Source organism: Drosophila serrata, unplaced genomic scaffold (assembly GCF_035046125.1).
Source record: "Drosophila serrata isolate PLE 108 unplaced genomic scaffold, ASM3504612v1 contig_273, whole genome shotgun sequence".
Lineage (NCBI taxonomy): Eukaryota > Metazoa > Arthropoda > Insecta > Diptera > Drosophilidae > Drosophila > Drosophila serrata.
In genome coordinates this window covers 1,806-123,701 of record NW_028257171.1, presented here as the reverse complement: position 1 = coordinate 123,701, position 121,896 = coordinate 1,806, and the positions used below count along the sequence as shown (strand labels likewise).

Here is a 121,896-nt window from a genome sequence, read left to right as displayed (position 1 = left end):
TTTTAAAAGGTGCCAAAGCTTGGTTATTCAAAAATATATGTATATGTTTTTCTTGATTACTTTATTATTTAATTTTAATTTATTAAAAACATTTTACAAATTAAAAAATATTACGAATTATTTAATTCGATTATTATTTATTATTGAGAATATTTGGACATCATTAGAAGCTTCGCCCAACGGCTGACTAGGTGGCGGTTCTTTATATTCACTTAAAGTTTTCTGTTAGTGGCTTTTCCGTCAGAGAGCGGTATCCAGAGAAACCCACATTGAGAAAGCAGTGCTTTAAGAGGCAAAGTTAGCAAAGTTTACCACCCTGACTCTGCACTTCTTGCCATCTGATTGAACTTTCCCGGTCTTTGTGACCAGCTGCAGTGGTGAGTAAAATCCGCTCATTAATGTTGGATATTTATTCCTCCTCGATTTGGTCACACTGGAATGACTCTCATAACCCTTAACCAAGCAGTGCGCAAAATTAGCTCCTTTACTATAGCTAATTCAATATATAGATTTGCTCATGTTGAGCAAATCATACCCTTGCAGGGTATTATAAATTCAGTTCGAAGAGTACAACGCAGTGATGGAGCTACCCCCGACCGTGTAAGGTATTCTTGATCAGCATCAACAGTTGAGTGGATCTTGGCTATTTTAGTTCTACTATCTGGCTATAACGTAGCTTGATTACGTTCTAGCTACTCGCAGTGGGACCAGATGCTTGTGAGTAGAAAAATCCACCGCAAATTTCAGTATTTTCAACGGAACGTCGGGCCATCACACTGGCGGCCCTGTTGTTTTTTTTGTTTACTATGGTTACTTTGCGGTCGTCGTTTATAAAGTTTATTGCAAAATTACACAAGAATCGGTCGCGTAAAATCAACAAAAACATGTGCAACGCGTGCTAGAGGTGTCCCGCGACGCCAACGAGCTGTGGAAACGGGTGAACGGCAGGTGCGTAAGCCACAGAGCACGCGGTTCGCTTCACTTGCACCAACAACAACACATTCGGTGCAATGCACATCGCCAGGCGGCCATAGGCAAACACACAAACATACACCCACGAGAGCGCGCTCGCACACATACAAACAGCTGCGCACATGTGAGCAAAGAAGCAAAAAAGAATAAGAAAATAAGTGAAAATATAATAAAACCAACCAAAAAAAGAGCAAAAAAAAAGAAGAGAAACGAAAAAGTGGCCAATAATAACAGCAAGTTTTATACAAATAATTGAATTTATGAATAAGTGGAAGAAATGCAATAGAAATATTTAAAGTGTGCAAGGGAAAAATTTTATAATAAACGAAAAGGGAATTTTGGTGCAAGTTTTGCTGGAAGTAATTAAATAAAGTGAACTAAAAGTGCAAAAAAGAAGCTTAAAAAAAACTAAAATGTTTCCTCTAAACATATAATAATGAATAAAGGCTCCCTATTTTTATACATAAAAAAAACTTTGTTATAAATATTCCCCAAAAATATAAGCACAGAAAATATAGTATGAAGAATGCAATTAGAAAAGTATATATAAACTAAATTAACTAAAACTAAATTTCCTCTGGCGCCAAGATAATAGAATAAATTAATATATATCAGCATCATGTAGTTCTCCCAATTTCTCTTGTACTCTTTGCCTTTGTTTGATTTTATGCATTATTTCCTGGTTACCATTGGATAAATGTGCTTACCTGGCAACCCCCCGTTACCTCAGGTCCCCCCTCATTCTAGTCGGTAGCCAAACAGCTGCTGATTAAATTTTTTTGCCGTTTTCTCTATTTTTTTATCAGCTGATTTTTACCGCCCACTTAGGACACTCGCCCCCCGGTTATCCGCCTCCCCTGCTTGCACCTGTAAAGAACGTACACGCACACACACACATACACAGGTGACTAATGCACTGCTCGCGCAGTTTGTCAGCTGCTGACGTCGTGGACAAAACAACAATAACGGCAACAACGACGGCGGCGTCCACAACAACAATAGCCTCGTTCTATAAGGCAGCAACGTCGGCGTCAGCAGCGGCTTCTGTCTGCACAACGCCAACAACAACACCGCGAAAATCGAAAATAAAAACAAAAGCAATGGCAACCACAACAACAACAACAACGCAGCAGCAGCAACAACAGCAGCAGGGAGCAGCAACAAATGCTAAAGATGGTGAGTTTTAACAAAGAAAATATTTAATATTTAGATGTAAAATATATAGTAAAGGGATAAAAAGGAAGGTAATTTCGGGAACCCGAAATTTGTTATACCTTGCAGAGAAAATCGATCATAACTTAGTCAAAAATGCTTTAATTTCCAATTTTTTTTAGATTAACAAATCTGCATTTAAAATTAAAAAAGTTTAAATTTTAAATTTTTTCTTGAAATTTTGATTTTTTAACTTATAAAATTTGGAAATTTTTGAAAAAAATAAATTGTGTCCGGATATGGGCTAGATCGATGTGGCTTTTCATTCTGATCAAGAATATATATGATTTATAGGGTCGGAAATGACTCCTTCACTGCATTTTATGCCTCTGACTAAAATTAGAATACCCTGTAAGTGTAACGATTATATAGACCTACCAAGATCGAATTCAAAAAAAATCTATAAACTTAAAGCTATTATTTGTAATAGATTTTTGATTAAATGGCTTTGAATTAAAAAAGTTTTAGTATTTCTTTCCTAAACTTAAAATGCATAAATAAATAATTCATAAAACTTACTTTAACAAGCTGTTAATTAAACCAAATAAAATATATACAAACACAGAGATGGATGTTTAAAAGCAGAAAGAGTTTAAAACTCATTCCGAACAACACGATTTCTTTTATAAAATTATATTTATCAACTATTTCCGACAGCTTAAAAAGCTTAAGCCACACCATTACTTAACCTCTTCTCAGTAATTAAAAATATGGTCAGTAAACTGTCCAAAAAGTAGCCATAAAATACCTTTATAAGTGACCTACAAAAGGGGGATAAAAAAAGATATAAAGTGCATATGCAAAGCAAACTCGGTTAAAGTTCAAGGCAAACATACAGCTTGAGAGGCGAGTCAATGACAAAGTTAAATGCAGCTTAAGAAACTTTAGATTATTGTTCAATTAAAATAAACCCCTATTTACCATTTAATTTTTAATATAATTTATACTCAAGATATATAATAGACGAATATATAACAACTGATATATAAACATAAATAAAAACATCTCAAATACAATTTAAGAGGACTTAGCCTGAAATTATCATTTAATCTCCAAACAAATAAACTTATAATTAGTATTTAGCGGCCTTCTTCGGCGATTTTCTCAAACTAAAATTTTATAATTTCCTTGTTTAACTTTAGTTTTACAAAAGTCTTTTCACATTTGTTTGTTTCTTTGGTAGCACACAAGGGCTGTAATCCTAATCCATCAAGGCTTAATCTTTTGTTTTGTTCTGAAATCTCCGCCAACGCCACATGCCCCTTCTCTTTCTACTCTTTCTACGGGCCCATTGTGGCTCTCTCTTTCTTTTCTTTTGCCCCCCTCTGACGTAACTTGTTGAGCAACCGACGACGATGGATTTGTTTCTGGCTTTTGGTGAAAGAAAAGTTTTTATTAATATCAATAACCAAAAGAGCGAAGCGGCGAGGGCAACAAATAAGGCAAGAAATTAATGAATGCCGCGGGCGAATAAAATTCAACAACAAAAATAACAAAAAAACAGCGAAAAAAGAAGCATAAAAGCAACAAACCATAACCAGCTTAACAACAATAATTAAGAAGTGCCAGTGCCGGCCTGCAAAATACAAAAAAAAAAGAAGTGTAAAAAATTACATATACATTTAATTGCCAAGGCGGATAATGGTAGAATGAATAAAAAATGGGGGAAGTGGTGCACAGAGAGGCAGGCTGAGAAGGTCAGCTAGAGGCCTGAAGGTCATAAGCATTTCGACGTTGTCGTCACCTCTGAACCCGCTCGAATTTATTGATTTTACACGCAGCAGCCACCAAATAAAAAAGAGAGGAATAATCACAAAAAAAGAGGAAAAAATAAAAGCTACAACATTCAGACATATTTCTCTTTCCCGGCTGGGTACACTTTATACCTTTACAGTGGGTTCTGAAATTATAGAATAATTAGGTTATAAAATGGGAAATACACATTTTTAAATATTTATTAAAGTATGTGATTTAGTTTAAATGAAGCTAAATATCACTATTAGTCGTACAAATTAAATTATACAATTATCTATCTTTCCTAAAACCCTTTTTTCAAGCTATGAACTTATAATTCCCAATGAGTTTTAGCTGTTAATCTTTTTACAAGCTCTTAATTAGTCTGAAAACCTATAAATATAAGGTTCCTATAAAAAATGTCGTTTATTTTAGTTTCATTCAATTTTTAAATATATTCCAATTCCAATTAAAATCCACTTATACAGCATCTACTGTACCATTTTATTCATATTTGTATGGGCCAAACATCCACACAATTCCAGTGACTTGTGCGGCTTTTGCTTTTGCTCTCCGAGTTCAGTTTCAGTGTGTGGCTTATGCCAAAGGCCAAATGGAAAAACCTGCTTTAAAAGCCAACCAAAGAAGCACACGAAAAAGTCCAACGCACAACTACAACTAAAACTATATAAAATCCCAACCATGGTCACAGTTAGATGCTAAAATCGTGTGTTGTTGTTTTCTTGTATATATTATATATTCGCACATATATTTGCAAAAGATCTTAGATATTGTGATAAACTGTAGCACAGGTAGAAAAAACAAATCAAAATCTTCTAATTAAATCAGAGCAAACGGTTGCCAGTTAACGGTTTTTGTCTATCAAATTTGGCAGCAGTTTAGTTTATTGTTTTTTCTGTTGCTTTTTTTAGCAGAGATAAAATTGCTGAAATGCCAATTAACCTGATGTTTGTGCTTTTTTTTTATCCCAACATTCCTATTTTGAAGTAATTTTCTGTGTTTTTCTTATCAACAAAAGAAAATAAAAAAAACAACAAGGAATGTTTGATAAGCAGAATGACACAGCGGTTCAAATGATTCATGTGAGTGATATATAATAGAAAGTACAAATGGACTTTGTATTTTCTAAACACAAATCAATTAATATATAGGAGGTTGACAGGGCATAATAGGGTAATGACTAAATACTTGGGTATATAAATATATAAAATAATTGAACTTTGAAATAATAAAGATTATTTTTAAAAAGCTTGTCAAAGAGTCGTATTCCATTATTAGAAGATACTGTCTAACAATTCTATTTCTTAATCCTTCCTTTATTTATTTTAAAATAACTGTTCTTATAGATTATTATTTATATCAAATCGATTCCCATACATTTTCTCCGCATTTTAACCGGAATTAATCTCATTTAATTCCCACAAATGTTTATCAGTAACCACTCTCCTCTCGTATCTCATTAGTATTTACATTGCATTTAGTTGTTTATTCTGTTATTTCTTTTATCAGTTGTGATTTCGCTGCTTATCGCAGCAACTGCAACTTTACCCAGGGCAAATACAAAAAAAAATATATCGTAAATATACAAACAAAAAAGGAAAAAGTGTGTGTACGAGTATATTTTTTTATATTTTTCCAGCTCAATTGCCGTTTTCAATTAGTGCCCCGGCAACGTAGAGTCAACACACGAAATGCTTTATAATTTTAATACCATTTCATTTTGGGAACCCAAAACTCCAATCTGCTGATAACATTTTTTCAAATATTTAATGATCATAAGGCAGCAAACACAAACACACGTTGGCCTTTTATTTGTTGTTGGATAAATACGAAACAAATTTTTGCAATTAGTGGATCGCTAATAAAACATAGTATAGTGGCTGCAAAAAAAATTAAATAAACTCAAACACAGGGCAGCAGCAGTCTGCCTATTGACATATCGGTCGCATTCAGAATGAATTCCCACAGCTGCTGCTGCTGATGCTCGCTTCATGTGCTTCTGGATGCGGCTTCATTTGCTGAATGCATTTTCCACCGGCTGGATGGACGTACGGACGGACGGACGGACGGGCGTCATTTTTCAATTGTCCACTAACCATGCCCCGCTTTTCCCTAGCATTTTCCCAGCCACGCCTGGAGTGGCAGTTTGTCATGAACGAGGAGGCCAGGTGTCGGTCTGCTCATCGCGTTTCCTGTTCCCCTTGGAAACACTCGAAAAACAAGTAGGAAAAACTATTGTAGTTTTGGAGAATATTTCATTAAAAGGGAGTACATTTCTGTGTATGTTTTCTAAACGATTTTGTAACCTTAAAATGGGTTTAGAAATCAAGTGGAAAGTTTATAAAAACTGTAAGAATTTGTGAATATAATTATTAAAGTTGTTTATAAAAAAATGTATAAAATGCTAATCTTTATCCTTTAAAAGAAGTTCACAAAACACTTATTAACTTTATTACAATATTTAGGATTCATAAATATATTTCTTAAGATAGTTTAAAGATCATTTTACAATTTATATTCTATTATAATTTTCTATATGAAAATATTTATTAATCTATAAGAATTTCTACCCTATAATTTTCATAAAAACTATCTATTTTCTTATAAATTTTTCACTGTGCATCAACTTAACCCCATCTCAACTGCGAAAATAAAACCTAACTCGGGCGGGCTCAGTTCGCAGTTGGCTCTCGGGGATTGCAATTTGATTTGTGGGCGAGTCCGTCGCGGTGTGAAGTAGTCTTTGGCTAAATTGCTGTGAGACTTTTCGCCCAGACTTATGAATGAGTTTATTGTGCATTCTAACAACTTAACTGGGTCTTCAGAGGCTGCAACTGCCAGCCTGCTCAGGGGCTATATTTCACATTTAATTGTGGCGACTTGACGTTGGTGTCAAGAAGTTAACTCCAGGCTCAAGAGCACTTTGCAATTGGAATGTTTTTAGAAGTGCATAGTTGCTATTTTTTGCCGAGATTACTGCAGAATGTTGTTTTTAAACAAATTACTTTAGATAAAATGAAGACCTAAGGTTGAATTTCTGACTGAAAGTGCATTTTTATATCCTAGTTAAGTATTGTAATTTTAGTCAGGAGCATGAAATGCGATGAAGAAATCATTTCCGACCCTATAAATCATATATATTCTTAATCAGCATGAAAAGTCGAATCTATCTAGACATATTTAAAATAAATTTTTTTTTGGTGAAAATTTTCAACATTTTATAAGATATAAAAAAAATTGTTAAAAATTGATACAAATTTTAATTTTTTTAAATTTTTAATTGAGGATGCAGATTTATTAACCTAATAAAAACTAACTTAGTAAAGCTTTCCGAATTTAAATAAATTAATTTTTGGCTTATTAATGAGTTTTTTTTTAAAAATTGCATTTACAAGAAAGGAAACTTACTTCGGCCCGCCGAAGCTTGTATACCCTTGCAGATTGAAATTGGATCACTAGGAGCTAGTACAATATAAATTTTATATATTTATGTTAAAAAACAATACGTTTTCCGGTTTTCTCTATTTTTAACGGTCGTTTTTATGGCAGCTTATTGATATAATAGTCCGATTTAAAATTTTACACAAAATTCTATATTAATATATAATGGTTATATATTAAATTTGATACAATTCTGTTGAAAACTGGAAAAGTTATAATTAATTTTTCTTAAAATTTTTCGATCGTTCCTATGGCAGCTTTATATATGTATTACTTAATGATCATAGATATTTACTGACCAGAATTACTTACTGCTCAGAGTTACTTACTGATCAGAGTTAAATTAAATATCAGCTCGCTGCTCCTCTCTGCCTCTCCCCCTCTCTCGCTATGTTAATCGCTCTATGTTAATCTCTAGAGGCAACTGCTTCTCTCCCACCCACTCACACTCACTTTCTCTGCTCTTCTCTGCTTTTCTCTGCTCTGCTCGGGGACTATAAATAGAGGCGCTGAGGGCCCGCGCGCCTCAGTCTGTCCTAGGGGTACCTAGTGTTAACATCTCCAGTGATAGTGATTGTGATTAGTCATCGAACTAAAAAATATGACGTGGCCAATGGATTACATCTGGGTGATCATACATACATACTTACTTACTGGTTATAGATACTTACTGATCACAGTTACTTACTGGTCATGGATACTTACTCTTCAGAGTTACTTACTGCTCATAGATACTTACTACTCATAGCTCTTTACTGGTCATAGTTAATTACTGGTCATAGTCAATTACTGATCCTAGTTAAATAAATTGTCCGATTGTTCCTATATCAGCTATATATATGTATATATATAGTCCACCGATTTCCCATGCTCTGACTTATATACTAGTAAAATTATATAAAAGAATAACTCCATTGTTTCATTCAAATAGCTTAAATTTGTTCCAAAACAAATCTCGCACATCTGTGCCTATGATTCCCAACTGGTTCTCACCTCCCCGGAACGATGTGTCTGCTGCCGGCCACCTCTTAGACATGTGTTGTGTTTCAAAAGTTGCAAGTCATTGTATATTAGTGTTCAAAGTTAGTAGCTGATCATAATACAATCTTACTGGTCATAGATACTTACTGATTATACTTACTTACTAGTCATTAATACTTTCTGATCATAGTTAGTTATGTAAAGATTCTTCACCTACATGTATTTATTTTATTTCAAAATATTTTATCTGATTAAAATTGTCGAACTGAAATGTAAATAAATATCTTTAGGCTTGAATGAGTCTTTTCAAAGGTATTTCCTTACATTTTAAAACCCTTTAAATACTCCTCGACCCTTTTTCTTACCCAAAACATGACTCACTTGAAGTAATTTCCATAAATATCTACACTTTTGGGTATTTAGTTTCCTTATTTGCACTTGTTCGCAGCTCATTTTGCTGGCTGCATTATATTGTATAAAAAAACTTATTCGTTCCCAGCTAATTTGTCTTGCACTTCACTTGAATTTCAACCCCTTTGTATCTTGCACTTTGGCGCTTCCGCGCTAATTTGCTTAACGTAATTTGCATTTCACAAATGCCATTCGAGGCGTGTGAATAAAAAGTATAACAAAAAAAATCAAGAAAAATGTACAAAAAAGCGCAGAAAAAATTACACAAAAAAGTATAGAAAAAAGTGAAGAAAAAAACATAAAGCAAAGTGTGATTTGCTGTCAGACTTTAATGAATGGCCCGTGGCCCATGTTAAGCTCTGTTTACTGAATATTGAGTAAACCCAATGGTCTTCCCCCGCCTTAATTGTTGCTAATTACGCGCATAAAATTAAAATCTATAGAAGGTGTATGCCTCCGATTCCCAAATGTCTGGCGTTCTGTTTTATGTTCCCTGCTTCATTACGAGTTTTATTGCTCAAAAAAGAAACCAACAACAAAAAAAGCAGACAAGAAATAATAAATAAAGGAGGGAAACCCAAAGTTCATTAGATGGAAATGCAGGGGAGAAAATCTTACGGGAGCATCTCTCTTCTTTTTTGATAAAAACCGAACTGGACGTCGATGCAACGATGCCTCAAGTATTTCCATTTGAATTTCCACTTTCCTTTACTCTTTCCCTTCTTTTCTTTCCTTTCGTTTTTTTTTTGAGGGAAATCAAATTGCGCGTGGTCGCATAAAATTTGTTTTCAGTCGGTTTGTTGCTTGAGTCCTTTTGGATTAGTGATGGAAACGTGACCAGATGTAATTGCTTTTCATTCTGATATACAGATGCTTGACAGCTTGAAAAGTGAACCCAAAGCTTAGCTGCCTAAATAAATAAATCAATCCTGAGCTTGGAAAGGTATTTGTTTACTTAAAAATACATTTAATCGTTTTTAATCATTTGAAAATGGGTTTACATTACTTTAAGAACTGTATTCATTGAGAGTATATCAAAGAAAACTTCCTAATTTTGTATCTCAGAGATTTATTTATTGAACTCCGAATTCCACATTCCTTTTCAATGACCACAAACCTCTCTTAATGTCTAGATTCCATCCCGAAACCGGGTTCTCATCGTGAGCATGATTCATGCCACACCTATGTACACTTTTCGGGATACCAAAGATACAAATTTTCCCCCTTTTTCAGTATCCCTTCATCATTAGGCGGTGCCTCCAAGAGTTTCCACTCGAATAACACCGAATGTTCTGTGACGTATCGTGCGGAATCATCTTGGACATCATCGCCTAACAATTTCTGTGGCATTTTTTGTGTTTATTTCGATTTTAATTGTCGCTCGCCTCGTTTTGCCTGTCATCGAACACAGCACACAAAAAAAAAAAAAAAAAACAAACAAACGAACAAAAATACTTTCAAAGAGGGAAAAAAGAGGAAAAGGAAAATCGTTATGCCAAAATGGGAAACTCGCAATTTCGGTTTTGTTTGTGTTTCCTTTTTGCATTTTTAACAGACCCGAGTGTGGGGCGAATCGATTGCGAGAAATTCCGCATTTATTATTAAGTTTTGCATATTTTGCAAATTAAGTTTTTGCCGCCATTGACGCACAACTAGCAAATGGGCTGGAAAATCTGCTCACTCATGGCAATTACCACGGTTTACGGCCTTTTGGGAAATTTAATCTATTCGAGTACCTGTCTCGGACACTGATTGATTTATTCCATCTCGGAAGAGGCTGCAGCCGAATGTCCGATTGTCAATTGCATGCCCAAAGTCTTCTGAAATTAATTAAGCTGGTATTTAAGACACATTTCAGGCATATCAAAAGTGGCTCTAAATGCTAATGAACGGTGGGTGGGGTCTGTAAATATATTATTATAATAAAACTTCAAGGATTTCAGAGGTTTCTTGAGGCAAGAATATTTTTCTAGGGGATTATTTTAAGAAGTTTTTAAAACGTTTTAAAAAAGTTAAGTATTTGAAAGATAATATAATATAATTTTTAGACACAAATCAACAAAACTTACTTATATACTTCTGTATTTATTTTGTCATAGCAAATTTATAGTAACCAAAATTTACACATTTTTCATTGACAAAAACTACTCTTAAATCATTTAAAATTACTTTCCTTCCCAATACTTTCTTAAATCTCAAAAATCCCTTTGTATATATCCTCAATTTTAGTTTATTTCCCATTAACTTTCTACTTTTCTTCCTTGAAAGATTTCTGCACCGCAAATCCAATAATGAAAACTGAAATTTCAAACAACCCTGACCACTGTCACTGTACACAGGACACAGGACACCGGACACACTCCGACACTGACCCCTTTCCCTGAATGTCCTTAGCAGGACGACCAATGTCCGACATGTATGACGGTTCCAAGTGCTAACCGCAGCGGAACACGCATCAAATCGAACCAAATAGAACCGAAAATTCGCACGCTCCGAAGCAAAATGCCACCGCAGAATGTGAAATGCACTGGACGACACACTCACTTAGACATTCAAACCCACCCACACACAATCGTATTAGCACAGTAGGGTGTATCGAGTTTTTCAGAAAAATAAATATTTGGAAAAGGTTTTAGCATTGATTTATATAAAATAGCGCTTAAATTTGCTTCCAAAACTAAGCCTATGCTTTAAATTCCTAAGTATGAGTTTGGTGAAAGGTTTAACAATCGATTTCTATTCATATATCTTGAATAAATAGTTGTTTTTAATAAAGCTATGGCCTTCTTGAGGATTTGAGAATGAAATCCCCTTCTAAGGATAAGGATAATTCCCAAGTATTAATATTGTGGTTTCATAATGGAAGTATAGATCTAAAAACATCACTTAATTAAACAAAAAAAATAGTTAAATTATTATGCAAACTCTTTTCAATTTTATTCAACTTTAGTTCATATAAATATATTATTATATTATTAGATTTTCCATTAAAATGACGTGACTCACCCTGATAAACATTGAAAGACATACACGAACTAGTTGCAAGTGCGGGGAAGTGGGATGGTTTGGTCCTGCCACAATTACAATTTTCTGCATATCTATTTTCCCCTCCGAATTTCACACCATTTCCCGATGCACCCGAAACATTTTGCGGTAATTTACCACAATTTGTAAATATTTAATGAACATTAATTAAATGCAAATGTGAAACATTGCCACGTCTCTGTTACGAGTTCATCTAGTTTTCCCCTTTTTTTGCTTCCAGCATTTATATTTTTTCTCCTTTTTTTTATTTTTGCAAACAAGGCTACAATTTCATTTAATTTTACTGCCACTTGCAGGAGGCAAAAAAAAAGATATAGGGAGACAGAGGAAAAGCAAGTTGGAATGAAATGGGAAACTGTAATGTGGAAATTTTGTATTTTTTCCTTTTTCAATTTCAACACACAGCCGGTGCTGCTCCAGGTGTGGGTCCTTTGGGTTCACACACTCACACACACACACATGTCCTGGCCAGAAGCTCGGGCTCAATGTGCGTAACAATTTTTATGAGTATTGCCTTTTATCCACTCGTGTCTTCTTTGGTCCACCCACTCGAATTTTTCCCAAGAATTTTTATGATTTTTTACCTTTTTTTTTTGTGTGAGTAAGTTTGAGCCTCTGAGGCCTTGTGTAAAGTTGTTTCCTCTTTGTTGTAGTGGCTAGGCATTATAGTGGAAAATTTTGTTGTAGGTGGGTTTTCCATTTTTCGTTTTGTTTTTTAAAGGCACAACCATGTACAACGCTTGATTGCGCTTTTCCCTTAGTTTCCTCTTCGAAGGAAACCCCCACAAAGCCTATTATGCCATTTTCTGTTTGTTATTGTGTTTCTGGTCTTTCTCTTCTTGTACATTTAGATCTCGTTTTTGCATTGTTTTGTTAGTTTTTCTATTTTTGGGATAGTTTGGATATGTCCTTGGTAAAACAGAGAGACCAAAGTCTGGGTTGATTTTTTGGTTAGAAGAAATTGCCCTTTAGGGAAGGGTCTCAGCTAGGAGAAGTGCTGGAATGAGATCTCTCTGTAAAATATGGAAAATTACTAGGGTTATAAAATTATAACACTTTAACCTCTTTTATCGATATTTGTTTTAGGAATATTTTCAATTATCCCATTAAATACTTTTTCCCTATTTCCTGAGATTTTCCCAGGGTATTAACCTAACTGAGTATCATTTTATTGACACCATTTGATTTCTCAGTTCCCTGGACACACGAGTGTGTGTTTTCTTCTCTAGAATGCTGTTGTCATTGCAATTGTTCCTCTACATCTGTCATTTGAAGGCTGTAATTTGTTTGCGGCTTCCTTTTCCGCCCAAAAAACCCACAGCATCATCATCACATACCTCTCGTCTCCTGGCTCCTGCCCTGGAAAATGCCAGGAAAAATGCGTGGGCATTGGCAACTTTTGCTTTCAGCTGCTGCTTGAGCATTTTCATTTCCATTTCCATTTCCATTCCATAACAAAAGCACTTGTGTGTGTATGTCTGACTGGCTGCCTGTCTGTCTATCTATCCGCATGCCGCAGCACCACACATAAGTATCTTGAAGATACTTTGAGATATTTTTGGCTATCGCAACGGTCTATTTTTAAATGCGGCCGAAACAATCTTTTTTGTTTTCCAAACAAACACAAAAAGATACAAAACACACAAAATGATTTTGTTTAATTGCCATGACAGACTTATCTGGTTTTATATTTTCCGTTTATTTTTCTCCCCTATATTTTTAGACCCCTGGCAAAAGTAAGAAAAACGAATTTGTTCGTAACTTTCTGGCAGTTGAGATTTTTAATTAGCCATCATTAAGATGCTTTAGCGAACTTGGAGGGCTAAATAGCAAATTGCTGTCAAAATTAGCGACAAGTTTTTAATATATATATAAATTTTCCCGCGGTTTGGATTTCTCTTGTTGTCCAACGGAAAGATAAGACTGAAATTACTCGACCACAAAGCAAAATGTGTAAAGAGTTGGACCGAAAAAAGGGACAGAAAAAATCTTAATAATAATAATAATAAACTTTACAAAAAAGTTTTCTTTTCTCTATAGAAATTGTCGTCTATCTCTTGTGGCTCATTTATTTTCGTTGCTAATTTTTGACATTCTTGTGCTCTTCACAAAAAAGTCTTTAGTCGCTTTTCCTTTTTTTTTTACTTTCTTTATGAAAGAATAATATTTCTTGGTTTAGAATTTTTTTGTTAGCATCATTTTTTTATGAGTTGGACACGCGTTCTGCCATCCAATTTGATGTTTCTCCGATATATATATATATATATATATATATATATATATATATTTAGCTATTGATATTTTTGTGCTTTTTATTTGTTTTCGTTTTAATTTTTCCTATTACATTTCGCTTTTGGCTTTGCTGTTGGCCATAAATTTGCTTGATTCTGCTAATTGACAGTCTCATGAGTGCGCTCAATTAATTCGGTGGCAATTGACGCACGTGTGCCATGATGCGGGGAGATGGTAGTGGCAGTGGCAGTGGCACGATGATGATGATATGGTGCTACTTGCAGTCGTGATCAGGTGGCGTATACTTGATAATTGTTGACACTTGTCACAGAGGCAAGCGTCACCCTCTCTCTGTCTCAGAGGCTAGGCTATAGCAATGGAAAATTGAATTGTCGTAGTTATGGGAAACGCCTATCTATTGGGTTTGGATAAGGGGAATATATAGTAGATACAACAGAGAGTGAGACTTGTTAGAAGGGTGAAGGGAAATTGGTATGGAAGACTGCCTCAAGTCCCTCTGGCAATCAAATGTCAGTCGGTGTTGCATTGTTAACTATGAAGCCATATAAATGATGCACATAAAGAAAAGGGAAAAGGAAATATTATAAGCAAGATGAATATATAATAATATAGTTGTATGCCTTAGGAAAATGTATCTAAAAATGAAAGATTGATGTAGTAACATGAGTACTTAAGTAGATTTATTTCCTTATAAAGTTTTCTAAAGCACTTATAGTTCAAAAAGATAAGAGTGTTTGAAGTCAACTTCTTTAACTATAACAGGCTCACATTGGGTCTCTCTTTTTCCATTTATTATTTAACTTTCTTCCTTGTTTCATGCCCTATGTGTTAGCCTTAACATTAATCTCTCTCCTATCTTATTATTAAACCATTAATAAAACATCTTTTCAGTGTAGGCTGACAATTGAATGCTCCACATTCATTCATTGACAGCCCACAGCTCCAGCTTTCTCTTGACCTCTCTCCCACCGCCCCCCTGGGTCGCTGGGGGCTCTGTCATTCTCTGGGTTCTTGTCTCGATTACATAACCCAGTTATTAATGGTTTCTAAGTGTTCCATCACGCTTCCCTGCACCGCAGCACATTCCACCAGTCAACCCAGGCCCAAGCCCCCCAGTAAAACCATCAAAACCACCCATCATACCTCATCATTCCCCATCAAAAGGCAGGGCAGACCATCAATGTTGTCATAGTAGTGACGTGGCGACTTCGTGACATGTTAACCCGAGACAAATGTGGAGCATGTCTGAGTGTTCTGCGATTGTCTCTGCTCCCCCTCACGGTCAGGTGGGGGAAATTGGCCTGACGCCCAAACAATTTCTGCAATTTGTTAATGAGTTTTCAGACTTCGATTGCTTCAGGGTTAGGTTTTATTATCAACCAAAAAAGAAAAAAGTTCATGAACCTTGGGCATGGAAATTCAGTGACCTCCGCACAATAGGCGCCGGCCTAAATAGACTTCCTCCCCAGAAGCGATTTGCTCTCACACCGCACAAAGGAACTTTGCCAAACTGTCGGTTGGGGTTTTTGCTTTGCTTTTGCTTTTGCTTTTTGCTTTGACAATTGTAGGTTAGTTTTAAAGTCATAATTTTCTTTCATATGGTTAGTATGAAAGTCACTCTGCTAGCTCTTTCAATGCAGTTCCTTCTGCCTTCTAAGCCTTCCACGTTGCCACAACAATTGCGGCGTAAAAGCGTGAAAATAGCACACAAAAGGTGCTGTGGGGAAAATCGGTGACGGGATGTGGGAGAGAGGAGAGGGATGTGAGGGAGTGGAAAGTGGGATGTGAGCCAGGAAGGGGTCATGGAAAATTGTCACACAGAGGCACACAGGAACTTGAGCCTGAGCAGAGAGTTCACAGACTCCTGGGCAAGGTTTTGTGTGACAGGTCGTTTGGTTCTCTGGCCTGATGTGAAAAGAAGTTGCACTGTGGCCAGGAGTTTATAGGGGAAAATGGGTTTAGAAATTACATTTTTAATTTGCATAAAAAATTTGAATAATAAACATTTTAAAAGCCTTACAAAATGTGTTTAAAAGTAGGAAATAAAATATTTAGGCATCAACTTTAATCTCAATTTAATTTTATTTATTATATCATTAAAAATAATGCTACTTTTGGAACTTTTTAAAGGTTTTTCAAACCCCTACAGTTTCAGTAACACCACAAATATATATCACCTCCATTCAGGCCCAATTTTAAATGGTTTTGAATTTAATTTCACATCATTTTCAATAACATTTTGACCACAGTCTTATTTAACCAATTGGTGTGCATATATGTATGACCACCATGGTAAGTTGGTTGAGGTCTCGGGCTTCCAACTATTGCGTTTATGAAACGGATGTTACCGCTTGCAGCTTAGTGCACTTGAGTCACCGTCACCGTCACCGTCAGCAGGCATCCTTCCTTGCCTTCCTTGCATCCTGCCACATCCTTGGAGCCTGCGACTTGCACATGTGGCGCGTGTTTTGTATACTGAAATTTTACCTTGGGTCCGGCTCTCTCTTGCTCTCTCTCTCCTTTGTCCTTTTGTCCTGGGCACCTTTTGATTGAGAGGAGTCGAGGGCAAGGACCCGACCCAGCTCGACCCGACTCGACCGTCTTTTTGACATGGTCCCCAGACTCAACAAAAGGAATATTTCTGCTATATAAATATATATACATATATATTTGCCCTTTTTGCATTGTGGCGTTAATTGAATTAGTTGAATAAAATATATTACCATATGCAGTAGATTTTAATTTGATTTTGCACTCTATTCTATGTTGATTTGATTATTACGCTTTTAATTCTGTTCTATTTCGCTTTGTCAGGCGCCTCACATTGTCTACGAAATTATGCAGATATAAATCTGATTTTTAAATTTAATTTATGCAATCTTTATTTATTTTTGTGTTCTCTTTTTATGTGAAAGGTGTGCGTCAGTAGATAAGAAATTCGGGCGTGAACTTGTGCCTAATTATCATATGTGAGGGAGAGAGCGTAGGTTTTTAATGGAATTTCGAATGGGATTTCGATGATTTCAAGTGGATTGTGTGACAGGTTCAATATACGATTGATTAGTTATTCCGACAAGGTTCTATTGGTTTCTTGGAGAGTGTTTTTCTTATGATTTCATCCACGAACTCCTTGAAGTCTCAATCCAAATATAATTCTGTGCATTTCGAGGTACTTCAACCTCTGCACTTTCAATTTATGTCAACTACGTGAGCGGAAATCCCAACCTAGCAACATTGTCCTTTGGCATTGAGAGTTTCGTTTTGCAGTTAACAAAAAATAACTTGAAATAATCCAGCTGCTGGGACTACTACTACTAGTGTTGCTGTAGCAACTCAACAAAGTCCTCCGGATTTGTTACAAACTGCTTTGTAAGCCATAAAAATAGTTGCTCTCTACACTAATTGATGGACAAGATAGAAGGGTTTGTCGTTCCGGTGTCCTGTGGTATCTCTCCAGCATGCACAATAATCTCGAACAAGGCACAAAGCACAAGTGCAGGAGGATTTGCACTGAAACTATTTAATAAACAAGGACACATGTCAGCGAGCACAGTGTTTATACAGGAAAGAACCAAGGGTAGCCTTTTGACTCTTAGACTTCCCAAAGCACTGCGAGATATCTAGGATGTTAGAGGTATCTCTGGGGCACTTGAAAATTAATTTTAGCTTAATTTTCTGCCTTCGGTTTTTCTCTCAGTGCCTAAGTGGACACCGCATGTGGCGTCATGTTGACACGAAGCAAAAGTTTTTGGCAAATCACACTGAAAGGGGTTAAGAACTGAGGGGCTAAGGGTGCTGCTCGTCTGGCTTTGTTTGCATAAAATATGTAATTCAATTTATATTTCACTTTCGGTGCTTTTGTTTTTCTTTTGTTGATTTCAATTAGAATTTCTGATAAGCTCGTTTAAGTCTGCAGACACTGTCACTTCACTTCACTTCAGGGGAACTTCTTTCCCTGCTCACTGACCTCTGGCCAGGTCTGGCTCCTCCACGCAGAAACTTCCTGTGCACACGGTTGTGGAATTAGTGCAAACAGACGCATAAATAACAAACACCTAAGACACTAAGACTTTTAAGGAGACATCTCCCCAACCAGAAATGGTGCTAATATCTGTTGGTGGCAGCTTTAAATGCAAATCCTCCCCACATTGATATGCTAAACAGATGCGACTCCGTCTCTCTCTGTGTGTGACTCTGTCTGGCACCTCGGTAGGTGCGATCCGGGGATTGTGGCATGGGCATATAGTCATTCCACTGATTTAGATGCGGTTTAAGCTATATGGGAGGGCAGGCGGAGGCATGCATATTGCATTTTGAGTGGAAATCGGTTCGTAATGACCGCGTAATATTGGGATGAATGCCAAGAATCGAAATTTAAGCCAGAAAGGATCAACTTGGATTGAGGAAAAGTGATTTGAAAAATCAGGGAAGAATTTGGGAACTGTTTTGGGAAAGATTTATAAATAAGTAGAGGGAGTTTTCTGTGGAACTTATTTAGGGAACATTAATATATTTACATTTTGAGATAGTTAATAGGCCTTTTAGATGTAGAATGTGAGTTCATAAATATCTTAGAAATAGTTTAGATAGTTCAATAATCTCTTAGATATTTAAAAAAAATACTTTATCATTTAAAAATGCATTTCTCTTCATATGTAATATATCTAAATGTTTTTAAGTGATCACAATAATCTTCATCACACTCAGAATTCCATTTGCTTTATTGTTGAACCAGTTTCTTACATTTCTAATATATTCTTCACCATAAACTCCAACCCCTCGAATTTCCATTTATTTCTTGGCTAGCGTGCTACTTCCACCGATTTTCCCAGCACTTTGCACGCTTTTATTTGCATCCATTTCCCCCCAGTGGATTTTCCTCAGCGTGTATATAGATAGATATAAAGCACATATAAGTTGCATATTTCGGTTATAGTTCTTGGATTTTCGCCAACGAATGCGAGAGTGTGTGAAAATAGAAAAGTTTTTCTTTTTTTGGGTTGGTGGAATGCAACATTTCGAGTTTTGCTTTCGCGGTTCTTGTGTTGTTTGCTCTTTTCCAAAATGCTTGTTTGCTTGTTTGTTTGGCTTTCCTAATTTTCTTGGTGCTTGGTGATTTCCGCAGCACTTGCATTTAGTATTTTAAAAAGCATTATACTTTACCAAAATGCCAAAAAACTTTGTCCAAGAGTTGCAATGCAATTGCCGAAGCAAAGAGCAAGTGGGCGGAGTCGATGTTGGCTCATTTTGTTTGGCCAATTTGCCAGTCAGTCGAGTCGAGTCGAGTCAAGTGCTTGTGTGCCAGGAAGTTTCCCGACGTCGTCATTAGGCCAATTGAAAAGTTTTTTCTTATGCCAAATTTCCCTCCAATATGACCCAAATAATGAAGAGCCGGGGCTTGTTGTCGCTCGATTGACTAAAACTTAGTGAAGGACATACCACAATGAAGTGGGGAGAGAGACTCTGGTGTCCTCCATTCACACAATTTAATTAAATTATGATGAAAGTCAGACCAAAGTTGACAAGAGCTTTGAGTTGAGTTTGAAGGGAAATGGAAATTAAGTTGTATAGAAATATGGAAGAGAAGAAAAGTTCATTAAGTGAAAAGAGCAGTCCTATATCTCCTCTATGGAATTTCCATTATTATAACTATAAAATATGAATCCATTTCAATTATCAAATAAAAACAAGAGGTCAAAGGCTGCCTTTGAACAATTTAATCAAGTTTTAATTATGGTTCTATTGTTTTCACAAATCACAATCGTAGATGCTTATTTCAAAACTCCCTTTCATCATTGTCGAGTCCATTAAATTTCTATTATTATGCCAAAAGGACCCCTTTCCAGTCCCAAGGACACTCCTGCCCCATTTAATGTCAGGCCACGGCAATTATTAATTTTAATAAACCTCCCAAGCATTGCCTCCTCTGTGTCTTTCCTTTTTTTCCCCTCTCGAAGCTCCCCAGCTAATGATATAATTTTTCTTCAGTTAACTAATTGAATACATTTGCTGTTAGATACGGGGGCAGGGGAGTGGGGGGCCAAGGAAGTGGAAATGGGCGTGAATGTGGGTGTGGGCGTGGCAAGGTAACTGAAACACATGGCAGAGAATCGCACAAAATGGCAACAAAGATTGTTAATAATGGCAAACAAGCGATGCTACTGAAGTTTCCACTCTTGCCCTGCCACTTGAGCATTGACAGGCGAATTTTCCTGTATCTTAAGAGGGTCTCCTCTTCCTCTTGCCCACTCCCTCCAATTTCCCGACTTTTCCCCGCCCTCAAAGAAGAAGAAGTTAATTTGCAGCGACGGGCACGCAAAATCAAGAAGGGAAATGAGAATGAAGGGAGAAATGAATACGACTATGAAATACCCGATTTTTGGGGGGGTTATTTAATATATATATAAACAATCGGAAATGCATAGAAAATTATGCAATAAAATACATTAAAATATATATTAAAATATGATTATTTAATATATTATTAAAATTAAATTAAATTATATAATTTCTCTTGATACTTCTGGGCTATATTTTAATGGATTTTTTAATATAATAACTTATTATCAACTCTTCCTTTCATTATATTATAGAATCATAACTTATTTTTATATTATTTGCTCGAATACAGTATACCCTAACCCACTAATAGGGTAAAATTACTGGCAAATGGGGAAAAGCTTCTGCTTTTTCGGTTCTTATAAAGGGGGGCCCTATGGAAAAACGCCGGGAAAAGTGTGGGGTAAAATCAAGGAAACCGGGTCGCAGGGAAGTGGTTCGGGAAAAAACCAAGACGAAGACGAGCACACAAAACGACATTCCGCGGCAATCAAAGGGAGAAGGGAGGGCTTTGGTTGGGTTGGGAAAAGCGGAAAAAGGGGGCGGTTTGGTGGGAGAACGCATTACAAATTCCATTACTTTGAGCAGCGAACATGACCTGATTTTTATGTATATGTATGCGTGTCGGTGTCTTCCGTGCATGTGTGTGTGTACGTGTGTGTATCTGTGTGTGGAGATGCTGCGGGAAAGAAATTAGGCAGACGCAAAAAAAGATAGCACGAAGAAACGCTCTACCATTCGCTGATGATGGCAACAGTCTGGCAAAGGTTTTGCACTGCAAAAAAGAAAGCTTTTATTAATGAAATTTAGTTAAATTAATTGGTATTTATATTTATACAGCTTTTTAAATTAATTTTCCATATTTATTTCTTTAATAAGTTCTTTTTATTAATTTTACACTTTAATGTTATAATTTCTTTCACTACACTTGAGCTTCGAGAGTGTGCGTGCGTGCATATTTGAGCCACGTATTGGCCAGGACCTTAGCCCCACTTTTGGCCCACTCCACTCACGCCTCTCGTGGCTTGCTTCCTCACTCCGTCTTAGCCTCCTTCTTGGCCACTTGTCGAGTCACGTAGCAAAAAGTTTTAAGCATTGGCACTTGCGACGTGCAATGGCTGTCCCTCCTTCCCATCCCGCTGCTCCTCCTCCCTCCTTTTTCTTATACTATTTCCACCACTCTCTGCTAACTTCACCCACACCGCTCCCCTCAGTTAGGCAGAATCCGTTGCCGTCTTTTTGGCCAATTTTGGCCATCACAGGACAATAAATTAACACAAAAATGAATGGATACGGGTTGGTACATACACTCTCCTACATAGACACACAGCTCAATCAACTCGGTCTCTCACTCTCCTTCCTTTTCCTTGACTTTTTACGTTAGTAAAGTAGGCCTAAAGGGGCTGGGGCAGAGAGGAGAGAGTGATGAGGAGTGGTGGAAAGTGCAGTGGGTTATTGGCGCACTTTTATGACCAGAAAAATTGCTTGTCGCACGATTCTCTCACTTCTCATGCTTCATTTGCTGGGACCTTCCTTTATATGGCTCTTTTACACTGGGAAAATAACAATAGAACCATATATAAAAGAAAATATATTACCATTTAAATGATTCTGCAAAGTATTAAATATTTTGTGAACTATTTTAATTATGTTAGAGGATTAACCAAACTTTTTCCAAATTAATACCTTAGTTTTCTCTTTATGTGCATTTTCCTTCACTCCTTTTGCAGGACATTTTCACAATGAAAGTGTCACAAGTTGGATGGGCGTGTAACCCAGGGGCAGTTTCGGGTTGGCCGGTTCAAAGTGCACTTTATTCAATTAAAAAGTATCGAGGGAGCTGTGGCAAGTAAGGGGCAGAGCAACAGAGGAGGCCATGGGAAGGGCCCGACATGTAAAATGTTGTAAATGTTTGCCGAAGGCAAATTGTCCAACCAATTATGATTGCCAAGAGAGGGAGAGTGAGGGGAAAGAGGGGGGCAAAGTGGACGCGGACTGGGCCAGGATAAGGATGATGATGATGATGACGATGGTCGGCGGTTTGAGGTTGAGCTGAAAATGTTGAAGGTTTTGCGGATTGTGGGTCGATTGGGCCAAATGTTGAACCACTGAACTGACACAGTTTTTTCCATTCAGCTTAAAGAGGACGAGCAGAAATGAAAGCATTTTATGAGAAAAAAAACTGGTAAAGTAAATAGGTAATGGAAAAGCAATGAGATATTTTAATATATTGTTTGAAAAGGGTTGTTCAACAGAAACATATAGAAGAATAACGAGCTTATAGAGACAGAAATAACTAAAAAATAAGTGTTAGATTGGTTTTATTATTTAGAATTATGATGTATGGGTTTAAATGTGCTTTTAAAGGAATTGGTTATCATTTTATACAGCTTTCTACAGCTGGCATATAAAAAACCTATACAAATATTTGTGTTTTCCTCGATTTATCAACTGTTTCTATACATTATTTAATTTTCCATCTTCAGAAGCATTATTTTCACATTAAAACCTAATATTTTATTCACTGATACCATCTAAAACTGCCGTAGTTTCCACAAATTACCCCTAAAAGCAAGACTTTTGATTTATTTCCCCCACTTACATCACAAGCTTACCATAATTTTCACACCATACAAACATCATATTTTGCCTTTTCTCATGACTCACAACCAAAACACAACTACAGACATATATGGTATATATATATAGAGGACTGAACAAATCATGTGAACTATTATGGCAATTTGCAGATATTAATCAAAGGGGCGTCAGGCAATATGCACACATCATGTCACACACACTCACACCACACACACCACTTGCACATTTTGCATTTTCACATTCATCAAGTATGCAAACGGCAAAACGGGAAACTATAGAATCAGATAGTACCGGAGATTTACGACCTACTTCCATATGCATGACGGCTGCAAAACGCTGCCAAAGTGACTGACTAACTAACCAGAAACTGCAACTCCCCAGCAAAGTCCCGAAAATTTCGCCAAAAAGGACTCGCCGCTGCCTTGACTTGGGTACATATGCAAATGTTCCCTCGGAAGGAAGGATACACTTTGGCAGCTGCCTGCTCCTTTGGCTGCTTGCAATTTGCATTACTCATTTGACACTTTGTCTATCAGGTGCAATCGCAGACAGCGCCCAACACCTGCGAGTCCCAAAAACACACATCACACACACCACACAGAGAAATACAAAACAAAACAAAAAAAGCATATATGAAACCCTTACAGATGAAAATGAAGACGAAGACGAACGCTCCTTGGGAGCAGAAGACGTTGATGAACGACAGCCTCAGAGGCAGCGGCACAGAATGTAATCCTTGAGTGCCAAGGCAACATGCAGACATGCAACTATTATACTAGGAAAAATTAAGGGTTACCTATGGGGAATTATTAGAAAATGAATGGTAGAAAAAATTGAATTATTTGTTTGAAAGATAAGGATCTAGAAAATATAATTAACGTTGAGTAACCAGCCTAAATGATGAAGTAATTGCTGCATAAGTTACTGTAAAGATTGAAAGTCTTTCTTCTGAAACAGGAAGTAGCATTTTTATTAGTTTTTTGTTTATAATGTAAAAATTTGTGTAATCTTTTAGCTTTCTCTAAGTGCAGCGACAGAGATTGTCTGCAAATCGTAAAGGAAGTTATACATATGCTTGATATAAATCTTGAGAGCAACTTTGCTTGTCATGCATAACATGAAACCACTAATTGATGTGAAGGCAGCAGGCTGCCTCAGAGACTTGAGACTTGAGACTACTCAACACCCAAGACTTGCAACTTAAACTCTTAAAAAAAAAAACTGAAGCCAAAAACTGAAGGTTAGCCGAGGAAAGAAGACTTCTGCAAGTCTGCGTTGCATGACTAAACTTTGGGATGCTTTTTCATTATTAATCAACTGCGAAAATTTCACAGTTGCAGTAGAAGTAGCAGTAGCATTTGCCGTTTCAGTATCAGTTACTCACTGTCATGCCAGTAGTAATTAGGGTTAAGTAATTTAATTTTTGTTAAGTTATAAGAAAAGCTTTAAATGTGCCAGGGATTTTCGATAGGGAAAGTGGAGAGTTATTGATAAGGAAAATATATGAGTAATTCCATAGAAAAACATGTGATCTAAATACACATAAAGATAGTGTTTGTGTGTTTAATAAGTTGTTGTTTTAAATACTATTTAATCTAGTTAAAAACATATATCCTCTTAATTTATTAACAATTTCTAATTCGTTTTCTTTTCTATACTTTCAGGTAAGTTTCCTTTCATTTATTCATCTCGAAGCCTACTTCTATGTCCTTCCCCTACTACCACTGGTAAGCCTTTTTAAAAATCATTGTCAAGGACAAAAATGCCGTAACTATAGCCATATAGACCAGTCAACAAACCCATTAGGCTGGCCCCATTTATAACTCTCCACAACGAATGAAGAACATTTGTCGACCAAAACAAAAAAAGAAAAAAATAAAAGAAAACTTCCATTATGACATTTTATTGTCCGTTGTCCCGTCAACCATTTGTGCCGCTCATTGTGGCTGATTCTCGTGGTGGTGTTGTTGCCAGGAGACAATGACTATGACGAGGATGAGGATGACGATGACGATGATGATGGGCAGGCAAAGCCATCAGAGCGAGTCCCAGAATCGTAGGCGAATCCCCCAGCATCCTCAGCAATGTCAAGGAGGACTAGAGGCTGGGGCGGAGTTTTGGCCAGGACATCAACAACAAGCTAATGGTGTAACTGCTGCCAGTTGTTGTTGTTCTTTTGGGCCAACACCAACAACAGAAGCTGTTTTTTTTTTTGTGTTTACACTAAGGAAAAATATCCCTATATTTCTGGAAATCATTTACAAATGAGTTAAGCCTTTAAAAAGGATTTTAAATATCTTATAAAAGGCTTTCAGCTGTTTTCTATATTTTAATCCGCTCTTTAGGCATTGTTTTATTACTACAAATACTCTTAGAATTTCTCCGAATTTATTTAATATTTTTTCTCTGTGTACACCTACACCTACACTCAACTTTCTATTCCCTTCTATGGCTTCTATTCGCTTGTTCTCTGTTTGTTTTGGTTTTTCCTGTCGCTCGGTTCTCAGCTCTGTTGATGTCCTGACAATGGCGTTGATAATTATTATTAGTTTTATTATGTAACTTTAACGCTAGTTCGGGGACTTGTCTCTCGTCTAACGCGACCTTTGAGAGGAAAATTGGTTGGGAAAAACTATGGGGAAGGAAGGAAAACGAGCATCAGGACTCTCTTTTTCTATTTGCTTAAAGTGAAATACTACACGAGAATTTTGTGTAAAAGTTTGCCTTTTGCCAACTGAGATGATGGACAAATGCTTTTGTTTGCTAATTAGAGAAATTTTACAAATAATACATTGTAGAGGTTTTGAAGAGGGAGAAGACACAAAAAAGACAAGGAGATTTCCAGACAAATAAAAGTTATTTCAATTGCACTTAACGGGCATTAAGATTTTCAAGTCTTTTGCTTTGTAATTTAAAAAGTGATTTCTTTTGCATTCCAAGAAGAAGTTTAAATAGTGATTTTCTGAAGAATTTAATTGCAAAATAAATAATGAAAAGAAATCTTTTCATATAATTAATGACAAAATGTAAGATATATATTTATTTCCACCCAGATAACTGCACATAATAATTGGCACCTTATTAGGAACTTTCTTTCAATAAAAAAATCTTGCTTTAATTATATCTTGCACATCTTATTGTTGATTATTCTTTGACTTGTTAAGAAAGTTTTTATGTTGTTTTCATATAAACTTTTATTCTTTTACCAGTTAAAAAGGAAATTCAACGATTTCACAAAACAAATCTTTGGCAAAGCCAAAAGAAGTTGTGTTGACTTCAACTACCACGGCAGGAAGTTTTCCTGCTTGTTTAAAGAAAATAAGGAAAACTTCTTAAGAATATATATTCCGACTTTTCCACCCAGTCTCAATTTCTCCCTTTATGCCTTTAGCTTAATTAAATAAAATGCAATTTAAAACCGTTCATTGTGCAATCGCTGCCTTTTCTTGTTTGAACAAAGACTTCTTCTGGCTGCGGGCCCCCCTTAACAACCTGAAAAACAACACCCATGTGTGTGAGTGTGTGGTAAGAAGAAGAAGCAGTGTAGGCAGCTCTAAGGATGCAATGTAAAATAGAAGTTAAAAAAGGGAAGAAAAAGGAAGCAATTCAGGGTGGGAAGTGGTTTTCCTTAGCCTTAACCTTAAGTTATATGGGAAGAAAAATTAAGTATTAGTTGGGAAATATAGTTTTTAAAGAGGTTTAAACTATTAGAATTTAAAATATATATATTTTTATTATTTTAAAAATATTTTATGATATTATTTTGTAGCTCTTATAAATATATAGAAATTTCGAATTAGCTGGGAATTCCCATAAAAATTCCTTAAACCTTGCTTTGCAGCTGAAAAATGCTTAAAGATTATTATTTATTTATAACATTTTATTAAATTTCAATATAGAATTTTAGAAAATGTTTAAAAGCAAGCAAACGTTGCAAGCATTTTCTTAATTGTATTAAAATTTAAAGGGTTAACAATCTTTTAGCCTGCCCTCTTGGGTGGAAGGCAAGAACTCTCGCTCACACATGAGCTGATTACAACCACGTTTGGGCGATGATGATGATGATGATGTTATTGTTGATGATGATGATGTTGTTGATGATGATGTAGGCAGGGTGCCACGCCCCCAGCGACTGGCCTTTGCTTACTGCCCACTTTTTCCCTGTCTGCAATGCAGCGTCTTAAGCAACTTGCGCGGTCGTTTAACTTTGTGCGGCAGCGATTAAATTTCCAAGTTCTTGGACCTCGTTTTTCCTCAGTCTCGGTTTTCCCCCTGCCCTTGGAGCTCTCCATTTGAGTAATTCTCTCCACTGGTGCTCCTTATCATGTGTTTACTATACTGCGAAAAAGGTATAAGTGGGCATACAGAAGGCGAAGAATGCAGTTGCAGTATGGAGACAAGGGGAATTGCACTAAGCGCATTAATTGAATTGTAATTGCCGACGTTGTAGTACTTGCTTTTCTTATATTTTATTTTTACTTATTCATTCTTTTATTTTCCAACTGCAATCTCAAACTTAAGGTGCTTTCATTGTCGTTGTGTCACCCATTTTGGGAGTTTGGAATGAGATTCGCCGGTTGCCTGTGCCTGTCTGCCACTCAACTGGTTCTGGTTTACCCACATCCACATATTCACTCGTTCAGCTCGGTTCCTGTCCCCTTTTCCTCGGCTTTTCCTGTGACTTGGCCCCGTCACAAGCTCTGAGTTTTCCAAGCTGTGTGTGTGTTACCAACAACAGCAGCATGCCAAGCATTTGGCCAATGCAGTTGCTGATTTGTGATTTCCAGGGTAGCATTATTTTTGTGGGGGTATTACACCCGCAGTTTGTAGAATGTTTATAGAAAATGGAGTCAATGCAAATTGATGCTGTAATCTTAATATGTTGACTACGCTTTATAGTAAGAACAATGTTTTTCCTAGAAATTGACCTTATTTGTTTTTATTTAATATGAAAATTGTTATCAGAAAAGTTAAAATAAGAAAATTCTTATCAATAAAAAGTTTTAATGACTCGAGGAACAATCAGCATTGAGCACACAGAACACATATTACATTATAGCTGTAGCAATTAAATTCAGATCAGTTTCAATTTGACTGTGGAACACTTAACAAGTTTAAAATAATGAAATCGAAAGTCGTTGCGCTGATTGTATTCTTAAAGATTCTACATATAAGTGTAGCAGATTCGGTGGAAGTATCCTTAAATAAAACAACAATTTCCCCAGAGATTTTCATCGATTATATTCATCTGTTGGTTAATACCACCAATCAACTTCAGAATAAAGTGAACTCATTGGACTCCTCCAACAAGATCTTAGGTGATCAATTGGCTAATGCTGAAAGTAAAATCATTAACGACACATCGATTATTATATCCAAAGATCAAGAAATTAAGGATCAACAAGAAGAGATACAGAAACGAGATGATCAGGTTAAAGACCAAAGTGAACAGCTTCAACTACTGGATGAGCAAATCAAAGAGAAAAATGCAGAACTAACAGAAAGGGAAGAAAATCTCAATGATATGACGAGAGTTAATCGTGAATTGGAATATGTGTTAAATGTATGCGAAGATCAAATTAAGAAAAAAATTAATCTAATCGAAATTAAGAACAACCAAACTAAGCAGGCAAATGAACTCCTTAAAAAACAGGATGAACAAATGAACACTAAAAGTGTCGAGTTAAGAGAAAAGGAAGAAAAAGTAAATAATATGACGGATATTATTCTGAATTTGCAGAGTCAACTAGACAAGGAAATTCATTCTTATCGGAATCAGATCGAGAACAAGGGTTATGAAATAAGTAATCTAACTTACCGAATAGAGTCTAAAAATTTGGAAATATTTAATATGACGGAAAGTATTGACAGTTTAAGGCAAAAATTAGATAAAGCTGAAACTCAAATCAGACAGAAATCCGAACTAATAAACCTAAAAGATGAAGAACTAAAGACACAGGATAAACAGCTCAAGACACAGGAAGAACAGCTCAGGATAAACCATGAAGAATTAAGTAAACGAAATGAAGAAATTAATAAACAAAATGAACAATTAAAAATACACAATGACCAGTTAATGAAGGATCGTGAACAGCTGAAGCTAAAAGATGAGCTCTTGGTTAGCAAAAACGATGAGTTAACTTTCAAAGATAGAGAGCTTAGAGAGAGCTTCATTAAGATCAACTCTCTTGAATACGATGTCAAGGCGCTTACATCTGACTTATCGGATAGAACAGATCAGATTTCAATTTGCTCAACATACCAAATGTGTCCCAAAGGCCTCCGAAGTGGTATTTTCAGCATACAATTACCCGGAAAGGACACATTTGAAACACAATGCACTACATCTGGATGGATGACCATCCAAAAGCGAGTCGATGGCAGTGAAAACTTCAATCGCAGTTGGACTTCTTACAAGGAAGGATTCGGTAACGCAAATGGAGACTTTTTCATTGGCCTAGAGAGGCTGCACCAACTTACAAAGAGCATGCCCCATGAACTTCTCATTGAGCTTAAAGATAAATCAGGAAATTATACTTATGCTCGTTATGATGACTTTCAAATTGGCAACGAAGAAGAATCGTATTACCTTAAATCATTGGGAAACTTTAATGGAACTACCTTGGATGGTTTAGGTACTAACTTAAATATGAAGTTCTCTACTTATGATCGGGATAATGATATGCTGGGTAGTAATTGTGCAAAACGTCTTAATGGTGCTTGGTGGTATAATAAATGCGGCAACAGGTATTTAGAATATTTTGAAACATTTTTCTTGAAAAGTAAATTTTAACTGTGGTAATTTTTGCAGTTCACTCAATGGCAGATATTATAAAAATGGAGGAAACGTTGCTGATGGCATTTTCTGGCCAATTTTTGTGGGTGGCAAATGGAAAAACAATATTTCATATACCTTTGTTGAAATGATGATTAAACCGAAAAATTCAACTTTGAATGCTTTAGAGAGAGATTTTATTTATGGCTAAAATAAATTAAAATGAATACCAAATACCAATTTATTTGCTATATTTCTATTATTTACATACAATATGGTTTTTTCTTAAATTCTTAGTTTAACAATAATGTTGTACAGTTTTTTTTTTTTTCTAATAAAATGTTTTTACTGTAAAGAAAAATGAAAAGAAATAGAAGCTTATTCTAGTTATATTTAATTTTAAATAATTTTAAATGGTTCTTCAATTGAGATTTCCTTTAGAGAATTTTAATCATACTATTCCCTATTCCCTACCCCTTTCGTTTTTCTAGGGTATCTGGTGATGGCCACATAAATCTCAATTTCAATTGTGCATTCCAAACACTTCTTGTTGTTCTTGTTCCCCTCTGCGTTTATTTTTGTTGTTCCCGCCTGTGTTCGGGTTCTGGATTCTCAGTTTTCTCGGTTGGCGTTGGCCGCCCTTTCGGTTCGTTTTGTGTTTGCACCGGGCTCTGTGTGTGTGTTGTTGTGGCATGGCCCTTTCCCTTTCCCTGTGCAACACCTCCCCCTGATCACACTCCCGTTTGACTGGCTTAAAGGACGCTGAAGGTGAACAACTGCAACTGAAACTGGTTTTCCCACCACAACAGCTCCCCCAGCTCTCTACCCCTTGCCCCACCTCTTTTCCTGTGTAGTAACTTTGGGGCAGCAGGCAAACAAAATGTTTGCAGTTGCATTCACTGATTAGAACGTGGCAAGTTAAGCAGTTTCTGTCTCCCCCCCCCATTCTCTCTGGGACAGCTTACATAAATTCACGTCACTCATACGCCACGTGGGCTCAGTTCAGTATCGCATTGGTGTTGCCTTGTTCTCGCTTTTCCAACTGCAATGGTTTTCTTTTGTCGTGCACTGCAGAAATATTTCTTGGAGATCCATTAGATATTGGGACACTGAAAGAAAGGAAAAGTGAATTTTACAGAAATAATTCTCGTAGAACTATGAAAATGTTAAAAACATTCGGGATTCTTTTAAATAATATAAGAAAGGAGAGTTCAAAGATATGTTAAGACCAGAAATCGAGGAGTTCTAAAATCCTATAAAAGGTTTATCAACATTAAAAGAGATTTGAATAGTTTAAAGACTAATATTTCTTTGTGCTCCTTTTTGCATATTTTTCTTTGGATATTTTCTTTCTTGCCCATCCTTTTGCTATATCAATTTTCCCTTTTGGTTCAATCAATTTATGAGCGCTGCTACGCGCTCGACTGCCGCCATTTGGTGCATTACTCACGTACTTTTATTGGCCCCTAACGATGGACACGCCTCCCACGCCAAGGGCCGCCCATCGTTTAAGCCATTTAACCCGTTTTAACCCTTTTGTGCATTTGCGAGGAAAAGAGAGTTTTTAATTTTCTCAGCGCCTGCCAGGATCGCCATGGTTGCATGTCGTCCTGCCTTCATGTACTTCTTTTTTTCTGTAGTTTTTCCCCCCATTGTTGATTGGATTGTGTGTGTGTGTCGGTCAGTGAAAATTCTCAGGATGCACATAAAGGGGGGGAAAATAAAGGAAAATGAAGAAATATTTACACCTTTCATCTTCTGCGATGTTGCTGCAGCTGCTTAATTAAGTTCTTGCCACAATTGCCACAAAACGAACTGGCAATAAATGAAATGCCTTTTGCAATTAAATCAAATTCAAGGATTTCTCAATGATTTTGCATTGATGACATCATCGGAGTTTGCTTTGTAATTAGCCTGAAGTAACTTCATTAAATCTCTGCCAGACTTAATCAACCTGAAACTCAATAACATTGAAAACTATGCAAACACCCGCTGTTTAAAACTCTCGGCCCAAAAATTCATTAGTTTAGCTTGTTTGTTTTGGGTTTGTTCTCGAATTTCCATTAATCAAAGTCAAACGACACACATGAGATATATTCCAAGAAATGGCTTAAATGTGCTTCCAATTAAAACTAACAAAACGGAAGCAAGGCAGATAGGCGGCTAATAAATTTCATAAGTCGTAGAAATACACATAATTTTCTGGCCAAGTTTTTTGGGTTAGCCAAGCCAAGAAGCAAAATAAATAAATAAATAAATAAACAACTGCAGTTTTTAGTTTTCAGCCCCCCAAGCTCTCCCTGTTGGTTATGAACAAAAAAGATTTGCGAGCCACAAAAGTTGCAGCTTCAATCGAAAAGTAAACAAAATGGAAAATGGAAAATGCAAAATGGAAAATGGAGAATGTTTGAGGCAAAAACACTGTGGGAGTTTGCCTATAGATAGCCAGAAAGGAAGTTCATTTCCTTGGAAGGACTTCTCGGCTGCAACTCTCCAGCCAAAACTCTTTTGTCTAATTATGCAAATTTTAAAGTGAACACGAAGTTGCCCCAACTTTACACTAGTCCACAAGAAGACCCCAAAAAACAAAGTTGGCCATCAAATTAGTTTGTGAAAATTCTGTTTGCAGATCTTTGCAGGCAATTAAATTACATTCTATATATAGATAAAAAAATCCTCTATTAAACTTTGTCAAATTAGCTTGTGCAAAAATTTTGTTTGTCTGCATAATTAAATTGTTCTAAAATTTGCAGTCAGAAATTTGTTTTTAGATTTTCTCACCCAAAAAGGGGTTTAATTAGTTTTCCGCAATTTGTTTGGTTATGCATTTTATGGAAATTTATGAAAAGGTTGTAAAATTAGTTATATGCGTGTGTAATATATGAAATTAACCTTTATGTTTTGTGTCTTTTAATATTATCATCCTTGTTATAAAGAAAAGTATAACCTATTAATGAATTTTCCTATTTAATTTATATATTTCCATTACCATAGTGCTTAATTTTTCTATGAATTCTGATAGAGCATATATTAGCACTCGAAAGGCACTTGAGACACTCATCAAGTGTCACCCTCATACTATTTTCCTATTTTCCACCGTATTTTTTTTTTCACATATTTAATTCCACTCGAGAGTTGTGCCCTCAAATTAGTTTTGTGCAAATGAAAACTATCTGTTGGATTGCGGGGCAATTAAAGCACTTGAGACATTCTGATTTCCGTTCTTGCATTTTATTCCCATTCAATTCGATGTACAAACACACACAGCCTCATGTGTGTGTGTGGTTCTTCCTATTTTTCATCTGTGGCCCCTCCAAAATCATCAGCATCTGCCACATGCCCCCACACTGGCCTCCATTAAATGCTTGTGCGTGCTGTTTGTTTGCTTTAATTCTGTTCCGTTTTTGTTTTCTTTTCTTTTTTGGGCAAAGCTGTAAATTGGTTCTCACTCTTGGTGATGGAGAAAAAAAGTGAAACGACTATGAGATACCATAGAAAGAGGAAAATATCAATAATCATATACTATAATGATTACAAAAGAAATTTACAAGTCTATCTCAAGGATGTCTCATGTTTATTTTGAATATATTTCAATATATTAAAATATATTTCATAGAGACGGTTAAAAATGTTACCAATTTGTGAAATTTAATATCATAATTGATCAGAAAACATAGATAAAGTCTAATGCTTCGATATCATTATAATAATTCTTAAAGATAGCAGGAGAATAAAATGTTTGTAATGCTTTCTCAACTTTATCTTCTTCCCTCTTTACTTTTAAAATTGCATAATTTAATTAAACAAGTTTAGTTTTAGCTTTATATTATAGCTCTATTTTATATCAAACTGAATTTTCTACATTTCGGAAATTGATTTACGAGTTAGATATCCCCTTTCCGTCTACGATTACTGAGCATAAAAGGCCAAGTTGATGACTCAAAAATGTTTATAGACCTTTTTAGTGGAATCGAGAACGCTTTGCATTTTATGCGACTTTTTTCATTTGTTTTTCTTTTGGCGTTGCCTTTTTTTTCTCTTTTCATTGCAATAAAAGTGCAGGGCAGAATTGAATGAAAGTGAGACCGGAAGTTAGTGCTTCGCTCATTGTTGATTGCGGGAATACGAGTGTATTGCCATATGAAATGGGAATTTGGGGGGCTTTGAAAGAGCGGAACAGGGGCAGTTCATGGTCGATTGGTTTATTTGAGAGGGAAATGTTGGGCTGGAGAAGGAACCATCGCTCTTTGAAGGGGCAGGAAATCAATGTGCAGAGTATTCCGAATGTTATGACATTATAAAGCCGCTTTTGTATCGAAGAGGGGAATTTTTAATTATCCTAAAGATTGAGTTGCTTCAGTTTAATGATCTTGATCTATACTTTATTTATTCTGTTAAAGTGTGAAGTCTAAGGGGATAAGGTTTATGAAACTTTATTATAATTATACCAAAGTTATCTAAGAACTTTCCAAAATAACAAACAAATAACATAGAATTTGTTTAAATATGTATAGGTCTTTACAGCTTCGTTTTACTTTTGATTACCATCCCTTTATTCAACATTTAAATACTGATAAATATATTTTCAATCAACCTTTTTATTATTTGTATTTTTTTAATCCAATCGGTTTGCCTTTAATTGGTTTAAATATATATTTCCCACACACATATATTTAAATCCGATTTAACGCCCCACCACCATCCGTTTTCCCTTTTCGCTCTGCAGGAAATTGTCAATTTCCTTCCTCATCTCTGGGAAAACCCGTAACTAAACCACAACAAACACACAAGCAAACAATATTTAGCATATTTATTTGGCTGACATAAACATGAATTATTATTGCGGTTTTATGGGTAGAGGAAGGACGACTTTTTGGGGGAGAGGTCAACTTTGTCCACAACTTTTTGGTCCTTAATCCATCTCATTAGCAAATATGTATATTTTATATGTATATATATTTAAGGGGAAAAGTCCAAGTGGAACGTGTGGGAAATTGCAGCTCAGTTTCGTCCTCCCAAAAAGGGAGGACCAAATCCTGTTGAAAAGAGAGAAGGATTACGAGGGGAGGTAATTGCATTTAGTTTTACCAGAGCTCAGAGCCCGTCCTCTCTTTCTGGTTGTGCCCCAATTTCTCACTTATTTGTAGTTATTTAAGTTTATTGATTTTATGGAACCACAAAAATTACACACAGAGAAAGGGATTCAATTTTAAAAATCTCTCGTAACACTTTATTCAAGCTTGCTCTGCTTTTTGTGTGTTTTTGACGTATAATTGGGTCTTGCTTTCGTTTTATTAAATTAAACAGACTACTTCTCGTTTCTGGTAGAAGATAGAATAAAGGAAAAAGAGTCAGTAAATCCAAAATCTAAATAAGAATAAATATGGAGACCCTTTCAGCTGACAAACTGCAGCCTTATCACGAATATATTGTCGAAGATCCTCCCCAGATCGAGGTTAATTGTCAGATTCTTGAAACTCAAGATGAATCTGTTGAAACTGGAATAGATGCGGTCAATGATCGGGTTGCAGATGGATCAGGCGAAGAACCATCTCTCCTCACCATCGAATACTACCAGCAGTACTTCAATGTGGACACCTTCATGGTCCTTAATCGCATCCTTAACTCGATGATGCCCAAGCGGGCGAAGAGCAATTACCTTCGTATGGAAATCAGCGAGAATCCAGATCTATATGGTCCCTTTTGGATCGGAGTCACCCTGATCTTCTCGATAGCCATTAGTGGAAATTTATTCAGTTACTTGCAATATGCCAGGAATGACTACCAATGGCATTATAACTTCAAATTGGTATCGTATGCAGCCACCTGTATCTTTATCTATGCCATTCTGTTGCCTGTTGTTCTTTGGGCCATGTTCAAATACAGCCTAAAGCCAGTGGATTCTGTGGAAATTAATAGTGGCAGCTATACCCCAACTCTGATATCGCTCTTGTGCATTTATGGCTATAGTTTGGCTATATATATACCCGTTTCCATTCTCTGTGTGATCAATATATCGATGCTAAAGTGGCTACTGGTGACCCTTGCGGCTTTGCTTTCGGGATTTGTATTGATTGATGTTATGAAGCCGGCTTTAAGGAACTCAAAGTACTCAAGATTTCTTATATTTGGAATACTGAGTGCTCATCTTATAGTATCTGCTGGATTTCTGATGTATTTCTTTCAAAGTTACCAGGAGTCTTCGGTGACTACAACAGTTACCAAGACAGTGCCTGAAAATCATTAAGGCACTCACAATATTATTAAAGATATGTAAATATATATAATTGCAACATTTTTTCCCCGCGTGTAAGCATAAAATAAAACAAGAAGAGTATGTGGATTTGGGGCAAACATTTTGCAAATGTTTTCATTAGCCAAACTTTGATTACATGCTAAGCTTCGGTTAGTCCTTCGTCCCTTCCCTTATAAACTTTTTGGCCGCATTTATTATTTAAATGATTTTATGTGCTCCACCCTCACACACACATGTGTGTGTGTACTTGTGATAAAAAGGGGAAGGGGTCCAAGGATTGATGGTTAGTCACTTCAAAAGTCAATTAAGTTGGCCAGTCCATTTTGCCCGAGACCCCCAAAAAATACATTCACACACACACACGCCCCCCCAAATTGATTGGCCCAGCATCCTTTATGGAAGTGAGAAGGAGGTAGCAGCAGCTTATTTTTCCTCTGTCCTTAATCCGTTTCGATTTCAAATAAAATTCATTCGGAATGCTGAAAGTTTTTCTTCAGGCTAGAGTGGCATAGAGAAGGGGCAACGGCACGTCGTTTTCCATTAAATTTACCTACGCAAAGTAAGAAATAAAATGTCAACAAAAACAACATGGGGGAAAAGAAGATTTACTTTTTGTTGAGTTGCTGAGAAAACTGTGCTGCGGGGAAAGCGAGAAAAGCTGCATGAGAACACGCAGGTAAACCGGAAGAAAATTAAAAGGAATTTAGTTTACTTACCGATGTTTTAAATAATTTAAATTTAATTTAATTTAATTTAGTTCCAAATTAAGGTATATTTTTTAGTTAAAATATTGTTTTCAAAACCATTAAAGGTCTTTTAAAGGAACTAACTTTCTGATGCCAAGCCTTTTCAGCTTTCAATTGAATTAAAGTATCGTATCAGATATCGATCATAAATAAACTAAAATAAAAATGAGTAAAATTTTTGAATTTTTTGAATCCATTTTTTTATGGCAATTTTGTCGAAAAATCAAAAGTTTTAAAATCTCATAAGTAAGACAAAAATGCATTTATTTTAATTCGGAAAACTTTCCTATGTTACTTTTTATTAGGGAAATAAATTTGCATTCTCAATTTAACTTTTTAAATAATTTAAATTTTTATTAAATTTTTGGACAATTTTAATGATGTAACCCCTTAAAAAATTTTGAAAAAAATTTTGAAAATATATTTTTTTACCAGACATGACTAGATCGATTCGGCTTTTCATGCTGATCAAGAATATGTATGATTTGTAGGGTCGGAAATGACTCCTTCACAGTTTTTTAAGCTTCGGACTGAACTGCAATACCCTACGGAGGTATAAAAATATATCCTAGATTTGATTTCTTCCACTCTTGATAAATTCTATCTGAGCGTCAATTTTTCTCAGTGTCTGCCAACTTTTCTTCATTTCCAGTTCAAAACACAGGAATATAGGAATAAAAACCAGAAGAAACTGGTAGTTGGCAGCGTGAATCGGCTGGGGTTCACACGGCGTATGCGTAACTTTTATAAGGACACCCTCAAACTCGTACAAACACACTCACACCCCACTAACACACACACACACACACACACACACACACACACACACACACACACTGGAGTCCAAAGTCCAGAGAGACCCTCACGTGCCAGTGCAACACTGGAGATAAAAAGCAAAAGTTAAAACCATTTCACACGCAATTTTTAGCCTACTGTTGTTTGCACAGCCTTGTGACTGTGACTGTTGCTTTGCCTTTTTGGTCACCCGGGGGAAAAGTCAGGTAGCAGCGCGGTATTCATGAGGAAAACAAGAAGCAGGAAAAGCTATCCTGAGGGGGGACGGAGCAGGACTCCTCTGAGTGGGCGAAAGAGTGCGTGTCTCGGCAGCCTAAACAAATGCAACACTTTTGGGCCCAAAACAAGGCTTCCCAAGGCCCAAACTCCACCTCCACCGCCCTCTCTATGACTACAAAATTTATATATTTCCTCGCATGGCAGGCAGCCGCAAAAGTTTTTCCAGGTGCGGTTTTTGCGGTACGGTTTTTCAGGCCTTAGGGCGATCCAAATGCAAATTAGCCAGGGTTCGGGTAATTGAAATGGACGGAGAGGACAGACGCGTGAGGTGGGGTCCTGCTAAAAAGTCAGGTCGGTGGAAATGATTGATATTTTCCCTTTTTTTCTGCGAGCTGATAAGGGTTTTCTCGATAGAGTGTAAGGGGTGTGGAAAACGGTTGCAAGGGTTTGACAAGTTTACTTGACTTTTGATGCGTGGAAAAGTTTTTTAGGGGGAAAATAATAAATGTTTTGCAATCTAAAATCAATGTAGAATATAATTTTCAAAAAGGTAACTAGCCAATTTCTTAATTTTTTATAATACATAATTTAAATTTACATAAAGTAATTAGAAAATTCCCTTAAAATTATGTTAATTATTCAAAAAGAAAAATTGTTTTGCTTAGTAAATGTCTTCCCAAAGTTCAACTTAATGCCATCTTGATGAACCCACTTAAGAAATCACCCCGATAAACCTTAACCTATCCCTAACTAAGACAAGTGGGTGTAATCCCTTTTATTTTATCTTTGCCTTCGTATTTTATTTCTCTTTTTCCAAAGGCATTAAACAGTTGTTACCTTTTTTTATTGCCAACAAAAGGTTCGCAATCAAATGGAGAACTCGAGATACCAAAAAACCTAATCAAATTTTTGTTTGGTGAGTCTTCTCTGGATTTTTGCTCTGCAAATTCGCTCGCTGGGGAATTTCGCAGAGAAAAGAAAAGGGAGAAAAGATGCCACAAAGAGAGAGAGAGATAGAGCGAGGCTGACTTCTCTGCTTCGATATTTCCCAGGCTTTTAATAACTGAACAAGCCGCTCATTAATAATTTAAAATAGAGCACCAAAATATGCGATTGCCCCAATGGCCCCGGTCTTTGGTACCCAAACTTGGGTCCCACAAACTTTGTGGATGCCTTTGCACTTGTCTCTCTCTCTCTTGGGGTATCTTCCTCTCTCTCTCTCTCAGTATCTCTGGCTGTGTTTCCCCATCGCTCTCTATCTCTCTCTCTCTGAGCGTATCGATGATTCATGCTTTTTGGTGCTTCGGTTGCTGCACAAAAAACAATGGCTGTTGCTGTTTCTTAAATAATATAAAAATATATATGTATGAACGTGTATATTTTTGCCAACACTTCCTTGTCTCAAAAAGCAGAATAAGCATTTTTCTCTTTCTTCTCTTAGCTTGTTTTCTCTTCTTTTCATTTGTTTTCTTTTTTTATTTGTTTACTTTTAGTTTTTTCTTGGGGGGTTTTGCTTTGGGTCGCTGAATAAGCTTTTTGTTTGGTACAAAAAAAATTGGTTGTAAATAAGTTTTATTTTTTATTCAGAGTAAAATATTTCAGTTATGAAATTTTAAAATTAATAAATGACATTTTAAAGGACTTAATTAAAAAAAAAAAAATCAATCATAAATATATGGACTACTGATGAAGACTTGTATATAATATTATCAAATAATAATATAAATAATTAAAAAACATATAGGTATTTAAATACAATTTTTTGTTTCCATTAGTGTCCTCGTTGTTTTTTCTCTCTGTATTTGTTTGTGACGTAAGCCGAGTGAAGCGTATTAAACCGGAACGCAAAGCTCGTCTTCAGCTGTTCAAACTTTGCCGGCTGCGCTTCAACTTGTTTTTCTTTTGTGCCTTTTTTGCTTGAATGAAATTTCATAGTAGTGGAAAATTGACAAGGAAAACTCACCACGACGTCGCAGCTGGCGTCGCTGCTGTTGCTGCAATTTCCCCACAGCAAAGTTGCCAAGAAATTGTGTGGCTGACGCTGCTGTGTTGCTGATACAATGTTGCTAGTGCAGCAGCTGTTGCAGATTGCAGCTGCTTGTAAAATATTTAAAAAATATTTATTAAATTGCCAGGCATTAAATTAGTAATTTAACTAATTTTTATTAAAATTATTATCAATTTCCTTGTACATTTTACAACATAAAACTCACTTTCAGTTCAGGTTGAAAGCAGGTTCGAAGCTTCGTTCATACCCTCGAACTTCGAACATCGAACAAGTTTGCTGGCATGAATATTTACAATTTTCAACTTTGATTAAGCATAATTCATTATCCAAATAGCGTAGCTTCCTGTCTAACAAATTTATTTTATAGCTTAAACAATTCTCTATTGAACCCCATTTTAGTTACCCAAATAACTCACCTACGTCAAAAGTTATTAGTTTTACAACGAAACAACTCAAATGGGTCCCACTGTGCTTGTCGTATGTTAAGGCTGAAAAATCTTTAAAAATACCAACTAACGACGAACAGTTCCAATTTTGCGTTCGGACAGTTCGGATGTCTCAGTCTCTCTCTCTCTCTCTCTGTACAGCCCTCTCTTTCGCGCCCTATACGTCGCTCTCTTTCTGTTGAGTGACTCTAAAACTGGCATAACTCGTGTACGTCACTTGTGCGGTCTAAATTTTTGTCGCAGCCTCATAAATCAGAGCTTAAATAGCAAATAACCAGAAACAGGAACAACAATAACGTTGGATAATAAATAAAATAATCATATTTAATACATTTTTATTATTATATTTTGTGCCAGACCGTTATTGTTGTTGTTCCTCCTTGCTTATATGTTTATTTGCTCCGCGTGTGTGTGTTTTGTGTTTGTTTATTTGAATTGTTTGCTATTTGAGCAGCCGCCGTTTCCCCGAAGTGCGCACCCCAAGCAACAACGGTCTCTAGTTTCAATTAGAAGTCCGAGTTTTGTTACCTCTTCTGGCCTTTTGGATACCCTCCTTCCCTCTATACACACATATAAAGCCCCTTCTCAGCACCCCCGCGTTTTTTTCTTATTTGAATTTCGCTTATTTGGCGAGGCTTTGCACGGGTTGAAGTGCGTTTCAGCGGCGAAAAGGAAGCCGAAACTGAAGGTTATGACTGTTTATTATTATTGCTATCTTCGGGTGCTTTTTTCGCTTCTTTTCTTTATTTTTTGGCAATTACGAGGCCCACAGTTTAATGTTGTCCAATTCATAATAAAATAAATACAGTGGTCAGTGGAGAAATACTTAGATTTAAAAGAATAGGAAAAGATTTAGAAAAGATGAACCAATAATTTGATACTGTTGAAAGCATGCATTTTGTATAATTAGCACAGTAATTAAAAATGTGTTAATTGGAAATACATTAATAGTGAGGTAATTATTTTCTTCAGGAAGTGAAAACTTGTTTTTAGATTGTATAAAAGTATTTGTTTTATCAGAGAACATTTTCAATTGTGCTTAATTTATTATTTAAAACGGGAACGTATTAGTAATATTTATTAAATTTTAAATGCAAGGTCCAAGGAATTTCTATACACAATTAAATTTGTTAATTTTAAAAGTACAGAACCAATCTATAAAGAAAATTTAACCAAGAGACAATTCAGAAAGAAGTTTTTACACAACTTAATAATACAAAATATTGTAAAGTACCAAATACAAATTTAAATATTACTCTGATGTAAAAAAATTCTAAATAAAAAGATGTATTTGACCTCAAGAAATTATAAAACGTAAAACAAATAAGAAAGAGCTTAAAGAATCTCAAAATCCGTCCTAAAAATCAGTCAATTATAACGTAATTGATTGGTAATTACCAATATTCCTGTTAATATTTAAATACCATATTGTGAAAGATTTCAGATTTTCTAAAAATTATAATATTTTCCCCCAAATTGACCACTGTACTTGCATTAATATGTATCATAAATTCAGGCCGAGTTCAAGGCGGTGCGTGACTTTGAAGTGTAAACATTTGGCGGCAAACGGGAGATAATCGTGATAATGAACTTCTCTGTGTGTCTACAAAGAAGCTGAATGAAAAATGCCAAGAGATTAAGGGGAGAAGCGAGGGTAGAAATAAACCTATTAAATATAATCGCTGAGAACGTTTGTTGGACTGTAGTTAAATTCTTTATAATTTATGCCATGAGTTGACTTCGATTTTCAGTCAGTCAGCTGACTCTCAAGACGATGCCCTTAGCAATTTGCATTTATTTGCAACGGAAAAGCCTCTGTGTGTGACGCAAATGGTCTCGATTGCAGTGACTCTCAAACCGGCTTGAGATTTCTTGTTGTTGTTTTTGTTGTTTTTTTGATCTCCTAACGAGATTTGCCTTTGACCCAGCTAAGCTGCAGATTCTCACCCACCACCCACTTTACCCACCTACCCACCAACCCACCTACCCCCTTATGATTTGTCGTTGTAAACGCCGCGACCTGCCCTCACCCTCAAGTTGTCATGTAACTACCAAAATTGCGTATACGCCGTGTAAGCAGGTTGGCATTTTTCCACCCCCTTAAATATCAAAGAGAGTTTCTCTTAGGTTCCACATGCCGGCACAGGGCTCTCTCACTGTGCTGCTCTCTCTCTCTGTACTTGCTCTGAGATTTTTTACCCACCCCTCTGAAAACCCACCACCACCACCACCCAACGCCACCCACCGGTGGTCGCCCTTGCGCTACTTTTTAGCCGCTTCTTCTTCGCTTAGCGTAACGTAAAACGCCGACGTCGCTGCCGATTCCATTTTGCCGAATGCGATTCTCTGTTTCTCCGTTTCTCAGTTTCAGTCTCTCTCTCTCTCTCTCTTGCTGGCTACCTGTCTCTGTCTGACTGTTTCTCAGAGGCAGGACGTTGAGTCCTTTGTCCCGTATCTCGTTGACCTCATTTCGTGTGCGAAATCCAAGGCGGCAGGTTGTGCGTCCCGGCAAAAATTTCATATCCGAATAACACCCAAAAAATTGCGAAACTTTTACAAAAAATAATAAGTGTGTGTGTGCAAAGAGGTTTTATTAAAAATTATTTATTTTCTTTCGTTTTTGTGCAATATAAACAATGGAAAAATAAGAAAGGAACTTTGTGAACTTTATGAAAATGAAATTGTGTTGAATTTGAGTGTGCTGTGAATGTTTATAAATATTTAAAATGTATGATTTTACTTTAAAATGTTTATTTGCTGATTTTTAACAACTCTAAAGAAGTGAAAACAGTGACCTTTGTTGAGATGTTAAAAACTACTTTTTCTCACAAAAAATTTGTAAAAAAAAGTGAAAAAAATATTGAAATTGTCACAAAAATGTTTTGCAAATTTATGATTTTTTACTATACAAAAATAATAGTTTTTCCCAGCTTAATTTATGTTTTTCTGCTTGAAAACCCTCAGCAAAGTAGACACAACCACCCCTAACAAACAATATCCACCCCAGAGAAAGGGCAAAGCCCATAAAAAATAATATCATTTCTTTTGGCAAACTTTTTCTGCGGTGGTTTTTTGTTTGCTTTCGGTTTTGTTGTTGTCTGTGGCCGCTAGATTTATTGATGTTTTGTCTGCAGATAACAGTTTGACCTCGTTTACATGCAAACTTCGGCATCGTCTGATGATAACAAAATCGGTGACAACAGCACAATTGATATCAAAACCATATATTTAATTCGAGAGTGCGTGTGCAGTTCATAAATCTCCATCGAGAGTGAAATTTACGAACCAAAACCAAAGAAGTTTTAAACCCAACAAACAACAATGTGTGCCATAAATAAATAATCAATTAAATAACACTAAAAAGATAAACTAAACTAAAAATCTGTTCGTGTGAAAAAGCAGCAGCAGCCTCAAGATGGCCGAATTAATCAGTCAGCCCACTAAAATTAACAACAATAATTTTGGTGCCGGTGCGTATATACACAACATAAATAATTCTCACCCATAAATACATTTATATATTTATTTGATCGGCCTACAAAATTCCTTACTTGTACTTGAAGAATTCTTTGAGGGATAAACAAGAAAACATTGATGTTTCACCTTTCTTTCTTTTTTTATAAATTATATTTATAATCAAATTCCCTGTTTGTTTGGTTTATTTTTAGTTAAGCGGAATTTTGCAGTGTAATAAAAGTGTTTGTTTATTTTCTACATACACTTTTAAAATATATAAACAAAATAAAATCACTAAGAGGGTAAAAACCTCAAGAAATGAATGGAAAATTTTTGTGCAGGTTTTAATGATATAAAAAAAAGGGGGAAAAAGGTGTGTTGTTTCAGTGGAAGTTTTTGATTTCCTGTATTTATACAAAATTATATTTTGACAAAAAGAAATATAATTTAATTGATTTTAATAATATTAATGTGGAAAAAGGTTAATTTTCATATTAATTTACGAGTTATATATGATAATATTATGCCTCAAAGGGAAATGCTTGACTCAACTCCCGGAATGCTTCAATATTTTTTTTTATTTTTGCTGACATTTTACCAATTATTTATTGTACTTCCATATTTTCATGCTCCTGCATATATATCCCCATAATATACAATGAGAACTCCTCCATAAATCCAACTCTCAATTTAAATTCCAGCACACAAACAAAATCCCCAACTTCCTGCCGTCGCGCTCTCCTCTTAAAAAATCAGCCCGAAAATGCATATATTTATATCACATTTTCCTTTTTGTTTGTTGCACTGTCCATAAAAAAGTGCAAATAAATAAATAAATAAATAAATGTATTGTAAAATATGCGCCAAAAACCCCCCATTTAAAATGCTGTACAAATATGGGGAAAATGCGAAAGAATGGCAGGCTTCAAAGTAAATTTTATTAAAATTAAGCGTAAATATTTTGACACGAGCAGCAGCTGGGGGGGAGAAAGAAATGAAAGAGGAAAAAGTTATATAAATGTGAAACTGCCAGAAGCAGAAACTGCATTTAATTGAAAAATTGTGCAATCCAGTTCTGGTTGCCACCCCCTCTCACCCTTTCTGCCGGTTATCTCTTGGATTCTCGAGAACTCTGGAACCCGTTTGAGAACCGAAACAAATTCTCTCCTTCCTCAATTGATATTAATTCAAGTCGAATTGAACTTTATTTTTGTTTATTAGAGAACATTGACCCAAGACGCTGACTGACTGACGCCACGATCCACTCGGAATCGGAATTGGAATCGAAATCATTTATTTAATCAGACATTATGCTTTATTGTGGAAGGCAATAGGCGATAAGCCCCCAACCTCTAGCACGGTCAAACCTCTCTCTCGGTTATCTAATTCGAAACACGAAACAAACGCATCTGAAACTCATTATGGCTTCTATCTCCATTTGATTTATTAGTGCAACTCGTTTAGATTGTGTGGCCAACTAGTTTTTGGTGTTGCTTTTAGGCTAAATACAATTTAATTATTTCCCAAGTCGTCGCATTCAGTTGTCTAATTATTAATGCCGCCTTTACATCCAGGCAGCAATGCCAAAATGATTAAATTTTGAGGCTAAATCAATTACCCGGAGAGTTATGGCTGGGTTTTATGATAGAGAATCTCAATTTGGTTTCATATATTGCAAATATTTTGAAAATTAATTAAATAAACTGAGAGTAGACAAAATAAAATATATTTAGCATATAAAATGGAAAATGTCAGATTTATTATTGTGCAAATTGGATACGTTTTGAGTTAATTAAATGCACACATTTAATTATGACAGATTCTATATAAATGATTTAAATAATGATTTAAATAACCAAAAAGCTGCTGATGATTCTTAATTATTTTTAAAACAAATGTTTCTGTTATCACATAAAGCAGTTTTTTATATTTCAAAGATTTTATTATTTTTCCTTATCGTCATGTGCAACCCAACCCACATTCCCTTATCACCATCATTTTTATTTTAATGTTTTTGCAAAATGTAATTGAGTTTTTACAGCTGCCTGCTTTCTCTATCTTGCTTTGAAAAATATGTTTCAATTTTAATTAAGCTCGGATTTGGCAGGTCCGTCTTTTCTGTCCACTTTTGGCAAGTTTCTGATGAACGATTGCCGAACACGCAACGAAACTTCAGTCAAAAAGCTGGCGCTCTGCCGTGTGCAAAAACTATTAAAACAGGTGGCCCATACACTCAGCCCCCAAAATATATGCTTACTATATACATATATTGTTTATATGTATATGTACAAGCCAAGTTTATTACGAAAACATGCAACTGGTTGACTAATTTCCTTGCAAGTTTTCTTATCCAACACGCCCCATCTCCCAAGGAGAACTCTCCCTTTCTCCAACTTTAATTTGATTAGATTTGATGGGGGCTGGGCGATAAAAAATAGTTCTATATGGTAATAAAATTGTGTGTTTCGCCCTCGGGTGTGTTTGGAATGGAAAAAAATATCGTATAAATATGAATATTTCAAGCAAAAAGAAAAAATAAATAATCATGCTTTTGGGGGCTGTATTTTTGATGGTTTTTTAATTTTATTATTTGCTGGGAGAATGAATGATGCGTGTTTTATGGAAACGTTGATGGATGTGGGGCTAGCCAAAGGCGTAGAAATCTTTTATGATGGAATTAGATATGGCAGGCAAGGGTTAAGGTTAATATGAACACGAAAATTTATGCTGGCGTGAAGATTTTTAAGACTATAAAAAAATGTAAAATGTAAAGAAATGAACAGCAGCCTGGAATTTATGTACTTTTAAGTTAATGAGGAATATTCTGTGGAGTAACATTTGTTTACATTATATTTGCTGGTTATATTTTAAACTATATTAATAAATAGAACCTATTAAAAGAAATTAATTCCATGTTTTTTTTGCAGCTCTAAAGCTATTTCAATTACGTAAATCCTTAACCACTTTGCAAATTCCTTTATCAACTATGTATTTAATTAATTACAAATGCATTTTAATTAATTGAAAATTGCACAACAACATCCTCTAACCTCTTCCTTTGCAAACTTTGCATTTAAATGTACTCAAAACAAATAAAATTTGTATAAAATTTGTGTTTGCATAGAAAATTTAATATTGATAAAAGTTGGCATTCAATTTGTTGAGGGGAGAGTTCATGAACTGATGGTTGAATCGATTGAATCTGTGGCATTTTCCATATATATTTTTCACACCCTCCTCCCCCAACTTGTCACTTGTCACGTGTCTGGTGTTTTTTTTTTCTCCTTCGTTTTTCTCTCACCTATTTTTGGCATGGAAGTTCTTGGATTTTTTTTTACCAGGACGGGAAAAATGTCCGCGTCATTTATAAGCCATTTAATCATCGAGAATTCTTGGACTTTCAGTTCCGTCAGCTGTCGCTGCTGTATTTTACACAGTTTTCTCTCTCTCTTTATTTTTAGAGATTCTTTCCTACTTTATTTTTTTATAGTTTTATTTAGAGGCATTCTCCAAAAGAGCAAAACTCTTGCAATTAGTCAGCTGCTTGTCGCCGAGAAGTGTCAAAATATTTTTGCTAGGAACAGTTTTGCCTTTCATTTTATTTTGTACAATTTTTTTTTTACTCACCATTCTATTTTTCCTTGCATTGAATCAGAAGAGAATTTGGGCAATGTTGGCCAAAAGCCACGGAGTGGAGAATGGGGTGAAAATTTACTGAAAATAAAATAATAAATATATATGAAATAGAAAAAGGCTTTAAAGTAATATATTTAATAATAGTAAGCACTTTTAGAGCCTCAGATTTTTATTAATATATTCTTTTTTAAATATACCTCAATATAAAGACATTAATTTTAGTGTTTATATACATTTTCCTCTCAGTGCACCTGCCGTGTGTGGTGGCAGCGTGGCCAAAATGTCACGTATACGTCGTGTGGCCTGCCGTGGAATCCGTTCTCTTCCCTCCTTCATTTTCATTTCGCACGCCGCCTGTCTCTCGCGATTGTCCACTTTTCCTTGCCGGGTTTTTCACAGCTCGCTTTTGTTTTGCTCAGCTGTAGGTAATTACGTCATTAACAAGAAAATTTGGAAAGTGCCCGTCATATCATTTGCCGCTCGCGCTTTTCCTGCTGCTGCTGTTTGGCTTGTGTCAACTGTTTTGTGGATGGATGGATGATGTTTTCCTTTGGGGTGTTGGGTAATTGTTGGCCTGAAAATAAATGCGCTTCTGTTAAAAGGGGTAAGAATGTGCTAATTATTTGCACAGATTGTATACTATTAGCCATTATAAATTGGCTTAATTTGACTTGTAGCTGGAATAGATATTCTAGGGGTATGGGGTTTTGTTTCTGTTGAGTATTCTCTTAGTAAACATTTACAAATTTGAAGAAGTTTTCTTTAGTTTGTTTATTGCGAATTTCTAGGAACCTGAGCTGGTTTATTAGGTTGCTCTAGTTTGAAGTAATATATATAGTGGTTTATTTTGATTTTTTCTAATTAAATCTTTAAATGTGTGTTTAATTTTTGTAGCTTAAATAGAGGTTTTTATGTCAGCAGGAAGGTATAACTTTATGGGAACTTTCTGAAGGGCTATAAGCCTTTTATAAACATTAAATCAAGTCCAGTTAAAGTAAATAGCATTTCTACGTAAGTATAATATAAAGAGTAATTATATATGCTTATAATATATCAATTTCTCTTCAATATTTATTATTAATCAAATACAAACAAATTTTTCTGTATATTTATGTCACTAGTTTGTGGTAGTCAGAGATATTCTTAGATCAACATAAATATAATTATCCTAATTGGGCATTGATATATGACCCATAGACTAATAAATTCCATAATTCAGACAAATTTCCTACTCTCCCAATACAAAACAAATATCCTTTTCATTTTCCATTATTTATTTTTCCTTCCTTTTTTTTGGTGGCTCCTCATTATTTGTTCTCTAATTAGATGTCGAACATTTCCAGGAGTTACTGCCGCCTGTCGTTTGTCTCTGTGTTTTTGCTATTTTTGCTTACTGTGGCACACCTGACTGGCCACGCCCCCCGGGCTACCTATAATAATAAGGGGAGGTAGGGATACTTAGGCTATTGAACCCACTCAATGCCACTCAACTTTACCTGTCTATATAGCTCGCGACCGCCTTTGATCTGGCGAACTCGGCTGTCGTCTGGCGGTGACATTGATTTTGATTGCAAACTTTGATGTTTGCATATGCAACTCATTAATGCAATGCCACTTTTACAAAAGCTACAACTTCTCAACTTTATCGCTGGGCAAAGTTCTTATTTTTTTCGGTCGCAGTGCATACATTTAATTAAATAAGTTTTTCGTTAACAACTTTGCCACTTAAATTGAAATTGTTTTCAAGAGAGGCGTAGCTCCGTCGTCGTAGCTGCAACAATATTGACAACAATTTATCAAAAACTATTAAGGCTGGCGCCATTTTATGCAAATCACTGTATACAGTGAGTGTCATTTATATGCAATCGCCTGCCCGGTGTCTGGCTCTGTCAACTTGCATTAGCATCGCCAGAGCTAACGTCAGAGCCATCGTCATCATAATCATATTTCCAGTTCACTTATACATCTATATATATATAGATATATGTAGACAAGACCAAAAACAATGCAGCTATATGGTTTTCTTTGTTTTTTTGTTCAGTGAGAGAAAATTTCAATGGAATTTGCAAATAGTTCTATAGGAAAAATATCAAAATAAAGGTTAGAAATGAAATAAAATTAAAACAAGAAAGAAAACTAACTTTGGGGTCGAAAGTATGCAATTTAATTATAAGATTGTATTGAAAAATGGTCATAACTAAGCTTAAAATATTGACATTACTTAAACCAATATTTATTAATATTTTTATATGACCATTTTACCAACAAATCAATGTTTCAAAATCTCATAACTAAGCCAAAAAAGTATTGATTTCAATTCGGAAAGCTTTCCTATGTTAGTTTTTAATATGTTAATAAATCTGCATACTCAATTTAATATTTTAAATTTTTTAAATTTTTGACCAATTTTTTTTTGTCAATTTTAACGATGTAACCTCTTATAAAATTTTGAAAATTTTGAAAAATTTTAATTTTTGTCGGATATCGGTAGATTGATTCGGCTGATCACGCTGATCAAGAATATATATGGTTAATGGGGTCGGAAATGACTCCTTCAAAAAGTTTTAAGCTTCTGACTAAAATTATAATACTTTGCAAGTATATGAATATATTTGTATTCTGACATTTTAAATATAGTAAAAGCTGTTGTATGTTTATAAATATATTCTATATAATAGGGTCTTCTATGACTCCTTAAATTTTGTAAATCTCACAAAGATTCTAGCAAGCTTTTGAGCCATCTAGTTTGAATATTCTCCCATTTTTTCTGCCTGCATTCCGGTTCTTTGTTGTCACATCCACCTTCCCCCCCTTCTTTTTATAGCCTGGTTATGATTTTGAATAGCCATTTTAGAAGTCAACAACAGCTTATAGTTATGACTCCGATGGCCCCTGTAATTGAGTTGCAGCTGAAGAGCTGAGGGCGAGCTGAATAGGAGGAAGGATGGAAGTAGGAGGCACTTGGAGCCTTATGCAAAGCGCACACTCCATGGCCATAAATTGCTTGGCTTGACTCGCTTCTTGCATTGTTTAAGCCAAATTGCTTTTGACAACGGCCAAAAACACACAGTTCACAAGGGGATCGAATGGAAAGTTATCTCAACACTGCAGAGTCGCACACTTTATCGCCTGATTTAACACAGCTCGTGTGGGTAAATAAATAACGAGAAATACACATTTTATTCCGAGATTTAGATAGATTGAGAGACAGACTGACAATTTTTAGTTACAATTCCTTTTTCTGTATTTGCAATTGTCAGAGAAAACTGGTTTTCCATCTGGTCTTGGTGCCTCTGGAGGTCAGTCTGTTGGAGTGGTCAACTCAATCAGTGTCATTGCAGCGACTTGAGAGTTGTGAAGAGTTTGACAAATGATGGCTCAAGTGCCAATTTCCTTATTAGGAGGTGGTAATCCCATTGAAATCAAGAAAACAACGATGAGGAAGTGTAAATAAACAAGCAGGAAATTTGAATAAGAGATGTAGGAGTTATGTATGAGATAAATAACATTTTTTATGGGGTTTTAAAGAACTTTTTATGCTTTGCCAATAAGGAATTAATGGTTGTATAATTGAATATTTAGAAAACATTGGAAAAAAGGGAGGTTTCAATATAATAAAATGGAATTTAAAAGCACTGTATAGCAATCTTACTTAAACTAACTAATATTTGTTTAAATATTCGTATTATTTATGTTTCTCAAGTTAAAATAAAGCTAAGAAAATTATCATTTACACCATAAATAGGAAATGCAATAATTTAAATATATATCTCTACAATCACAGCCTTGTTTATTTTCTTATAATTAATTTGTTTCCATTATAATTTCCAACCTTTGCCCTACTTGCGTTTCTTTTTGTTTTATTTTTCCATTTAACCACATAAATTACTCATTTCTGTGCGTTCTAATAATAGAGAAGAGAGAAAAAAACACACAAACAGAAATCATTAATGCAATCAACAAACCAGGAAAAACCAGACACACCTCCCATTGAAGTACATCACCTCCCCCCCTGCGACCGCGAAACAGAAAACAATTTTCATGCCTCACTGAACTTTAAAATGAGCCCCGGCGTATTGCTAAATGATATTATTTGATCTGTTTTGTAAAAGCAACAACAACAGCAACATGGAAAATAAAACTTAATTATAGATATTTAGATAGTGGATAAAACCGGGACAAGGAAAATCCCCCAAACGAAACTCTGAAATAAACTCAGAAATGCATTTTCTATTTTCGGTTGAATATTTTTGGTTTTGGTTTTGTTGTACAAATTGTTGATTATTCATTTTTGGGGGAAAATGCAGCTATCTCATGGGGTCACCCTGTTTATTATGGGAAACCACGCTCCACTGATTTATGTTCATTTATAACAACAAAATCAGTGTTTTGTTTTCTCAGTCTGTCTCTGTGTTTGTTTTGAAGTTTTCCCCCAACTTTGATTGGAGAGCCATCATTATGCAATCATTGAATGTCACTTAATGAATCTCCCACATTTAAGCGCAATTAATTAATTCGTATTTTAATTATTTATCTATTTCTCCATTTATTTTCAGGCGTCACAATGCGCGAGAAGAAGGGTGGAGCCCTGCAAAAACTCAAGAAGAGGCTATCGCATAGCTTTGGCAGATTAAGTGAGTAGAAATTATAAATTATAAAATATTTACAAAATTAATAAAACATAATTCCAAGTGAAGTATACCCAGGAAAACAACTTTTAATTAATTCAAACTAAAATGCAGTTGAGTCATTCTCTGATTTGTAGCCAATGTGGGTGCAGTTTTTCTTCATTTTCAAACAATAGATACTTATGGTAATGCCATAGACTATAGATATATATGTATATATTTATTTATGCATTGTATCAGAGTTGCAGCTTTGAAAAAACTTGATTAAATCAAGCAGACGTTAAAGAAAATGTCAAATGACGTATAGAAAATGTGATATATATTTTTGTAACAAATCAAAGTTCATCAAAATGATATTATTATTTCCTGAAACCTGTTACCTTTTATGACCTGTAACTTGACCATTATAAAAAACCGATTCCGCCTCAATTTTCGCAATTCAAAACATGATGTTTTTTCGCAGCTGGTTTTATGAATGCAAAACATTTCCCGGCAACGCCCCAACTTCAATCAACTTTCCCACATCAACACTCAGGCTCCCCTGTAGCTCTTTTATTCTCCTTCAAACTTCAGCTTTTTTTCTGACCAAAAACACACAATTCCCCAAAATACGAAATACAAAAAACAAAAACTGCAATGTAAACGCAATTTTTATTTAAAAAACTCTCCTGCCAGACCGCAACAGATACAAAAAAGTAAAATGCAAAACATTTTCGCAGTTTTCGCAGACGGAAACTTATCGATTTTGTTGTGTGGGAAAAGCTTTTAATGGTCTAAAAAAATAGTAAAAGAATTTTGAATGGTTGTCAGCTCAGCTCTTTTGGGTCGAGTAATTGAATGCACTCATTCCCAGTCAAATGCAATTGACAACAGAAGAGACACAAGAGCGCAGAGCAGCGGGAAAAATTGCAGGAAGTGCCAGCACAAAATTGATGAATTACTAACTGAAGCGATTTTCCCCCCGTCTCTCTCTCTCTAATTTCTGCAGGTATTTCGCTTGAAATTCATCAAATATTTGCCTTTTGCATTCATGATGGTTTTATGGTTTAGTTTCTGGCGTGTCATGGAAACCCGTATGAGTTGCAGTTGACTCACCGAATAAAATAAAATAAAACCAGTTTCGGTTGCTTGATTTTGCGGCATGCGGCTAATTGTCTTTCAACGCCCACGAAAACGGTTTTTTATACGGATCGGGGTTTTTTAGTTTTAGTTTTTATTTATTTATTTTCGTCTGTCTTTTATAACTTGCTCCAGAAACAAGTCCAGCTAACAGCTGTTTTTCTTCCCATAAGAGGGGAGCTCTGTTGTTGCGTTGCAGAGTTGGAAAAAATTGTTTTATTGTGTCTGAATATCTGACTAATGGTCTTGTTTTGGCTCTAAATGTTACCATATTTGGCTTGCATATTTAATTGACATTTTTTGTCGGTCTTTTGTTTGGAAAATGTACCCAAAATATGGACCATATATGGTTAGATTTGGGGATAGAGAAGGTTGTTAGGTTTGCTCATAGGTAAACTTGGTTTTGTGTATACTAATATTTAGGAAAATATTTATGTAATATATCTCAAAAAGATTCAACAGATTAAAAATACTATCTTAGAAAATCTAGCAATATTTTGTTAATAAAACGTTGTTAAGAAACTCCTTTTCAAACTTCCTGGCTTACCTTGTTCGACGTTAAATATTCTTTTATCTTTTACATTAATGCTTAATACAAAAAAATGTGTAATACCAATTTGGTCAAATTGATTTCCTTTCATCAATCAAACGGCGTTCAATAAATTCCCCAACTCATGTTCAGTGAGCAATTTGACTATTTCCATTCCGATGAAAGCCCCGCCCCAAACGAAAATGAAAGATGAAATTTTCAGCGCATTTTCTCTACAACACATACATACAATATGTCAGAGAGTTTTCTTTCCAAAGTTGCAACTTGCAACAACAACAACAACACCCTCATCAACAATTGGGCAATCCTTCAAGCGGAAACAATTTCGAATTTCAAATGCAACTTGTGCTCCAGCATTGGAACAATTTCTCACGATTTTGCCATTTTGGTAGAGCTGCTGCTTTCTGGCTCATAAATGTTGCATCCATGGGTTAAAATGAGAAAATAAAGTTGACTTTATATTCTAGCTAAAGTTTAAATGCTTTCATTGCATTATTGAGGAGTTTGTGAAGCAGCAACAGCAGCTGCAACAGCTGCCACTGCTGCTGATGTTGCAACCAAAAGGGGCGAAAAATAAAGCCAAGGAATGTCACTCAAGTTGCTGCTAGCAAACTGGCCAAGTTGGCTGCCAAGGCCATTACAACAAGCCCACTAACTGTAGTTGTTAGTTGTCGCCCAGTTGCATGTAGTTGCAGTCAGTAGTTGCAAGACTTGTCCCGCTTGTTTGTCAGCGAACTGATACTTGCAACTTAACCATCGTTAATTGCCGCACGGGTTGCTCGTCTTCCCCCCTTCAGTTTTTCTTTCTTTTTTAATTACGAGTAGCTGCAGCTCAACGCGTATCTGTATCTGTATCTGTCACTGTATCCGCATCAGTGTCTCACTGTCGCTACTTCTTCTAAACTGCTTCATTTGCCGGCCATAAAAGTTATGAAGTTATAAGACACTATTGCACAAGAAATTAATTGCGCACAAAGAGAAATAGGTTTAAAAAGTGAGGAATTAATATATAAAATAATGCCAGAGAAGAGATTTAGGAATTTTTGTAATAGAAAATTTAATAACAATTAGTTTTACATTTAAATACTAGGGTTTAAAAGGTATTTCATTAACTTTTTGGATTTAGAAATCATTTTAAATAAAATTTAGTTCCTTATATTATAAAAGTATTATAAAAGTAGTCAGAAGCATGAAATGCAGTGAAGGAGTCATTTCCGACCCTATAAATCATATATATTCTTGATCACCATGAAAAGCCAAATCGATCTGACCACCTCTGGCTGAAAAAAATTGTTACAAAATTTTTCACAATTTTATAAGGGGATACATCGTTAAAATTGTATAAAAAAAATCAAGAAAAATTGAATTTTTTAACATTTTTATTTCTATATGGAGATTTATAAATCTGATAAAAACTAGAACAGAAAAGCTTTCCGATTGAAAATTAAAGCATTTTTCACTGAGTTATGACCAATTTTCTCTGCAAGAGTATATGGATTTTAGTTAGCTTCCTTTCATGTTATAAAGTTGATCCATTTTCTTTCCGTGTATCCCATCATTTATCCATGGAATTCTCTGCATTTCCTCTTCAGCTTTTGATGAGTGCATTCCATAGACCAGTAAAGTATAGACCGGAATTACGAACACTTAACTTATGTACATTATGTTATGTATGTGTTGTGTACTTGTACCGATCGTGATTTCTTTGTCATCTTCTGCCTTTTCTTGTTGAACTGGTAAATAACTTGAAAATGATTCACTTGACTCGGAGTTCGTTTTCTTTGAATGTGATGACTATAAAAATGTTTAACGATAAGAAAACAAGAGTGTAGTAGCTGTGTCTAGTGTTGGTTATGGTTTTTCATGATAAATACTTGAGCTCTAAGACTATAAATAAGAATGAATATTCTATATATAGAAAACTAAGTGCTCTTTTTATATTCTAGTAACAGAAAATTGAAATCTGTTAAGAAATTTACTCAACCTTCTTTTATTTATATCCAAGTAAATCACGTTTCCCCAAATCTTTGTCTTAATCCCCACTAAAATCAGCGAAACTCCTGGGGAAAAAGCTACATAGATCTCCTTTTTCAAACTCAAGTGTGAAATCCTCAACTTATTTAACCAACAATTGTGACACTTATTCCCAACTCCCAACTCCTTTCCTCCTTTTTTTTTTGCCACTTAGAAATAGAGGATAACTTTACCCCGTCTGAAGTGAGAGATTCTTGAGATATCTCGAGCTCCTTTTGGTGTAAATATTTTATGGCGTGTCCAATGTCCGACTTTGACACTTGGTTTGTCGGCTATATCTCGACGCTATCCCATCATCATCTTTGTCGTCGTCGTCATCTTATTTCTCTGTGCCAGTGATACAGTTCTAGTCGCTGTGTTTTACCTCGCTTTTCCCTTCTAGCCGTTCTTACTTGCCTTGTCATAATCCTTTCTGATAACATTTTATGTCACAAGCCATGGCCAAACACACTCGACGTTGTCTATGGCTTTAACCCTTGACTGGTGTCCGTCCCATCTGACTGCCAGTCGCAGCCACTTGATAACTTTACACTTGAGCTCACTGCCGGCTGGAGCTTCGCCCTCAATGACAAAAAAATATATAGGAAATTAAATGGGACCGAAGCTTAAAATACTCTTTTAGTGGAATTATACCCAAGGGAACCATAAAATTTGCAAGAATTTTAATAAATACATTCAAGAACATGTATACAAAATATAGACTTTTGATAAGCACTTATGTTTATTTATAGGAAATTTTTTAAACTCTTTAGCTTGGTAACTGAATGTTTAATATGGCATGAAATAAATTTGGAGAAATTATGGACAACTACCTTAACTAATTTATATTACTTTTAGTATTTTAAAAGTCTTGTTTTATATATTGTCTATATTATAATACCCTCTTAAAGAGTATAAAAAGAAAATGTATATAAAAAGAATCAGCAGCCGAAGACGTAGCGCGATAAGCAGCTAATGGCCGTCGACTGTTGATGCTTCCTCCTTTTGCCCTTGCTTTTATCACCCACTCCAGCATCCTCCTCCGCCTCCTCCACCTTCTCTCCTCATCTCTTTATATGTATGTATGATATCTCCCCCTCATTCACTACCCCGAGCGAGTCTATTCAATGGCCATGGATGATGGGTCTAAACTGGACTCTGCCCGCATATATGTTTGAGATACAGTGATAACCGCTTTGAGTGGATCTGTAGCTATAGTTTGGTGGTGATTCATGCCTAATGCGGGTAATGAGCTTTAAATTGATTTAGAAATCTATGTAACAATTAAACTTGAGAGTAAATTAATGAGATTTTAGGCTGGGAATTATAAATGTATTTAGTTTTCAGTCAGAGATTTAACTAAGAACTCAATGAATAGATATGTTCAATTTGAAACCAAGCATAAATGCTTATTTTCTTTGATGTTTTTGTTAATCAATTTGTAGTGCCTAAGCCTACTTTATCTATTTGTTTTGCTTTCCCCGGGAATTATCACTGTACGATGTGAGTCCATTGAAGTGCCTTGTGAGCAGATTCCGCTATCGGAACACGCATCGCTTCTCGCTTTTCCCCATCTCGTCTCGCTTTCTCATCGCCTTTCAGCAGCTTCACGGCGTTGTCTTCATTGTATTTACGCTCTGATTTGTGAAGAGCTGGAAATGCTACAGAAATGCCACGCCCACCGCCAATGCCACTTCCCTTCACCTCCATACCTCCATGGCTTTTCCAGCAACTTATCTCAAGATTTGAAGTACGTATAGATATATATGTATATATATATAGGGACAAATCCGCTTTGGTGGCTCTCGTTTAATATGTCATGCCATTGATATAAAAACGTTCTTTCAGTTCGTTTCAGTTCTGGTATATTTTTTTTATTTTCAGGCTTGTGGAGATGATATCCGCGACGGCCACACGGCGTATGAGTAATCACGCACATGACCTCTCGCTCGCTTAAGCATATTTAATGCAGTTTTCCTTCCTCTTTTTCCCCCGTCCCCGAGCTGCACTATTAAATATGGACTATGCTATATGCTTCCATAAACCGAAAGAATTTTTTACGCCCGCAGCGCGTTGAAAAGAAATTTATGCGACTATTTTCTGTATTTTATTACACGAATTTCCACGAGTAATTTAGTGGCGGAGGCCTCTAACTAACGCTTGCAAGAGAGGGTTTTCCTCGATTTTCCGTTTTGCTGTTATGTTTGTGACATTGATGAGTGGCAGTGGGCACTGAACTGTGTGTGTGTGTGTATATATGAGGGGTTAATGGTACTACAGCAGTGAGGCAGAGAGAGGGTTAAGGTAATGCCAACATAAATATTATGTAAATTTAATTTGAAGCTCTGAGATTTTTAAGGATTAATGGGAGCTAAAAAATAATATTTACAACCCCTTAGAAATACCTATAATATTTATGTTAACTAATTGGATAAGTAAAACACAAAAGGCTTACTGATTTATGTTAGTGCTAAATAAATATTTTAAGGCCTTATTAGTGCCTCATAAAAATTGCTAAAAATTATGTTTAACCATTTCGCAAACACTAATTTTAGTTCGTTAACCGAATGGCCAATAAATCCATTTGATTTGTATATAAATAACTAAAAGGATGATTGTATATTTACTAGAGACAGGTTTACCTGTCCCGGTGGCAATCCCCGAGTCACATTACATCACCGAAAGCTTTGTTCTACTTCTGTCAATTATTTGTATTTATCTTATTTCAACGATTCCCAAAACAACATATGTACATACATACATTTTTCCCATTTTCCGACAGCTTAACCCTTTGGGATTATTCTGCATTTTCTCTGGCTATCATTGACTCTCGTCCATAAACATTTTCCGACCTCCCCCTTATTTTCCTCTTTATTATTTTACTCGCTGTCGGTGACAGGCAGCGTCTCTCGTACATGCTCGATAATTTGTTTTTAAACGGCTGCTGTTTCGACAACTCTTGTCGAATGTCGAATGGGCCCATTACAGGTACATGTGTTGTGTCTGGAGCTGGTAGGTAAAAAACCAAAGCTTTTTTTATGCCAGGCCAAGCGTCAACGTTGCCTGGAAAACGTGCCTTGAATGCGAGCAGAGGGGCCTCTGCCTCTGCTTCTATTTTTTGTATTTTTTGTACTTTTTCCGTGGAGCTCCAATGCCCATAATAAAAGTATTTTAAGTGAAATTCACAACCTTGCGACGTAAATCGTAAAAATTCAGTTTTCAATGCGGCTTTTACTATTTTCGTTTTGTTTGGTTTCTTTGGCGGTGTTTTGTTTTGTTTTCTGGCCTTTTGTTGTTAAGCAACGTTTGTGGAATTCAATTAGGCTAAAACCAGAGTGAAGGCTTCCTTATTTTGCTTAACAATTAGCAGGAATTAGCCTTCTTCCTAATTAATTTTAAGAACTTTTCTATAAAATATGAAAATATGAAAACCTTATTATTCCTTGAGGAAAATACCTCCAAATAATTCTTCATGTGTACTTAATTCCGCTTTTTTATCCAAGTTTGTTTTTTTTTTCGCTGTACAACTTTATTTTTGGCATCTTTAGCCAGTTCTTGAATATTTCTTCCGCTGTCTTCTCCTCGTTCAATGACTCTGTGAATTCTGTTGTGAATGTCAAGGGATCCTCCCTCCTCAGGTCTCTTCACTCCTTTTCTTTGGCCATTTCTTAATGCAGTTTTCAATTTGCAATTTCTGCTGATGCCTGTGCTCGTCGTGTCTTTGTTTATTGTTTATCTATGCCGCTGCAGTTTTTTCATTGTTTATTTTCGGTGGCTTACGCTGACGTCAAGCAACGTTCACGACATTTGTGATCGGAAGAGTCTACTAACACGTTCCTCGCTCTTTCCCATTCACTATCACTATCTCCCGCCGTTTCCCCTTCCGATTATTATGCTTTTTTGCATGCAAAGTGCAATGCCAACAGCAGCAGCACCAGAAAAAGCAGAAGCTTCAGCGATAAACACACACACACAGAGCCCAGCCAGACAGACACCGCATAAACAAGGGAAATAATACAGGAAAAATGGAAAGGAAAAGAGGAGGGGTGCGCCACAAAAGGCTTTTCGCATTTTAATAGAAATGTTCCTTTGGCGCGGCGACGAAGGCCAAAGCTCAAGACGAGCTCCAACTGATGTCCCTTATTGTGGCTGCGAATGAGAGTTTGTTAAGCATACACTATATATTTATTGGGCATGTGAAATAAGGAATCAAAAACAAGTATTATAGGAAGATAAATCTTATTCACAAGTTCATAAAAAACCCAAATGCTGCAAAACATTTAAATAAATCCATAAGATATGATTTTTACGGAAAATGCCTTTCTCTGCGGTTCTCAAAATACTTACTTAACAACATCCCTACTAAGGATATCACAAAAAGTACATTTCTCTGCGCTTCTCACAATATTTACCTAACATTTCTACAACAAATTATTCTCTCTCTAATCAAAAATATTGTTGAATGCAAATCTAGTTTGTTAGAGAGCGCATTCTAAAGATTTTCTATGTCGATTGTGGTTACCCTTTTCATATGCTCGTCATCGATTGTTGTCTGACTTTTAGCCATTTGTGGTGGCGAGGGTCTTAACCCTGTGTTTGGCTGCGCGTGACTTTGAAAATCTGCTTTCCCCTCCAAAAATATATATATATGTATATATAGATTTCAATTCCGTGGCATATCTCACAGACTTATGCCTGTCAATGCAATGCAGACGCAGTGCAGACCAAATAACAAAATATTATGCTACGTGATTTTGCTTGGCATTTGGCTCGTTGCATCCATGAATACCACCGACTCTCGATCCCTGGTTCCCAATTTCTGGTGCCTGATTCCTGATTTCCAATTCCTGATTGCTATTCTGCAATTGTGAAATATTTCTGCCGCATTGATTGCGTGGGCGAACAGGAAGGAAGGCTCTGATGGGTATGAAAATAAAGTGTTTGCAACTGCAGGGCAGTTCTTGCTCTCTCTCTCTCCCCCTCTAAATTGGTTGCCATTTTTTGGTTGTTGCCCCCATGAAATCCACTTGAATTCTGCCTCCTTGAGTTGGGGACGACGATGACGACGACGGCAGAGGACGCCCACTTGCTGCCACAAAAAGCGTAAACATTTAATTTCCATGTGCCACGGGGAGCGAAACAAATGCAAAATAAACCAAGTGTTAAATATTTGACATGGGGACAGGCCAGGCCAGAACAGGAGGAGGTGCGTTTGGAGCTGAGACTGCCGAGGAGTGGCCACCTTTCTCACTCATGTCTAGAATATCTCCTTCTTGAGCCTTAGGCTGGCAACTGCTGCATTTCCTGACAGCTCTGCTAGGAAATCTGGCCAGGAAAAGCCCACCCAATGGCACAGTGCTTCTAAATGGGTTTATAATGAGTCATATTACTAATTTATTATCAGCTGAATATATTTATAATATATTTAAAACACTTTCACTTAATGCAAGATATGTATTGGTAGTTATTTCTGATTTCTTTAGGTTAAATTTTCCATTAAAATTTTCTGCAATTTCCTGACACTGTGCAGTGTCATGTGTGTGCTTCGCTAATGACTTTTCCTTGCCATCATCGGGGCGGCTTTCTTGCTCTTCATGGCAAATGTCAGTGTCGGCGCCCTCGCACTTCATTATTTTGAGTTTTCCAGCGGCATCTCTCCAACCTGCCTGCCATAATTTCTCCTTTCTTTTCTCACTTAAACTGGTTCAAGGTGTTGACTTTGTTGCATGTGCCGGTATGTCACGGTGTGTGCGGTGTGTGTATACAACAAATGTGGCACCTGCAGCCATGGCCTGGCATCGAGGTAATGGCTTCCTTAGATTCTTCCTTTTTCCCACTTTTCAAGCAACCTTCAACGTATGCCGCCCCCATTTTCCGGTTTACGTTTATTGTCTGTCAGGCGGCCGTAAAATGATTTCCTTCAACGAGAGGAGAAAGAGCAGCCCCTAAGCATTGGGTGGAGGGGGTGACTTGGCTTGGCTTTCCTTGAAAATTCTTTTCCACTTGACACCCTCGACTCTGCACAGTTTCGCAGGCACAGTTTTAATTACAGTTTTGGGGCAACTGAGCACAGTAGACATTCCCCTAGACACCGGCAGTACTGTTCATTGTTCCAGTTTGTTGTTTTCGTCTGCCGCTCATCCCCTCCCCATCCATAAACATACAGCTTTTGGCTATTGTCTCGCTTGTTAGGGTCTGGCCAGCATTTTTTTCTTTATATTTATATATATTTGTTCCTTTTTCATATAGTATTATTGTGTGTTTCCTCTGGTGGAAATGTTTGCTTGGCTGGCTGCCTGCCTGCCTGCCTGGCTCAAGAAGAGCAAAGCACACACACTTGGTGAGGGGCTAGGAAAAGTTGAGTGCTGGGGGTGCTGGGGGGGGGGGTAATAATAAACCACGAGCTGTGCATACCAAGCGTCTACAATTACATCTTGGGGGAGTGGGGGTAGGGGTGAAGTACAGAACAGGAAAACCCGAGAAAACATATTCCAATAAATTGTTAGAAACAGGAGGAAAGAGTAGAGAGTAAATTGAAAATTATTCTCCATTTATTTTTCTACATTTACTCTGACCAAGGGTCAGTTGTTTTCCTGCCAGAGAAAAGTTAAAAATAACGTTGCTTTAAATTTAGTACACATTTCCCTTTTGTTTTGCAATTATTCAACCTGAACTGGAGTTGTAAATATATCTAGAATATAATTTATAAAGTATTACCAGAGCGCCTCTCTCCTCCTCCTCCCCGCCTCTCCCCTCCTCTCTTCTCAAGAGTTATACCTAATCCCAGAGTCACTCTCCGCGCTTCTCAATAACTCCCTTCTCTATAAACTTTGGGCCTTTCTCTGCGCTTCTCAACAATTGAACCTAAGCTAGGGTGTCTTTCTCCGCGCTTCTTTAGCTAAATGTGAAAGTATCTCCTCGCTTCTCAATAATTGCACCTAAACCTTAGAACCTCTCTCCGAACTGCTTAATAACTTCATCTGAACGTGAGTGCTGTGTGCCATGACTCAACATTCCATCAAGGCAACTTCAATTAGCGAGTCGCAGTAGTTTCCTGTGAAGAACTTATCGTTTCCATTAGCAGGAACTCTCGTTCTTTATTTACAAGTAAATAAACAAATGATTGAACCGAGTGGCAGTTGGGGGAAAAATGCAAATGAAGGAAGCTCGCTGCGATTGCGATCAAAAGAGATGAAAAAGGCGGCCCGCACTTAAATCCCCAAGCTCACTCAAAAGAAAGAAAAAAAAATACAACAAATTTGTCTCCTCTGCTGGCTGAGATTTCTCCTGCATATCGATGAAGTTGCTTGTCCAAGTCATCATTTCGATGATGATGATGATGATGGGGACGATGGGACCCAACGTCCCCGACGGCAGTGGCAAATATTGACATTGGGACAAACAAGAAGAGTTGGCCCTGGTTGTCCCTCTTTCGCGGTTAACCATCTCCACCGCCAAGCACTTGACTGACTTTTGTTGCAAATTATTATTTGTATATCTTTTTTTTTTATTTTTATTATTATTATTGTTGTCCTGCCCTGTCCTTTCCCGTCTCGCTCCCTCAATTTGCATTTGGCCAGGTGGAGCTGGCACAGGACTTGCATTTCAATGACAATATTTCCTTTCGCCATCTTCCGATTGCCTCGAGTCCAATGCTCTTTCCCTCAGTCACCAGAGATGGCCAGCGATATGGGAATTACATTTTTAATTTAATTCGTTATACCTGAGAAGAGATATAAACTGGTTTATGGGTACAATGTTCTGCACATTTACATGTTTTATATATTGATTTTACACTTTACTGGTTTATGTGACGCATTGATTGAACTGTTGATTAATTGGATTGTGGATAAAAGATTCAAGTATTCAAGAAAATATATAAAAAGGAATTTCTGTTGCCAACTCTTCAGTTTAAATGCAATTTTCCACTCGCTCATCTCTGTCAGACAATTTGCCTTTGGTTAGTTGCTTGGCTGGCGTTTCATTTTGATTTGATTACATTAGTTGCGAGTCCCTGGGATCCGCTTTCCTCCTCCGGGGTATCCATTTTAAAGTTCATTTACCCACCTCACCGGATCCCGGATCCCGGTTCCTGAACTCCGCCTTCTAAATCCAAAGTCCTGGCTTTTGGCCTCCGGTCGAATGGTTACACTTCCGTCTTAGTTATTTACCCAAGTGCGGGGATTTCTAGTTCGTTTGTCATTCTCTCCGCCAGCTTCTCGTTTCTCCCTTCCCAGTTACCAAAGTTGATTTGCTTCTTGGACAAGTTTCCTCATCTCTAGTACCATTTTTTGTGTGTCTTTTTATTTTATTTTTTTTGCACTTGTTTTGGCTTTTACAGGAAATTTGCAAGTCATAAACAAGTTTTTGCTTTTTATTTTACTTGTGTGTGTGCGCAGTTTTTTGGATTACGTTCTATTTTTTTGGTTTACTTAGGTATACTTTTTAAGGTTTTGTTTTAGGGCTCCGCAATGAAGTCGTAAATTTGGAAATTACTTGAAAAGAAGTTTGGAAAAACTTTTGGGCTTATTAAACAACAGAGTTGGTTGGAATATATTAAAGTTTATAGTTGCTAGCCATACGATATGTTTCTAGAACTTTTAGTAACTAATTTAACAAATTCTGTTTAGTTGTCAAAGGGAAATTTAGAGACTGTTGAAGTTTGTAATTGAAAATTCTTGTAAAGAATGAAGATTAGGGTAATGTGTGGACAAGGACAAACTTTTTCTGACTAGGATTATCAGAAGATCGCCTTTCTATGAGCTTCTCAATACGTTAACCTGTAATAAATTTACAAATTGTCAAAAATCTTCAAACTTTCCCATTTAAATTCTTAGAAAAATACATCATATTTCAAATGTTTATTAGCTTCCCTTTTTTAGAAATTGGTTCCACTGATTTCCACTGATTGCAGAACTTTTCAACCTCAAACAGATGTCTTTACCATATTTCTTTTTTGTTTCGTTCATGTTTTGGAATTTCCGTGTGCCGTAACTCATTTGACTGAAAGCATTTCGGTGTTTCGAATGTCCTTGAGTGCAAAAACCACAAAAAAGCGTAAAACAAAGGCAGCCGGAAAGAACAAAAAGAGAAAAGTTGTAATAGCCATCAATCAAAGTTGGCCCAGAGTGCGAGGCGAGAGAGGATATGCCAACCGATCCAGAGTGGGCCAACATCTTGTTACCTTCACGTGCAAAGAGGCGTCGTCATATCGTTCAATGTCATCGCCTGGTGAAGCAGGACACCTGTCCTGTCGTCCTGGTGGGTTAAGTTCGAAAAGAGAAAAAAAAAACTGCAGAGGCGGGGCCAAGCCAACAGTTGTTGTGGCTCAAATTAGCATATGAGTCATGAGTCTGGTCTTCTAGCCGGCTTCGTTTGCCAAGCCATTAATAATGGGAACAAAAACATTTGCCCAGAGTTGGGCTTTTGGGCGCTCTAGCAAATATCACTTAAAAATCATAGGAAAAAAGCTGTGCAGGGGAGGAGCGTTTTGGAAAAGTAGAAAATCTGCACTGGGAAAAAAATCAAGGATATCATTAGGGTAAACAAATATTTAAAAGGAGGTACTTGGGAAGCAGTTTTTCCACAAAAACAATTGCTAAAAGTGTGTTTTGGTTTGTGGAAATATATTATATTTATAAGTTTACTATTTTAGATTGTTTTCCGTGTGTGTAAGTTGATTTTAGGGCTTGTTTTGCTGGCAATTAGCGGAGAAGTGCTGGTGTGTCCTGGCATTCTCTGTCTAGTCCTTTCCCGGCCACTCGTAAATTGTCATTCGCAAACATTGCACATACGCTCAGTTGAACTTTACAGTTCTGTTCTTTTCTGGCGTGTGCTGATTTCTGTTTTCCCCTCTATATTTTTTTGTTTTGTATCCTGGAGCCCATTTTCGAGTTGACAATTTGAATAAAAGGCTGATGGGTGTGTGCAGTGAGCATGTGCTCTTTGCTAGCAACTCAATTTCTTCCCTGCCGATTTCCACGCTATGTCCTGTGATGCATTGTCAGGGCATTATTTATGGCACTTTGACTCACTCTAATGGATTGCGGATAAGGCTTTAACTTTGTAAGCTTCAGAACTGAAGTTTATTTTAGCTAGGGATTAGCTCAAGTTACTTGGGTGGGTCTTAAAGGAAAGTCTAAGATAATATTTAGATTAAAAAAACACATTGGAGAGAAAGAATTACTTGACTTTAGCTTTTAGAAGCTTAAAGATTTTATACGGATTGCATTTACTCAGTAATTTTCCAAAATTAAGGGACTCTTTATGATTTAACTTTAGCAATTTTATTTGCTCAGTCGCTGCCTTCATATCTTACAAAATAAATAGAGTTTTCTTCTACTTATTTCCACTCGAGGACATGTGGCCCTGTCTCTGCCTCTGCCTCTGCTTTTCTAAGCCTTTTCCATTACCGAGTGCACTGTGCATTTTCATAATTTTCTTTTCGTTTTCTACGCTGCTGCTGCTCTGCCTCTTGTTGGCTTTTCTCGAGTCATTTTGTAGCTGCAATCCAAGCACACACATTTTTGAGCTCGTTATGCACAAGGAAAATACGAGGAAAAACTTGATTTGTCAACTTGTACAGCACTCTTGCCTATTTTTTACTTATTTTTCATCGCTTTTTTTCTCCATTTCGTGTGTTTTGTATCTTAAGCCAAACAATGTCAACATTTTTGCTTGACATTTTGCTAGCTGGCGCATTTTCCTTAGTATTTTTTCTTTGGATTTTCCCTACGAATGAATTTCCCTTATCATCATAGTTCATTTTGTGACATAACTTGAATGTTTTTCCTGTCATTTGATAATATTTTCACTGGCTCTATGTCTGTGTGTTGCCTTGAAATTATTTCAATGAGCGTGGGAATTTCCATTTGTTGTGTCACATGTGTGTGTGTGAGTGTGTGTCCTGGAAACCTGTAATTGAATTTTGCTGGAAATTATCGATTGTCTAGCTTTGTAACCTTAGGAAAAGCTCTAGAGAAAAGTTTTAGTCTGGCATTTTAAAAGGGAAAATCTCTGTGTAACCCGCATATAACTGTCAACTTTGCCTTTGGCCTTCAACCGGGGGGTTGTTGGTGCTTTTCCACCTTCGAAGAAGAGAACGGAAAACTTTTGTCAAACGACTTTTGCATGCATTTTTAATGCAAAGGCCAGCTAGAAGCGACAAAAAGTTGAAGCAAACAAGTTTAAACTAAGGGGTTAAGTGGGATGACAGGTGAGTGGGTGGAAAAGTGGGCAAAAAGCGGGCTGTTTTCATATGAAATGTGACAGCCATTCGCTGACGCAATGCGACAGCTTGGAAAAAAGCAGTGATGAGGGAAATGGGAAACCCTTCCGTTTCTCTGCTTTTTTACCCCGTTGACCAGCAGCCAAAAAGTGTTGTAAGCCCGGGAAATTGAATTACTTTGCTTGTGTGTGAACACACACACGCCCACTTTGCACACCTCCTCTACCTCCTCCCCCTGCCTGGGTTTTCCCCCTCCTCAAAATGCACACAATAATCGTTTCCGCTTGACTTTACCCCAATTATGTCAAATCAAATTGTTCACTCTCAGGCCAAAATAGGGTTTGCAAAAAAAAAAGAAATTCAATGCAAAAATAATCGCTTAACCCTTCAATGACCCCACAAAATGTGACCGAAAATCAAAACAGAATTCCAATCAAAATAATTCCCAGCGGGTTGACATGTATATAGGGGGTGCATTTAAGAAAGATGATTGAGAGAAGGGTTCTCATTGGAAGCATAACTAATTGGAGACACTTGAAGAAAATATAATAATAAATATTAGAAAATATTTATTTCTATATGCAAGTAAAGAATATTAAGTAGCGGAAGCAAAAGAACACTTAACTGAGTTTTTCTCAGATAGTCTATCATGAAAAACAACCATTTTGCGAAAGTATTTCAAGGAAGATTATTAAAAGCTGAAATATATAAATAATTTTGAAATATTTAGTAGTCTACAAACTACTCTGCATTCTTCTCAGTGCATATCCCTGTGCCTTTGAATTTATAGAATAATTGAAACATTAACTTTTTTGCAAAACGGCAGCCCATTTCTTTGTCAGGGATTTAAATTCATTTGAAAGGAGAAGCTCTTGGAATGGGAACTTACAGCTTAGGGGGAAGAAAGAAAACGTGAAGGAAGTGGCCTCGGGGACACGAGGAGTTGCTGATGGAGCTGGTTGGAGTAGCGACAACATCCGCATCGTCATCCTCATCATTGGAGGCGGCGGCGGCCTCAAAGGAAGCACTCAATTTATGCAAATCGCATGTAAATCTGTTCGAGAGGATGCTGCTGCAGGGTGGCCAGAAATTGCAAGCTGAATTGTTTGCTCAGAACGAAGGATGCCACTGAAGGATGTTTAATACACACACACACACACTCACTCACTCTCAACTTGAAATGTGTGAATATCCACCAGAGAGATTCCTAATGCGCGTTAAATACCAACTCTTACAGTTTTGAAGGCGACTATTTTAGGCCCGTCAATTGCCAATAAAATGGAAATGTGAAAAACCTTATAAAAGTAAGCAGGAAAAGCTGAAGAGAGAGGAAAAGTCAGCCTAGACTAGACATATGTAAAGAGATAATGGCCTGGCCATAAAAAATAATGAAGCAAGACGTGCGAGAAAAGTGGAAGCTTAGAAATCAGGTCATCAAAGCTGAAAATGAGGAAAATACCAGAGAGGAAATAATATCTTTCTAAATTGAGAATCGATGGCAAGGTATTTAAGGCTGCTAAATGTCATAGAACGAGGACAATAGTTCAAGTTCGTTGGGTTTAATAGGATTTCTGAGGAAAGCTTACAGAAAATTAAAGTGTTTCCATTTTATTGCAATAAATGCAAACATAGCTTATATTAAGTGCTAGACGGCACTTAGAAATAGCTCTTAAAAATACATATTTAAGTTTTTCGCAACCTTTTACCTTTTAGGTAATCCCTTAAAGCTTAAAGAGCCATCACGGCTGACCCGTCTCTTTTTCTCTGCCAAAGTCCCCTTCATGGCTCAGTGCATTTGAAGTGCAGTAGGTAACAAAAACAAAACTCGCACAGGTAAAAAAATGGCAAAGGCATGCGGATCCTTTAGCAAGGACTTCCTCGATAAGCGGACGGCCTCTCTCTTCGCATTTCGGTAGCCCCAGGTGACGGTGGCCTTCGCCAACCCCCTTTTAACCCCACTGAGGCCTCCCGGGCCTCTCCTCTAATGGAGCTGAAGCTGAAGCTGCTTCGTTTGAGCTCAAAGTGCAGACACGTGCCGCTCTGGGGTTTATGCTTATATCCCAGACCACGGTGCACAACCGTCGAACGGTGGGCTAAACACATTTTGCACACTGCCTGCTAAAATATTACTCACACTCGGTGACTGTTCTGTCGTCGCATTTTCGGTGGTTCATCCATCGACGCACCGTGACGGATTTGCATGGACACCAAAAACTGATGCTGAAACCTGAAACCACCACCTTAACCACTCACCACCACCACCCAAAAAGTGCCACCCACCCCAGGCGCCAGACATCACTCAAAATGTGCACAACAAAATGCACAAGGAGAAATATTAATAAATCTATTAAATATAAACTATTTTCTGAGATAATAATACAGAAAGTTCTTCCAAAAGAAACATCAATTTTATTTAAATATAAAGCCTTAAGGTTTAGTTCTCTAGACTTCCTGCCCACCTTTAAATTTACAATGCCTGATTCCTATATTTTATAACAAAAGTATAATACTTATCCTCAAACAAAAGGATAACTCTTTCCGTCAAACTTTTCAATTCCAAAATTTCACATTCTTTTGGGATATATTAAGTAGTTATATATTTACTTTATTAACTTAAAGTATCAAGTATGGAAAGTAATCCTTAGATGTATATTTTTCCCCCTGTGCACCGAATAGCAACCCCCTTTTTGGGTAGTATATTTTTCGGTACCGCTATCACAAGCTGCCACACGTTGGCATTTGCAACATTCAACATTTTGTTGCCATGTTCCTTATCAGGCGGACAAGCGTCGTGTTCTTTGGGGGTGGTTTTGCATATTCCGCGATGGGTTTGAGTTGGGACAGGGATGGGCTGTCTGATGGGGCCACAGGAGCACTGCAATCGATACGAGGGAACCCTGGGCAGCAGTTTGCGGTAGGCACAATTGTTTGACCAGCGGAAAAGGTGGATTTTCATCCCAAAAAATATATATAAAAAAAGAGAAAAAAATAACCCACTTTAAGCCTCTTCGGAGCCAGCAAAACTCGAGTTACACAAAGTTAAAACACTCGATAAGCGAGCTGCCTTGTTTTCCTTTTTTTTTCTGCTTATGATTTATATAGAAAATTGCCAGGTTGCCAGTGACAGCAGCCATTGATGTGAAGGAGGGAGGCTGCCTTTCCTTTCTCTTCCCTGCATTGTATTTTATTTCACACAATTTTTTCCCATTTGTTTATCTGGAGCTCCTCCTGAGCAGTTTCTAATTTTAAACCAATTAAAGTTGTCGAAACTTGCTGCTGCTGCAGCTTCTTTTGAGACGTGACAAGCTAATCCCTGGGTTAGAAAAGGCTTCGTTTTGCTTTGGAAACAAATTTATATTTATTTTCATTAAAGCTGTCGAAAGTTTTCAATTTCATTTACCTGAAAATTTGTATATTTTTCTTAGGGCTCAAAGAGGGAAATGGAGGAAATTCAATTTCTTTTTTTTTCGCTCGCTTCCTGGGTGGTCCTTTTAGATTGACATGTTCAGGTAATGGGGAGGAAAGTTTCAGGAACAGATTTTCAACCAAAGGTTTTTTCGGGCTCCTTTTTATGGGCTTTTTTGTTGGCTAATGAAAATTGGAAAATTTTTTTGACATTAATGGAAGTAGAGAAAAGTTTAAGGAAAAAGTACAACTGACTTTTGGAAAAGGTGTATTTATAAAATATAAAAAAGGCTTTCAAAATTTTTTAGAAAATAAATACAAAGCATTTAGACATTCAAAACTAGCTTAAAATATAAATTAAAGTTCATAAAGTAACAGGATCTCCCCTAAAATTCTTTTAAACAATATTTAAACATAACATTCACCACCTAAACATGCCTTTACATTAACTTTCCATTTTTTATAAATAAATCAGATATAGCTGCAGTAAAACAATATCTCTGCAAAGAGCAACATTGCATGACAACAAAAAATGGTGTACAATTTCCATTTAACACCTTCGTGAGCAAACCAGATTAGTTTACTTTAAACAAAAACAAAAAAATGGCGTTAAACCTCAAATTCATGGCTAACATTCACTTTTCCACAGAGAGTCTGTTATGTTCACGTCCCCTTAGCAGAGTGTGTTAAAACTTATTTGCCAAAATCGCATTAAATTTAATATAATTTTGTGATTATCGCCTTTCCAACTCTAACGGCAGCAGCAACATCATTATCATTATCGCCATCATTTGCCTTTGAATGCTACATCACGTTCGCCGCGCATTGTTGAATAATGAATATCTGTCATGACAATTGTCAGTCTCTCTGTGGGTGACATGGAAATTTAGCTGCAGCAATTTTCCCTCCTTCACTGAGTGTTGTAAATCAAATTTGCGACAGTTTTTCCCTCATTTCCTGCACACGCAAAACAAATGGAAAGAAATTATATATAAGAGAGAGAGAGGAGGCGGCAAAAACACACATAAAAATCGTAACCAAATCATTAGCAGTTCATAAACAAAGCAAATTTATTATAATTTGCATACTTAAGTTGATTGCGTGATTTGTTTTTTATGGCTTCAGAGGCTTGATTGGCCAGGAGAATGTCAAACGGAAAATGTGTGTTTCAAATAATTAAATTACAGAGATTTCAAATTGATCTAATTGAAGTTATATCATGTTAAAAGCTTTGAGAGTTTGTTTGAATGTTTACAATACTTTAAAACTATATTTAGTGCAGTTTTTAATACGGAGTTGAGATTTTCTGCACTTTAAATCCTTCTCAGAATTTCTTAAAGCAAGTTCAAGCTGTTTGGTGTCATTTACAAGATGCTCGCACACACAGAATGAGACATTTTTCACACTTTTATATTAATGCATGCATGCCAGACAACTAGTTTAGTGTCAACATTGTATGAGTAATGAGGCTTAAGAGAGACGCAACTCCTGGAGGAGTAAAAGATATAGGATATATGTATATAGGAGAGGGTTAGTCACTGCCGGAAGAAGATGGAGTCGCCTGTTATGTGCTATAAGCCAAGTCAACCAGAGCCAGCAAAACAGCCTGTATTTACAGAGTGAGAAATTAGTATTGCTATTAAAATATATAAATAAAATATTAAAGCAGGAAAAACATCCTGAAAATTACTTCGATTTTCAAGGCTTTGTATTTGATTTGTAATGAAAATTCTATCCTAGTTTCCCAGAACATTTTTTGCTTAACAAAACTTGCCTTTAAAATCTGTTAAAAATAGTTTGTTAGTCCTTCAAATATTTATATTTCAAGACAGTTTTTCTTAAGTTAATCAAGACTTCTTTCCACCCGAATTATATATTTTCCCTGAGTGTAATCCAATTGGTTTTTGCCTGGCCTGCAGGCTATCCTCCTACTACTCCTAACTCCTTTCTCCTTGCTCCTTGCATGTGTAATCAACATTAAACCGTATTTTGTAATCAAGCCACACATACGCTCATGCACTGGCAGAAAAGTTTGCCATCTCAGCTGCAGCAGCAGCAGGCGGAAGTGGTTTGAAGGCTTCAAAGGACGAACAGAGAGTGTGCCTTAAAATTGCCGCCTGCAGGTGTCGTCCTTTTTTACCTTTTCCCTCTTTTTTTTTTTTGTTCCTGCCGGCAAGAAAAACTGCAACTCATGCAAGATGCTGTGGCAGGAAGGGTTTGAAGTGGTGGGGAGGGGAAAAGCGGAGACAGAGAGCAAACACATTATAAAATCTATACACGCTCTAAGCGCACTTTTAACCCATTAACGCCCCCACAAAAGCGAGCCTCAGTTCAGTTTTCCAGGCTATAGTTGTCGCTTCTGGCTTAATGTTTGCCTGATGATGTGGCGGAAAGTTTTGTCCAAATCTGAGGGACACTGAGAGGAAAAGTTGAGGAATTTACGATACCTAGAGTCTTCTTAAAAATTAAATAGCAATTTACAAACATATGAAACAATAAAAACATTTTAATGATGCACCATAAATATTATACATTTATTAGATAAAGGATTTAAGAAGGAGAAAATGGTATAATCATAAAATCCTATTGAGAAAGTCTCTATTTTAAGTCAAATTTGACTTGAAGCTTATTTAATATCTTTAAAAATCTACAACAGTTTAAAGATTATTTTAATATTTACATAAAATACCCTTTATCAAAGATTTGTACAGATTTTCCCCTGTGTTTACCCAGCTTCCCTCTAATACTCGGAAAACTCTCCCCTTATTTGCTGTTCTTTCCTGAAGAAATAGTGTCAACTTGCGTTGGCGGCATTTTAATGCAGGCAGAGAGAGCTTCCAGCTTTCCCTCTGCCTCTCCATTTCCATTTCCTTACACATTTTCCGACCCTTTTTTTTGGGGTAGTATTAACACCTCTGTGCCCCATGCCCCCTTGGGCTGCTGTGTCTGCATTGTCTATTGTTTCCTGCATTTTTTGTTGTCCTGTGCTGTTCCATTTTTTGTATTTTTTTTACGTGCGAACAAAACGTTTTATCGTCTGTGCATAATAAATTGTGTCTAAGCTGCGTGGCTTTTCCTATTTTGTTGCTCAACGCTTTATGCAATATATAAGTATATATTTATTTATACATATTTTTTTTTGGTTACAAAGTTATTGACATGTGGCAGCAAGTACACTACTTGCAGTATATTTTCCAAGACGCTGAATCCGAAAGCCTCTATCTTCGCATTAGCCACACTTGGCTTCACCGGCTTTTCTTTTTTGTATTTTCTTCTCATTTCTTTCTTTTTTTTCTGAGGTAACTGATGTCGTTATGCAATCTATATGGTTGCCCCCAGGATATGCCAGACTGCAGTCCTTTCGGAGGCATCTTCTTGTGTAACAGCTGCTCTATGTCAGTGGCTCTCAAACTCACACAAAAGTCGCACAAAAGCATGCTACAATATTTCCCCATCATTTTTGCTGTTTGCAAAACTTTGACCATATTTTTTTCTCCATTTTTTGTTTGTTTTGTATCCAAAAAGATGGGAGAAGAGACTGCACTCCCACTGTCGCTGTGTCTTCTTTTGTAATTATTTTAAAAGCGCAACTTGTGCACGAAACGACATTTGCGGCAACCTACAAAAAACACAAAAAAAATCACAATGAAAAGCCAGAGAAGTCAGCGATTGCCATTTTAAGGGAACATAAACAAAAGCATTCTGCTAAAGTTGTTCGGCAAAAAAGGAAAACTTTGGTTTGAGGCAAGTGCGTGACTGCCTTTGGATGCTGGTGAAGAACTTAAGAAACAGTGGGCCAAGTTAGCAGGAAATGGGAGAGAAGCACCCATAAACTTAATTAGATAAATTCCTTTTAATGATTCATGCATTTCGTGGAATGTTGAACAAATTTTCATTCATTGAAATTATTATTTGGAGTTGGAGAAAAACATCTCATACCCCTTTTTCCCTTTTCCCTGGGTAAATGCACTTTTTCTACACTCACACCAAGTTAATTCCTGCCGTTTTTTTATCTTTTATATCTGCCATATGGCCAAGTAATCTCATAAAGAATCTGCACCTAGAGAAACTTTTTCGGCGACGTTTGCCGTCTGCGCCAACTCAAGTGGAGAGACGAACCTCATTCCTCTAGATATTATATCTCATCCCTTTTTTTCAGACTGCCAAGTTACACCCTAAACCAGGCCAAACACTTAGACACAGCTCCCTATTCCCCCAGAGCCATCGCCCACTTATCAAACTTCATATTTACAAACTTCAAAACGAAATATAGAGTGGGGAAAAATTAAATATATACACGTGGAAAAATATATTAAGAAACGGGGTATTAATAAAAGTCAAATAAATAAAGAAATATATATAAAAATGGTTAAGTTTTGCCAGAAAAATTAGGATACAAATTCTTTAAAAATTAATGTTTTGTGTAAAAATTCTTTACCCCTAAAAAAAACATTCTTTTCGTATAATTTATATTAAAAATTCCATTAAAATAAATAGATTTATTAGTATTTATTCACTTATTAAATATTAAAAACTTTTTCCTGCTTTTAAAATATATTTCTCCCTGTGCTCTTAGACTTGCCTTATATTTCCTAAAGTCAAGTGCACTATGAACTCGAAAAATCCTAGAGCTAGAGCTGGGGCCAATGCGAAGTTCGGAGTCTACACAAAAAAAACTTCCGGCGCCGCGGGCCATTAGCTGAAGACCCTAGAGGCCACTTCAAGGCACAGAGAGTTGAATCTGAGAGATAGAGATAGAAAAGGACACACACACACAGAGATAGAGATAGAGAGAGAGTCCTGGGGAGACAGCAGCGAAAAGTCAGCGACTTGATAATGATAATGAGTGAAGAAAACGTTGATTATACCAACTAGAAATACTCCCCGATGATTGTTATGCAAAGGAGCAAAGGGCAAATTAAATTGCTCGAGAAAACCCCTTTCGAACATATTTTGTGCATTTAAAATATGCGTAAGTAGGAGTCAAGTTGAAGTTGAAGTTCAAGCTGGAGTTGTCTTGAACAAATGAAATCCTCGAGAGCCTGCCAAGTTAACAGACAGTCTGGGACTAGAAACAGGGAGGGAGCAGCTCTCATTATAATTCATTATAATACCCAAATTCAAGGCATCGGATCGGGTATAGTGTCTCAAGTAGACAGAATTGCAATTTGTACTTTCCTAGCTAAATATTTTACTAATTACTTTCCCGCCCACGCCGTCACAATTTTGAATGGATTTGCACTTGAGTTTCCTCGACTCGCATTTAACACTCAATTACACTTTGGGAATTTTCAATAATCATTTTCCATAACATTTCATCTTTGATTCCGTTAATGCAGAACCAAGGATGATTCACAATTTTGTACAGACAAATTTTTATATAAATTGTTTTCTCTTCTTTTTTTTTTGCTGGCCAGAAATCTCGTTTGCAATTTATTTCGCATTTTATTATGATTATCATCGAGGCAGCGGAGCAGAGCATTTCGTATTTATGAGTTTTAAATTAAATGCAATCTCAAGGATTGTTCCCTTTGGCTTCTCAAATATTTATTGATTTTTGTCAAAAAAAAGGCTCTTCTTCCTTTCTTATTTGTTATGGCAAAAGGATAAGTTTCTGCCAGAGGCCTCTGACAATTTTTAGCAAAACGATTTAGTGGCCAAAGGGACTGAGGGATAAGAGAGGATATTGCCAGTGTGGAAAAGTTCGCCTTATTGAGCCTTCAATTTGGCCATGTCCTGGCGCAATGTTTGCCTTAAATATTTTATTTGCCAATGGATATCCCTTTTTCTGCCCCGAAAAATGTTGCGTGTTCAATTGACAGGAATTGAATGAAATTTTTGGCAAAGAAATTGTATTGTTTAGTCGAAGATTGAATGCTCTAGGAAAGGTATATTATTATTATTTTTAAGGGAGTTGGAGATTAGTGAGTTTAAATATTTTCTAGCTTCTTTTTCTCTGAATATTTCTCTTGTCTTTTCTATGTTATTCATTAAATTTTGTAGAGCATCTGCTGAACCCAAGAAATATATAGATTTTGCTCCTCTTTGTTGTGAGGCTTTTGAACCTTCTCCAATTTGTTGTCACCAAATCCAAGTGAACTTCTGGTAAATCTTCTTGCATATATATAGCCTCTGGACCTGTCTGATTGTCTGTCTCCCCGCAATAAAAAAGAAGAACTTCAGAAGTGCCTGGCTCTTACTTCTCTTGTAAATATCCGGCAGAAGTGTTAACTTGTGTGGCCAAGATTTACAAGTCGCCGTCTCCTGTCGTTTTCTCACCTTTTCCTGTGGAGGCCCCGAGGCCAGCAAAACTCAATCCCCAAATTCAGATTCAGCTGACAAAAGCATAAATCGGTTTCTGGCAACTGACTTAAGCTCTCACTCACTTTGATGTGCGAATATATATATATATTATATAGAAGGAGAAGTTGGGAATATAAAAGGCTTTGACGACAACCGAACATTGTTGTAATTTTCAATTTCTGTCAAAAAGAATCAGCTTTAGATAAAGAGCAAAGAGACAGGACAGGAGGACACCTTGGGAAAACCACTTAACCGCACTTAATGCCACAAACAATTTTACAATTTCAACTCAACTGTCTGCCGTCTGCTGGGGTCCTTCGCTTCCCCTACCAAAAATTCTCCACTTAAGTGCCTCGGTACATGGCTCTTTTTGCAGTCATTAAAGTTAATTGTGTATTCCAATGCTACAAGTGTAGGGAATTGTGCGGAAAACTGAGACAAGGAACAGGGATAGTGCAGAGAAAGAAAAATTGTTACTAAATTGTGTCTATAAATGTTTAAAATTTGCAGAGAAAAGTTATCTAAGCTTCATAGACCCACTTAAAGTCATTTTTATAACTTAATGTAATTTTAAATCATTTGAAAGTTATATTAATTATACTTTTCTCTTCATTACCTCTTACTTTATTATTCTAAGTTGAAATATAATTATTATTAAAATGATTTATAAAGCTTTAAATACCTTAAACACACTTTCTCTAGGTGCAACCACACCTGCACTGACTTTGAGGTTGACATTTTTGCGGCTTGCCACCGAAAAACTGAGCTCCTTAAATCCTTCGATTCCATAAATTAACGCACGCCTCTCCTGCTCCTGCTCTTGCAAAAAATATTTTTAATTAATAATAAGTTTTAAGTACGTTGGCATGGCTTCGCACACCTTAGCTGATGGTTGGTGCCCTCTGCCCCTTAGATTTTCCCTAGACACCCTGAACTTTCATGTAATTCAATGCCTTTGCCTTTGCCTTTTCCTCTCGTTAATATAGTATTTTTTGTTGTTGTTCTAGGGCGTCTGTCTCATTTTCATTCTATGTGTATTTTTGTTGGTGTTGCTCTCGGCATCGTCGTCGTCTATTAATTAAATTAAAAAGTTCACAGCCATCGTTGTCGTCAGCGCGAATGAGTACTCAGCCGGTGCTCCCCTTTTCCAAGGCTCAACTCTCATCAACTCATCAGCATGCCAACTATGCAAAAAAAAAATAATAATAAGGAAAGGAAAATAGGAAAATGGGAAATTATAATAAAATTGAGAACAAGGGAATACCTTAAAATGATTGTGTGTTTATAAAGTTTTCAGAGGCTGGCAAGTTAGTTTGTGTAACTGGGTGGGTATATCAAAGTAATTAAGGATATAAATACAATAAAGGGGAATTTGTAAATTAAAGGTAGAGAAGGTATTTAGGCTTTATAGAAATAAAGTGGAGATTTAGAAGGAAATTGTAGGATTACGGCATTTTTTAATCTCACAGAATTTTTTATATTAAATGCTGGAAAAACTATAAAGGATACTACATAGACTCGGGAGCTGAAATATATACCCTTGAAATACCCTTGCAGTTTGTAATTAAATTATAGGATCGTTGTGAAAATGAATCATAACTATATAACTATATTTATAAATATTTGTATATAAACATTTTTATAGACAAATCAAAGTTTACAAATCTCATAACTAAGCCAAAAAAGCATCAATTGCAATTCGGAAAGCTGTTCTGTGCTAGTTTTCAATAGGTTAATAAATCTGCATACTTAAAATACAATTTTAAAATAATCAAATTTTTAAACCTTTTTCAAAATTTTAACGTTATTTTTTTTTGGAAAAATGGTCACAATTTTTTTTCTTTCCTACTTGCCCAGAAAGATTCGCCTGTTGATGCTGATCAAGAATATATATGGTTTATAGGGTCGGAAATGATTCCTTCACTTTATTTCAAGCTTTTGACTGAAATAGGAATACTTTCAAAATAGAGAATTTTATTTAACCAACATAGAGTTTTCCACCCTTCAAGCAATTACATTTCGGTGAATCTCTGAAATGCAAATTATAATTATATTTCAGTCTTAAATTAGCTAATTAAATATTTAACCATTTCTGGTGAATAATAAATAAACCATAGCCGCATTTATATTTTATAATTGCTGTTAAAACCCACAAACCCACCTTTAAAAACAGCAAATTAGTTAATTAAAATTGTATAGGGTAATCATAAATATAAAGTGGCTTTTAATTTATATTTTTCCCATTAAAAACTCAAAATTTCTACAGCATCTATAGTTGCCTCTCACAGTTAAACATAAATATATTTCTGTTGCTCTGAAATATGCAAATCATTTAAACAATTAACCAACCCGTCTGGCCAACTGATTCAATTGAACTCGGCAGACTGATCAACCGAGAACCCTTTTGACCCCTGGTTTCAGTAGTTTAAAGTTAAGTTCATTGCTCGCTGGTTGTTACAGCTTGCTTTTTTGTTGTTTTGTTTTTGTTGCTTCCCTGTTTTGTATTTTTTTTACATTCCTCCCAACAATTATGCATTATTTACAAAAGTTAATTGCCGACGCGCAACAGCATTGTTCAACAAGGACCACGCCCCCCTTTGGAGGAGGGCAATTAACAACATTATTGACTCTGTTCAGCAGATTGGTTGAAAAGAGAGTGCTGGAGGGAAAATGGGGAAATTGGGTAAAATGGGAGTACCCGCAGCGGCACTTTGAAATGCTAATGAAATTGCCTTTTAAAGAGGAGATGTACATATATATATATACATCGAAAGCAGCTGAAAAATGTCCAAGCAGCAGTCCTGCGGCCCTTCTTTCTCTTTTTTTTTTCCTGCTCTTAATTGATAAATTGATTAAATTGCAGAAAAGCCTTAATTGCGCATGACCACATCCCAGTCACACACACACTCTTGAAATTTAACATTTAGTTTGACTGCTACTCGCTTTTCCCTGTGCTGTGGAAATTGCATTTCACATTTAGCATTTTCATTGTCCCCCCAAAAAGCTCTCCGCTAATGCGATGTATTTTGTCAGCATTTGAAGTGTCACATCAGCTCCTAGTTTCAATTGGATTTGGCTTTGTCTGCTTCCTAGTCCTTTTTGGGCCAATTTGAAGGATAAATTACTGATTTCGTCTATTGTCTGCCAAGGCTAGAGTTGGTTACACTTTGGTCAGCAAAAGGTTTGAGTTAGGACTTATTTCGGGTAAAGCTGATTTTGTAGTTACACAGAGAAAGGTTTTTGGGAAAAGTAAATATAAGTTATATACATTTTATTAAGGGAACATCTTAAAAAAGTCCATTATAATTATTTTAGAAGAGTGAAATCTTGCCGAAAATTCATATTTCACACTTTTCGTAGCAGAACCCTATTTATATATTTGTTATTCTAATGTTAAATTTATATATATTCTATTTTTATATTGTTGTCTTCTCCCTTATATATTGTTTACATCTCGGATTTCCTATATATTTCCTAGCTTCCTTATTTCCTCCTTAAAAACTAACCCATCTTAAGGACCAAACAAAACTTATCGCATAAAACGTTGGAAAATTTCTCAGCCCTAACCATTTGATTACACACTTTGCTCGTCATAATCATCGAACATATCCTTTTCCGATCCTGTTTTATGGTCTATCTCTATGCCTGGCAAATCCTTTGCCAGCTCAACACTTTCAAAGTTTTTGGGCACTTTTTTTGGGTGTGTTTTTTTTAGTACCCGTTAAGTCCGTAGAAGCAAATTCCTTGTGCCCAGCGGCGTAATAGGTTTATCTCTATCTCTTTCTATCAAAAATTGGTTCGAAACCGTGACATGTGTCTCCATCTCTTTCTGCAGATCCTTGCAAAAATTTATTGCATTTACTGGATGAAGTTCTAGCCGACTTTTTCTTTCATTCTCCTGGCCTTTTCCTTTGGTGGTTTTGCTTTGATTTAATTTTCCCACTGTTCCCATCTCTCTCTCTGCTGATTTTCAATCCGTCTCTTTCTGTGGGAGCTCCTTGCAATTTGCGAGCTTTGTTCAATTGGCTTTTCTGTTGTCCTGCCAATGTCCGAGTGGGTTCGAGAGGGGTTTGAGTTCCGTGTTCTCGCCTTGTCCTGTCACTCATGCGTCAGCGGTATTTGTGTTTTGGGTGTTGGCTTCTAAATCACTCGGGGGGGTTCTCAAAACGTAAAGAACTTTTTAAAGTTTTGTGTACCGAGACCTATGGATTTTCCCTGGGTTTTCCACGAACTTGTTTCCCAAGAAAAGAGGAGCCTTGTGTTTGCAGTTAGCTAAATAAAGAATAAATATCAAAATACATGCAAAAATATCAATCAGAATTGCATATTTTTTGCTTATTTCAATAATGGCCACATTTAATCTTGATCAAAATATAGTTCTATAATATTTTAACCACATCTGTTACACATACCCTCGATTCTCCTTGAAAGAAATTCAGCCAACTCCCTTTTGGTTTGTAGTTTATGTTCAACATATTTTATTGATTACATTTCCAACTCCAACTCCAACTCTGACCACTTTTCCGGCGTGTTTTGGCACGACTTTATGAGATTTTCTCTGCTGCCGCCCCCCCTTGTAAGCTTTCAAAAGAGAGAATCCGTGATGATTTTTGGGGGCGCATTTCGCATTGCAATCTGGGTCCTCAGTTGACTTGGCAAATAAATTGCTTATTTGTAGCGACAATTTGCGGTAATTTGTGATTTGTGGTGGTGACATCATCCTTTGTGTTGAGGGTGGAACATAGGACTGCTTCCCCCCTTTGGGTTGCATATTTACAGAGGCTATTAATTAAACATATTTGCCGCTTTGACGGGTCGAATATGGCTTGCCACAGTTTGTTTGGTCTGCTGCCAGATGATGATGACCATTAGTTTGAGTGAAGGGAATATGCCAAAAAAATATATATATATATTAAGAAATTGGTTGGAGAAATGCGGGAGTCCTGGGAGAGGATATGGCGCCAGCCTCTAACTCACTCTGCTTGATTACAATTTATCGAGTGACTTTTGCCAGGGGAAAATCCTTCGCTCTTCTTTCACGTTACTGTCTTTCCTTTTTTTGCTGTGCCTCTGCCACGCCCACTTGTATGCATATCGTTAGCAAATTGCAGGCTCACCAGGACACCCGAAAAAAGGATTTGCATGTGTGTGTGTGTGTGTGCGGGTTACGGAGGTAAGCTAATATCCAACCAATTTCCGTTCGGCTCTTTTCGCGTTTTTTTTCGGTGGAAGGATACAAACCAGGTAAAGTCCTGGCCTTCTGCTGGTTCTGCCTTTTGTGTTTCCGTTTTGGAAATTGGAAGACCAACGCCACGTACTGCCTCTCCAGTGTCCTTTCGTGATTTCCCCCTCGTTTTTAGCCAGGTCCTTTTCGCTGCTGCTGCCATATAAATTTGTACAAGAGCTTAGGCAAATTTTTTTTGTTGCTGCCTTTTGTTTGTTCGTCGTTGTCGCTGCCTCATTTGCATATTCGGCACATTCGGAATACCCTTTCGAAATGTTTACTCGAACACCCTCTAAAAACCCCTGACCATTCTTTAAACTTCTTCCTGTCTTTATTGGAGCCAATGTTTGTAAATATTTTCGGGGGCTTAGCCGTGTTTAAAGGATTTTATTTAGAGGAAATGTGAGAGAAATATGATTAAAATTAAGGGGGACACTGTGAGGTTATTTTCTATTCTTTGCCTTATAAGGGAATGTATTATAGATTTATAGATATAGAAGTGAATAGAAATTAGGCTAAAAATGTTCTACATAATGTTATATATTGTATAAATTTAATATTTAATTTGTTTGTGGCTTCCTAAAGCTGCTGTTAAGAACACTATACTTTATAGAACCTGTAAACTCAGCTTCTAATATTTTCTTTCCATAACAAATATTATTTCCAATTATCTTTAGAGACTAATCACATTTCAAATATTTTTCTTGTGTGTTCAAAATTAATTTCATAAGCTGACCATTCCGGTTTTGAGTTTTCCCCAAGGGGAAAATGTAAACATTTCTATTCAAAAGTCAGAGGCTGCAAGAGAGGCTGAGTGGGAGGAACCACAATTCTGCGGTTTCTCAGCCGCAGGCCACAAGGAGCTTGGCATATTGACCCGTAAAAAGGGGGCGTGTGCTGACCAGTAGGTAGGCGTTGATTGGCATCCGAAAAACCAAACCTTTTCCGAAGCTCTTGCTAAACTGTCAAAGCCAATGGCTTGAAGGGGCCGGGAAAACTGTAAAGTGAAGTTGGGTGGGAAAACGGAAAACAGAAACTCAAGTTGACTGTGGCAGCCACTTGAGCGTCTATGGATATTGACATCTCAATGGTTGGTCATGTAATTTAATTAGGGGCAGAGTTTTCCCCTGAAGAGAGAGAGAGAGAGAGAGAACTTGAACTAAACTGAATTTTCCCTTTTGTGTTTGCAGCCATTTCCCGCGAAGATGGCGATGAATCGACGCACCACCATCACCATCATCATCACCATCGAGGAGGACATGGCGGGCATCATAACCACGGTAACAAAGTTCCATACAACGGCTACAATTCGGAGGAATACTTGGACCGTCTCGAACCGAATGGCAATATACCCGCTGACAAGACAAATTGCAGATATGGAGGTGAGTTTTTATTAATTTAAAACTATAAGGAAGTTATAGGAATAATCTCCTACTAAACTAAACCAATTGTAGAGCTTTAAAATTGATTTAAATAATATATTTGGCAAGAGCAAGGCAAAGACGCGAATAGTAACCATACTAAATATTAAAAATATATCAAAATGACTTGAAATATCTAGGAATTCTTTTAAATTTTAGTATTCTATTAAACTTCAAGTTCTGCTTTAGTTTTCTCCTCTGAATTTTCGCACAATTTAAGCCCCCCAAAAAGACTCATTCATAAGGCTTTTGCGTAATTTATCGCCCGCTTGTGCTATAATCTCTCATTTAAGCTGCCCTCCTCCGCTGGCAGAACTAATTTAATGATAAGATGCCAGCAGCTTCAACAGCATCTCCATCTCTCCGATTTTTCCTGGGGACTGACTACTGGCAATAATTTATGCCTCCATCTTGTGTGAGCAGCGTGTCTAATTATGGAAGCAAGTTACATTTTCCGAGCTTTTCCCTTGTCTCCTAGTGCATCTGGGGAATTGCCTTGCCTTCGATCTAGCATATTTTTGTGCACTTAGCGAAATAAATTATAATGAAACTAATAATATAATATAAATTCAATTGAATTTATGATATTTAACAGTTTAGGAAATTGTTATAAATATTACATTAAGGGATTATATACCCTTGTTGTTTTAGAAAATGTTTACGATCTTTAATTCCATATTTTTATGACAATTTTTAAGACAAATTAAATTTTAAAAAACTCATAACTTAGCCAAAAAAAGCATTAATTTCAATTCGGAAAGCTGTTCTATGCTAGTTTTTACTCGATTAACAAATCTGCATACTGAGTTTTCAAATTTGAAAAATTCAATATTTTCTGAAATTTTTAAAATTTGAATGATGTAACTTATAATTTTTTCAAATATTGAAAAAAATTTCAAAAATTTATTTTTCTCCCAGACTTGTCTTGATCAATTCTCCTGTTAATTCTGATCAATAATATATATGATTTATAGGGTCGGAAATGACTCCTTTACAAATTAGGAGCTTCTGAAAAAGTAATTCAATTTAAGGGGACTTTCTAGCCTTTATTATTTATTTAAAATATTTAAAGCCGTTATATAATATTATTTCAATACCAAAACACAAAAATAGGTTGCTTTCTCTTATAAATTTCCCAGCTTTCCTCCTGTGTACTCTCCTTCTCCTCTGTAATTTATCAAATTTTTGTCTCATTTAGCTAATGCAAACAAGTTTTCTTTTCTTTGTTGCTGCTCTGTTCCTTTTCGCCATTTGAGCTTATCTTTGGGTGAAAATTTCCCCGATAAGCGTGCTTCTCTGTCATCATTTTCCTAGCCTCTGTACTTGCTTGCTTTCTGTTTTCTCTCATAATTGTAAATTGCAATTTTATGCAAACAATGGAAGAGATTTCAAGGAAGGAAGGAAGGAAGGAGTAGATTCTAGAGCCCGAGGTAGCACAAAACTCGTTGACACTGTCGCCGATGATGATAAGCCTGCGAAATGTAATGGCTTCATTTGTTGCTCCTTGAATCTGTTGCTTTGCTCCCTGTTATTATTGTCCTTGCAAAGCGGGGAAAGGCACTCAACTCGAATGCTCCCTACGAATACGAATAATATTCCATTGTCTTGCCAATGTCTAGGCAATGTTTCGGAATCGGGCCATAAAACAACGGAAATGAAAATATTAACAAGCGAGTGCACAGGCAACAGCAAAAGCAACAGCAACAATAACAACTGGCGGAATTATTCATAACCAAATGGAAATTGTGCATGCTCCATATATCTTTCCCGGGGTTTTAAACTCACTGCCAATGCCATTATCGTTTCTCTGCCGTGGAAAGGACCTTTCCTCGACTTTTCCCTCCCTCCCTCTGGTATTTCCTTGTTCTTTGCCGTCTGCTGACATTGAAAATTCCTTGGCTAGGTGGCATTTTTGCTGTTTGTTAGTTTCACCTTGGAATATTGTGGAGCCAAGTGGTTAAACAATTCCTATGAAAAGGGAAAATGCATTTTCGAGGGCAGGGAAAGTGTTTACAGGCTCTGCCCTGACACGAATGTTGTTAGTTGTCAAGTATTTCACCGAGTTGGTAAACAATTTTAAACGATTTTCCTAAAGCGTCAGCCAGCAGTGTGTATAATTTAATACTGCGTTAGGTTAGGTGTAATTGTTTAAGGATTAAGTGCTGAAAAGTGCAATAATGTCCTTAGAGTTGCATTTCAGGCATGGTTTTAATTGAAAGACCTATACTTTTTTCTTGTAATGGGTTTAAGTAGGTATTATTAAAATATTTTTAACTCATTTAACTATATTGTTAACCATGATAAATGTTTAGCTCAATAATAGCTTCAGAAAACGATTTATTACCCATTCTCCCAACTAATTAGTTATTGAAAAATAAACCTATCACAAAACCATCGATGGCAACTTTATATTTAATTCTTTTATCTATCAAAATCAATTCAGTAAAAGTTTTTCTTTACCCTGGGCAAAGCCACCCCTTGCCCACCCCAATCATAAAGTTATATAACGCACAATAAATTACAGAGTTGTGAAAGGAAGCTGGGAAAATTCCACACAGTTAGCACAGCAAAACCTCTTCCCCCTCTGGAAATTTTCCAGGACCCCCTCGCACCTCCGCCCTCTCACCATTGGAAAAAAGCAATTTCAGTTTTTCATGCTGTTCCCATTTTCTTTTTTTCTTGCTGTTCTGATTACATGATTTATAAGTTATCTTCAGCATTCAGCAGAGAAAAATAACAAAACAACGCCTGATGGGGGGAACAAAAAAATATATAGAACAGGATATATGAACAATTTATGTTCAACGCTTTCGCAAAAGATTATTGTTTATATGCGCAAATTATGCGAACATCTCTGTGCGAAATTGTAAACACAAAAAAAAAAAAAAGAGGAAAAAACATATTGGCCAAAAAGGAATTCGCATAAAACTGTTTAAAAGCCATCGCACCAACCCTCAGCATCCGGAAAATGATTGTAAATCATGTTTAACAATTATGCGTGAAACATAAAAAAAAGAAGGCCTGAATTTAATTTGCCAAAAGAAAAGGAGGCTCGGGAAAGCGGTGATAAAGTGTATGAAATTACGAGGCATTTTCCTGGCTTTTGAATATTCTCTTTTTGGGTTCCTTTAAAAGGTGAATAATGCCACCTGTAAGCTACTTTTGTAGGAGAGAAAAAGGACCTCCTTTCGTATAAACTCCCCCGAAACTTGCGCATAAATCCTTTTAACGCTTTATTTGGCTTCTGACGCGCTTTTTTTTTAACCCCAAGCCCCAACTCTCTCTCTTTGAGCCGTCTTCCTTTTGGCTTTTGTTTATTTTTATTTTGTACTTTGATTCTCGCCGAATCCTGTGCGTTGTTTGTTTTTAATGTCCTCGTCCTGGGGATTCCTTTTAGCCACCCTTTTTTTTCTTCTTCTAACGCTCCTTTGGCCCGCAACTGTCTGTGATTTAAATTTATTGGCAAAATACTTAAAGTAAATCTTTTTGTTTCACTTGGTTTTGGTGTGCAGTACGTGTCTTGGGGGTGGTGTATGTGTCTGCTTGTTTTTAAAACAACCCTTTGACATTTTTTGGCGGGTTTTTTATACCTTCGATGTCTATTAGGGGGTCTTTCTTGCGGTTCATTTTAAAATTCTAACTGGCAGCCGCAACCGGAATCCCTGCACTGAATTTTCCCCGACGCCTTGCGGTTGCGGTAGAGTCTTTCTTGTGGCTTTTCCGGTATCACAACACCACCCACCCACTCAACCACTTTTACCCCTTTTTAGCACCAGCAAAACCCCCCACGAAACCCTTTCCGGAATCGTTGCAGTTTATTAGCGAAGCAAAACCATGTCGCCTTCGCTGACTTGTTTTTTCCGTCGCATTTGAAAATCGTTCTCTGTTTTAATGATTTAGTTTGGGTTTTCCTTTTTTTTTTTGGTAAGGAAAAGCCTCCCGATTTTCCTTTGGTTTCTGCTTTTTTGTTTGATGTCGTTTTGCGTGAGACAATTTCTTTTTGGGTGGGTTTTTTTTGGTTGGGCTAATGAAGCGACTTATGCAATGACATGGAAAATTCTGCGGTTCGCATTTTTCTCTCCGTTTGATTTTTCTCTCTCCCATTTCCCTCACTCCTTTTTTCGAGTGTTTTTCCAGCAACTACACAGCATTTGCATGACATCTAAAGAGCTTCAGAGAGTCTGGGAAAAGTGTGAGGGAGGGAGGAAAAGCGTGTAAAAAGGGAGTGTGAGCTCATCAAAAGGGCAAAGGCTGCCTTTTTTTACGGCTTTGATAAATGGAAAGTTTGCTAATTGGCTTGTTTTAAAAAAGGGCTGCCACAGTGGATAACTGTGGCAAATGCACAAATATAACAAGTCTTTGAGCTGCAAAACTCAATTCATTAAATGCGGCTGGAGTTGCCAACTCGATTTATGTTGCAATCATAAAGAGAGAGGAGTTTTTAAATTACACAAAAGTACAAGTAGAGTTCCTGAAAAATCCTTTTTTTGCAAGGCTGCAATCTTAATCAAAGGAGCACGTTGCAGGATATTTGTAGTATTTATCGATAAACTATGTATATTATACATTATATTAACTATAAACTAATATCTTGGCCTTAAACTAAAGGAACTTGATTTTTATTTATACCAATTTTTCCCCTTCCTCAGCAAAGGCAATCAATTTATGTTGCCAAAAACTTTGTCTGTCCAACTGAAAGCTTTATAATAATCCAAAGTCAAGCCACGCCCCCCTCTAACTTTTGGCTTTCCACTGGCAATTTTCACCATTGTCCCTTCCGCCTTATACAACCAACTTTCATTCCATTTCCCCTTCTCCGCTGTGTGTCCTTTTTTTCTCTGTGTTTTGTATGACGAAAAAGAAAAATTGTCCAGAAAAATATCTTTTGACAATTCACCGCTTTATGCATACTAAGCTCATTATGGCCAACTTGAACATCCTTTTTTTGTATATTCCGTTTTCGTCTTCGGGCCGTTCTTTATTATGATTCCTTTAACCAAAAGGGCGGGTCCTGGAAATGTTTCGGGAGAAAACTTTTTAATAGTGCCCAGTTCAACCCCACCCCGTCGGTCGGTTTGATGAGCATTTCTATTTTATTGCATCCTTGCTGTGGCTAACAATGCCCCTTGGGCAAATGCCACGCCCCCCAGAAGTCTGACCAAGAAAGTGGCACAATATTAAAATTCTCGCTTGTCATTATAAATTCCTTGGCCAACACCGCCAGATATAATAAAAATAATAATGGCAGCGAAGCCTTAAAGAAGACAAAAAAAAAGTAATAGACAAGGGCTTTTAAAGGTTTTACTTCTTTAAGTTGTTAATGCGATGAAAGGTGCACGGAGGAAAATTCTAGGGTATAAAACAAATATATATAACTTTTAACTAATTTAGTGAAAAGCTTATAAAGATGTGAAGGAGTCGTTTCCGACCCTATAAATTATATATATTCTTGATCGGAATCAACAGGAGAATCTTTCTAGGCATGCAGAAATGGAACAACATTTTTGACCAATTTTGCAAAATTTTATAAGGGGTTACATCGTTAAAATTTGATAAAAATTTGAAATTTTTTACATTTTTAATTGAGTATGCAGATTTTTTAACCTATGAAAAATTAACATGGAAGCGCTTTCCGATTTGAAATTAATGTATTTTTGGCTTAGTTATGAGAATTTTAAACTTGAATTTGTCGATAAAATATATACAATCCTGTAATTCAATTTCGGCTTCCCGAAATTGGTTTCCTTTCTTGTTTTAATTTGCTTTTATAAATCTTTTAGTAGAAAATTTCTTCTTAGTGTATTTATGAGCGTATTATTATTAGAAGCTCGTTGGCTTGGGGGCATTGCTGTTGCAATCAGCACGCATTTTGACTGACAGCTGAAGTATCCATAACGTCATCGAAGGACCTTCGGGTCATGGGCCCACACGGACTCCCCCCTCCTCCCTTCGTCCCGGAAAACCGAAAACCCCAGACCCCACAGAGAATTAGGATTCATAATAGGACAAAGTGCTTGGACGGGGGTTGCTGTGGCTCCCGTTGGGGTGATGGCAATTGTAACTAAAGGTTGTGTCCTGTCTGCGTGTGCCAACTGATATCCTTGTAATACATACAATCAAAGTGTGTCCTGCCTGTGTGTCTGTGTGTGTGAATTATAAGCAACTTGCAAATGCGGTTGTCTGTATCTATATACGAATAGGCACGCATTCTCATACATCTGTGGATTGGTCCACCGGGAGAAGCTATCCTTGATATCCTTGCACTGCCAGAAATTACTATGAGAAGAGCAAGAGTGAATCAGGTTGGAATTTCCAATATATTTCCTTGGCAACTACTAATTTTTCCAGTACACTGTCGCCTCCTGCCCCAATCCTGTGCTGCTTCCGCTCCAGGCTCGTCATATGCCTGTCCTGGCCATCTGAACAGATAACGTCGTCCTTTATGCGTGTGTGTGAGTGTGTGTATGTTGACTGTGACAGCCTTGGGGCATGGTCATATGGCCTATACCATGGCCATATAGTCACACACACACACACAGTAAGGCTTACCTTTTGGCCCACGCATTTCATTTGGTCAGTGTTAGGGCGTCGCTTCCTTCCTACTTCAAATTTTGATTGTCATTTACGTGACTCCACTGTGTGTGTGAGAGTCCTTTCTCATGGAATTGCTGCAAATTATTCCCATTACGTTTTTGGAGGGCTGCATTTCAAGTTGATTGTCGTTTACATTTCGCAGAGAGAGAAGACCAGGACCAAAAAAGGGGCATCGGGTGGCATACCAGCAGCAGTCTTGCCTGATTGAGTTTCGCCAAAAAGGAGGAGGTCCTTTGGGCTCTTCAAGCGATTTGTAATGGGGCAATCAGGCTGTATGTGTGTGCTTCATGATTTATGCGATAATTTATATCGATCATCAATCGATTATTTTGACATTAAATGTGCGCATATATTAGAGCAAATTGTGTGTTTTAAATGGTAATTTAATCGATATATTTGCTGGAAATTGTTGTTAACAAATGGGACACTAATTTTGCAGGGTTGGTATAGGGAAATTTGTTAAAATTTTATATTCTTTTATTAGTTTACTTGGTAAATAGACTATAATTGAAATATTTGATATCTAAATCAACAATAAAGTACATTTATTTGTACTATTTCTCTAAGCTTTGTGTACATTTAGTACAAAATAGTTGAACATATCAAATATGTTAGTGAATACCATCAGCAGAATATAAATATCTCTCTCCCTTAGACTTCTCCAGTATTTATTATTCAATAAATACCTGATAAACCTTTTGAATTTTCTGCAGAGTATTTCCCAGTTAACCACATTTGGTGGTATTCCCCGTGGATCAATCAGAGTCCATCCTATTACACGGAGTACCTCCCAATACAGAGGCCTATTTACCAACCAAACATCTCCTCTATCTCTTTTGAATTTTCCCGCTTTGTGTACTGCGTGTGTGCGTGTATCCTTTGTGGAATCGCAGTACCCAATCCCTATTGGAATCCTTGGTGTGTTATTGCCCAGCAATTCCGATCTATTTTTTCCCTATTTTCCTGAGCGTACAAACAATATATGACGGGACTTCAACGGTAGCATTGTGCATCCCAGTTCTCTTTTTTTTTGCTGTATTCGAACTCGCAGTGAGTCTGTCTGGCTCGAATGACAAACAACGGATGATATATTGCAAACGGTGGCCACGCCCACCCGCCTTTTGTTTGCCTTGGCCGCAAATCGGTGGCCAATATCTTTTTTGGTACGGTATGGAATCGGATGGGTATATATCGCACTCGCTCGCGGCCTGTTTGCCAAGTAAACCTTTTCAAGTTAATTAAAAACGAAAGCCAAGCACAGAGGCAGCTTTTTTCAATTACTCAAGCAGCTCTTCATGGATCTTAATTCTCTTTTTTTTACGAGCGGTAGTAAAAATATTATTATTATTGATAAATCTTTGAGGGAAATAGGAATATCCCATTTTATTGCTTATTAATATTGGCCACAGTCTGGCAGTGGTTGTTGCAACTGCAAAATAGATTGGATTCCTGTTGCGTTTTCCTCTCACCATTACACCTTTTCTCCTGGCTAAAAACGTGGACAAAGAATCGCATTAGAAATCAATTCATTTCACTTCTATTGTGCAATTTCCGATACATCTTGGTGGAGTCTGCGGAAAAGTCACAAAAAAAAAACTGGCGAGTAAATAGACGACAAATTGAGGTTGTAAATCTTCTCTGATGGAGCATTTTGTGACAAATCAATTTGATAAAGGTTGGTCAAGGCACAAAAACCCTCAGGTCGTATTAATCTGGCTTACAGGATAGAGGATAAGCGAGAAGCAGGATAAATTGGCTAGATAACTTTAATTTAAAAATTGGCTATAAAAATAAAGGAGTTCAGCTTGGAAATATATTTTTAAGGCATTTCGTTTCCTGTTCCCTTTTCCTATTTCCTCTTTTTTTTTTTGGCCAAACTCTCACGCCGGCAACAATGTTATATAATGCCAGCGTTTAGTGTGAAATTTTTCCACTCTCCTCCCCCTTGACACTTTCCCACAGCATTTCCACTTCCACTTCGCTTTAGCACGTTGTGGCACTTCTTTTGAAATTGCGCACATAAACTAATTCCGCATGCATGAAATGACTTTCATAGAAAAATGGCAAAATTGCAGTGTGTGTGTGAGTGTCCTGTCTCCATTTAATGCACTGGAAAAAATTACCAATTTTATGGAGAGAGGTTTAATCCGATTTCAAAGCATGTCTTCATTTTAATTGTGGTTTTAAAGCCATATTATTGACTCGGAAAGAAGAGTTGGGAATAGTAATTTCAGGTTTTTAATTCCTTTAAACCATTTAAGAACTGAAAACCTAAGATTTAATGTCTTTAATGCCTTTATTATTTTTATAAACCTATTCATCAATTACTATTAAATATAAAATAAAATCTAAATAAACTTGAAATGCTAAAATCGCATATTCACTATCAATATTCCCTGATTAGCATTCGAATTAAAGAGCAGACTGCATCATTTATACTTCCATTATAGTCTAACTTAATTCTACACTCATTTTAAGGATTTATTTTAGAAATCCCTGTGTAATATTAACTTTTCTCTCAGTGCACCTGACCAGAGTTGCCACCAAACCGCGACGCGACGCGTTGACATCCGTTAGGGTTAAGTTGCAAGTCGCTTTTGCCAGCTTTTTGCCGCTTTTGCCGCCCCGCTAATTGTGTCACAATGATGAGCATAATTTTCAGAGCTCTCGCACGCTTTGGCCAGGACAAAGGCGTACGGAAAGGACTTCGCGGCAGACAGGAAATTAAGCATACGCCATGTGTGCAATGCCGCTAATTTTCCGTTAGTAATTTCATTTCATGCCAACGCTGCCGCCGACACTTTGAGGTGGCGCCAAGCCTTTTCCTTTCCCGGGATTTTCCCTTCTCTTCCTTTTTTTTCTGTTGAGAAAAAGCCACTTTTGTGTCGGTTCTCGCTTTTAATTACCATCAACGTCAGTTTCGCCTGGCATTTCGAGGTGCCTTCAGATTTTGTACCCAAAAAAATGCTTTCCACCAGCCACTTTAAATGTCTAAGAAAGCAGAGCAACCCTTTGGCATCAGGAAAATATATTCTATGCTGTCATATGTTTTCCGCCCCTCCCAAAACTCTTGACATGATGAATGATGCGCCGCCAATTGTTTTCTGTTTTTCCAACTTTTGTTTTTGTTTGCGAATTACAAACAAATGTCTAAGAGTGGCAGAAGAATATATAAGTTGATGACCCCTTCCCACGAGAGCAGCGAAAGCAAACATTTTGACATGACAGGCAGGAGCGGCATATGAAGCGATAAATACTTGGAAAAATAATAAAGGATGTTTTATAATTATAGGAAATTAAATATATATAATCCTAAGAAGGAAATATATAGAAGAAAAGGTTTTCTATAGGGAAATGAGTGCTTCAATTAATCAGTTTTCGTTTCTTGATTTTTATTAACATTTAAAATCATACAGAAATGCTGGCTTCTACTATAATCAATATAGTTAAGGAAATTAATATAATTTTCTTGGAGTGCATTATAAGTTCCCTATAAACGCTAAGCGATTTCCCATTTTCCTTTTGTTTGTGAAGCGGGAACTTTTCCTCCCCTCTCCCCAAAAAGAAGGAAAATGGAGTAAAGTAATTTGTACGTAATTTGTTAAGTAATACACACATTTTGTGTGTGTGCGAGTGTTTGTCTGGCTGTCTCGCCAGGATGTGGCCTGCGGAAAAAGTGGAAAATAGGAAAAAGGAGGAAAAGTTCGAACGAGGAAGGATTTGTGTTCGCCTTAATTACAAAACATCAAAGTGGTCGATGTCGATGTGTCTGCCGCTGATGTCTTGAGCCCTTTTGTGAGGGATTTTTGGACCATTGATGTGGCAAGCAGCCGTCGAAAACTGGATTCAAGTGTTGAATGTGCCACATTCCCGACATGTCCTGCTCACTAATAGAGTTCGCACGAAACCCTTATCAAATTTTTTTTGGGGAGTGAGTAATGAATTCAACAAAAGAAGGAAAGAAAACACATACAATAACAAGAACTTTCACTGTCAGCAATTAATAATTTGCCACACAAAATGAAAATTGTTTGTACGTGTTTTGTTGGCCATTCTAGGGTTTTCTTAGCCCTCAGCTTAATTGGAAATTGGTGTTTTCCCCCTCTTAAAATCGATTGTTTGAGTCTCGGGTTTGAGTAATTAAACACACCGTCCAATCGTTGAGTGACAAGTGGAAATCCTTGAGCATTCAGTATATATCCTTGCTAATCCTGACGCACAAATCAATTTACTGCTGTGCTCCTTCACCATATTTTCTGCAATAAATAAAACGTGTAATTGGAAGTGATGAACACACTGGTGAAACCAAACCAAAATCCCAGGCACGCTCTCACGACCAGAAACTAGAAGGAGTCCCAGAAGTAAAACCGAAATCTCTAATCAAATGTCAATTCCTTATTCAATATAAATCGAGGAAGCTGGGAAAAGTGCGAAAAGGAGGAATAAATACACATGAAATTGTCGATGCACAGAGAAAAAGGATTTAGTAAATCTTTTGTTATGAAGAAAATGTGAGAGTAAAACCTTTACAACTTTGATATTTACATGTTTAACAATAGATATAGATATAGGAAGATGAGTCTTATTATTGGCCTTACCATAAATATTGTTATTTCTTTGCTTCTTTATATTTTTCCTACTACAAACTACAAACAAAACGAGGAGTTCCTTAATAAATTTCTCATTTCTTTTCTCTCTGTGCACTTATCCCTGAAATAGAGTAAATCTTTTAACGACTTTTATGTGTTCACTCGCTTACTCTCCACGTTTTTGCTTTGGCTTTTATTGTCCTTCGTTTTCCTGACCATGTCCAATGCGCTTGTGTATAAGCCATTAAATGTGCTTTCCTTTCGCTGGCTTGGCTTTTCCTGTTTTCGGCCAATTATTACGCGCGATTTATGCTTTTATTTGTCAACAAAGTTCACAGGACACAACCCCGCAAAGGAGCAAAAGAGCAAAGGGGAAAAAAGCCATCAAAAACATACTTAATTGATTGTAAATCATAAAATCAGAACAATATTTTGATAAACTCTGTACCCGAGTGGATAAAAACACAGCTTAAGCATTAATAATTTAAAGATTTATATATTTTATGTCCTTTCTGCACTTTCCTAACCGCTTTTCACCTTTTGCACTTCTTACACACTTGCCAAAACTTTTCCTAGTTTTAAATAGTTTCCAACTACAAAACATAGTTTACCGCTTCTTATGAATGAAACACTTTTTAATTTAACCTTTTTCTTCCCCCAACCTTTCTTTCCCTTTTGTTTTCTTTTTAGCACAAGAGTCTGCGATAAAAAATGATAATAACAAACCACAAGGTAAAATGCTTTTTATTATTATTCCATTGCACCACCCCACCCCACAACCCCTAGCATATCCTTGGTATTACTTTGAATATCCTTTAGTTGCACAGCAGAAGCTTCAGCATGTCTTGACTTTCTTGCTATTTTTATACCAGTTTTTTTTTTACCCTTCCGCCACCGGAAATACGCCAGACTTTTAATAGTTTTCTCGGACAGCAATTTAAATTGCCATATTTTATGCGCCAAAGCTTTCAGAATGTCATTAAAATAGATGTCAAGCAGTCGGAGCTAGTTGTTGTTGTGCTCACAGGATTCGTATCCTTTTGTCAATATATATATATATATATATATATGTATATATTTGCAAGGGGTTGAGAAAAAGGCAAAAGGACGAATGCAGGCGACAGCCAAAAGTAATGACAAAACGCAGCGGGCCGTCATTGTCATATTGTTAAATTGAGACATTTGCACAAGCCCATTGGCTTAGCGTCGGATTCAAGGATTCAGGGATTCGAGGATTCCAAGGATGCAGTCTTCGTACCCAAAAAGGTTGTCATCGTTGCCATAATTGAATTTTGTCCCAACTATAAATCTTGAATGCTAAACAAGGCAAACAACTTTGAACGAAGGAGTCGACTGACTATTAAAATATGAAGTTGTCTCAAAAAGGACATTTCAATTGCAGATGGAATAGTAATTTATAGACAATTTAGGACTATTTGATTGGCTTTTTGCTTTGGGGTGAAGTGGGTTTTTGATTTGTAAGAGGTAAATAATTGTGCAAGAAACAAATCAGGACACTAATAAATACGATCTTTGTAGAAACTATATAGTTTAGTTACAAAATTAGCACTAAATCTTTGAAAACCTACATTAAATTTATTAAAAAAGGTATATCGTAATAATTCATTTTTAAGAGCTTCTGCTTTAGGAAATGGACTTTTAAATATTGGGAATCCAAAGAACTTCTGATTTACATGTTTCCATTAATTAATTCTTAAATTTTCCAGCATTTGAATGCCTTAAAAAGTGCAAGCTTAAACTGCAAAGTTTCTAAATCAAAAATCAACATTTAAGCACGAATAATTGCATACATTTTCACCATATAAAGAACTCCTCATCAAATTTCGAGAATCTCAAAGAAACCCCTTTTGAAATATCAAAAGAAACTTCCACAATCTATGAATTGTTACTCAATTTAAATCCCCTTTAATCAGAGGACTTTGCCAACCAACTTTTCTGTTTGGGGGGCTTTGAAATTGAAAACAAACATTTAAGGATGCAACATTGCATATCCTTTCAGGAAGGAACTCCAAACCGAAAAAAACTCCCCTATTTTCAGTAGATTTTTGTCTTTCTGGTCTTCGGCATCGTTCTCGTCCTCGTTCTCGTCCGCATTGTAATTGAATTCTACAACAACACAATAAATTTTAGGCACTAAACGGAAAAAGCAATGGGAGGCTGGGAATATTAGGGGGTTTTGGGATGCCAAAGAGATGCCAAAATACACCCAAAAAGGACGAGAGTTCGATGCTGGAGTGCAGTAAAAAGAGAAAATTTAATTTCTTGCTTGAATAATAAATCACAAACATAAACAGCGAGTGTTGTGGGTGGGTGGCACAAAAAACGAGGGGTTATAAGATGTCGCCTGATAAAACCTCATGGTTTTTCCGGCAGCGAAAATTCAGCAGAAACTCTGGCAAACAATTTCGAGTCTCCTACTCTTTCTCTTTCTCGTTTTTGGCAATTTGGAATTCGCCGCTGTCGATGGGCATTGCACTTATCAAAATGCCATATCCTGGCCAAGGAAAAACCCTATAAATTGGGAAACGGAAGTGTCGAGTTTCGAGTGTCGCTTTATTAAATTTTTACGCAAATGCTCGACACGCACATATGAATAACAATATATAGGTTTATACATGTGTGTTTACATATATAACAACAAAAAATGAGAATGGAATATTACTCCATTCCCCACCCAATCCTTATGCAAATGAAAAGTAAAAACTTTTATGTGCACATTTTTTATGGGGCTTTCCCATTTGTGTTTCTCTCTATCTCTTTCTCTTTTTGGTTATGCTTTTCTTTTTTATTTTGTGGCACACACTACAAAAGGGGCGTGGCAGCTGACCCACTCAGCATTATGCAACAAGCCGCTGTGATTTCGCTGCTTCTTTTTTTTATGACATTTATGCAGCCTCCAGACAGGCCCCAGAGACATAAATATTGTTGCAAAGCCAAAAACAAATAGCAAACAGAAATTACAATAATATGCAATAATGCAAAAGGACAACAGAGGACAGATGAGGGGATCCCAGACTTAAGGCACACAAATACTGCACAGGGAGAAAAAATATTGTGAGTTAATTAGAGGTGCTGCAGAAATCAGTATTGATCTTATTATATGAAAATTTTTCGGCATATTACAAATTTAAAAATCGAATAACTAGACCAAAAAAGCATCAATTTTAAATCGGAAAGCATTTCTATGTTACTTTTTATCAGGTTAATAAATCTGCATACTAAATTTAACATTTTAAAATATTCAATTTTTTGTCAAATTTTAACAATTTTAATGATGTAACCCCTTATCATTTTTTTAAATTTTGCAAAAAATTTCGAAAAATTATTTTTTGACCGGACATGGCTAGATCGATTCAGTTTTTGATGCTGATCAAGAATATACATAGTTTATAGGGTCGGAAATGATTTCTTCATTGTGTTATAAGCCACCGAATAATACTAATACTCTACAAAAAGGTATAAAAACAGCACATTTTTTTGAAAAATCATAGTTTTTCAGACACCATAATTAAGCCGAAATTTAATCAATTTTAATTGGGAAAGCTTTTTTGTGCTAGTTTTTATAGCACTAACAAATTTGCATACTGCGTTTGTTGATGATGTTAAAGGTTTAAATTAATTATAAAAACCCACGAAAAGGTATAAAAATAGACCATTTTCTCGAAAAATTCTTGTTTAACAAACCAATAACTAAGCCAAAAAATCATTAATTTCAATTAAGAAAGCTGTTCTATGCTAGTTTTTACTCAATTAACAAATCTGCAAACTCAGTTTTTAATATAAGAAAATTTAATTTTTTGTAGAAATTTGAAAATTTTAATGATGTAACCCCTTATAATTTTTTTAAATTTTGCCAAAAATTTCGAAAATTTGTTTTTCAACCAGACATGTCTAGATCGATTTTCCTGTTGATTCTGATTAAGAATATATATGATTTATAGGGTCTGAAATGATTCCTTCAGCGATTTTTGAGTTCCTGACTGAAATCATAATTTCCTGCAGGGCTATAAAAATACAACAATGAAAGTTTGAAGTATTTTACTTCCTAATTGGAGCTGATTCCTTGTAGTTTTTACTGTGGAATAAAATTCACTATAACAATTTATTTTGTATATATTTTATATACTAATAATTTGTTCGAGTGCAATAGTAAGGCTGAGGAAAAGGACACTCACTCTCCCCTGGCACACACACTTGGTGTATGTCCCATGTGTGCGTGGCTTTAAGTCAGCGGCAGGACGTGACATCCTTGCATAGCATTTGCATAACTATATCAACAAGAGAGAGAGGGCCGAAGGATGCCAGACATCAGCGACAGCCTCCCATCCTTTTCCTCTTCCTTCTCCAGGATCCCCGGTGCTATTTTTATGCTTTCTTTTTATATTTATTTCATTTTTTGGAGAGTGCTCTCTCTCACTCCTCCTGGTGCGCTTGCATAATTTCCATTGTTTTCATTTTACAAGCGAATTTTCCCCGCAACTTATCTTCTTTCATTTTAGTTCTCGCCGCATTTTTTTCGGCGACAGCTTCCTGTACTGATTTCTGTTTGCATTTCAAGATTTTCGCGTCACAGATTTTTCACATTTATATACTGTATCTCTGGTTTTTTTGTAGCCAAAAGATATGTAAGGGAAATGCAATAAAACTTTATACGAAGGCGTTGAAGGGGAAAATATAATATCAGCGCGGAGGCCAGCCCGCCGCGAGGGTGATAAAGAAAAGAGTTGAGTGGAAAAAATGGAATACTAAATAAGTTTATGGGAGGGATTTCGGGGTGATGGCGAAAAAGCAGCGTCAGGTAGATAAAACCAAAGTGTGTCACGGTGAGATAAGGTGGGGAAAAGGTGTTCCATCCAAGAGAAAAGATTTCATAACATTGTAGATTTTTGCAAAATGAAAGAAACTTAAGGAACTTGAATTAAAGACTCACGGAACGAAGTCAATGTAGGACTGTTCTTATGAAAATGTATCTACAAAACTAACCTTCTTTCAATTTCTTTAATATTTTAAATGGAAAACCTACTCAAACTAAGTAATAAACTAAATAACCCCTTGATAACTTTGCCACAATGTCTGCCTTAAGGCTTTTGTAAGCCATTTTTATGCTCCAATTCACCGCAAAACATCTCAATCGATATTTATCTATATGTATTGGCAACATCATAATAGCAATAATAATAATAATCATAATCGTTTTGATGACCCGAAAAAAGGCCATGCCAAAAAATAGCTACACTTTCGAATTGCCACTCTCTCATACATATATATATCCAATTATCGTTGCCAAAAAATATATAGGAAAACTATATTTTCAGCTGACATTTGCTGGCTACATTCCCACTTCAATTTTTACAACTTCGCCTCTCATTTTCCAATTTGACAGGCACTTTTCTATCGATGAATGTTTGTTGCTCAGTCAATTTTTGCAAATCAAATGCTTTTGCCATCGTTTGTTGCCCTTTTCCTTTCGTCGCTGATTTGCCAGGACGAGAAGGAAGACGCCAAATGCCATTCCACTCGAGCGGCTAGACAGGAGATGAGGGATGTGGAGGATGCTGGCTCTGGGAAAAGCGAGCATTTTGAGATATATATTCGTCTTTATTGAAGTTTTTCTTTTATTTGGCTCATTTATGGCACATATTGCGCATTTAATCGCTGTCAGGATACGGAACATGAGGAAGCTAAGGATGTGTAAAGAAATGCACAGAGGAAAAATGGGAGTTAGATGGAGAAATAGAAGAGAAGAGTCTATATATTATTAAAATCAAGTAAAGACCACTTGATAAATCCCTAAACTTTCTTTTCACTTTATTTTAAAAAGCTTTCTTTAATTTAAATCATATTTTGCAGACTGATTTTCATATTCCTACGGGTTCTATAAATATCCTTCCTTGTAAATCTTATTCTATTTTATATAGTTTATATTATCGAGTTTCGTTATTGGTAGTATTGATAGTATTTTAATAAAATTATTTCTCTCACTACCTCCCTCCCTTTGGTGGATCATCTTTCAACGGCTGCTCGTCAGCTTTTCTTTCGGAAAATCCACCCCCCGCCTCTATTGCTCTCTGCGGGCCGCTCAAAGTTTTCTTTTCTACAATCAGCTGCTGTTGAATTTTTAATTTTTATGTTAGTAATTTCTCAAGCATTCTGCAGGAATAAAAAAGGAGAGGAAACTCTTGCCGGAAGAACATCTTGCCAGTGAATATTAAATTTTTTATGATACGGCGCGGGAGGCGCGAGAAAAAAAAACCCAAAATAAAAAAAGGCAAAAGAAATAAGTGAAAAATACAGTTGAAGTTGGCACTTTGAATGGGAAACATGTTGCGAATTCCAAAGTGGAAAATATTCATGCCATATATATGCCATTCATTTTAGTGTTAGTGTTATGTGTGTCTTTGGGTTTTCTACCAAAAAAAAAAGAAATGGTAAAGAAAAGTTTCAATCTTAAAGCTTAAGTTCCGGTTAGAGAAATCCAATATCTTCCTAGGGGGCCAGGCAATTTACGAGGAAAGCTGCAACTTTGTTATATAAATATTTCAAATGAAAAGCAGATGCTGCTGCACCTGGGTTTTCCTAGCTGAAAGCCTGCCCTTCCACACCGCACCACACACACCACCCTCACCCCCCCGGAAAAGTCAGTCACGGTTAGCGGGGCGAACTGCACCGCTGGGGAAAAGCAAATATAATTTAAAATGTAATTAGTGCTCAAATAGAAAACCAAACAAACAGAGAACACTCTCGGTGGGCGTGAACTCTCTATCTGAACAGTGGGGCAGAGTTTTCGTTTGTATTTTATAGTAAATATAATTAATTTTACTTTGGGGTTTTATAAGTAAGAAATTAAAATACCTAAAAACTTTTAAAAACATGAGACATGAGAGATATGAGAAATTCTTCGATATATCAAAGATTCACATTCTCATAACTAAGCCAAAAAGTTATTAATTTTGATACGGAAAGCTATTCTATGCTAATTTTTATTAGGTTAATAAATCTGCATACCAAATTTAACATTTTAAATTGTTAAATTTTTTGGCAATTTTTGAAAATTTTAATCATGTAACCCCTTATCATTTTTTCAAAAATGACAAAAAATTTGTTTTTTTCCTGTATGCCTAGAAAGATTCGCCAGTTGATGCTGATCAAGAATATATATAGTTTATAGGATTGGAAATGATTTCTTTATTGTGTTTTAAGCTTCTGGTTAATACTTATACCCTGCAAAAAGGTATAAAAACAGGAAATTTTTTTAAATAATCAGTGTTTTTCAAACATCATAATTAAGCCAAAATTGCGATAATTTTAATGGAGAAAGCATTTTTGTAACAGTTTTTATAGCACTAACAAATCTGCATACTGCGTTTGTTGATGCTATTGTCAGTTTTTGACTAAAATCATAAAACCCTGCCAAAAGGTATAAAAACAGACCATTTTCTCGAAACATCATAGTTTAAAAAACTCATAACTAAACCAAAAAATTATTAATTTCAAATTGGAAAGCTGTTCTATGTTAGTTTTTACTTGATTAACAAAACTGCATACTCAGTTTTCAAATTTAAAAAAATTCAAATTTTTGTCAAATTTTGACAATTTTAATGATGTAACCCCTTATCATTTTTTCAAATTTCGAAAAAATTTCAAAAATTTATTTTTCTCCCAGACATACCCAGATCGATTCTCCTGATGATTCTGATCAAGAATATATATAAAATATAGGGTCGGAAATGACTCCTTCACTGCTTTTCAAGCTTCTGACTGAAACTATAATACCTTAAAAAGGTGACACTGTGGAGGGATTTTCCTCCCGCAAAGTCAATGAATGAATGAAGAAGTATAGTCAGCAGGTTACTAGGTGACCCAGTCCCAGCCGGTAGCCGTCCCTGGCCAGGTAGCACACAGCTTCCAGCTTTTGCACCTGTTTCGACTGCAAAACTTTGTCCTAGACCAACTTTCGCCAGATGCTACTGCTGCTGCGGTGGCTTTTGAAACATTTTATTATAACGAGACGAGGTAAACATTGGAAAATTCGCCCGGCGGCAGCTGAATTTCCATACCTGAGTTTTCCCAACCATTTCAAGGTTGGCCAAACTCGATTTATTTCGTCCCAAAGACGGTCTCTCGAAATCCTTCATTATATTGATGATGTCCATAATGAGTCCTGAGTCTGAATTTCTTTCCTCATTTCTCTACATTTTTTATGTGCTCATTATGCCGAGAAATGGGAAATTGTGAAGACCATTCAGTAATTATTTTCATACGCTGACAAAAAATCAAGCATTCATTATAAAAATATTCAATGAGAGAGGATTTTTGTAGTTGAAATCATATAAAGTTCTGCAAACTAAAATTTAATGTTAATTCTATAAATAAGAATATACGAAACCTTTATAATTTAATTTAAATGAAAGCCTCAACTATCTACAAAATATATAAAAGTCTAAGTTAAACATTCCCCTTTTTTGTTGCCTAGTTTAACTTAATTCTGTTTTAAATACTCTAAGCTTGGATTGCCTGTGTACCTGCCTAAGGAGGTCCTGGTTAGTCCTTTCGGACGGCTTTTATCCACTTGTCTGGGCTCACTCCTCGTAGGTTTGTTGTTGTCGGGGCCACTAATTTGGTTTTTAAGTGGGCCTGTGCTCCGGACTGCTCATTAAGCGGCTTTTCCTTTGCCGCCTTTTGCATTTACCTTTGGTCCTTTGCCCTCTGCCCATTTTTTTCTCACCTGCTTTACTTTGTTTTGAGCCTGGAAGTTACTCAAGTATTCCCTTTTCCCTTTTTGTTTTTTTGTATGGTTTTTTTTCTGTAGACTGGCGCAGCACGGATAGCACCGACCACCACGATCGCGTCCAGAGACAACTGTCTGTGTCCTCTGATAGCAAACTGCTGGACGACGACATCCGGGAGGAGATGAAGTACCATTCGCATGTGGTCATGCGTCCCAAGAAGCCGCCCAGACCCAAGTCCGAGGTCTTTCTTAACAAGCAGGATCCGCATCCGCGACGCAAACGATTCAGTGCATTTGGTGTAAGTAGAAATTGCAATTTATTTCTATAATCTCTGGTTTTATAAATGGCTTTATTTAGAGAGGGTTAAGTATCTTTGCTTGGCTTCTTACTTTGGCACTTGAATCTACTAGTTTTTAAATGAAAGTAATGTAAAGAAATGCTCAGAATACAGATAGCTACTAAATTTGTCATCCTTTAATAATAAATTAAAATGCTAAGTAATAATTAAACTGCCTTGAACTATAAGTTTGGTAGCTAACAAATCTGTTTCTCATTGACTAAATCCCTTTGCAAGGATATACATATCTTGTATCTAGCAGTGAAACCACCCCCAATACTTTTCGTTGCATACTTATAGATACTTTGACTTCTCGCTCTGCTGCACTTATGATTCCCAACCGCTACTAACTCTTACTGCAAGGAGTAGGCACAGCAGAGACTCGTTTGTCATTGAAAATTTTAATTCTCTTTGAAATTTGTCTTGGTGGGACCCTTTGTCTAGGCATTGAGTGTTCCAAAAATAAATAAATTACACATTTAAATAGTAAGGAAAAAGATATAAAGATAAATTAAAACAATTAAAAGATACAAAACAAAATTAAAGTAAAAGAATCCCAATCTTATTGTTTGGAAGTATCTATATAAGTTTATTGTATGAAAAAATCCTTTCTTTAATGTATTTTATATCCCATAAATGCGAAATTGTATTCCTAGTTATTTTATCAGTACTAAATTTCAATTTTAAAGATAAATGACACTTTGTAACATACTTTAACGCCACCAGCCACTTTAACGGCGAATAAATGAACTGCCAGAGCATATAGAATACATTTCTACCACATACTTTCAGGCTGGAAAATAATTGTATGCTACAAATAAAAATTCAAGCAAATATTTACCCTACTCATGGAAACAGCCAAACATTATATTAAGTAATTAAATTAACAAAGCCAAAAAGAATATATATACATATATACAAAACAAACATGTGCTGTTTAGGTAATTGAAAGGCACAGCACTTGGCAACCATTCACCATTACTGATTACATCACCAACGTAATGCCAACTAACTTTTCGCTTAATTAATTAACCAACACAATGATATACTTTTCACTCAACTCCATGTGTTTGTTCTATATTTTTTTGTTTTGTACCCCCAAATCCCAACAGGGCGACTCCCCATTTGGCAAGCAGGAGGCCTATGTGAAGCTCGAACCGCTGGGCGAAGGCTCCTATGCGACAGTCTACAAAGGATTTAGCAAGTGAGTAAAAAAACCGAACCATATACCATACATGTATGCATGCCACACCCATAAATATCCCAAAAAAATAAAGGGGTTGCCGTGTCACTGGGTTAAACAAAAAATTATGGCGCTCAGCTTGAGTCTTTGCTCTCTGATGGACCCCGATCAAAATGGATTTCCCTTTTTTAAGGAACAACAAGAAAAAAAAAAGTAAAAAATAAGCAGAAAAAATGTGTGTCGTCATTTCGCCTTGATTTATTCGCTAGTTTCCCCACTCGTCCTGCATCCTGCGAAGCTCCTTTTTGGCTGAAAATATTCTTTGTCCCCGTTGGCAGACTCATTACCAGTACCCAGGACCATGCAAATGTGGCTATCAATCACGAGCAGGAGGAAGAGCAGCAGTCCCGGGCAGGAATTGAGGCTATGTGGGTCACCCGGAGAGAGAGTGAGAGAGAAAAGGAGAGATTGCAGCAGGGGCTTCCCCTTTGCCAAGCTCCTTTCCTTCCCTTTTTCCTTTGTGTTTAGTTGGCCTAACTCCGCACTGAGGGAAAACTGTGCTCTAAACTTGAAGAAAAACTTTAAAAATATAGTTTTAAAACACCTTTCTAACAGTTTTGGGACTGAAGAAAGCTTGAAAGATACAGAAAATGAAGTGTTTTCTTCCCTAAAACTTCATTAATGAAAAGGGTTCAATTCTATAACAAATTAATTAGTAAATCTTACATTTATTCTGACCCTAAACTAAATTGTTAACCTCAGTGCTTGGTCACACACTTTTCAGTAAAACTTCTCTCACAATTGAGCCGACTCCCTTGGACTTTCCACTTCCATTTTCCTAATTTTTCCCCTGAAAACATGGCAGTACAAAATGCTGGCTCATTTGCGCCTCGTCTGGCCCTGATTTCAGTTGTTTAAGCCAAAATTGGGAGTTGGGGGAAATGGTAAATGGAGTTGGGAGTTCGGAGTTCGTTTCTGGGAGCTGGGAGTTCGAAGAGAAGGTCCTGCCTTCATAATTTGACAAATGGGCCTGGAAAAAGAATTGAGGGTGAAATCCGGGTAAAAGCAGCTTCGTCACCTTTTTGACAGGACTCAAAGCCTGGTGGCTGTCCTTCGTTTCCGATGATAGATGCGCCCCGTGACTCCCCTTTTGCCGTCTGTCTGTCATAAGCACTTGCCTCACCTAACTACGATTTTCCAATGCCCAACTCTCCTTGTTTTTCCAACGAGCAATTCTTCTTGTTGTATCTCCACCCAACTCGTTGTTTTTCCTCCTTCCCAGGAAACACTTCATCTTGGTTCTGCCTTTTGTTTTTGATTTATTTGACAATCATTTGCTTTGGTGTCGGCCCAAAGTTCAGCCTGTAACAATGGGCATTACGTGAAAAACGAACAAAGTTGTTTCGGGTCCACATCCCCTACATCTTCTAGTTTTCCCAGCATTAGCCTGCTTTTCCCAGCATTTTCCTGCTCCCTCCTTTCTCCTTTCTCCTAATTTGCTATGCACGACGGCGCTTACATGCGAAATGAGTTCCAATTAGCTTTTGTTTATATGAAATGCAATTAATTCGCTCTAATTTATCTGCCAAAATGGAAATGTGACCCCCGTTGTCGTCCTAGCCAGGTCTTTGTCCTTACTCTCTGGGTTTATTTTTTCTTTTTTGTGTGTGTGCCTTTTCAAATGGGAATTTAGGTCACTTTCCCTTCAAGATTTATGCTGGCTCTCGTTCACTGTGATTTTCCGAGTCTTGCCTTTTTCCCGGAATAAATCCCGCTCTGTTTGTCAATTGTAAAAGATTTCATGAATGATTTCACTTCTATTTGACTTTCGTTTTCCCCCGTCCTGGTTTCCTTTGTGTTTGAATTCTTTCCTTTCTACTCCTGCGACTATTTTCCTACCTATGCAAACAAACAACAAGGACAAGGAATGAGAGTCCTTCGAGCAGAAAGTCAAGTTGCTTCAGATGCTGATTAGCATTTAGTAGGTCAGCTGTCGCCAAAAAAAGAAAAGGACAACCGGGGGAGGAACTTTGATTTGCAGAAAACTTTTCCTCAACTTGTGATGAAGCACGCAATTTTCGGTTTATGCTTAACTAAATCGTATTATTTTAACATTAACAAGACAAAGTTTTCAGCCTCATCCGACAAATCCTCTTTGAGAATCCCACTCATCCTCTCTCTGTCTTTGGCACTTGAAAATTATCTAGGAATTTTTACAGCTTTTCGCTGGTACATTTTTCATGGGAAAATCTTTCTAGCCCGGCAGCTGTTTTTCCAGCAAAAGAAATAAGCTTTTTACGTGCGTGCGGGTTTATTAACCAAGGAATAAAATGTGTGTGTGTTTTAGAATACATTTTGATATGACATAAAAGGTTTAATTCAAAGTTATTTGGCAGGAAAATAGGAAAAGTCGGTGGATTTTTATGACTGTGATAAAAAGTTTAGGATATTTCGAGTATATATCTGTGTGAATTTACGATCCTGCTCGACAAATTGATACGCTTCAGTCATCATCATCATTAACCCTCGCCTGGCCAATTAGTGATGAATTTCGCCCCCCAAAAAGTGTCCTTTCTCACTTTGATATATTCGCGGAAAGTGACATCTTCATTCACGCCATAAAAACCAAGAAAAACTTGAATAAATTCACTTTGACTTTGGCATTTCGCTCTTAAAGTCAACTACTTTATGCTTACATTTCCACTTTTCTTTGGATTTTCGTTGGGTTTTTTTCTATACATTTCTTTTTGGGAGAAGATTTCTGTGGGTTTGCCTTGCCAATTAGAATGTTGCCTTGGCAATGGCAAAGAAAGCCGCATAAATTGCCAGCGTCTGTGCGGCAGTGTCAAATAATTTAACCTAATTTGACACTTCAAATATCCTCCAAGACGGTGTCCTTGCTATCCTGCATTCAATGTATCCCCCTAAACAGTGCTGGCGGTGTGTTGGGAATAAAATTGAGAAGATTTATGGTCAAGTTTCTTTTTGAAGGCAATGGAAATTGAAACTATTTGTATATAGGTTGTGTAGGAGCTTAAAAACTGGTTCTAAAAACTAGCTAGTTATTGCAAATATATTAAAATGTAAATAGAAAATCCATTTGATAAAGATTTCTTTCAAGAAACCAAATATTTAGTATTCAAAATAGTTTTTCCCATTTTATAATTCATTCAATTAGCTTTTATTAAAGCCTTAAAAAGCATTTTATTTATGCTTTCAATCAGCAAATAATATAATCCGCATGAGCCTTGACTATATCTATATATAATATATATATTACAAGAGCCTTTTCCCCACCAATTTCCTCGCAAAAAAATAAAATCCAAATCCGCATCACTGCCTTCATGCAGCATCCTCTCTGTATCTCTCTGCTATCCTTGGTGTGTGTCCTGTGGCCTGTCCCTTATCCTAATTTAAGTGTTTGCCGTACATTTCCCTGCGTGTTGGGTCGTTATGTCTGTTTAATATACAAAAGGCTCCTCTCTTCTCTCCTTCCCCATGATATCCTGGCGTTCATTTTGGGGCAATGTTTGTCCCTCCAGCTCTACCACAAATTGTGAGCCTAATTCTTTGTTGCCCCTGCTGCCGGTGGCAGCTGTGCAATTGTTGTGTTTTGCTCGGACATTCCTCGACTGTAGCTGTAGTATTTATTTTATTAATTTTTCCCTCTCTCTGTTATACAGATTAACCTACCAGCGGGTGGCATTGAAGGAGATCCGGCTGCAGGAGGAGGAGGGAGCTCCCTTTACCGCCATTCGCGAGGCCTCGCTGCTGAAAGAACTGAAACACAGCAACATTGTCACGCTGCATGATATTGTACATACGCGTGAGACGCTGACCTTTGTCTTTGAATATGTGGTGAGTAATTGAGTGATATATAGAAATATATATGATAAAGCTCTTTAGATCTCTATCATATGTATCTTCCCCATTTCCTAGCATTTACTAATATTCCTTTTAAATTTGATAGAATACGGATCTGTCGCAATATATGGAAAAGCATCCCGGCGGCCTGGACCATCGCAATGTGCGCCTGTTCCTCTTCCAGCTGCTGCGCGGACTCTCCTACTGCCACAAGCGGCGTGTCCTGCATCGCGATGTAAAACCGCAGAATTTGCTCATCAGCGACTGCGGTGAACTGAAGTTGGCCGACTTCGGTTTGGCCCGGGCCAAAAGCGTGCCCAGCCACACCTATTCGCATGAGGTGGTCACGTTATGGTACCGTCCACCAGGTGAGTTTCATACACAAAAGAGAGAAGCACAGCCCCGAAAAAGGGGTTTCCATATTAATTTTCCTTCATAGAATGAGTTTGCAGACTCTAAAATATTTGTTTTATAGGAAACATTCCATAGTTTATGTAGAAAATCAATTTCCTCATTTTTCTCTAGGCTTTGTGCCCAATTGAGTGCATTTTCCCATGTGCAATTCGTTAGTTCCCGTTGATTTATGCCATTTAAGCTGAAAGGTTTCCCATGTAAGCCTTTTCCAGGCGAAAAAATCACACAAAATACACAACCAAGCTAATCACAATTTTTTGTAAAGCGCAAACAATTTGCAGTTTAAGGCTTACTCGAAGCCAAAGCCTGAACGAACCAATTTGAAAATCGCATTAAGTTATTTCGTTTGTTTTGTGCACTTGCCAAGCCATGGGATGGCAATTAACTGGCGCCATACAGCCTGAAAATTGTTCATTTAGCAGCGTAGCTTCAAGTGGGATTAAATTAAAGCCCACTAAGCTCCTCAACCTCCTCCTTCTCTATTTTTTTTAATCCCCTTTGACAATGGGTAAACAATTCATTTAGCCTGGCAAAGATTTTTCCATCAATTTGGCGAGCCAAAATGTGTAGAGAGTAGGGACTAGAGAATAAAGTTAATTTTTTCTAATATGCAATTCCCTTGGCATAAACACTTTGTGTCTGCGGAATACCTGAGCTGAACCGGGAGAGCTGACCCCTGGGCGCCATCAACGTCAGCTGGGAATATGCATAGTTCGGAAGCATGTTAAACAAATTTAATCTGCACTTCTTGCCAGCCAGGCAAAGCGGAAGCAAAAGCATGCAAAAAAGCTAAAAAGGACGACGGGAAAAGGCAGCAGGATAAGGATAAAAATGAGAATGAGGATGAGGATGTGGTTGCCATGGGCACACCTGTCTCCTGTCGCCACCTGCTCTCAAAATGTGTGTGTGTTTGCTTTTATAGTCAAGTAGTTGCATGTCTGAGAGGGGGTTCTTTTTCTCAGGAGTTGCCTTTATGGTTTTTTGGTTTAAATATATCATTAAATATATTTAAAATTTAATTAGTAAATTAAAAAAGTTGAATTGCGGGGAATGTATAAATTGAACAAGAAAGGAAACTAACGTCGGGATGCCGTAGTTTGTATTGCAAAGGAATTATAGTAGCGATAATAATTAAGCATAAAATATTCTCATTATAAATCAATATTTTTTGATACTTTTATATGCAAATTTTGTCGACAAATCAAAGTTTAAAATTCTCATAACTAAGCCAAACATGTATTAATTTCAATTCGAAAAGCTGTTCTATGCTAGTTTTTACCCGATTACGAATCTGCAAACTCAGTTTTTGAATTTAAAAAATTCAATTTTTGGCCAAATTTTGACAATTTTAATGATGTAACCCCTTATCGTTTTTTGAAATTTTGGAAAAATATCAAACAATTTATTTTCCCACAAGACATGGCTAGATCGATTCAGCTGTTCATTCTGATCAAGAATATATATGGTTTATAGGGTCGGAAATGATTTCTTCATTGTGTTATAAGCTTCTGATTAATACTAATACTCTACAAAAAGGTATAAAAACAGGCATTTTTTTAAAATAATCAGTGTTTTCCAAATATCGTAATTCAGCCAAAAATGCATTAATTTCAATTCGGAAAGCGGTTCTGTGCTAATTTTTATAGCGTTAACAAATCTGCATACTCAGTTTTTGAATTTAAAAAATTCAATTTTTGGCCAAATTTTGATAATTTTAATGATGTAACCCCTTATCGTTTTTTGAAATTTTGGAAAAATATCCAACAATTTATTTTCCCACAAGACATGGCTAGATCGATTCAGCTTTTCATTCTGATCAAGAATATATATGGTTTATAGGGTCGGAAATGATTTCTTCATTGTGTTATAAGGTTCTGAATAATACTAATACTCTACAAAAAGGTATAAAAACAGGCATTTTTTTAAAATAATCAGTGTTTTCCAAATATCGTAATTCAGCCAAAAATGCATAAATTTCAATTCGGAAAGCTGTTCTGTGCTAGTTTTTAAATCGCTAACAATTCTGCGTACAGCGTTTGCTGATGCTGTTAAAAGATTCTGAATAAAAATTGAATAACCTGCAAAATGGTATGAAAACAGGCAATTTTATTAAATAATCAATGTTTTTCAAACATCATAATTAAGCCAAAAATGCATTCATTTCAATTCAGAAATCGGTTCTGTGCTAATTTTTATAGCGCTAAGAAATCTGCATACTCAGTTTTTGAATTTAAAAAATTCAATTTTTGGCCAAATTTTGACAATTTTAATGATGTAACCCCTTATCGTTTTTTGAAATTTTGGAAAAATCTCCAACAATTTATTTTCCCACAAGACATGGCTAGATCGATTCAGCTTTTCATTCTGATCAAGAATATATATGGTTTATAGGGTCGGAAATGATTTCTTCATTGTGTTATAAGGTTCTGAATAATACTAATACTCTACAAAAAGGTATAAAAACAGGCATTTTTTTAAAATAATCAGTGTTTTCCAAATATCGTAATTCAGCCAAAAATGCATAAATTTCAATTCGGAAAGCTGTTCTGTGCTAGTTTTTAAATCGCTAACAATTCTGCGTACAGCGTTTGCTGATGCTGTTAAAAGATTCTGACTAAAACTTGAATAACCTGCAAAATGGTATAAAAACAGGCAATTTTATTAAATAATCAATGTTTTTCAAACATCATAATTAAGCCAAAAATGCATTAATTTCAATTCGGAAAGCGGTTCTGTGCTAATTTTTATAGCGCTAACAAATCTGCATACTCAGTTTTTGAATTTAAAAAATTCAATTTTTTGCCAAATTTTGACAATTTTAATGATGTAACCCCTTATCGTTTTTTGAAATTTTGGAAAAATATCCAACAATTTATTTTCCCACAAGACATGGCTAGATCGATTCAGCTTTTCATTCTGATCAAGAATATATATGATTCATAGGGTCGGAAATGATTTCTTCATTGTGTTATAAGGTTCTGAATAATACTAATACTCTACAAAAAGGTATAAAAACAGGCATTTTTTTAAAATAATCAGTGTTTTCCAAATATCGTAATTAAGCCAAAAATGCATAAATTTCAATTCGGAAAGCTGTTCTGTGCTAGTTTTTAAATCGCTAACAAATCTGCGTACAGCGTTTGCTGATGCTGTTAAAAGATTCTGACTAAAAATTGAATAACCTGCAAAATGGTATAAAAACAGGCAATTTTATTAAATAATCAATGTTTTTCAAACATCATAATTAAGCCAAAAATGCATTAATTTCAATTCGGAAAGCGGTTCTGTGCTAATTTTTATAGCGCTAACAAATCTGCATACTCAATTTTTGAATTTAAAAAATTCAATTTTTTGCCAAATTTTGACAATTTTAATGATTTTGGAAAAATATCCAACAATTTATTTTCCCACAAGACATGGCTAGATCGATTCAGCTTTTCATTCTGATCAAGAATATATATGATTCATAGGGTCGGAAATGATTTCTTCATTGTGTTATAAGGTTCTGAATAATACTAATACTCTACAAAAAGGTATAAAAACAGACATTTTTTTAAAATAATCAGTGTTTTCCAAATATCGTAATTCAGCCAAAAATGCATAAATTTCAATTCGGAAAGCTGTTCTGTGCTAGTTTTTAAATCGCTAACAATTCTGCGTACAGCGTTTGCTGATGCTGTTAAAAGATTCTGACTAAAAATTGAATAACCTGCAAAATGGTATAAAAACAGGCAATTTTATTAAATAATCAATGTTTTTCAAACATCATAATTAAGCCAAAAATGCATTAATTTCAATTCGGAAAGCGGTTCTGTGCTAATTTTTATAGCGCTAACAAATCTGCATACTCAGTTTTTGAATTTAAAAAATTCAATTTTTGGCCAAATTTTGATAATTTTAATGATGTAACCCCTTATCGTTTTTTGAAATTTTGGAAAAATATCCAACAATTTATTTTCCCACAAGACATGGCTAGATCGATTTAGCTGTTCATTCTGATCAAGAATATATATGATTTATAGGGTCGGAAATGATTTCTTCATTGTGTTATAAGCTTCTGAATAATACTAATACTCTACAAAAAGGTATAAAAACATGCATTTTTTAAAACAATCAGTGTTTTCCAAATATCGTAATTCAGCCAAAAATGCATAAATTTCAATTCGGAAAGCTGTTCTGTGCTAGTTTTTAAATCGCTAACAATTCTGCGTACAGCGTTTGCTGATGCTGTTAAAAGATTCTGACTAAAAATTTAATAACCTGCAAAATGGTATAAAAACAGGCAATTTTATTAAATAATCAATGCTTTTCAAACATCATAATTAAGCCAAAAATGCATTAATTTCAATTCGGAAAGCGGTTCTGTGCTAATTTTTATAGCGCTAACAAATCTGCATACTCAGTTTTTGAATTTAAAAAATTCAATTTTTGGCCAAATTTTGACAATTTTAATGATGTAACCCCTTATCGTTTTTTGAAATTTTGGAAAAATATCCAACAATTTATTTTCCCACAAGACATGGCTAGATCGATTCAGCTTTTCATTCTGATCAAGAATATATATGATTCATAGGGTCGGAAATGATTTCTTCATTGTGTTATAAGGTTCTGAATAATACTAATACTCTACAAAAAGGTATAAAAACAGACATTTTTTTAAAACAATCAGTGTTTTCCAAATATCATAATTCAGCCAAAAATGCATAAATTTCAATTCGGAAAGCTGTTCTGTGCTAGTTTTTAAATCGCTAACAATTCTGCGTACAGCGTTTGCTGATGCTGTTAAAAGATTCTGACTAAAAATTGAATAACCTGCAAAATGGTATAAAAACAGGCAATTTTATTAAATAATCAATGTTTTTCAAACATCATAATTAAGCCAAAAATGCATTAATTTCAATTCGGAAAGCGGTTCTGTGCTAATTTTTATAGCGCTAACAAATCTGCATACTCAGTTTTTGAATTTAAAAAATTCAATTTTTGGCCAAATTTTGATAATTTTAATGATGTAACCCCTTATCGTTTTTTGAAATTTTGGAAAAATATCCAACAATTTATTTTCCCACAAGACATGGCTAGATCGATTTAGCTGTTCATTCTGATCAAGAATATATATGATTTATAGGGTCGGAAATGATTTCTTCATTGTGTTATAAGCTTCTGAATAATACTAATACTCTACAAAAAGGTATAAAAACATGCATTTTTTAAAACAATCAGTGTTTTCCAAATATCGTAATTCAGCCAAAAATGCATAAATTTCAATTCGGAAAGCTGTTCTGTGCTAGTTTTTAAATCGCTAACAATTCTGCGTACAGCGTTTGCTGATGCTGTTAAAAGATTCTGACTAAAAATTTAATAACCTGCAAAATGGTATAAAAACAGGCAATTTTATTAAATAATCAATGCTTTTCAAACATCATAATTAAGCCAAAAATGCATTAATTTCAATTCGGAAAGCGGTTCTGTGCTAATTTTTATAGCGCTAACAAATCTGCATACTCAGTTTTTGAATTTAAAAAATTCAATTTTTGGCCAAATTTTGACAATTTTAATGATGTAACCCCTTATCGTTTTTTGAAATTTTGGAAAAATCTCCAACAATTTATTTTCCCTCAAGACATGGCTAGATCGATTCAGCTGTTCAATCTGATCAAGAATATATATGATTTATAGGGTCGGAAATGATTTCTTCATTGTGTTATAAGCTTCTGATTAATACTAATACTCTACAAAAAGGTATAAAAACAGGCAATTTTTTAAAACAATCAGTGTTTTCCAAATATCATAATTCAGCCAAAAATGCATAAATTTCAATTAGGAAAGCTGTTCTGTGCTAGTTTTTAAATCGCTAACAATTCTGCGTACAGCGTTTGCTGATGCTGTTAAAAGATTCTGACTAAAAATTGAATAACCTGCAAAATGGTATAAAAACAGGCAATTTTATTAAATAATCAATGTTTTTCAAACATCATAATTAAGCCAAAAATGCATTAATTTCAATTCGGAAAGCGGTTCTGTGCTAATTTTTATAGCGCTAACAAATCTGCATACTCAGTTTTTGAATTTAAAAAATTCAATTTTTGGCCAAATTTTGATAATTTTAATGATGTAACCCTTATCGTTTTTTGAAATTTTGGAAAAATATCCAACAATTTATTTTCCCACAAGACATGGCTAGATCGATTTAGCTGTTCATTCTGATCAAGAATATATATGATTTATAGGGTCGGAAATGATTTCTTCATTGTGTTATAAGCTTCTGATTAATACTAATACTCTACAAAAAGGTATAAAAACAGGCAATTTTTTAAAACAATCAGTGTTTTCCAAATATCATAATTCAGCCAAAAATGCATTAATTTCAATTCGGAAAGCGGTTCTGTGCTAATTTTTATAGCGCTAACAAATCTGCATACTCAGTTTTTGAATTTAAAAAATTTAATTTTTGGCCAAATTTTGACAATTTTAATGATGTAACCCTTATCGTTTTTTGAAATTTTGGAAAAATATCCAACAATTTATTTTCCCACAAGACATGGCTAGATCGATTTAGCTGTTCATTCTGATCAAGAATATATATGATTTATAGGGTCGGAAATGATTTCTTCATTGTGTTATAAGGTTCTGAATAATACTAATACTCTACAAAAAGGTATAAAAACATGCATTTTTTAAAATAATCAGTGTTTTCCAAATATCGTAATTCAGCCAAAAATGCATAAATTTCAATTCGGAAAGCTGTTCTGTGCTAGTTTTTAAATCGCTAACAATTCTGCGTACAGCGTTTGCTGATGCTGTTAAAAGATTCTGACTAAAAATTGAATAACCTGCAAAATGGTATAAAAACAGGCAATTTTATTAAATAATCAATGTTTTTCAAACATCATAATTCAACCAAAAATGCATTAATTTCAATTCGGAAAGCGGTTCTGTGCTAATTTTTATAGCGCTAACAAATCTGCATACTCAGTTTTTGAATTTAAAAAATTCAATTTTTGGCCAAATTTTGACAATTTTAATGATGTAACCCCTTATCGTTTTTTGAAATTTTGGAAAAATCTCCAACAATTTATTTTCCCACAAGACATGGCTAGATCGATTTAGCTGTTCATTCTGATCAAGAATATATATGATTTATAGGGTCGGAAATGATTTCTTCATTGTGTTATAAGGTTCTGAATAATACTAATACTCTACAAAAAGGTATAAAAACATGCATTTTTTAAAATAATCAGTGTTTTCCAAATATCGTAATTCAGCCAAAAATGCATAAATTTCAATTCGGAAAGCTGTTCTGTGCTAGTTTTTAAATCGCTAACAATTCTGCGTACAGCGTTTGCTGATGCTGTTAAAAGATTCTGACTAAAAATTGAATAACCTGCAAAATGGTATAAAAACAGGCAATTTTATTAAATAATCAATGCTTTTCAAACATCATAATTAAGCCAAAAATGCATTAATTTCAATTCGGAAAGCGGTTCTGTGCTAATTTTTATAGCGCTAACAAATCTGCATACTCAGTTTTTGAATTTAAAAAATTCAATTTTTGGCCAAATTTTGACAATTTTAATGATGTAACCCCTTATCGTTTTTTGAAATTTTGGAAAAATCTCCAACAATTTATTTTCCCTCAAGACATGGCTAGATCGATTCAGCTGTTCAATCTGATCAAGAATATATATGATTTATAGGGTCGGAAATGATTTCTTCATTGTGTTATAAGCTTCTGATTAATACTAATACTCTACAAAAAGGTATAAAAACAGGCAATTTTTAAAAATAATCAGTGTTTTCCAAATATCATAATTCAGCCAAAAATGCATAAATTTCAATTCGGAAAGCTGTTCTGTGCTAGTTTTTAAATCGCTAACAAATCTGCGTACAGCGTTTGCTGATGCTGTTAAAAGATTCTGACTAAAAATTGAATAATTTGATAATTTTAATGATGTAACCCCTTATCGTTTTTTGAAATTTTGGAAAAATATCCAACAATTTATTTTCCCACAAGACATGGCTAGATCGATTTAGCTGTTCATTCTGATCAAGAATATATATGATTTATAGGGTCGGAAATGATTTCTTCATTGTGTTATAAGCTTCTGATTAATACTAATACTCTACAAAAAGGTATAAAAACAGGCAATTTTTTAAAACAATCAGTGTTTTCCAAATATCATAATTCAGCCAAAAATGCATTAATTTCAATTCGGAAAGCGGTTCTGTGCTAATTTTTATAGCGCTAACAAATCTGCATACTCAGTTTTTGAATTTAAAAAATTTAATTTTTGGCCAAATTTTGACAATTTTAATGATGTAACCCTTATCGTTTTTTGAAATTTTGGAAAAATATCCAACAATTTATTTTCCCACAAGACATGGCTAGATCGATTTAGCTGTTCATTCTGATCAAGAATATATATGATTTATAGGGTCGGAAATGATTTCTTCATTGTGTTATAAGGTTCTGAATAATACTAATACTCTACAAAAAGGTATAAAAACATGCATTTTTTAAAATAATCAGTGTTTTCCAAATATCGTAATTCAGCCAAAAATGCATAAATTTCAATTCGGAAAGCTGTTCTGTGCTAGTTTTTAAATCGCTAACAATTCTGCGTACAGCGTTTGCTGATGCTGTTAAAAGATTCTGACTAAAAATTTAATAACCTGCAAAATGGTATAAAAACAGGCAATTTTATTAAATAATCAATGCTTTTCAAACATCATAATTAAGCCAAAAATGCATTAATTTCAATTCGGAAAGCGGTTCTGTGCTAATTTTTATAGCGCTAACAAATCTGCATACTCAGTTTTTGAATTTAAAAAATTCAATTTTTGGCCAAATTTTGACAATTTTAATGATGTAACCCCTTATCGTTTTTTGAAATTTTGGAAAAATCTCCAACAATTTATTTTCCCTCAAGACATGGCTAGATCGATTCAGCTTTTCAATCTGATCAAGAATATATATGATTCATAGGGTCGGAAATGATTTCTTCATTGTGTTATAAGCTTCTGATTAATACTAATACTCTACAAAAAGGTATAAAAACAGGCAATTTTTTAAAACAATCAGTGTTTTCCAAATATCATAATTCAGCCAAAAATGCATAAATTTCAATTAGGAAAGCTGTTCTGTGCTAGTTTTTAAATCGCTAACAATTCTGCGTACAGCGTTTGCTGATGCTGTTAAAAGATTCTGACTAAAAATTGAATAACCTGCAAAATGGTATAAAAACAGGCAATTTTATTAAATAATCAATGTTTTTCAAACATCATAATTCAACCAAAAATGCATTAATTTCAATTCGGAAAGCGGTTCTGTGCTAATTTTTATAGCGCTAACAAATCTGCATACTCAGTTTTTGAATTTAAAAAATTCAATTTTTGGCCAAATTTTGACAATTTTAATGATGTAACCCCTTATCGTTTTTTGAAATTTTGGAAAAATATCCAACAATTTATTTTCCCACAAGACATGGCTAGATCGATTCAGCTTTTCATTCTGATCAAGAATATATATGATTCATAGGGTCGGAAATGATTTCTTCATTGTGTTATAAGGTTCTGAATAATACTAATACTCTACAAAAAGGTATAAAAACAGGCATTTTTTTAAAATAATCAGTGTTTTCCAAATATCGTAATTCAGCCAAAAATGCATAAATTTCAATTCGGAAAGCTGTTCTGTGCTAGTTTTTAAATCGCTAACAATTCTGCGTACAGCGTTTGCTGATGCTGTTAAAAGATTCTGACTAAAAATTGAATAACCTGCAAAATGGTATGAAAACAGGCAATTTTATTAAATAATCAATGTTTTTCAAACATCATAATTAAGCCAAAAATGCATTAATTTCAATTCGGAAAGCGGTTCTGTGCTAATTTTTATAGCGCTAACAAATCTGCATACTCAGTTTTTGAATTTAAAAAATTCAATTTTTGGCCAAATTTTGATAATTTTAATGATGTAACCCCTTATCGTTTTTTGAAATTTTGGAAAAATATCCAACAATTTATTTTCCCACAAGACATGGCTAGATCGATTTAGCTGTTCATTCTGATCAAGAATATATATGATTTATAGGGTCGGAAATGATTTCTTCATTGTGTTATAAGCTTCTGATTAATACTAATACTCTACAAAAAGGTATAAAAACAGGCAATTTTTTAAAACAATCAGTGTTTTCCAAATATCATAATTCAGCCAAAAATGCATAAATTTCAATTCGGAAAGCTGTTCTGTGCTAGTTTTTAAATCGCTAACAAATCTGCGTACAGCGTTTGCTGATGCTGTTAAAAGATTCTGACTAAAAATTGAATAACCTGCAAAATGGTATAAAAACAGGCAATTTTATTAAATAATCAATGTTTTTCAAACATCATAATTAAGCCAAAAATGCATTAATTTCAATTCGGAAAGCGGTTCTGTGCTAATTTTTATAGCGCTAACAAATCTGCATACTCAGTTTTTGAATTTAAAAAATTCAATTTTTGGCCAAATTTTGACAATTTGAATGATGTAACCCCTTATCGTTTTTTGAAATTTTGGAAAAATATCCAACAATTTATTTTCCCACAAGACATGGCTAGATCGATTTAGCTGTTCATTCTGATCAAGAATATATATGATTTATAGGGTCGGAAATGATTTCTTCATTGTGTTATAAGGTTCTGAATAATACTAATACTCTACAAAAAGGTATAAAAACATGCATTTTTTAAAATAATCAGTGTTTTCCAAATATCGTAATTCAGCCAAAAATGCATAAATTTCAATTCGGAAAGCTGTTCTGTGCTAGTTTTTAAATCGCTAACAATTCTGCGTACAGCGTTTGCTGATGCTGTTAAAAGATTCTGACTAAAAATTGAATAACCTGCAAAATGGTATAAAAACAGGCAATTTTATTAAATAATCAATGTTTTTCAAACATCATAATTAAGCCAAAAATGCATTAATTTCAATTCGGAAAGCGGTTCTGTGCTAATTTTTATAGCGCTAACAAATCTGCATACTCAGTTTTTGAATTTAAAAAATTCAATTTTTGGCCAAATTTTGACAATTTTAATGATGTAACCCCTTATCGTTTTTTGAAATTTTGGAAAAATATCCAACAATTTATTTTCCCACAAGACATGGCTAGATCGATTTAGCTGTTCATTCTGATCAAGAATATATATGATTTATAGGGTCGGAAATGATTTCATCATTGTGTTATAAGCTTCTGATTAATACTAATACTCTACAAAAATGTATAAAAACAGGGAATTTTTTAAAACAATCAGTGTTTTCCAAATATCATAATTCAGCCAAAAATGCATAAATTTCAATTCGGAAAGCTGTTCTGTGCTAGTTTTTAAATCGCAAACAAATCTGCGTACAGCGTTTGCTGATGCTGTTAAAAGATTCTGACTAAAAATTGAATAACCTGCAAAATGGTATAAAAACAGGCAATTTTATTAAATAATCAATGTTTTTCAAACATCATAATTAAGCCAAAAATGCATTAATTTCAATTCGGAAAGCGGTTCTGTGCTAATTTTTATAGCGCTAACAAATCTGCATACTCAGTTTTTGAATTTAAAAAATTCAATTTTTGGCCAAATTTTGACAATTTTAATGATGTAACCCCTTATCGTTTTTTGAAATTTTGGAAAAATATCCAACAATTTATTTTCCCACAAGACATGGCTAGATCGATTCAGCTGTTCATTCTGATCAAGAATATATATGATTTATAGGGTCGGAAATGATTTCTTCATTGTGTTATAAGGTTCTGAATAATACTAATACTCTACAAAAAGGTATAAAAACAGGAATTTTTTTAAAATAATCAGTGTTTTCCAAATATCGTAATTCAGCCAAAAATGCATTAATTTCAATTCGGAAAGCTGTTCTGTGCTAGTTTTTAAATCGCTAACAATTCTGCGTACAGCGTTTGCTGATGCTGTTAAAAGATTCTGACTAAAAATTGAATAACCTGCAAAATGGTATAAAAACAGGCAATTTTATTAAATAATCAATGTTTTTCAAACATCATAATTCAACCAAAAATGCATTAATTTCAATTCGGAAAGCGGTGCTGTGCTAATTTTTATAGCGCTAACAAATCTGCATACTCAGTTTTTGAATTTAAAAAATTCAATTTTTGGCCAAATTTTGACAATTTTAATGATGTAACCCCTTATCGTTTTTTGAAATTTTGGAAAAATCTCCAACAATTTATTTTCCCTCAAGACATGGCTAGATCGATTCAGCTGTTCAATCTGATCAAGAATATATATGATTTATAGGGTCGGAAATGATTTCTTCATTGTGTTATAAGCTTCTGATTAATACTAATACTCTACAAAAAGGTATAAAAACAGGCATTTTTTTAAAATAATCAGTGTTTTCCAAATATCGTAATTCAGCCAAAAATGCATAAATTTCAATTCGGAAAGCTGTTCTGTGCTAGTTTTTAAATCGCTAACAAATCTGCGTACAGCGTTTGCTGATGCTGTTAAAAGATTCTGACTAAAAATTGAATAACCTGCAAAATGGTATAAAAACAGGCAATTTAATAAAATAATCAATGTTTTTCAAACATCATAATTAAGCCAAAAATGCATTCATTTCAATTCAGAAATCGGTTCTGTGCTAATTTTTATAGCGCTAACAAATCTGCATACTCAGTTTTTGAATTTAAAAAATTCAATTTTTGTCCAAATTTTGACAATTTTAATGATGTAACCCCTTATCGTTTTTTTGAAATTTTGGAAAAATATCCAACAATTTATTTTCCCACAAGACATGGCTAGATCGATTCAGCTGTTCATTCTGATCAAGAATATATATGATTTATAGGGTCGGAAATGATTTCTTCATTGTGTTATAAGCTTCTGATTAATACTAATACTCTACAAAAAGGTATAAAAACAGGGAATT

The 121,896-nt window shown here is 35.8% G+C and overlaps 3 protein-coding genes and 1 non-coding gene across 28 annotated transcripts; all 4 read left to right on the top strand.

Moving 5' to 3' along the window:
• The first annotated feature begins 700 nt into the window (after nucleotides 1-700).
• Nucleotides 701-109,744, top strand: Eip63E (cyclin dependent kinase Eip63E). 25 transcript variants are annotated; one of them, XM_086834596.1, is made up of 9 exons: nucleotides 701-948; nucleotides 1,801-2,148; nucleotides 51,904-51,981; nucleotides 83,007-83,198; nucleotides 95,111-95,152; nucleotides 103,251-103,468; nucleotides 104,620-104,711; nucleotides 108,374-108,548; nucleotides 108,661-109,744. In XM_086834596.1, exons 2-9 carry the CDS (start codon nucleotides 1,884-1,886, stop codon nucleotides 108,991-108,993), a joined length of 1,395 nt encoding a protein of 464 aa, XP_086690722.1. In that variant the 5' UTR covers nucleotides 701-948; nucleotides 1,801-1,883; the 3' UTR covers nucleotides 108,994-109,744. The 25 variants fall into 25 exon arrangements, with proteins under 25 accessions (XP_086690722.1, XP_086690721.1, XP_086690717.1 ...); XM_086834591.1 differs by having other exon boundaries at nucleotides 745-948; nucleotides 1,779-2,148; XM_086834593.1 differs by having other exon boundaries at nucleotides 749-1,096.
• On the top strand, nucleotides 24,776-30,019 carry LOC147643430 (uncharacterized). Its single transcript, XM_086834590.1, has one exon. It carries the CDS (start codon nucleotides 28,133-28,135, stop codon nucleotides 29,801-29,803), a length of 1,671 nt encoding a protein of 556 aa, XP_086690716.1. The 5' UTR covers nucleotides 24,776-28,132; the 3' UTR covers nucleotides 29,804-30,019.
• LOC110177616 (protein YIPF1-like) lies at nucleotides 30,110-38,907 on the top strand. The gene has a single exon (XM_086834616.1). It carries the CDS (start codon nucleotides 35,169-35,171, stop codon nucleotides 36,030-36,032), a length of 864 nt encoding a protein of 287 aa, XP_086690742.1. The 5' UTR covers nucleotides 30,110-35,168; the 3' UTR covers nucleotides 36,033-38,907.
• On the top strand, nucleotides 103,904-103,968 carry LOC147643429 (U7 small nuclear RNA). The gene has a single exon (XR_015272121.1). It is a non-coding gene; the product is annotated as a U7 small nuclear RNA (small nuclear RNA).
• Nucleotides 109,745-121,896: the final 12,152 nt, after the last annotated feature.

Bases quoted from the DNA above. Each gene is read 5' to 3' on its own strand.
- Eip63E (XM_086834596.1), top strand. From the start codon at position 1,884: ATGCACTGCTCGCGCAGTTTGTCAGCTGCTGACGTCGTGGACAAAACA. The intron at 51,982-83,006 runs GTGAGTAGAAAT...TTGTGTTTGCAG, and splicing joins GCATAGCTTTGGCAGATTAA to CCATTTCCCGCGAAGATGGC. The intron at 103,469-104,619 runs GTAAGTAGAAAT...AAATCCCAACAG, and splicing joins AACGATTCAGTGCATTTGGT to GGCGACTCCCCATTTGGCAA.
- LOC147643430 (XM_086834590.1), top strand. From the start codon at position 28,133: ATGAAATCGAAAGTCGTTGCGCTGATTGTATTCTTAAAGATTCTACAT.
- LOC110177616 (XM_086834616.1), top strand. From the start codon at position 35,169: ATGGAGACCCTTTCAGCTGACAAACTGCAGCCTTATCACGAATATATT.